The 140,751-nt window shown below is 36.5% G+C and overlaps 1 protein-coding gene across 1 annotated transcript; it reads left to right on the top strand.

The window, feature by feature from the left end:
- The first annotated feature begins 46,641 nt into the window (after positions 1-46,641).
- On the top strand, positions 46,642-125,849 carry LOC150109331 (uncharacterized). The gene is made up of 3 exons (XM_090407457.1): positions 46,642-48,468; positions 113,326-113,512; positions 123,934-125,849. The coding sequence occupies exons 1-3, from the start codon at positions 47,569-47,571 to the stop codon at positions 125,409-125,411; spliced, it is 2,565 nt and encodes an 854-aa protein (XP_090263583.1). The 5' UTR covers positions 46,642-47,568; the 3' UTR covers positions 125,412-125,849.
- The last annotated feature ends 14,902 nt before the right edge of the window (positions 125,850-140,751 follow it).

The raw sequence follows: 140,751 nt of genomic DNA, 5'->3' as shown, positions 1-140,751 counted from the left end.
ATTTTGCTGTATTCATGTAGAAGCAAGTTGGATCTGCGGATGTGTGGAGGCGGGATGTTGCTTAGCACTGGGAGCCAGTATATTGGGGTTGATTTTATAGTTCCAGAAATAAGGCACATAGTGATGTTAAGCTGGTCATCAACCAAATACACATTGGCGCTGTTCCACCATACGGGTGAGCAGTATTTGTAGAGTAAACGAGGCCAAGAGCAGTGCAGCGAAGCGTAGTTGCTGAGGCACCCCAAGTTGTTCCACATAGTGTTTGCAGTATATTGTTTCTTGTTTTTAGCTCGGGTGCTGTGTTAATGAGATGTGGTTTAAAAGATAGTGTTCTATCTAGAGTGACGCCCAGATATTTCGGGAATCTGTTGAAGCGTAGCAGTTTGTGGTTTATATGTATGTAATAATAATAATAATAATAATAATAATAATAATAAAATTCGCTTAAAGAGAGAAAGAAAGTTTAAGATAACCGCTCAGGACTGTCCATTTTGAATAACAAGGGAGGGACAGAAGGAATGCTAAGTATTGAATCCTCACAACAAAGAAATTATATCTCATTTCTGGAGAAATTATTAGCTTTGCTTGGTTCTTTAATAGCTGACACCCATGTTGTCAGCGGTATAGAATGCTATGACAGCGGGATAGTTGTCAAGGGTGCCATGTGAAATTTGAACAGTTATCAAATTTGTCACACTGAAAACATTCATGAATATACAAAATATTAAGGGTGCCAGTAACCGAGCTATACTAGTGCATGAATGTGACACTAGTGTATACTAGTGTCACATTCATGTGACACTAGTATACACTAAGGAGCAGCTAATTCCCCCTCCCCTTTAAGCTGTTGAACTATGGGTGCAATACTTAGCTCCTAATGATTACCTAATGAATTTTTGAAATCCACATGAAAGAACAGTTATAAACATCTTATGTAGCATAGATATACCTATGGCACATTGCATTCTAATGAAATAGTAAACTAAAAAAAGTTCTTTGACTAAAATGAGCAGAAAAAATTATACTTTTCGGAGCTTTAAACATTGATATAAACAAAATATCTGTATAAATTTGAATCTGTTTCCAAACTCTTGTACTCTTTTGTCCTCATCAATGTAAACTTAACAAACATTATCTTTTGAAAGAATGCTGAAATATTAGACTGAAATAAGTATGTACTTAATTCAAAATTTTAAAATAAAGTATATATATATATATATATATATATATATATATATATATATTCCAGAGTTAAAATGATGGTCATTTAAAAATGAGGCGAGTTCCCTGTATTTGGGCAGTCATCACTACTAGTGCAGTTATGGTAGCTTATGCAAAAATTTAAGTCCTCAATCCTTATTTTACTTTAAAACTTATAATCACTGGACTGTCTGATTAGAATTCTCATCAAGATGCATTAGAACAGGGTCTTCAATGCATGGACCGCGGAGCTCTTTGCCGTGGCCAGCCGGCCACTTTTAAAAAATAATTACTTAACATTAAAACGCGATTAAATCAAAAATAATTTCAATGAAGCCCGCTGGCCACTTAGCCACACTGCGGTATTTAGAATTGTAAGAAGTTTTCCAGATTCACAAGGAAAGCTGTGCATTTGATACTTTACATAAAATCCTATAAAAATAAATATTAAATAGACATGCTTCTTCAGCCCTCTACCAGCGCCAAGCGGTACTTAAGTACTAGTACTACCGTCGCAAGTAGATGGCTGAAGCAGTAGTTAGTTCGAGTGCGCTGTCTAGTGGTTTCCAGATACATCCTGAAGGTTCTCGATACTTCGTTATTTTCATATAAATACAAGAGGATCTCATCCACAGTCAATCAGTCGTGAACAGTGTGATATTGGTGTATAAGCGGGTTACAGGAAAATTCATCGAAAGACAATTAATCGAAAATGCAATTAATCGAAAAACAATTCACCGAAAATTTTAAATTTTCGATAATGTTATGGTAAAAGTAATCCATTTAGAACAAAAACTGAACCATGCAGACAGCTTCTTGTACCAACAACTTCTACCGAGTCATTTAAGTCAGAGAGCTTTTGTAATCCAGTACACAATTTGGACACATTATTTCTTTGTCGCCCCGAATATAGATGAACTGAAAACTGGAACGGTTCGACATTTTCTTGTAAAAGTTTCAAATAGCGAATCTGAGTAAAATTCATCCCATAATAATTGCTGTATTGAAGTCGCATATTACTACTAGCAACAATAATAATAATGAAGCCCGCATAGTTCAGTCGGTAAAAACGAAGCTGTTTAGTTAGAAAGACCTGGGTAGTTGGAATCCCTTTTACGCATAATTTTTATCAGTCCTGTTCTGCTAAAGGTACGTTAGCAGCCATAATATAGATACGGCTGGGCTTTTCTTCCGGAATCAGGCAAATCAGTCCCATGAACAGACATGAAACAGTTATCGGACAAGAAAGACTATAAAAACCAGATTGTTCTATAATTTTTCCCTATGAAAGTAGCATTGTAATTTCCTTATTCACGGTTCAGGTTTTTTTCTAAATGGATCACTTTTCTCATAACATTTTCGAAAATTTTAAATTTTCGGTGAACTGTTTTTTCGATGAATTTCATTTGCGACGAATTGTCGTTCGATGAATTGCCTTTTCGATGAACTCTCCGGATATTGTATAAGCGTTCGTCGTGTCAGCCACCTATTGTGGTTTTATATTGCCAAAATTTTTTCATTAGTGTGAGACATATTCAGTGGATAATAACCGTTACACGGCCATTTTGGATCATTTTTTGGGTTCACCTTTTATCACTATGGCGTCTACGAGTAAAAAGCGTAAATCAAGTGCTTCTTGTCGGTTTTTAATGAAAAGTTGGACCAATTTGTACTTTTTTGTACCAGTGATAAGCCAGTGTTGTTTAATTTGTCATGAGTCAGTGTCAGTATCAAAAGAATACAATATAAAACGACACTATGAGATAAAGCATGCGTCCAATTTCGATCACCTTCAAGGGCGGCTTCGTGTGGACAAAGTGATCCGTCTCCAAATTGATTTAAAATGCCAGCAGAGTACGTTTAAAAGGCAGAGGGAAAAGAGCGAAGCGTGAATCAAAGTAAGTTATGTAATAGCTGAAAAGATTGCTAAAAAATCAAAAGCTTTCTTGAACGGCGAGTTTGTGAAAGAGTAACTCATCACTGCTGGGGATATTATGTGCCCAAATAATAAGGAAGGGTTTAAAAAAACGATTTTGTCTGGGGTAACTGTAGCACGACGTGTCGAAGAACTTGCCAATGACATTGAAGGAACTTTATAAAAAAACGGCTGTCCGAATTTACGTCATATTCACTTGCTTTAGATGACACAGATGTGAAGGATACGGCACAACTGGCTTTTTTGTCCGTGGCATTGATCAACAATTCAATGTGACAAAACAACTGCTAGCGCTCGTGCCTATGAAGGGAATGACGAAAGGCACTGATATTCTTGGAGCCGCCAAGAAACCTCTCCAACGTTTCGACCTCAGTTTAACCAACCTCGAGGGTGCGGTAACGGATGGTGCGCCTGCTATGGTGGGAAAGAACGAAGGGTTTATTGTGCTGCTACGGAAAGAACCGGAACTAGAAGGAAACGATTTCGTCCATTATCACTGTTTAATCCACCAGGAGAATTTGTTCGCGAAAACTATTGGATTTGAGAATGTCATGAAAGCTACTGTGTCATTCAATCCTCTTGCTCTAACATTATTAGAGCAAGAGGATTGAATCGTCATCAGTTCCAAGAGTTTTTGACCCAAGAGTGTCCGAAGATGGTCTGTAAGTTTCAGACAGTCATCAGCTTCATGTACGAGTTGCCCCAGTCCTGAAAATGCTTCAGGTGCAAACTTTGTTTGCTTACACTTGAATAAAGGATTAAACCAAGTATATAATTTCTTGGTATCTTTAATTTATAATATAACTAAGTGGAAAAACTTCCAACAGTGATGGAAATTTCTCTGGGTAAAAAAAATATTGTAAATACTGTATAATGGTTCAACAGAAATCTGCTGCAAAAAATTAGCACAGCCATGTTAGGTCAGATATCAGTAACAACATATTTAATTAATTTACCGAGCAGTGAATGCTTTACTAGAATCCCTTTAACTGCTTGTTGTAACAGTCATGCAATGTCTGTTCCATTTTAATTCCAAACTGAATATGTCAGGATATTGTGCCGAGAGGTGTAGAGGGTGAAACATGCTCTGCCACTTCATGCTAATACACATTTTTTTCCATTGTGAGACTGTCATCCTGGAGAAATCAACAGGTGCTTTCAAGTCCTGCAGCAGGACTTGGAAAAAAAAACAAAAAAACTCATCTGTTTCATCAGTTTTGTTTTTGAATGTTAAGAATTGTCAGCTCTATGGCATGTTTTATACCAAATATTATTTATTTATTAAAAAAAAAAACTTATTCCACCTATATAGAACATCCTGATAATCAAGCACCTGCGTTGTCAATTATCAATTAATTTATCATAATGAATATAACCGATAAGAAGAAGTTAGAATATGTATGTATCAGTTTATCTTTGGAAAGCACTGAGACACACCACAAAATGACTGACTGATTGCAACTAACCCAAAAGATGTGCAGTGAATAGCAGTAATTATCTTATTTCATGAAAACACAGGCATAGGTAATACTCTATTTGTTTAGAAGGCCAGATATTTCTGTCTGAAACTTACAGACCATCTTCGGTTGAGCAGAGTGAAGGTTCTTAAAAGAGTCTTTGACTTAAGGAGCGAAATACAGCAGTTCATGCAAACCAAGGGGGAATCCGATTTCGGAATTTAACGATCCGAAGTGGATGACAGACTTTGCCCTTGTGACCGACATCTCGTTGCATGACCTAAATACGCGGTTACAATCCAAAGATCAACTGGTGCACACTCTGTTTGATCATATCAAAGCTTTTGCGGCCAAGCTCAAACTTTGGGAGGCAAAACTCGCAAAAAAAGACAACTAATTTCCAGCTTCTCGCTGAGTCCAACTGTTCGTCTCTTGATGAATACGCTACAAAATTAGCCTTGTTGCGAAGTGAGTTCGAACAGAGATTTAGTGATTTTCGTAACCAATAGTCTTCTTTGGATTTATTTTCAATGCAATTCAGTGTCAATGCTGCCGAAATGCAAGGCTCAGTACAAATGGAGCTGCTTGAACTCCAAAACAACTCTTCTTTGAGAAAAAAAAAATTACAAATGGAGCTGCTTGAACTCCAAAACAACTCTTCATTTACAAAGATTACATTTCTGAGGACGCATTCCCTAATCTTCTCCGGCATGCTTTCTATATGTGCGCTTTGTTAGGAAGCACATACTGATATGAGCAGTTCTTCTCCAGAATGAAGTACGTGAAGTCCAAGACAAGAAGAACTCAACATCTCGAGAATACTCTGCGCATAGCGACTTCCAACATGGATGCAAACATCGACAATCTGGTCAAGGGAAAACATTGCCAAGTTGCTCATTGACATTGTAAAAAATGAATGTTTTCTTCATTAAATTATTTTTTTTCCAAGTATTAACTGTATTTACTTATCATGAACCCGACTCCTATCTAATCTCTTAAAGCTGAGTTTGTTTATTTTTATAGGCTTTTATGTAAAGTATGAAATGCACAACGTTCCTTGTGAATCTGGAAAGCATCTACAATTCTAAATACCGCAATATAGCTTAGTGGCCCGCCGGCTTCATTGGAATTTTTAATGCAACCCGCACTGTCTGAAAGGTTGAAGACCCCTGCATTAGAAGAAATTTGATTTTAGCAAACTGGAATTTCATGAACTTGTGAACAAACACAAACAACTAAGCAAATTGATATTGTTATTGAACTTGCAGAGTCCAGGACTCATCGAGAGAGGCCACACATCACCCACACCAACTGTCATACCTTCTCTTAAACTCATCACTAGATGTACTCACTACTTCAACAGGGAAACTGGTCCACTCACTCATGGTTCTGTGAGAGAAGAATCTAGCTTACTCCTTTCTTAAATACACTGAAATTTAACTTCTACAGATGCCCCCCAATTGTCTTCCCCCCATCTTCCATGTAATGAAAAATTTTCTCAACTGATATAATGCTTCTCAAAAGTTTATAGACATCTGTCATATCATCCCTCTTTCTTCTGTCTACCTGTGTCTGGCGTATACTTTCAATCTGTTCTCATAATCTACATTCCATAATCCCAATATCATCTTTGTAGACTTTCCACAGCTTTATCTTTTTGGAATTGGAGAACAGATCTGCATATGTTAGACCAGATGCGGCCCTATCATCGTCATCAGCCATTTTTTGTCTACTGCTGGAAGCAGGCTCCCTCATAGTTCTCCATTTCCATCTTGAGCTTTTCTGTGGTCAAGATGGAAATGAATTCCCAGCCATGTCATTCTTCCAATGTCTCTTTGGTCTTCCAGCAGCTCTCTTTCTATCTCTGGGATACCATTCAGATATCAACCTTGTCCATTTTTGAGTGTTACTTCTTGCAATATGACCTACCCATTGCCATTTGGATGTTTTAATGGCTCTTATAATGTCTCTCACCCTAGTCCGTGCTGTGATCCAAGTATCGCGCTTTCTATCTAGAATGGCAATACTGAGTAATGATCTTTCCATTTTCCTCTGGATAATCCTCAGCTCGCTGGGTTTTTTTTTTGAGGTCTCATCAGTGGATAGGTAGACCCAGATGTAAATGCCCAGGTTAAAGTGATGCAGAAGTTATACTTTTGTGATGTATGTGACACCTTTTGGCGTCACATCACAAAAGGCACCAAAAATTACTGAAATAAAGAGCCAAAAGGCCTTCACTTCGGCGATGCAAAATTATTCGAATTAAGTGGATATTGAATCCTACATTATTTCAAAGCTGAATAGAGAAACTACAAGAGTTCCGTGCCAAATATAGAAATTATAAAAGTTTCGGCAGATCCAAGCGTAAGCAAACCATACATGACAGGGGAAACTCGTGGTAAAGGTAGAGAAAGCTCTGATCTCTTTCCTTAGTATGAATCTGATCACTTTCCGTAGTGAAGTCTGTTGTACTTTCTCACTCTGACACCTTCGTCATTAGCAGCTCAGTTCAGTCGTTGGTGGTGACTGATGTTGAAGATTAGCTTTCCATTGATTTAAAAACTTAGGACTCAAGTAATAACTGTCTGTTCCCTGGAGAAATAAAAATAGTAAAGAATTAATTTATGTAGAGAGGATCGTTGTAGCCTTCTAGCAATGTTTGGACACAATGCTAGACCATCAGAAGAAAGACCATTATGGAACATTTTGCTGATTGTTGATTATGGAAATTTTTCTAGGCTTAAATTTTTTTTTTTTTTTTTTTTTTTTTTTTCAGTTGATTCAATTTTTGGGCACGCAATTTGTTTTTCTCCTGGAAACGTGCATTCCCAGAAAACGTGACCATGGAACTCATTATTTCAGACAATATGAATTAGGGTTTAAGATCATGAGATGGTAGTTGTCTGTGTACTCTGTTTCTAATACTTTTAAAATCATTGATGATGGCTAAGGGGTGGTGGCTATCCACTGCCTTCAAAAAAAGTTAGGGCTAATGGAACTCACCAGATCTTTTAGGTAATAAAGGAAAGGAATTACAGTATTTATTTATTTAACTTAAGATTAAAAAAAAAAAAACAGTAACGGCTTTGATTCCCATACAGAAAGTAGGCGATGCCGTTTTAGCCCTATCTAACTTTTGGAGACTGAGGGGGGGGGGGGTAGTTCAATCTCCACTGGACACCAATTAGGGATAGCTGGCCCAAGATTATCACTAACAATAACCAGCATTCGGTAAAGATAAGCGGCTGACAAGTGCCGCTATCTCGTGTGTGATATGAGATAGTGTGTGGGTTCTACGGTCGATTTGCTTGAGTTTATGGGACGAAAAACCCATTTTCTGGTGAAAAACCGCTTGCTCGTGCCAGAAATCGACTAACTCGGGAACCGGGGGAAGAAAGGCTTCGAAAATGTTCCTCCAGTCAGCGACTAGATTTGAACCTAGGTCGTCCTTCGAGAGGTCAGGCGCCATGGAGTGCAATTGCCACTTCCACTGAGCTACACAGACTCCAACTTGAAGACCCTAATATTAAATTCTAAAATTACATACAGAGTGAATTTACTTGGAAAGTGTTTAACACATTCATGCTAGGCTGCTTATCATGCCCTAGGTTGCACCAGTACAAGCAATTTTGCATAGAAACAAACAAATACAGTACTATAACATTCATTATGCTAGCTGAACTTTTGAGTGCAAAATACTATCATTTCTCATTGAGGTGATTCACTAATGTATCCACACTTTGATGCACTCGTTTCTGGTGGAATACACAAACAGGATTATTATAGCCTCTCATTCACTTGTATTCAAAACCTAAGGATGAATGCTATTTCTGAAGATTACAAATTCAGAGGAAGCAGCTTGTGGCAATTTGTATAACTGAAAATTTTGAATATTTGCATAACTGTAAACTATCTGCTAATTGGTTTCCAAAGCTGTTATGACTAAACTAATCCATCTGGGAAACAAAAGGGTACGGGAGATTTATTATTTTATTGAACTTGGCCTTTCTGCTGCTGTCTGTTCTGCTAATAATTTATCAAGTTTCTAAACATTACTGGCATTCGTGTGGCCATTTAAATATTGCTAAAAAGAGTATAGCGAGAAATGAATAAAAGGGGCAGATGTTACATGATTGCAAGCCATACTTCTGACCTCACTTTTCAAAAATGAAGATATGATAGAATTTGAAAAGCTTCATTGGGTTTAAATAGTTTTCACTGAAAATTGCGAATATCTTAACGAATTTCAGGGACAGAAGAATTTTTTTTTTTTTTTTTTTTTTGAGAGGAGTGTTCTAAATTCAAACGCAAGATTAAACAATATGCATAACTTTACCGAAAAAACTATGAAATTCATACTCACCATCAAAAATCCACTCTTCAGAAACATGTTCATCTGTCTACGATCCCAAGCATTTCTCATCATTTCGTTTTGCAGCAATTGGATAACTAGCTGTTGTTTCATTAGTTCTTCCTTCAGGCTTTCACAGTTCCTAGAAATGATTCCCAATTCCATGTCTTTCAGTTTCTTGGTCATTTCTAGGTTTCTGGCTTTGTTTAAAAGCTTTTGGATACGGTTTCTGACCTCGGAAATAATACCTCTTATACGGTCCATATCTGAATAGCTTATTTTTATGTCATTCAGTAGATTTTTGCGTTTGCTAGCCAATGAATCTTTATCACAATCTTTATTTTCATTTTTCAAACTCTGAATTCCAGACTGGTCCTCCAGCCTATCATAGATATCTTCCACACTTGTACTTATGAGAGTCATTATCTTTACCAAATCTTTCAATGTATTGTGAAGACCAACATGAGATTCTTTGGCCATTATATGATGAGTAGACTGTCCAAACTGCAAGAAAAAATAATAATGAATAAAATAAAAAAGGAAGAAATAAAAGAAAGAAATGAAAAGACACACAAAGAAAGAGAAGAAATGTGTAGAAAAATTGTTGGATGAAGTATTTTGTGTAAAAAGTATAACATATTGAGATACCTGCAGAAGACTTGTTAAAAATGGAATAGGAAATTCGTTATTATATTCAAATATTCTGTTATACTTTATTCATCATACCACAGTTTTGTGGAGACCATGCTTACAAAACCAGTTATCCATTGAATGGGCATATCATATCACGTGGTGTAAATATAGCGCTTATTTTAGTAAACAAACTTTTTTTAAGGATACTTGTGACGTAATGATTATAAACTATATACACGTTTACACAAGAATAATGTTTAATTTGCCAAATATTTCGGTCTGAATATTACAGACCATCTTCAGTGGCTACATAGGAATAGTTTTAAAAAACAAGATGAACAATTGATCATTCACACATAGAACGAGTCCCGTGATGTCATATCGCTAAGTATTAGAAGAGTAATCATTTTTAAAGTCATAATTAAAGATATTAATTCAAAAATTCATAAAATAATCTTAAATAACATTAGATTAATATAGGAAATTAAAAAAAAATTAATGTTTTATCCTGATTAAACTTTCCCAAATTTTTGATATAGATATACAGTCATTATGATTCAAGTTAGGACGTTGAAGAAAGGCCTCCACACTTTCCTTAAATAAACGTTCATTTATTACAGAAAGAACTTTCGACTATCAAACATCACATTAAACTAAATGGCTTCTCCGAAAAGAGAACACAACATCTTTTCGATTCTTACAACCCAACACAGAACAGCAAAGATTATTCAATATGTCGAGTTCCAATTCCTTACATTTCCGGGATTTCAGAACCAATTTCAAGAATTCTGAAGAAATATGATTTAACAGCCACTTATATCCCTATTAACAAATTATCCGCCCATTTTCTTTCTTCTAAAGATAAACGCTCAACTATGTCTCTACCTGGTGTGTATCAAGTTCCGTGTAACTGTAATCTTTCCTACTTTGGACAAACTGGACGCTCTATAGAAAAAAGAATTCAAGTGCATCAATCATCAATTCAACACAACAAACCCGAGAAATCTGGATTAGAAACAAGCCACAACATCTTTTCGTCCAAGACTCTCTTCCTACACAGATGTCGCTACAAATTTGAACGTTTATTTGAAGAAAGTGTGGAGGCCTTACTTCAACGTCCTAACTTGAATCGTAATGACTATATCAAAAAAATCTATATCAAAAATTTGGAAAAGTTTAATCAGGATAAAACATTATTTTTTTTTTTGTAAATTTCCTATATTAGTCTAATGTTATTTAAGATTATTATATGAATTTCTGAATTTATATCTTTAATTATGACTTTAAAAATGTTTACTCTTCTAATACTTAGCGATATGACATCACGCGACTCGTTCTATGTGTGAATGATCAATTGTTCGTATTCCATCTTGTTTTTTAAAACTATTCCTATTGTAGCCACTGAAGATGGTCTGTAATACTCAGACCGAAATATTTGGCAAATTAAACATTATTCTTGTGTAAATGTGTATATATTTCTAGTATACAGACGATCATCATCATCATCATCATCATCATGCCTATCAAGGATTTAGCCTAACGTGGCTTGTTCTGGCCTTAGAAGTCATCGTTGAATCATTTAAGAGGACGTCCTGGTTTTCGTTTTCCTAATGGCTTGTACTTTAAGGCTTGTTTTGGTAATCTTTTTGTTTTCAATCTTTGAACGTGTTCCATCCATTTATATTTATATTTTTTAATGTTTCTATTACTGATTCCTGGTTTAATTCTTTCATAATTTCTTCGTTTCTTTTGTGATCAGAGTATACCTTACAGTTTTTCTCATAAACTTCATTTCAGCTGTTGTTAATCTTCGTTTGTCTTTTTTTGTTTTATTGTCTAGATTACACTTTCATACATTAAGACTGGTAGGGCTAATGTATTGTATACTTTTAGCCTGGTTTGTTTTTGAACTAAGTTTGGTTTAAAAATAGAGTTAATTACACCTGTTATTATTAAATATTTTGCAATTTTTAGGTTTATATCTTTTTCAGATCATTTTCAGATAGACAATTGGTGTGAATACATAATCACATAATCAGAGGTAGCTGGCCCAAGGCTATCACTAATTAAGCGGCACGCAGGAGAGAGACGGCTAACAGGTGCCGCCATCTCTTGGTACCTAATCTTAACACAATTTTTTTAATGTCTGAAAATAGTGTGGGTTCTACGGTAATTTTCTTGAGTTCACGGGACGAAAAACCCGAGTTTCAGGGAGAACAAAACCCGCCTGCCCGTACCAGAGATTGACTAACTCGGGAACCAGTCGAAAAAAGGATAAAAAAAGTTCCTCTTGTGGGCGACTGGAATCGAACTCGTGACGCTCTTTCTTCGGACGGTTTAGCGCTTTTTTTTATTTGTGTTGGGTACACCCGCTCCTCGACTGCTACTTAGGATTGGTTGAGCCCTCCTAATGACGGATTGAATATTATTTTTTTGACTGTAGCAGCGTGTGTTTACGAAGCCAGTTTGCCTGTTGTGAGGGACGAAAAACCTGAATTTCCTAGAGAAAAAACCCTCTACCTCCGTATGAGACCGGCTAACTCACCTTTAGTCGAAAGAGACCAGATAAAGGTTCCTCATGTCACTGACGGAAATCGAACCCAGGTCTTTCCGACCAAGGGGCTTCGTCTATGACAACTGAGCTACGGATGCTCTGGTTTAGCACTGAAGAGTGTAAATACAACTTCCAGTGAGCTCCACAGGCACTGTTATTTGTTTTATTCATTTTATATTTTGCAATTGAACAAAATGTAACAAAATCTGGCAATATAAGTTATTTAAATTATAATTAAGTAATTCAAAATTTTCGTTTTACGGTGTTATTGAGCAGAAATGAACATGTACCTACAAGGTGCATGCCCATAGTTTAAAATCGAGACACACTACGTTAAAATTGCAGAGACCAATGACGCAGGTGTATCAGGTGAGGCTAACAAGTGTGTGTACCTTGGAGTTAGCTTGGACAGATTTCATTTGTACTTGTTTAGTCGGGAACCAACGTATCAATGCTGAGAAGATAAATTTCTGGTCGATGATTGTACAATAAATTGGCGATATAATGAAGTGAGGCATCATAAATAAACAATACAGAATAATGAACTTGAGGAACATTTATATGTAATAAAATCATTTTCAAACTTATATAAGCCAAGTAGATATTAGATCCAGCATTATTTCAAAACCGAATGTAGACGCTATGAAAGTTTCGTCAGGTAAATTGACCAGAGAGCTTACAGAAATACATGTCCCCCCCCCCCCTTCATTCACCAGTTGCCTTAGTATGAACCGTATAGAAGACATAGGCGTCTATACATTTGCCTTTTATTGGGTCCATTTTGATAAGGTTTCATTGACCTCACAGTTGTTTCTAACTGGTACTGTATAAGTAAAGCACCTCTCTAAAAATTAGGCGATCCCCCAAGACCACCCCAACGAGTGACCGAAGGATCGTCCAACTCAGCGTTGTTTCCACTCAGTGACATGCTCACCCATCTACTGAGCAGAACCCCTCATATTCCAGAGGAAAAGCATTCGCCGACACGGCTCCGATAGAGACCACGCCTAAAAACACCAACCCCCGGAGTGTTTGTTCAAATTGCTCTCTCGAGCAAAATCGCCCCGAAATCTTAAGTCCCCTCAGGAGGAGCCAGACCCGGAAGAACCCTTAAGAGAGCTGAAACTCTTGTTCAGTACTAAAGACGCAGGACGCAGAACATTACTGTTTCTTAGGGTGAAGCAAAATGCTTTTTATAATCCCCGTTGTCTGATATCTAGGATACAATGAAGGGAAAACATTTATGAGCTTTTAGCTCGTCCTGTGAGGGGATGGGGGTTCTGTATCTTCACTTGATATTAAGTTGGCTTTAGGTTTTTTATGTTTGTAAAGATCTTTTTCATTGTAGAACAAAGTAGCTGAAAAAGTATATTGGTTGTACCAGTTCATTAGGGTGTGTAGTCGTTTTCGAAAAGAACTTTGCTGCTAGAGAGTGGAAGAATGAGGAGATATATGGGATATTTGTGTCCCGATGAATCTGAATATTTCTGACGAACCATGAAGCATTTAGTATCCTTCATAAACATTTGTTTTGCACTCGTTGAAATTTAAGAATATTAACATTGGAGGTATGGCTCAATGCTGGAGAAGCATATGTAATTATAGGACGAATCGCCATCTGGTAGTGTAGCAGTTTGTTTCTTGTGTTAAATTTGCTGTGTCTTTAATCAAGGAATAGAGTTTCGAATGACACTATTTCTCACAGTATAGAAGACATGTCCTCTGACATCCAGAACCAAGTAGCTGAAAAAAGTATATGATGGTAAAAATTTTCACTTCAGCTGGATGAATTGACAGACATAAGCCAAAAATGCCAACTACTAAATTACATAAGATTTTTAGACGGAGATTCTGCTGTTGAACTGTTCTAATCATGCACGAAATTACCTGTAACGTCAACTGGACCAGAGACACATGTACAATTCTATGACAGCAATGAATGGTCGAATTAAAGGTTTTATTTCAAGATAAAGCGGGATTTTTATAAGGTAGGGTCCACTCATTGTTTTTTACATCGAGACGCTTTGGTAGCTAAAAGGATTCCAGAGGCCTTAAGGAACGTAATGGGCTCAGTAGTTGCGATGGAGGACTATATTAAAACTAGATCAGTTAGGACTATATTTCTCGAAGTCATTTGCAAGGAAGCAGGAACTCCGCATTAAATGCTAGTCCGTCACATCGATATTCGCTGGTTGTTCAAAGGCAAGGCATTCCCAGATTTTATGAACCGAGGAAGGAGTTATTAGACATTTTTGCTACACAGAAACCTGAGTTTGCCACCCTGATTAAAGACGAGACATGGTGTTCAAAAGTTGCCTACCTGGCTGATATATTTGGTTATTTAAACAGCCTTGATTCAAGTAGAAAGAAGAAAACCTCTTTACATCAAGTGATAAGCCCAATGGGTTTTTTTAAAAAAAATCAAAATACGGAAGGCAAAAGTTAAAACAATGACCTTGAAATGTTTCCTCTTCCAGCTGATACTGATTGGCAGATTACTTCCTGCTTGATTTTAGAACATCTCTGGGTGTTGGAGGATAAATGAATACAATTGGGTGCACAATCCCTTTGCAGTCACTACTAGAGAGACACAAAACATCTATCGTTAAAAGAGGCAGAAGAGTTGACAGAACTTGAGGCCGATTGAACTTTTCAGCTCAAGTTTAGGGAAACAACACTACTTCAATTCCTGAATTTGACAAAAAAAAGAGTTCTCGGTATTATCGGAAGATGTCCTATCTACACTACTACATTTTTCGACAACCTTATGCGAGCAGGGATTTTCCGTATTTTCGAAAGGAGGGCCAAAGAGATGTAATAAACTAGCGAGTTAAGTTCTTTAATCTCGGAAAAGTTTTAAATGGATATACTGTACTGTGAAGCTAATAACTGAAATACAGCATAATATCTCGTACAGTGGTAGTAGGGCTTTTTCTGCCGGAAACTTGGGTTTTTCATCCCGCGTACAGACAAATCGGCCTTCAGAATACGCGCAATTTACAGACACAAAAAATACTGTTGTTGGTGATGATGGGCGATAGATAGCGTTGATGGTAGTAGTGTCGTAGTTGCAGAATTAAGTAGTAGTGGAGAGGATGAGATATATTTAGCGAAGTAGAATTGTGTGCCCTCCATCGATGAGTCCATGGACTCCCTGGAGGTGTCACGTAATAATAATAATAATAATAATAATATATCCCCCCCTCCCTCGAAGGAACACGGCCTTGTCGTGGCGATGGGCTTGCATGCTTCAGTGATGTTGAGAGCCATTCTGGCGGTAGCATAGCTGCCAGCAGGGCCACCCTTGTCAGACAGGTCTCAAGTGAGGAGCCAAACTAACAGTGTTCCATTCCCCATCTTAATGGTGAAAAGGAAGAAGAGATCCATACCGGCTCAGTCGACACTCGGGTCATCAAGGACTGCGTCAGATGTTGGGGATCCTGGGCATCAGGCGACAAGTTGGCTAAAGGACCCAACTCTCCTTCCTGGGCAATCAGGGTAGGAAGCTGAAAAGCGAATGGAAGAAACCAAAAGTAAAAAATGGATTGTAGAAGAAAACAAAGAATTCATGAAATGTTTTCACAGATCAACACCAGAAAAACGAGATTTCAGAAAGCGTATGCATTTAATTTGGAAACAAAAATTCCCAGAATCTGCAATAACAGAACAAAGACTTATGGACCAAAAGAATTTCATTTTCCGTAATAAAATATTTACTGAACTTGAGTTTCAAGAGTTACGTAATAAACCAACTACTCCAGTAACAGCAAATCATCAGGAGGTAGCTATATCAAACTTTGGAATTCAACTCAGTAAACATCAAGCTGGCAACATACATCGGAATGTTTTGACAGAAGTGCAGTGTAAAATGAAGTCAGGGATATTGGAACTCCATAAATGACGTATAAGACTACCATCATTAAAAGCTTTGCAAAACGCTAAGCTAAAACCGCTCCTCTTAGATGCAATGCTGTAATTGAAACCATCACAACCAAGAGTATAAAGGAAACAAATCAGCTCCTATACAGCACAGCCTATATCATTTCAGTGAAGCTTGTTTGCAAACCGAAAGAGCAAAAGCACAGGATGAAACAATCTACACCATGGAAAATCCGGTTAGAAACAAAAGTAAACAAACTTCGAGCTGATCTAAGCAACTTAAAGAGTTTTAAAGAAGGACGGCTGAAAAATAATAACATCAAAAACAAACTGATTAACACATATAATTTGGCCAACAAAACAATTGCTGAAGTTACCGAAGAGCTAAAACAGTGAATTACAGCGACTGCACAGAAAATCAAAAGTTATGAAGCAAGAATAAATCAATATGTACAAAATAAGCAATTTCGACAGAACCAACGTCAGTTCTTTCAGTCTCTCCAGAGAAATACAAATGCAAACCATCATTCACCAGGAAAAGAAGAAACACTCAAATTTTGGAAGTCAATCTGAGATAATCCTATTGAACACAATAAAGATGCTTCATGGATTAAGGAAATAGAATCAGAAATGAAAGAAAAACAAATTCAAAATATCATTATCACTAAAGAAATGGTCAGTGCTCAAGCTAGAAAATTAAAAAAACTAGAGTGCATCTGGCAAAGACGAAACTACATGGATTTTGGTTAAAACATCTGACCAGTCGAGATGATCGAATGGCAGAACAATTTTATTATTTGTTGCAGTCAGGCTCAGTGGAAGACTGGATGATATCTGGGCGCACTTTTCTCTTCATGGAAGATAAGTATAAGGGTGCAGACCCAAGTAACTATCGTCCAATAGCATACCTATCAACTATGCTTAAGCTGTTCACTGCAATCATAGCAAACTCCATATACCAGTACTTATCAGATAATTAGATTTATCCGATTGAACAAAAAGCAATTTACAAAAATCCAGAGGAACAAAAGACCAGATCCTTATTAATAAAATGATTCTCAGAAATTCCAAAAAGACAAAAACTAACTTAAACATGGCATGGATAGACTACAAGAAAGCATTCGATTCCCTCCCACACTCCTGGATCCTAAAATCACTAAAACTATTTGGAATTAGCAAAAACATATGTCAAGAGTTAGAAATGTTCTGAAAACAAAATTAAATGGATTAAACACAATTAAAGCAATGAATTCTTGGGCTATACCAGTGATCCGCTACACAGCTGACATAATAGATTGGATAAAAGAAGACCGACAAACTGGACCGCAAAACTAGAAAACTAATCACTATGCATCATGCATTACTTCCACGAAGTGATGTTGACCGGTTGTACCTACCGAGGAGAATAGGTGGACGGGGTCTGCTGCAAGTGAGACAGATTTTGGAAGGAGAAGAAATTAGTTTAAAAAGTTACGCCGACAATAGCTCTGAGCCAATGCTTCAAGCAATGACAAAAGAGGGCCTTCTAAAAGCAATAGGAAACAAATCCGATTACAAAAAGGAACAACAAAATAATCGATATGTGCGCTGGAAAAATAAACCCTTGCATGGCCAATTTCTTCGAGATACTGAGGACAAAATTGACGTGAACAACACGTGGCAATGGCTACAATACGGATACATTAAAAAAGAAACAGAAGAATTTATTCTAGCAGCTCAAGAACAGGCATTACAAACTAATGCAATCAAAGCAAAAATTTTGAACATCAATAATAACAGCAAATGAAGATCATGCGATCAGAAAGATGAGACTGTAGAACATCTAATCAGTGCCTGCAGCAAAATAGCTCAAAATGACTATAAATACCTCCATGATCAAGTGGCCAAAATAGTTCATTGGCACGTATGCAGAAAATATGGCTTTCCTACTTCTGATAACTGGTGGCAGCATAAAATAGAGACAGTATTGGAAAACGAAACAGCAAAAATTCTCTGGGGCTTTAGAATACAAACTGATCGGCATTTGGAACACAATAGACCTGACATCACAATTATCGAACATCGACAGGTTTGGATTATTGATATCGCAGCACCTAGTGATAACTACATTAACAACAAAGAACTGGAAAAGATGACTAAATATCGAGATCTGGTAATCGAAGTTGACCGATTGTGACTTAAACCCACCAAATTCATCCCAATAGTTAGTCGGTGCACTTGGTGCAACTTCAAAGAAGCTCTCCACTCAACTATTTGCAGCAATTAAACATCAACGAAGTGATCCCATACGACTTATAAAAAACAGCATTGCTTGGAACAGTCCATGTTTTACGACACTACCTGTTAGATTCTTGGGTAGAATCTGAATTGTTGTGTATCACCAGGAAAAAAAAATAAATAAATAAAATAATATATCAAGCCTTTGTGTATAAGAATATTTATGTTTAATGAGAGGCAAGTGATATATGTTCCAAGGAGTATTGTGGAATGTACGGTAAAAAAAAAAAAGACCCTATATTTGGAATTGCATTTGGAACTTTTCAATTGGAACCAAAGGGAAACGTAACTCATTACAAAAATAGACGAGTCCAATCATCATTTCCTAGTATTAACCCTGGACACTGCGAACAGCGCCAATACTTAAGATTATTTATCTTAATGTCTTTGCAGTAAACTGTTTAAGAAAGTTGCCTTTCGTATTAAAACACAACACAGCATATTTACCAAAATATCTCACACACCATCTTATTTAATATTTATTATTTATTTATAATTTATTTATTAATACTTATTAAAAAATAATTAATAAATATTTTATTATTATTATTATTATTATTATTATTATTTGGTAACCTCTGTGGAGTCAACAGACTCATCGTTGTTCTTATAACTAATAAGAAATTATGATTTAAAAAACTTATGACTTACCTGTTGGAGTGTATTATAAGCAGTCTCACATTGCTGATATGAATCCATTGTTAGATCTTCACTTATTCAGATCCATTATTAGTGAAATGACGAAATTTATACAATGAATTTTCATATAAATCAATTTATAACAATATCAAGTTAATGTACCGAGAGAGGGCATTGTTCTTAAACAAAAAAATATCAACTTCAATGCTTATAATGCCACAAAATCTCTTATTCTCTTAAAGTTTAAAAAAAAAATTCGGTTAGTGGAAAAGCAATTAAAAATTTTTAGAACTATATTAAGCAGTATGTAATAAAAGTCAATAAATATTTTACTAGTAAATTCAGTCAAAACAAAATTACGCGCATCCACACACTGCGTCGCCTTACGCTTGGCCACATTAAACTGGTAGCCATTTACTTGTGCCCATACAGGCAGACAATTTAAGTCAACCAGCAAGATCTGTACATCCGCTTCATTGACTATCGCTTTTCCCAGTTCTGCGTTATCAACGACCACCTGAATAGCTCCATATCCATCCTCATCACTTATTTCTCACACGCTGTAGCGAAGAAAAAAAAAACACTGCACATTTAAATTGCTCGCCTGCATCAGTGACATGACATGCAATAGAGTAGAACGAAAACAGAATCTTCAAAAACCACACAATCCAGCAAACAGCTCCTAGAATTAAACAAACGGGCACACATAAAAATAATAATCCAGAAAAAAGAAATGAGTCACTTGTAGCTATTTCCATAAACAATTGATCTTTCGGTTCCAAATGTCTCACCACCTTCGCTCTCTTGCCGGTATTTGAAATACCGGCATATTTCAAATAAATTTCACTTTTAATGAAGTTATATTTTTCTTCCAAAATAAATTCACATCAAAAAGCTAGTGCTGACAAGAATGGAATATATGGGCAATTTTTAGGGTAACAAATAATGCTAATTTTATTATTGAGATATCAAATGTTTAAGAATATGCGAATATTCTCAATCATTTGACGAACTTCATCATAAGTGGACACTCAGTAGGTACAGAATTAAATTGCTAAATGTATAAAGCCGAATGGTTTTAATCTGACAAACTTAAGAAATTAAAAATAGACGACATATTCATCATAAAATATGGTAGAATCCATTTATCTTTTAAAGGATTGCTGTTGCATTGGTAGAGTTTTTGCTTTCTAGGATTCTGCTAGTTTGTATCAAAGGGAAAGGAGAAATCGAAGGGGAGAGAGAGAGAGAGAGAGAGAGAGAGAGAGAGAGAGAGAGAATCAATGGTGGAATACTGAAATGCAGGAGGTATAGTTTGAAAAAAGAGAATACGTTTATAGAGTAGATTAAATAAAAATAAGTATATCGAGTTCTCATCAAAGAATTAACAGATCTAAACAGCTGTCAGGCCAGTTAAACCATTTTTACGCACTAAACAAAGGCGAACATTACAAGCGAGGGAGAAAAGCTCGTGTCTTTTAAGTAGTGCAAACGAAGGCTATTCTCATGCTGAATGTGATATTCTGATAAGCACTCTGATAAATTTTCTAAAGTTTTCCCAACTTTTATTCTACATCTGGATATAAAATATGAATGGATTCTTAATATCCCCCTTCTTTTAATATCTTACATTTGACAAATTTAAGCCTTTTGATTCTATATTTTAGTGATATTTTATAATAATGCCACAATAGTATATTTGGCTTTGATCCACTGCCTATTTAATAAATATTTTCTTAAATTATTCTTCCATATCGAATAAATCAGTTCACATTATCACGTTTTTTTGAAAGAAAACTCATATATATATATATATTAGAATCGTTCTTATGGATGGCATCTCAAGAAGTAGTGGGTCTCAACCTGGGTTACCCCTTTCTGTTAAGCATTGAGGGAGTATCTTAATCAGAAGGTTGCAACATTTATGTCCCTACAAATATTAACACGTGCATTTAAAATTGTTCTAAGTTCCTTAAGAATATATCGTTGGGAAGTTCAAACTATTACTCACCTGAGATTGCATGTAATTTATTGAGCATTGTGTTTTATTTCATTTTTTTTTCAGTGATTTATAGATAGCGTTTACAACAGTCAAGCCCAAATCATAATGGATAAATACGTTTCGATTAATTTTGTTCATATATATGTAGGTAAAAAAAAATAAAGGCAAAAAAGCTGTATATAGAATGAAGTTAAGTCGTTTGAAATGGGCTTTTCAAATGTGCACATCCTGAAGGCTCATAATGAAATGAAGTGTTTTTAAGATTTCTGCGAAAATTTGCATCTCAATTTTGTGTTTGAATAAAACTTTAATAAATTTTATTTAAATGTTATGTTTGAATCAAATTTATTAGTGATGCAGCGAATCCACATCACCAATAAAGATAAAGAATTAAATTTCCATACAAAAATGGCATCGTAATTAGTGTCTGTTATTCAATGTAATATAAGTTTAATTTTAAAAAAAAATATGGCGTTCGAAGCAATTTATAAAAACATGCGCTACTTACATTTTATATCATTTTTGTAATATAATAAGATTATAAGCAATTATTTTATTTATCTATTCGAAAAATATTCTACAATTGCTTCGCAATTCATCTTTGTATAAATCCTGAAATTATTTCATAGGGTTCTGAACAGAATGAACTGTTTTAATGATGTACACTAACACTTCCTTGGAGACATTTACCATCTTCAAGCCTTTACGGTAAAGAAAACTTAAAATTCCAAATCAAACTTAGTATCGTCATTTTCACTCTGGGGTTCTGAACTAGGATTTTATATAAAGGATCACTGAAAGAACTGCGAAAAAGAGGAAGGTGGGAATATCCGAAATGATACACTAGCGGCTGTGTCTTTATTCACAAAGTCAGTGGTCCAAATCACGATCATTTGAGTTGTCTGCAGTCAAAGTACCGAATCCAAGATGCGTTTGCGGTCATCTTGGTTTAGCGGAGGCATAAATTGTAACCAGTTGATTTTTTTTTTTTTTTATAATGTAAATTGAAATATGACACTTCCTCAGATGGATGAAATCTCGGAAAAACTTTTCACAGTTCAGATTGAAATCGATTAGCATCATTCAATTGTTTAGACTACTGCCAAGACAGTAGAGATAAATGAATGTTCTTGTAGAGAAACTTTTCGCACCAGGAACTGTCCAATAGTACGAAAGGAAAAAAATAGATTATAGAGTGGTTAGCGTATTCACTCTCCAACAAACAGGCTGAGGATCCCAATCTGTCCCTAGTGGGTATAATGTTTGTGATTGTCTTTAACTGAAATATAAATTTCATTTGCTTACTGTAAGGTCATTGCTTCAGTTATTAGTGATCTGATGAACCGGCGTGAAAAAGTTCATCGTGAGGGTATGGAAAAAGTGCGGACAAAGCACAAACCGGGAAAAATTCACGACGAATGAGCATATGAAGGATGTTGAGAAAAAACATCACAAAAGTCAGGATTAAGGAGAAAAACATGATATCTGAAATGAGACAAAAAATATCTTCTATTGCTAACAAATTACATCTAGAAAAGCAAATAGATGGAGATTCTATACGTTTTGAAACAGTGCAATAAGAATCCAAGGGCGAAACATTTTGTTTGGTGTAGAATGAGATTGGTTCGAGTGTTTCCAGATATTTATCGGCTGTTCTTTTTACATAACGTAGATATTTTTGTGTCTTTTGCAGTGGCGGCTCGTGGCTTGAAATCATAGGATTGCTGCAACTTTCGAAATATACACACTGTAAGTACAGTGTATACGTGTTTAGATAAAATATCAAAATTATGATAAAAAAAAAAAATTAAACATGAAAAAATATTATTTATTATCGATAAAATTATACAGTTGGGTATAAATTCAAAATTACTTAAAAATAAAATCCATTATCATAACCCCAATAATGATCTAAAATAAAAACTATACCAAATGTTATGTCTTTAATTCTAATGTCCAAATATTTAAAGCGACAGAGTAACCACGATAAGCACTACGAACACTCTATTACTGGTGCAAACTGCATATAAACAACAGTGGAACTGCGCGACGGACAGTGCTGCATTACGCTAATAGCTCGCATCTCACTATGACGTGCATATGCTTGCCCGCGTAGCAATATGACACTGTGGTAAACACAGTGCCGCTAGAGTCCTTCGCCCTCCTAAGTGCTACAAGATGGATTTTTATTATTTTTTATGCAAAATGTACAGGATTGTTGATGATAAATTAAATATTGCAAGCAATTATAAATAAATTGATAAATATATTTATATATCGAGAAAAATTGGGGTGCTGCAGTTCCTCAGTGCCTGTGAACGACCACCCCCTGGTGTGTTTTTATATTAAGAGTTTCTGCTTAATGTCATATTCTGAAGAAGTTCATAATAAAAAGGTGACCAACAATGAAAGACAAGAGAGGGCGCTCCTGTCTGATGGCTGAACTAAATATAAACAATTGTTTTCTAAAAGGATTAAGTTAGGCTGTTACTCTACTGAATTAAAAGTTCAAACCAAAATCGAGGCTTTGAACTGGAGAGTTGATTATAATCATTGCATTATATTGTAAACATTTATAAAATTATCTTTAATTATAAAGATTTAAGCGATTATAATCAGTTTTACAATTATTAGAGAAGCGTACACGCTTATGAGCGTGTACACTTTTCTAATAATTATTAAGGTACTACAGGTTTATAACCTTCTTAGGAAAGTGTCACAATGAATAAAAAAAAAAAAAAAATCGAAAGAGCATAGTATAACTAAAACTCACTAGATGGCAGAAGCTTCCATTCGGAAGATGGTGTTTATTAAACTTCAAAACGCATGTCAAAAAACGAAATAAAAACGTATTTTTTTACATTTAAGAATTTAGTATTTCGTTTAGTTGGACAAGGTCATAAAGCAAGCTTGGCTTTGGGACAAGTCAGTAAGCTGTTTTTTTCCAGGCATGTTTTTTTTTTTTTTTTTTTTTATAGTATTCTGGAAGAAACATGATCAATGACTTCTGGTCTCTGATTAGTTGATATGTCTCTATGGTTTAAGAGTTAGCTGTTGATGATCTTCTCCATAAATTACAGCGAACAGAAGTGAGATCAATTGGACTGTAGTTCGTTAAGGATTCTTCAGATTTCTCTTTGCCGGAAGATTATAGATGACACGAAGAAAGCCAGGAAAAAAAATTGGAAAAACAAAAACAAAAACATGCATTGATGACCTGGGCAAAGTTCTTTGCATCCTAGACGCGATTCAAACCGAGGTCTCTCCAACCAATGCGAGTCATCATCATAGAAAGTCGATATTTTTGGAAAGATATATCAAAAAAAAAAAAAAAAATGGAAGAAAAAATGCTCTTCAGTAATACAGTTCAGATTTAAATTTTTTAACCTTTTTAAATATTTTTAAGGCCTTAAAATTAAAAACTAATAGAAGAATCAAATGAATTAGTAACTGAATCCAGTTACTAATTCATTTTATGATTTTAACATATAATGATGTGATTATGTAGTTCTGTATTTATTAAACTTGAAAAGAACTGTGTATTTCTATGAAAACTCTTTTACGTTTTTACGTTTAAAAAAAAAAAAAAGAAAAAGCCTCTCAAAAACCAGCAGAGAATTTATGTATATATGAGACTGTAAAATGCAACGACAATCAAACAAAAGTGTTTCTTTCCTAAATTCATTTGTTATGCAAATGAGTTTGTTGCAAATTTCACTTGAATAACAAGTTAAATTCATTCTTGAGAAACTTTTTTTTAAAAAATGCTTCGCGTTATTATTATTATTCCTACCGAATACTTAGTTAGTGTTAGTTTCTGGACCCCCTCAAAACAAGGTATGCTAAGTTCTTGTCGCCAACTTGAGCAATCTACGCCTAAAAAACTTCATTCAGACTCCTATCTTAAGAAATTAAGCCAGGGATGGCCAACCTATGGCGCATGTGTCAAAAGTGACGCATTGGATCCCAATGATAAAAATAAAAAATTAAGATTATTTATACAAAAAGTATTAACCAAAAACCGATTTGTAGAAGGGAAAAAAAAAAAGCTAAAACTTAGTAATTATTTTTTAGCGATTTCAACGTTTGGTGCACTTGTTTTGCACGTTCACTTGTTTGATGCAGAGGCTCCAAGCGTTAAGCAACAGCGGTACCTCGCAAGTTTTTGTCAGTCAGTTTACAACTGATAGTTTTTACAGGCAGTTTCTAAGGATACAAAAGTTGTATGACGTAGTCGTAGCTGAACTCTTACATGAAAAAACTGGCGCGGAACGTAAATGGTTGGCCATCCCTGAATTGAGCTGTACATCTCGAGATTCTTGGCATTATACATCAATTGCAATATGATAAAATTAGACCAATCCAAATACTTTATTCTTCTTTTTCCTGAACACAATCATTCCATTGTCGAGAGAATAATTTCTCCATTCTGAATTTTGAAGTGGAGAAATTATTCTCTCGCCATTAGCGAAAATGGAAGAATAAATATCCATAAGTGTATAGACTGGGATTAGACTATTGGAAAATACTGATTCTCATACGCTTTGACACAAATAATCATGGTCAGCATTTTAATCATCAGCAGGATTTTCCAGGACATGTTCCGGTTTTTCGTCTGTCCGGAAAAGTCTGGCAACCGTAAAACCTCTTCTGGTATCATTTATTGATCATTTAGGGATGCATTTATTACTGTATTTTTATTTTATTTGTTTATTTATTTTATATCCATCGTAGTTTAATGTGAGTTTCCGCTATTAATTGAGCTACCGATGTTGCATTCCCCGATTGATTTCAGCATTTGTTGCACCATAAACAACTTACAGTGCTAACATTTCGTTATTTCCATTGAGATAAAGTAATTAAAACATACTTTCCTCAAATATCTCATTGCATAACTGACAAAGAATACAAACAGATTAGAAATTTAAGAAACCATGAAAGTGGTGCATTGCCAGATTTTGTGGCATGACATTTTCCGAACATGCTTTCTGTCCGGAGTTTTCATGGAAATTAGTAGCATGCATGGCGTAAGATGGCGCCACCATCTTATAGGAAAACTGTTCATAAAGTACAGAAAAATAATATTTAAATACCAGACTAAGCTGTTTTTCGTAAAGAATAAAAAATACCCTTATATTTTATAACTAATTTATTTAAAAATTGTTTTTTCTTTGAAAAATTTTGAAGATATAATAACATTTTGAAAAAACACTATCTTTTTATTAATATAACTTTTGTAGTACTATATGTCTCGCCCTGGGAGGGTAATGGGGTCGAGGAGGGTGGAATGATTAATACCCTTGGAGGGTAATGGATGACAATGCTGTAGCCAATGAAGTTCTAACTGAGGCTCGGCTATTGCTGTTACTCTCCTGCCATGATCAGAGCTTCAATAGCTCAATAACACCTTATCCCTACACTGTCCTCTACAGATAACGGGGAAGATGAAAAGCATTCTTGCTTCGCCCCTTTAAGGAAACAAGTTGTTGATGTGAGTTGAGGCATTTGATGAGAGTCCTTTTTAGGACCTCCAGGGTAACAAATGGCAATGCTGTAGCCAATGAAGTTTTAACTGAGGCTCCGCTATTGCCGTTACCCAGCCATGACTAGCGCTTTTAGCTCAATAACACCCCATCCACACAGATTCTCGTCATTCAGATGACGGGATAAAGAGTCAAGGACTCAGTTCATCGCTCAGTTCTTTTTAGAAACAAGTTGTTGCTTTTTATGCATACATGATGATTATTACACAATTTGGAATGACTTACAAGGTTAACAATGAAAAATTAGGAAGCCCATGTTAAAATACAAAATGATTTAACAGTTCTTTTTATATTCGACTTTACTTACTTGATTATCGTTACACAACAGTATCTTACTCGATGCAGTGCTTTGCTGTCCTCTTTAATCGATTCTTACATCCCCCCCTCCTAATTTCCACATCGCCTGTCTAAGATAATGTTTTAGTGTAAAGCTTTCGAAAGTTAATCATTTTTCAATACCCTCCTTAGTTTCCGAAATGACACGTTTCTGTTCACTGGGGAAAGTTTCTTGTCATGAATTTTACGATTCAGGCAAAAATTTCTTTCGTTGCTACTCTATTGTTCATGTGCGTTTCTGTTGCTATTTTAATATTACAATGTTTCAACAAAATATCAGGAAATATACCAAATATAATAAAAACACAAAAATCAGTGGTAATACTGTATAATATAAAAAAAACTAATTATTCCAAGAAAAAAAAAACGCAATAAAACAAATAAAAACCACCTATTTTTCAGGAACATTAAATAAACCGACCACGATATAGTCTCGAACCTACTCCAGGACAAGGATCAGAAGTCCTTTAAAGATCCGTTTATTATTAAAACAACTAAGAGTTGAATATAATTTAAGAATTACACTAAAGAAAACTAAAACTGTGACATTCTGGAGTAAATTTAGCTCACTCATGTTACTAATGTACTAGAAGTATTTTTTAAGCATTCATCGTTGGTAGTTGCATTTAAAAAAAAAATTACATAGCAATTGAAAACCAAGAAATGTTTGTATGTGTTTGGGTGGGTCAATGGGTATGTGAACAGGGGAACGGTCTCTATCGGTTGCTAGGGAGTCTGATATCACAGTTATTATATCTCTGTGCAGACTTAACATTACTAATTATTGTTTCTTGGCAAAAACGACGAGTTGTCAATGTTTCGGTAAATGTTATATTAATTCATAGTGGTCTAATTTATTTCGATAATTCAGTATTGCATAAATGATAGGCCACAAAAAAGTTGTTGCAAAGACTTAAGACATCTATGAGTTGTCGTATTGCTTATTTCTGTGGAACCAGTAAGATGTATGCAAGCTTCATAATTAAAAATGTGCTGTCAGTTCGCTCTGCTCCCTACTCGGATATACAACTTTAGATAGTGCACAATCCATTCAGGATATTTGGATAATCCCAAATATTAACATTTGTTCTGGAACGTAAAGTTACGAGTACTTATAAACTGTTCTTTTAGCCCTTTGGAGGTAATAACCTAAATCAACATTTCTTCTTAACTTGATAAAAGAGGCACAAATGAGGCACTAAAACCAGTAGATGACTTTGTAACCTGACTACGATTTAGTTTACGAATAAGCAATCGAAATTCCGGCTCCATCGGTGAACTTCATTGGATTTTGTTTTTGACAGCGTATTGAAAGCCCTGGTCTTACTTTATTCAATTTAGGTTTGCTAAACATTAACCCAATTATTGGTTCTTGACATAGTCATTAGTAAATTTTCTTCTTACACTGTCGACACAATGCGATATAAAATTGTCTAAAATCGATATATTTATGTAACCTGATTGCTGTGCTGACTTGGGAAATTTATGTATAGCTGCACTGCAACGTAAGTTACAATATAACGAGTATGCCACAACACAGTTTTATTAATAGTAAACGTTTTTTTAGCAAGATGCTTGACCTATTAATATTATATTGGATGCTCTCCGAATTAAATTAGATATCGGAGCTCTATGTGTTTGTAAATATATTTTTGTTGAATTTAAATCATCATTAAACACTTCAGTATTGTCTCATATCACTGTCAAAAGGAGATGCAAATTCTGATGCTTAAAAATGTATGTAATGTTAGGCTTAAACAGTGGTATAGTAACAGACCACACAATGTGAAGGAAACTGGTCCTCGAGTTAGTCGGTGATTTTTAGGTACAATTTGTAATATGGGTAACACTTACCTGACCTTTCAGCCCTCCATAAGATCAATCCACTCTAGTTGGACGTATGTATTTTAAAGACACTTTGAATGTATATTAATATTTTTCGAGTTATTTCACATTCTTCTCTTCATTAGCTCTTTGTCAGAGGCAAAAATGCTCTGAAATAATAAAATAACTCTAATTGGCTGCATCTCTACTAAAATATCTCGCGTTATCAAAATTTAGTTTCAATCGAATTATTTTTTCTAGATTTAGAAACAGCTGGAGCGATTTAAGATCATTCCAGGCCTACAGTAAAATGGGTGATGGTCTCACACCGCATGACATTCGCAAAACATCCATGCCCAGGATGAGATTCGAACCCACAACCTATTGATCGGAGAGTAAGGAGGTTGGAAGCTCCAACAACTAAGCCGACAGGCTTAAACACACCAGATATACTTTTATTTTATATGAAATGTTTAAAAAAAACATTCTAATTTAACAAAAAAAAAGTTTTCCCTTCTTATATTAATGTATTTCTTATTTTTTACAAAGTTCATCAACTGAAAGATAGAAGTTTTAGAGCTTACACATAAATGACTTTTTTTTTTTTTTTTGTAAGCCATAATCAGATGCTATTACAAAACACTTCCTACTTCCTTTTTCTAAAATCCTATGTTTATCGATCTCATCTTTCTTGGTTTAACAACTTTGATGGGTTGAAGATACAAAATTATAAAACATTTCCTGAAATTTGGACAGATTTCTTACTTCTTGAATGGAAGCGGGCCATTTCATGCACGACTGCATTTACAGGAGAGGTACATCCATGAAAAAAAAAAAAAAAAAAAAAATTCCAAATTGCAGACTATTGTTAAGCTTGTATTAGTTTTCTTTCGTGACGTCACAATAGCCAGTATGTACAACTGCATGCGGAAGAAACAAGTCTATTGTTGTTGTGTATGAATTGTTTATAATGCAGCTGGCAGTAGACAAAATAGTTCGCCAACTAGCAGTAAGGAAGTTGATGGATGTTTTCTGCTCAATTACATCTCATCTGAAGATTTTTTTTGGGGGGGGGGGAGAACTGCAGCGCCGCTTTCGGTGCAGTGAACTTATGCTATGATGCTGTTAACAACTAAGTCAAAATATATGTATGATGTTTTGATTATAGAGTTTATCTTTCAGGAAAAGATGAAATATTTTTATTACAGACTTTCCTTTCAGTGTTATATCTCTTTGGCCACCCAGTTTCTTTAAAGCTTAAGTTACTTATTTTTTTTTATTCCTACATTTGAGTCCAATAATAATAATAATAATGAATTTGAAAAGAAAAAAAAAAAGCTCTGAAAATTAGATACACTTTAATAATGAAAGATGACAACGTGAATATAGTGTACCACGAAAATTTTTTTGGGAAAACGCGAGTTTCTTTTAAAATAAAATAGAAATGAAAAAAAAAAAAATGTATCGTATTGGAAAAGTAGTAGACATGGACATGGACATGCAACTAAAACAAAAAAACAAAAAACTGAACATGGATTTCGAGAACTGCTGACATTTCAGTTTGGAATCGTTAATAAAAGTAACATTAGCTGAAAAACTTCCTTTAGAATAATCACATGTTTCCACGAATAATTAATACTATTATAATCTTGAAATAATAATAACGAAATAGCATCCAAACAATAAACCTATTTCTTTTAAACAAAGAGCAGTAAAATTCCAAAACAACAACAAAGCTACGAAGTGGACATATTTTTATGGGTAGATTTCAAAAAATAAAAATAAAAAAAAATAAAATATTGGGGGTTTCTGGGAGTAAAAACGTATATGCCACTGGCTAACTAGCCTTAGATTTGTTTCGTGAAACCTAGAAGAGAAACGAAATAAATCTAATGCGCTGTTTATTTCCTAATATGTACTTGAATCAGTTAAAAATAAGTTTATTATTGTCGAACAGAGAATAAGGCTATAATACCCTGTGGATTTCGAAATAAAAAAAAAAGTACCAACAGTAAAAAAAGTGAAGTAAAAGAATGATAATCCAGTGCGCCCCATCCAGAAAGGGTTTCTATTTTTTACATTTTAATACAGTGGATGGATAGTGGTTGAACAATCCAAGAACTCCACTCTAAAGAGTGAGCATGGATCAAAACTTCTGCAAGCATTTCACACCTCCAATAAGCAGAATATGATCTCATACTTACTAATGAAATACATTTGCCCATAATAATAATAATAATAATAATAATAATAATAATAATAATAATAATAATAAATGTCTATAGTTGGCTTGATTAGCACGTGATAATCAAAGTGCTATATAAGTTGTAAAATTTCCTATGTTTGGCAATTGTGGGACGAAAATGGTAAACAGAATATCGAAGTCGATTCTCTCTCCTCAGGATGACTGTAAAATGACTCATTCAGAGGTGAATCATTTATGTCAAAGAAAAACATAAAACGCAATAATATAAACGTATGGATGCAGCTTTCCTGACAGACCGTACTGGAAATTATGTCGAAGATGGAGCATGGAAAGATTTCTTCTTGCAAACTTACCTCAGAGGAATATACTTCTGTCCGTACTCTTCCTCTTGTACATTAATTCTCTTGTTAACCTTGAAATTCTATTCGTCTGATAAACGTTGATTGTTCAAACATTCCAAACTTGATGATCTTCCATCCCTAATGCCTCAAACGCCGCTCTCTTTGTCATTGTCTTAGTGAACCTCAGTGCTACCAAAATTATAGCCCTCTTTTCATAATTTGATGAAGATGATCAGTGTAGCTTTTCAATTCGCTACAGGGTGAAGGCCTCTCCCATTGCGGGAGGGTTGGTTGGGTCTACTTCTCCCATGGTGACCCAGTCTATCTTCGGAGAGTGTTTATTCACTTGTATGAATGAATACAGTGTACGTCTAGGAGGTTCAAACCCTCAGCCTCTTGGCTGGAGAGCAGATACGCTATCCACTCGGCCAACCAAGCCGGCTTTTCATAATTTAAAAGTCAATTAATAAATAATTTAAAAAATAAAAATAAAATAAATAATAAAACTGGTGCCAGGAGTTCCACGAGATTTCCTATTCTTTTCTGTTTTTTTTTTTTTCTTTTCGCGGTTTCTATTAGATATATAAAAAAAAATAATAATAATCTATTCATCAAAATATTCGTCAGCTGTTTCGGGAATAAAATCTGACCTGAAACTGACCTTATTTTAGTAAAAATTTTCAATATTAAAATACGTCAAACAGAAAAGAAAAAAAAAAAGAAAAAAATCAGGAACGGAACCGGATTGAAGTGGAGACATCTTCAAGTTCAAATGCAAACTTCTTTCTTACAAAAATAAAAATAAGAAGAACAAAGCTTCTGTCTGAGTACGCTGGAGAGAAAGAGAATGTCAGAGAGAAAGAGAGAGAGAGAGAGAGAGAGAGAGAGACGGATTTTTTTTTTTCAACATATGGATCTTGAGAAGCAAAAATGGATGAGAAATTCCTTTCACTTAAATATCTACGAAGTTAGATTAGCTAACGATGGATCTCAGAACATCGTCCTAGAGTTAGCTGAAAAAAAAAGATACGTGTTACTCAAAATTATGAAAAATAAAATAAAATAAAAGTCTGTAGCAGTTTGCAGTTCATCTATATGACAAATCAACTCATTCTCTCCCAGTAAAAATTTGTTTCCTTTTCTTTCAATGGATTTCTGAAAGACAGTATTCTAGTCGTTGTAATCAACGACTGATCGAAATGTTGTTTGTAGTTTACTGAAGCAGAATTTTACTTATTTTACTCGATTTATAAATGTAATTTATTTTATTTTTCTTATATTTTATTTTTAATTTATTTTAAATATTTTTAAACATTAATAATTTTTTCTAAAATTCTAAAATTACATTTACACACCTTTGCTTTCATATTTTGTATTATAGTATTATAATTGAATTGTGATTTCATCGATGCCGTTCGTTATTAGTGTGTTAATAAGTTCCACTGATGCAAATTGTTATAGTTTTTCTCTCGACGAGCAAATTGTTAAAAATTCCAGCACGTGGTTATGCCTTAATATTTTTAAAATCTTAAAAAGTTACTTTTAAGGAAACAATCCAAAACGCGTATTACGTCGAATTCTACCGTGTACATGTGAATTATGAAACCCTTGTTGGAAATGCAAAACTCCGTGTTAAGCCAACTGATTCTACCTTTGACTCATCATTTAAACCTAGTAAAGATATATAAGTAGGCACTGAGAGGATAAAGAAAACGCGACTCTTTAAAACGAAACCTGTTTAATGCAACGGTTAAAGACTGATAAACTGTAATACACTTAGAGCGAATCTATTGAGCTAATAATAGCGTTTAAAATCATCCAGAGGACAAGGAGATAGCGGCCTTAGGTCAAGGAGGCATCGTATAATCAGTCAAACTATTTTCTTTTTATCCTTTTAAGAGGAAATATTTGTAGGAGGGGGAAGGGAGGACCTCCAACTGCTATTCGTACAAGTTATCTATACAGCTAGTCGATAAATCTTACCTGGAGCGACAAGTGGGTCTCGTAAGTGACGGAGATGTGTTTTGAGGTCAAATGTACATTAAGCAGGAAGCCGACCTTTGGTTATCCTTCTTTCTATTGTCGTTTAGTTCGGTTGAGGTTTATCAATGAATTGTTAGTAACTGTTGGAGCTGCCAGTTTCACAACACAGAGTTGAATAAGGATAAAAAAAAAAAAAAAAAGTCTCCGCAGCCTTCAAATATTACATCGATCGTTCCATTTAATTCATGTACGGGGAATAGTGTCATAAAACTTGTCGTGTGTGCAACGCTTGTGGTATATCATGCGAAAAACGATTGTCATGTAGCAAGAAGTAAAATGAACCTGGTTCGAGAATATTACCTACGGGAAGATATTCATCTCTCTGTATATTTTCTCCTTTCGACTGTCTGTTGTAACACAGTTCGTTACGCTGAGTGACTTCAATATTACCTAAGACAGTTAGGTAATATTGAAGTGCTGTCTTTGACTCCATTTCGCGACTCACCGGATAATCTCACATACCCCCCCCCCCCTTCCATTTTAAACCTAATAGCCTTTGCATCCATCGGTGTCATGCACCACTCTTGTACCACATCTTAGGACACGTTGACCATCTAAAGAACCAAGGCAATGTTCATTGGTATTAGCATTGCGAGTCGTATTGAGACACACTATTACAAAACTAGGAAGTAATGTAATGGCTTGTATGACTGGCAACAAGCCATAATAAATATAAAAATGCGAAGACAAGCAAAGAGAAGTGTTAATGTGTAAGTCATGGAGTTGTTCCGGTTAAATTTGAGAAAATTAAAAATAAAATACATAAACTATTTATTCTTTTTAAAAGACTCAAAAAAAAAAAACGAACTAGACAATAACTTTCAATGTAAATATGTCTCTTTAATCTGATATCAATGAAATTTTTTGTGCTGTATTCTTATAACTTTGACATGCCAAGTACATGTTTGGATGCTGATCGGATGACCGGTTCTTAAAGGTTCGGCATAAAATGGATTCAGACCAATGACACAGTGATTGACATGCATGCATTAATGACTGTCTATCGTCTTGCACAGTGAAGGCCTTGGTGTTGTTAGCAGGTAGAATTTTTTTAAGCTTAGTCAGAATAAAATGAACTATCCCGTTCGCCCAACAACTAAATGCAGTTGCTCTAGTTGAGCACTTTCGACATAGTTGGACATTTTGATAATATCCAATGATATAAAAATGGACAATCTCATTGTCCTTAGACGTACGTATTTTATTCTGATCATGAGAACATATTCGGGAGTATCTGTGACTTTTATATATGCTCCAACAACAACGGTTCTGATAAATAATACAAAAACTCCTTTAACTCCCAACCCTGACCCCCCCCCCCCCCACACACACGTACATTTGTCGCATCTACATGCAAGGAGTGACGGAAAGGTGACACACAAAGATCTCGAAGTGAATGAGGGTAACTAGAAGTCTCAGAAAGTCACAATGTGGAACTATTCATGAGGCCATTGTGTCAATTGGAAACAATGCAAAGCATGACAAGACACCCGTTTTAATAGGAACCACCAATGCCCTAGCAAACAGGAAATAACAATGGATTGTTAATGAATAGGTGAGAGATAGTGACACCATTTTACACGGATGAACGAAGTTTGGAACGTCGAAAGGTGTGTCTTAGAAGTGGAAAACTTTGATTTGTACAAGTCCCACAGCGATATCGCCCGAAAATCACGACTATGAGAAATATTTCACTTTCTCATTCACGAAGCCATTACTCTATACACGTTCTAGATTCTTCACCCACTTCCCATCTAGGGGGATTGTCTTCTAAGTTTTATTTTAAATTAATCGTTTCTAATGTCAACAAAATTAATTTCTCGTTCCTAGTTGAAGCTTTCGGTCTTTAAAAGAGTATCAGCTGTTCATTAGCCTTGTTTATTATCCTTAGGGCACTGACCAGGATAATAGATACGCTTTTCCTTTGCCCTAAAAATAAGACCTCCACTTTAGACAGCTGACTCTTATCGTTCCAACCTCTCAGGGAAGAGAATCTGCAAACGATGTAACTATGGGAACCAGGAAGTCATGATATTTTCTTATCCCGATGTTCTTTTATCAGGTGTTCCCTTTTTAAAACTGAGCAAGCAGGTAAACATCGAGGTGTGGTAAGCAAGCGCTTTCTCTAAATAAATATCTTTTATATCCCATTTGCAACTAACGCACTCTCTACTTCCTAAATTGATTGCTAAAATAGATAACTAATCAAAATAATAGAGAATGGAGTTGTTGTTTTTATCTCCTTTTAACGCACTGGAAATAATTGCATGGCATTCTTGTCGAGTGTTATTATTGCAAGCATGATCATAATGAAGACAGCGATCTTTGCCTAAAATTTCATATGAATTATAGTGCTACAGGCTAGGCTGAGAACAATAATCCATCACTATTGTTGGCAGTATTGTGAACAATAATGTGTGGAGTGGTCGAAATTTACGTTCGAAATCGACGTTCTAAGAAATAATTGAAATTGCATTTTTATTTCTTCTTCTTCCTATCATGGATATAGGCCAGGGTGAAAGTGAGGGGAATGGCCTGTTCCGGTCTCATACTATTTCTTTCTTGGTCTTCCGATTCTTCTTTTTCCACTTATATTTGTATAATATTTTCGGTAGTCTGCTGTTGTCTATTCGATTCAAATGTTGTATCCATTTTTGTTTATACTTATGTAGTAATTAATTGGTTTTATATTCAGGGATTGTAAACTTTCTTCATTGTTTTATGGTCCCATTTGGTATATTCAGCTGTTTTTCTGAGAAACTTCATTTCTGCTGCTGTTTGAATTCGTTTTTCATCTTCCCTTTTTATGGTTCATGTTTCGCTTCCGTTTAGTAGAGTTGGTTTTGATAAGACATTATATAGTCTGATTCTAGTGTATCTTTGTACTAGGGATGGCTTAAATATATTATTTATTATAACATTTACTTCGACAAAGTTTGATATTTAGTGTCTATGTCTTTTTCTTCTTCGTATGATAAATCACATCCCAAGTATTTGAAAGTATTTACTTGTTCTAATATTTTATTATCTACGCTGTTTTACTTCTTATTGAGTTTTCTCCTTTGAATGCAATTATTTTTGTTTTTTCTTTAGATATTGTCATATTATATTGTTTCGAGATATCATTTAATGATTTTAATGATCTTTGTAAATCATCTTCTGATGTAGCTAATACTATTTCATCATCTGGAAATAGTAGTGTATCTATCTTCATTTGCGGGGTCATTTGTGCACCAAATGGGTTATACTATTTCCAGATTGTTATAATTCTGTTTACATATATATTGAAAAGCAGAGGTGAGAGGGTACATCCTTGTCGTACTCCTCTTGATATATCTTTCCATCCTGAGATGTGTTCTAATTTAACTGCTATTTTATTTCCTATATATATTTCTTGAATGGATTGTAAAAGTTGGTTTGGTATATATTTTTTTATTATTTTTATTTATTTATTTTAATTTTATTATTTTGTTTTCTAGGATAATAATAACAATAAATAATAAAATAAATAAATGGAGACCTTTCTTTATTATTCGGCCATATCTATTGCAATGAGATACCTTTCCTTAACTTTATTCATTGAAGCTGCAAAATGACCGCCGGCTAGAACAAATACGGAGTTTAATTGGGATCATTTTGGTGAGGCTCCTAACTTAATATAATTAGGTTTCGGACTAATAAACAGTATTAAATAATTAATATTAATTATACTTTTAAAAAATACTTTAAAAAGTGCTTTTGTTATCGGAGTGGACGTTTTTGAAAGAACTGCAGAAGATAGTGTAGCCAACCGTCCCTGTTTACCTGGGCCCATGGACGTTCGCAGAAAATTTTCCAGGGGAGGGTAAAGCAAAATTTTCCAGTGGGTGGGGGGTGGCAAAGTTTGGAAACAAATAATTACATCAATAATTTTTTTTAATTATTTAATTTTTTCCCACAAGTAGATCCCGGGGGGGGGGGGGTCAAGTGCCCTTTGTCCCCTCTGTGGACGCCCGTGCCTGGGCCAGTCCTGGACTTCTTATTCCTTGTCTCGAGTTCGGATCGGAACATGTATGAAAGTTTCTGGGGGGGGGGTGGGGGGGGGGGGGGGTGGGGGGGGGGGGGGGTGGGGGGGGGGGGGGGTGGGGGGGGGGGGGGGTGGGGGGGGGGGGGGGTGGGGGGGGGGGGGGGTGGGGGGGGGGGGGGGTGGGGGGGGGGGGGGGTGGGGGGGGGGGGGGGTGGGGGGGGGGGGGGGTGGGGGGGGGGGGGGGTGGGGGGGGGGGGGGGTGGGGGGGGGGGGGGGTGGGGGGGGGGGGGGGTGGGGGGGGGGGGGGGTGGGGGGGGGGGGGGGTGGGGGGGGGGGGGGGTGGGGGGGGGGGGGGGTGGGGGGGGGGGGGGGTGGGGGGGGGGGGGGGTGGGGGGGGGGGGGGGTGGGGGGGGGGGGGGGTGGGGGGGGGGGGGGGTGGGGGGGGGGGGGGGTGGGGGGGGGGGGGGGTGGGGGGGGGGGGGGGTGGGGGGGGGGGGGGGTGGGGGGGGGGGGGGGTGGGGGGGGGGGGGGGTGGGGGGGGGGGGGGGTGGGGGGGGATAGGTTAAGAGCAGAAGGAATCGCAGGTAAAATTAATAGTCAATATTGATTTAAAAAAAATAAATGTAAGCATTAATTTACTACAGCAATAATTTCCCATGGGAACAAAGAATGAATAATTTTAGGTTATGTGTCATCACAATCATGTGAATGCTAATTACTTAGTCATATGTAAGTATTTGAGAAGCATCGAAACTTGGGAAAATGGTACCTTTTGAAAAATACCACAATTTACGGATATGACTCAGTCATCTTCATGAAAAGACCCCTTTGAAGTAACCGCTCGTTGGGGGATATTACTCATGACGATAACATAGCATGATCCTATGGGCTGAAATCTAAAGAAAGAAGTACTCAACTATTTCAGGTTACAGTATTTACAGAAATTTCGTTCTTTGTGGATTTTGTGTTTGTGTTTGTGTTGTGGTGTGGATATAAAATTCAACTATTTTGGAATATTCGCATTTAGAAGAGCCATTCTGGAAAGATAGTAAGTAATTTAAATTATCATTAGAATTTCTAGAATCATACAAAAGGTTTTGTAATCCATTTAACCGTCCATTTATTTTAATTTATTTATAAATGCCGTAGAGACACCAGCATATAATTAAATTATTCAGAAAAGCTCGAAACACAGCCGCTACTAGACTCTACTTTACTCTAAGAATTCCTACCCTTTAACAGGAAAGAAATACTCCAAAATGTATTGGAAAATTAGTACAGCCATCTATAGACAACCAAGCACAAAACATGATGACAATGACGGATGTGTTCACCCTGGGAAAATTCCAAGATATCTTATCTCAAAAACATCATCCACAATTCCATAGCCAAAACAAAACACCATGTGATATCACAGAGACATATGTTCCCCAGAAATTTCCAAACACATAACTTCACAATTCTTATCTCTAAATATCACCCACAATGCTTTAAGTGAACGAAAAACACCACGTGATATCCCTGACAAATGAGGGCCCCAGCGAAATTCAATCTCTATAACAACAAACATTCACGATTCCTTATCTTATCTTGATCTTGATCTTTTCAGAAGTGTTCCACCAATCACGACACAATTCCTTATCCACTAATATATCTCCCTTTTCCATTCAAACAATAACGTCACTTATTTACGACTAACAAATGACACACTTATCTACATCTCATAACAACGCACACCCACGTCATGATTCCTTATCTTATCTTGATCTTCTCAGAACTCTGCCACAAATCACAACACGAATCCTTATCTCTACCATCACCCATAATGCCATACGCGAACCACAACACAAGAACTCACCCCACTGGCACATATGCCCATAGGGAAATTCCAAACATTCCAATTTCATGACGTTACGCCCACAATGACGTAACTTCTTATCAACCAATGACGTCACGATTCCTTATTTTATCTTGATCTTGATATAGTTCAAACAGCCACCCATACAACTTAGGTGAACTAATTAACAACAATTGGCCGGAAAGAGTGAATCTTTACGACACGTTTCCCCCAGAAAGTGTCACAGACATTGTCGCAGAAGATCAGTCAGAATCGATGCCTTGTACTCCTTCAGACTTTGTAGAAGTGCGTGCATGCAAAAAGCGAAGAACAACAGAAGAACCGCACAATGACAACGAAATGGAACAGGATTCTCAGAGTTCGGATGCAGCTATTTCTCCTAAAGAAAAGGTGCCTCTGATCATCCTTAGAGAAAAGCAGAAATGGGCAGCTTTAAGATCCACAATGTCCAATCTGCACATTGACTTCATTAAGGCCAAAACATGGATGAAGGCATAAAGATCCAGCCAGCAACAGTGACAGACTATAGAAGGTTGACCAAAGAACTGGACAACAGAGGCATCCAGTATCATACCTTTGCGCTTAGCTCGGAAAAAAAACTTAAAAGTGGTCCTTCGCGGTATCTGTTAAGACACAGTAGAAATAGCTGCTCACCTGAACTCTCAGGATCTGACTCCAGTCAAGGTCAGCAGAATGTACAAAGTAGACAAGACTCCCATGCCATTAGTCCTTGTTGAGATTCATAAAATATACAAGGATATCTACAACTTAAAAACATTCTGTGGTCTCATCGTCACACCGGAACCACTCCGGAAAAGATTCTTCTGGCAGTGCCACAGGTGCCAGAAGTTTGGCCATGCCCAGAATCTATGTAGCGCAGAATATAGATGTTTGAAAATGTGGGGACAGCCACCCAACCAATACCTGTACAAAGCCGAAGACCACCTCAGCCAACTGCGGTGGCCCTCATCCTGCGAACTACAAAGGATGTACTCAGCACCCAAATAACAGACAGATGGAGGCAGTCAATCAGCCATCCCCTACAGTATAAGAACTGCAGAAGCTCAGGCATCAAAGCCGGAGATTCAGCGGCCACAGTCGGAAACCTCCAAAAATAGAGACACTCAAAAGCAAACAAGAAGTTATGCCAATGTGACCCGCACAAATATGCCAATTCCAGAACAAAATCAACCAATAGCACCTAAAAACCTAACAGCTGTTATTACGGCCTCACTAGCAAACATGATACGAGGTTTCAGCCTGTCAAACCCTACTGAAACCTCCACTAAAAGATTTCTTCGTGAAACTCAGGTCATCCTCACAGCTCTCATAAATGAATAGTAACAAACTCATTCCAGCATCACTTCAGATGGTTGCTTGGAACGCAAATGGCCTCAAAATCAAAATTCTGGAACTCTGAAATTTCACATATAGGTATCAATCAGATGTTTTATTAATTAGTGAAACTCATTTAAGACCCTCAGACAATCCTACAATGAGGGGATATCACCCATACAGAAATGACAGACTACTCTACAGAGGCGGCGGCACTGCCATCTTCATTAAAAATTATATTAAACACCACTCTGTGAGCAATCCTTCAACCACTAACCTTGAGATCACAGGCGTGGAAGTAGTCACCAGTTCTGCTGGCAGATTGAAAATCTACTCAGCTTACAACCCTCCCCAAAAATCTCTACTAAACTCTGACCTAAATGTCATCTAATGCGCCAGAGAGCCCACCATTATAGCCGTGGATCTGAATTCCAAGCATCCTGCGTGGAATTGCACAACCACCAACAAGAATGGTTGCATCCTTTCCAATTACTTAGGATCAAGCAACGCTGTTGTGGCAGGCCCCACCGAACAAACTCATCTCAGTACGTTTGGCACTGCTCACATCCTGGATATAGCTATCCTGCAGGATATCAAACGTCAATACAGCATCATATCTATGGATGAACTGTTATCCGATCACAATCCAATTCTACTACAGCTGGGAAAACAAGAATACCTGTCTCCTCCTTCTCACTCCTACACTGCATGGGAAAGACTGTCAATAGCACTCAAGTACTATTTTGGACCTGTTCCTCACATACGCACAAAAGAAGAAGTAGAAACTGCAGTTACAAATCTCGCACAACAAATTAATTCTGCTATAACGGTAGCTACCTCCTACAAATCTGCCCACAAGCCAGATCGTTTGCCAAGACATCATGAACTTGATCAGAGACAAAAACAGAGCTAGTAAAAGATTCCATAACACGCGTGCACCACAAGAAAAAACATCTCTAAACAGGATAAACGGGGCAGTAAGAGATGCACTTAAAACTCATTGAAACCAAGTTTGGGATAAAAAGTTATCCTCTATCTCACCTACTGATCACTCTATCTGGGGATTACTGAGAAACATCAGAAATAAAAAAAACAGTTCCTCCCCCATAATCTCAAACTAGGTCTTAGTCCACACAGATGTAGATAAGGCAGAAGCTATACTAAAGAATCTAGAGGAGCAGTGCAAACCTTCTTATAATAATTTAGATTTCAATCACTTTACAAAATCCACAGACAGGTCAAACACGCTTTAAATCTCCCAGACCATATTGCACCCAGATCATCTGTTGAATTATATGATATTATTAAAAAACATAAGAACAGTAAAGCTCCTGGACCAGACGGCATCTCAAACAAGCTGCTACCTCGAAAAACTGTATTGCACCTGACCAGTATAATAAATGCAATTTTAAGATTTCGCTATTTTCCTTCCACCTGGAAACTAGCTGATGTAATTCCTATACATAAGACAGGCAAAGACCCACACCTACCGCAAAATTATCGTCCAATCAGTCTGATCTCTAATCTGGTAAGGTTGCGGAGAAGGTCATCCTCTCACGACTCCAAACCTCAGTAAATGACCTAAACATCCTCCCTAAAGAACAGTTTGGTTTTCGGTAATACCATAGTACTACCCAGCAAATCCACAAAATTGTGGAATACATCACCACCAGCTATAACTGGCGCCAGTACACAGGGGTTGTTTTCCTAGACCTATCCGAAGCATTTGACAAAATCTGGCATTTAGAACTACTACACAAACTTATCTCTGCCGGTACCTCACTAAAAATGGTTCATCTAATCCACTCATATCTTCAGAATAGATCAATGCAAGTTAAAATCAACGGTTCTACATCGTCCCAGCGCCATATCTCTGCTGGAGTGCCGCAGGGATCCCTACCAGCTCCATTGCTGTTTTCTGTATAGATGTCGGACATCCCGTACAATCCGATGTCTTCCATTTTGGCCTTGTATATGGACGATACAGCAATACTAGCCAGATCTCTGCGACCCCATTTCGTTACCAGAAAGCTTCAAGAAAACCTTCTAAAGATGTGGGGTTGGTTCTCCAAATGGAGATTGGAAGTTAATCCCCAGAAAAGCTCAGCCGTTCTTTTCTCAAAAAGGCCAATGTCTCCTGTAGGAGATGTGTTACTATTCAATACTAAAATTCCCTGGCGGACAGAAACAAATTACCTGGGTGTAATTCTCGACAAAAAGCTATCTTTCAACCAACACATCGAGTCTGCGTGCGCAAAGGCATCTAAAGCCATAGCTCAGATCTATCCGCTAATTAATAGAAATAGCAAGCTCAGCAACAGAATGAAATTGCAACTGTACCAGATGACGTTTCGTCCTATAATCACCTATGCCTCTCCAGCCCGGAGCCACACCTCTGATACTAACATTATTAAGATACAGCGAGTGCAGTACAAGTGCTTGAGAATGATTCTGAACACCCCGTGGTATGTTAGAAACAATCAACTTCATAGAGATACAAATATTCCTTATATTTTCTCTTTTCTACAATCCTTAGCAACCAATTTTTTCCTAAAGACGTCCACACATCCCAACGATTTGGTTCATCAAGCTGCAGCATACGAGGCAACGGACATATTCAAATATAGAAGACCAAAAGCTATAATTGGCCTCCTATAGTGATGCATAATCTTCGCCCATTCAGGGGGAGCAAACTGCTCATAAATTTTACTCTCACTGTAACCAGAACAGATAGCGGGGAATATGAAAAGCATCTTGCTTCACCCCTAAAGACATAAATGTCAATTGTCAATTGAACAGAATACGGAAATTCTAGAATAATCAATTGTCTCAAGAATGCTATTATGTATGATAGTGATATTTTTTATGATTCGGAGATAATTAAATTAAAAAGCATCCCACGGATGTTCTTATATTTTTCAAGTACGCTGTAACATTTTATGAAATCATATGTAAATATATCGCTTTATATTTGACAAGACACGTACGACTATAATTATTATGTACTGAAATTTCTTTCGTGAGATTTCCTACTAGAAATATGACTCTAGGTAGACAATTCTTTATGCAACATATATATATCATAATTACCGCTATTATCGTCATACATCAGAGATCACGTATTTGCAAAGAGAATGAAAAATGTCCATTCATTGTGTACACAAAATCTATTGTGCAAAGAAAATTCCGATGGAGATTTGCCACATGACTATGACACACACATGCCCGGATCGCATGTGTGTTTCTGTTATGAAATAGCCCATATGGTGTTTGTTGTGAAGCGTACACTTGCAAGTTCGCAAGCAGATACTGCATTTTTTTTTTCATTCTGTTATTGGTTAACGGCAACTACTGGATAGTATATGAGCATTAATTCTGTGTTCTACTAAGAAAATGACGGAGTACAGTAGTTCCTAGAAGATGTGTAAATTTTGTTCTTCTCGGAAAACTGTTACTTATATCAGTTTCCACGCAGTACATATCCACCCCTTGCACCAAGAAGACGCTCACGTCTCTCTCTCTCTCTCTCTCTCTCTCTGTGTGTGTGTGTGTGTGTGTGTGTGTGTGTGTGTGTGTGTGTGTGTGTGTGTGTGTGTGTGTGTGTGTGTGTGTGTGTGCGTGTGCGTGCATGCCCGCGCGCGTTAGTTTATCTATTGATCTTTTCTTCTTCTTCTTTTTCTTCTCTCTTTCTCACGCATCTTGTTCATTACTTAGTATTACGTAAACGATTTATAATGTGCATTTGTTTTGTAGACACATTTAAACAAAATAATATTATTATAAAAATTCTATTAATAAATAAAGGAATAGCCTCTTAAATTGTAGAATCGCTATTATCACTTCTACCGACTTATGTACTATCGGTAGGATTACAACATGAGCTAAATATTAGATACAAAGAGCAAACAGTGCATTGATAGTCACTGCTATTAATGCAAGAACATAATAAGAATACATCGAAAGGAGGAAAAGATTCATTTCCATACTGATTTTCGTTAAGATTAAATACGAACACCTCGTAAATATATCTTTTCAAATAATATTTAAAAAAAAATTCAAATTTTGCCTTGACCTCATGCGCAGATAATAATAATAATAATAATTCTCTGACTCAATACTTTTTAAAGAGATTTCGTGTTTAGGATCTCTCAAAATTTGGAGTCATTCCAACTTCGATTTCAAATACTGATAATGAACACTGCCAATGTATAAGAATATCATCTAAACACACTTGTTTATGATTGACTGAAGTTATTTTTTTGACTGCTAAATTGACCGTTCTCGTTAGGGAAAAAAAAAAAAATGCTGGCCTGTTTGGCCAAATTCGATAACGTTTGCTCTTGTCAAACAACATACTCTTGAATTTCGAATTCCACTATGAGGTGGTGCGAATATCTTTAATTGGGTTGGATTGGACTACTTTGAATTATGACGGATGCAGTGATATTATGTCATTCTATTAAAATTTAATTTTTATTACAACACGGATCATTTATGTAGTAAAAAACTTAAATAAATTTAGTCAATACTTCGGAAATTTGTTTAAAAATTTAAATAAATGAATAAATTAAAATTTTTAATAATGATATTAAAATTATTGCAATTGAAATAAAGTTTTAAAATTAATTTTATTTAAATTTAATGCAAAAAGAGAAAAATTGAAGATCCATTTTTGTATATAATAGTAGTTACTGGTCTCATACTCATTGAAATATTATATTAAAAAACAACTATTATGTATTACGTAACATATTTTAGATTCTACTCCTTATAGTCACAAGTTACAAATTTACTACCCCTCCAAAAAAAGTCATGTAATTTATAAACATGTCCTGTCCTGTCCTGTCCTACGATCGGTCCTTTTATCAAGATAAACGTGATGGAATGTATTATAGTGGGTTAACCATGTTTTCACTGTCTCCACAGACAACGTGCTAGTATTGAAATCGTGCCTATTGAAAAACTAATTCTGCCTAATTGTATTGTATATATCTATTGTAAGTTTAAATTGTCTCTTTCACATAGTCTAACCAACGCGTGATTCGGCAATAATGACAGCAAACAATGAGTCACGAACTATAGTGGCACGCGGTCAACATTATATTGTTGTGAAAAGAAAGTCTATTTCTCATAGGTGGAGATTTATCACTGGAGGAAACTCATTTGTTTTCTTTCTCTGGATGCTTTAGTTCACCCGAGTACCCATTTCCTCTTCATAAACCTACATTTTACTACGTTGGAAAAATGAAGGTAGTCGTTATACTGGTGTAAAAACCAATCGTGACTGTTAAACAATAGTTTAATTAGTCACAGTATGTGCATAAACACACTTCAAGTTTGTTCACCGGAGATAATTTTTTTTCTGTTTCTATCAGTTAATGTTTCATGTTTGAAACTTAATAGTCTTAGGTGAACGATTACTTTCCATCCAAGCACTTGCTAAGGTTTAATTATATTCACTAAAAACTTAATGTTAAACAGTTTGTGTCAAATGATTAAATGCTATTCAATTTTCATTACATTTATTTTCGGTTAGTTGTAGTTTCCATGACAAGGAACTAAATTTAGTCTTGATTCACGCGACATGTCAATTTCATTGATTGCGTTCTGTCAAATGATTAAATACTGTTCAAATTTCAATCACATTTATTTTCAGTTAACTGTAGTTTCCATGACAACGAACTAAAACGTTTTTGATTCGCGTAAGATTTCAATTTCATTGATTTCGTTGTGTCAAATGATTGAAAACTGTTTACATTTCCCTTACATTCATTTTCAGTCAGCTGCAGTTACCATGACAACGAACTCAAGTCTTTTGATTTGCGTGAGATGTCAATTTCATCGTGGCAAATGATTTAATAGCATTCAATTTCCATTACATTTATTTTAAAGTCTTTAAAATAACTTATCTTTTTTGATTCGCGTGAGATGTCGATTTCATTAATACCTTCACAGCTGTTTCTATTCAACTAAACCGACCAATCATTTTCTATCTGTTTACCGACAGGTGGCAGTGTTTCGTCATCTGTATAATCGTGAACTTCGATGGCCCGTGTCCCGAACACGTCACTACCTGGTACACCAGATCCGCGACACGGACGCTGCGAGTATCTTGTGTGCGGCCAGTTTGTGTCACGTGATAAACTTCAGGTACACCTTTACGACCTCGTCAAGTTTGCGTTTACGGCTGGGCTCCAGTCGTGAGCGGACGCTTGTACAGACTGGTGCGGGAAGTGAGTGAGTGAGATGTGCCGTTGCGAAGCGGCGGGCGTTCTTTTTAGCAAGACTGGATTGTGACACCTGCCTTGGATAAAAAGAGAGAGAGAGAGGGAAGGGGAAAAATAAAGACGTAAGAAGGCAGCTGGGTCATGTCGTTAATACGGATTCGGAGCTACTTGTGTTGGTTTATTCACTGAGATGAGGTGAGAGTTTCCAGATGTCTCGGGATGTTGTGATACTCCTTTAAGAAACTGGACCATCTTTGCTACGTCGTGTGGGCATCCAAGATTCCAAAATAGCAATTTTTTTTTAGTTAGTTTCACCCCCGCTTGCGTTTACGACAATTCGCGGGAGGCAAAAACCGTAGGTCGACCAGGTGCAAGGTTATACTGTGTCATTCATGAAAGATCCGCTTCCTGTTAATTGCCAACAGACGTTTCCGGAACGTACAGCTTTAGTAAGCTCACTGGTCCGTAGTAGTGAATTGTTTGAATTACCCAAGGGATGTTAGTGCAGCTGCCTAAGGGAGGAGGTGGTAGGGGGAACTACTGTACCGATCTGTACGAGCGTTGATGTATTCTGACAAGTTTTGCCTTCTTATTACGCCATGGTTGGTTCGTTATATACACACACACACGACGTCTCCTTGGCAACGGGTAAAATAATGAATGAAGGAAAAGAAAGTATTGGCTTGTGAAATCGACAACTATAAAGAGATAGCACGCGACCAGCTCCTCGCGTAGTATACACGCGCGCGCTTATGTATTGTGACGTGGATTTCTACTTTGTCATTCAGTCGTGTGCCGGCTAAATCTACAAAGAAGGGAGAGAGAGGGGAAAAAAAAGAAAAAAAAAAGAAAAAGAGAGCCTCAACAGAGAAGTAAAAATTCCAGCCATGAAAAATGTATTGACTTAGCCCATTTCATTCAATGGAGCCAATAGCGCTCAGTTGGTTGGTGGCGTCGGCTACTTCTCCTTTAGTAGCCGTTTTGGCTCTATGGACATTATACGTCTTCCATACTTATAGACGTAGATGGCGGACTGTTGACCTCTTCCTTCTGGCCGTAGCTACTCAGGAATTAGTAATGGCTCTTTTTGTATTCGGATTTGCCGTTCTTAGTCTGATTAATCCAACTCTGGAAGCTGCTTGTGGATTTATCGTATGGGGTCTAACAGCTACGCGTACTTTTCAAATTACCACCTTAACGTCGTTAGTGTTAGACAGGGCCCTGACTGTCCGGTGGCCCTATCGCTATCGTTTCAGCGTGAGAAGAAACCAGATTCGGTACCACATTGCAGTTTTAGCGGTGATTTCCATCTTCATTGGTGTTGCCTCGGTATTTGCGAGAACGGCTCAGCAACTGAGTGATCGAGGTGACGCCTTATCTCCCGGAGTGTCTGCGAAGAAGTCTATTAAGAATACCTGCTCGTTACACCCTCTGATGTGGGACCTGAAATTTACTGTGTTTTTTCTGTGTCTTCACGGTGTCTTAGCTTTGATTTCCCTTCTGTGCTGGATCGACGTAGAAATTCATCGGTGTCGGAAGAAAAACTTGCCCGTTCCATCGGTGTCTCCTTCGACGGATATCTCCACGGATCCTGATCGAAAATCGGACGACGTGACCACCCCTATAGATGGAAGTCCAGCGGACTCGGCCAACGGAACTTCTAGTAGTACCAGCACTAACAGCACTCGTCCTTTGCATAAACCAGGCAGACAAGCGTCCAGACGCCCTTACGGACCCGATAGAAGTAGTACAGATTTTCGCTGGACCGCTGTGGGGGTGGTGTCATTGGTGGGATTTAGCGTTAGCCATCTGCCGTACGTGGTAAGTGATCGATTGTATATTTCATTTAGTGCTTTACATTATTATAGAATTATATCAAAATAGAAATCTACAAAATTTTTATGAAATTGACGTGTTTGGATATTCCATTAAGGAAAACTACACGCAAATTTAATTTTCAGTTTTATTAGCTAACTCGCAAAAAATGCTGATAGTTTAAAATTGTAAATATCAAAATTATGTGAGCCGGAAGGAGTCTAACTTCCATCCCACCAAGAAAACGTGATTTAAAGAAAAAAATTAAATTAGTAAATATTCTTTTGTTATTTAATTGAAATTTCTTTTGTCATGAATACACGAATTTATTTTCATTTAAATTATGTGTATGTCTGATATTTATCACATTTTTAAGTTATTTTGAATTGATTTTAAGGAAGTGAATATGGACAAATAGGTTTTTTTTTTTTTTTTTTCCCCATCATATAAATTTTCACACTTTGGCTTACCATCACCAGCCTGCACGTTCTTTCTGTTTGCTGTTATTCCACGTATACATAATCTATATTTACGTTTTGAGTAGTCTTATGCAAGTTTTGATTCATGTCGCAAGAACGACAACTACATATAGATACGATATGATATCGTCTGTTTGTGGAATTAACATTTTTTTCCATAAAAATTTGATGAAAAGTTGTCGGAAAAAAAAAAAACACTAGGAATCTGTTGTAAAATAGGTTGGGTTTTGGGTTTCAAGATGGCTCTTAAAAAAAAAGTATGGTTTCAATATATTGTCACGAAATCTTTTTTCTAGAGATACCAGATATTTCTTAATATTAATACCTCAGTTTTTTTTAAAAATTAGAACTGCGTGTTTTTGTTAGTAATGAATATATCTCTGCCTTCCCCTTTTCAAAACAGATAAAAATATTGCTGGCGACAGTTATACGATCAAAATTAATCAAATTCAAAATGGCTCTCCGTTTAAAAAAAAAAAAAAAAAAAAAAAAAAAAAAAAAAAAAAAAAAACTCTTGCAGAGAAGATACACGCTAGTTTCAAGATTAAGGGTTACATCCTTTAGTCTCGAAAATAGGTTGCAAGATTTTTTTGCACGCGGATATAATTGATCGTATTCCTACTGGTACAATTCGTAATAATGCCGTGGGTAGGCGCCATGGTAATAAAGACGCAGGATCGCTTTTTTTTTAATAAAAGTTCTTAGATGAATGTTAGTGTAATTAGTTAGCAGTACACCTAACCTGGCCTCTTTTTTCTGGGTGGTGCAGACGAAGATTTATACAGATCGATTTAAAAAAAAAAAAATAGGAGGAAGAAAGAGAACGGTTTATACGTCATATTGTGCCATAGCGATAAACAACTGGAGTATCAAGATGTAATCCTATGTATGCCGTTGATGTAGACACTATTAAGTTTTGTCATTTATTAACAACTTGTAATTTCACTATCGCTTTTTCCTAACTGTAATGTTCTTAACTTTGAAATCCTGTATCATAAATCCACTGTGTGCCCAATAATGGAAAAAAAAAAAGAAAGAGTATACGTAAATTGTTATTACAATTTTATGAGATGTTTCTATACTTTTTCGTTATTTATTTATTATGAGCGACACTTTGAAGGTTCAAGGAATTACTGACAGAAAATAATTAGAAAACTTACTTCAGGATTCGATGTGCATTTCTAAATATAATCGAATAAATGTAAAGTGCAGGAATGGGAGCCTCCATGATTCGTTTACCACAGCTGCACCACCACCACCACGAACAAAACAGTAAGAGACCAGAGTGCACGTGCACACCTACCCAGATTTGTATTCATCATCCTGATTTTACGATAAGGTCTTAAATGCCTAAAATATATGTTCACGTGCGTGAACAGCTTTGTTCTCTTGTCCAGTTGACGTGGTTACGGGATGAAAAATGCACCACCTCCGTATGAAACCGGCTAGCTCGCCTGAAGAATGCCATTGAACAACACACTATCGGTTTCTACTTTACCCCCAGCGTGTTATAATACTGAAGAAACAGTATTAGAATTAATGAATATTTTACTTCTTTTTTTTTTTTTTTGTCACAAGAAATCTACAACTCCAACTAGTTTTCATGTCATCTAATAAGTTTTTCGATTCTTCCCCTATATTATGTGGTTTATCTGGTAGGGTACGAGTTAGCCTATTTCTGCATGCGTCTTGACTTTTCCCCCTATCAGTTAGTTTATTAGTAATGTCTAATGAATTGTATAGTCGAGGAATAGAGTTAACTAAAGATTTCAAAATGATACTGTTCGAAATTTTATTTTATTTCGTTTTTAATGAAGTCGCCTAACTTGATTACAGTCAAAAAAGTGTTTTCTTGTTGCAAGTAATAGTCGTATAATATCTCATAAGGAAACCATTTAATAGCTTTCGTAATATTTTATGTCAACATAAAATAGACTTGAAGACTGTGACCAAATTGCTTTGCTTGTCCAAACATTATAATAATCATCATAAATAATTTTATGAAACTTAAAAACTCTCGTGACTCATCGATGTCATTTTCTGATCTAAGAGATGCGATCTTGTCTTCAAGGGAATCTCACAAGTCTCCTGTACTTTTATTATTGAATTTCAAATAATGATTCTTATCGTTTGCTTTATACGTTGTTTGGTCTGCGCTTGGAGGTCAACACAGATAACAATGCCAAGTTTAGTAATTGTTTGCAGTGGTAACTATGACTACCAGTAATGGCAGGCATAACATTTTTATCTGCATTGTTCGTTATTTCTAGTAGGAAAAATAACGATAGCTACATAGGAAAGAAATGAACCGTTACGTGTAGGATGTTGTAAATTATCAAATATGCTAAAAAAAGAAAAAAATCAAGAAGTAGTAGCAGATATGGGCTTTAATGATGCCACCAGTTATTAGGAATTCGTGGGCAACGGTAGGAACTGAAAGGTCACTCTTTGAAAGAATAGCAATGCAATACCAATAGAGATTTGATCATGCGACCAAATAAACGGTTGTGGCATTACATTCGACTAGTTTAACTGTGGGTGGTGAAAATTTAAAAAAAAAAAAATGGCGGGTGGGGAAAGAGGAGGTCGTGTCTTGGTAACGGAACTAGATTCAGATATGTTGGCGACTAGAAACAAACGAAGTTAGTCTTTAGTGTATGTCCACCTATTCTTCGGTGCCCCTTTTCTTATTATGTAACGGTATTACAATGAGAAACGGGCTTTTAACGGAGTTAGCCAGTCTTATACGGAGATTTCCAATCCCCCTTCTTGTGAGGCGAGTTACGATATGCTTTGAGGAAACAGAACAGCAAATATTAGATTGACCAGAGGGGAGTCTTGATCCACAACTTTGGGAAACATTAGCTGTAGGCGAGACCAGACGCATCTGCCATTTTGGCCAAGGAATCTGTTGAAATACCTGTCGTTTTATCAACATTTAAAGAAAAGACTATCCAGCTGCAATAAATACAATAATGTATATTGTATTTATTGCAGCCATTCAATATGAAATTACCCTCTTTTTCGGAGAAATGTCACGGAAGAGCGAAGTTCCATGGATTAAATAAATTCAATTGGTGTCCTGCATCTTAAACTGACATTTTCGTGGATCTATAGTAGATTATTACCGTGTGTGGGCTAAGGGTTATATAATCTAGAACCCCCACTCTAAAGACAGAACACGATCATTTGAAACTTTTCATAATCAAAATGGTTGCCTTACTTATAACAATTTAATAGCTTTAGATGACTTTCTCAAACGTCTAGGGTGCAGTGGGATTCGAATTGGTTGGATGGTGTAGACGCTATTCGTCTGGACAACCGGAGTAAATAGGTCATTAACCGGTGATCAAGAAAAATATTAAATAAAAAATATGCACGATCTTCTTTTCGATAGCAAACATTACCTCATCTTAGCTTGACGTTTCATCTTTGTAGTGCTGCAAGGGATAGACCAACTGGCAAGGTTTTATCAAGTGTTGGAGAGAAATCATCTCCAAAATGAGTCTTTTGGAGCGAAGGACTCACTCCATTATCCCTATCTTTATGTAGCCTTTAAGTAACTGGATGTTCACTTAATGAGAAAGAATATACGAAAGAGAAAAAAATGGAGTTTTAAAGTCAGTAACAGTAAGAAGCCTGTTTAATGTTTTTTTGTCTGTTATGCCGGCTTTGATGTAGGAAAAGTTTGTAACAGGAAAACTTTACGAAGTAGGTAGACAAGTTTCTTATGATGTATGTTTATGGACGTGAACTTGTTCGACCACAAGGCCTGATGACGTCACGCCAGTGTATAAATATTGCTTGTTTATATACCCCCCTGTGGGAAATAGCACCACGTTTCCTGTGCGGGTATAAAACATGGTGATCACCACAAACCACCCTTCACAACTTCCCAAGGACAAATAGACGTGCGTGGTTTCAATTAACAATACTGATCGTTAGCGGAAATGCGGACGGCTTGCATAATTAGTTAGCCCGACCTTTTGCTCAATAGAATAGACACGGATAAAGTGTCTGAAGGCAATCATTCGCCTTTCTTCTCTCGTATCTTTAAGAGTCGTGAAGGTCTAATAAAAATACCAACTCTCTAGTCGCACGGGAACTTGTAGGGCGTTGAAGTGGTTTCAGAAGGTCACCTACTATTAAGCAGTAAGTTACTTGTGCGCATGCGCAGCTTTACTGTCATATTTACATAACGAATAGAGGATAGTGACTATAAGAAGAAATTAGTATTCAGTATAGATAGAGAGATGAAGAATGACTACGAAAGGAGGAGAATAATAAGAAAAATCAGAGGAAACGCTAAAGAAATGACATATTAATTATACCCTTACGCAGTTGGTACAATCAACTTAATGTTGGTTTGGCAACGTATTCAATTCACCGAGATATTGAATTGCAATCACATCATTATTATTTTGGTAAATATTGCCAGGCTAATTGGCCTGAAGTGGCTTAAGAAAGTTTCCTGTTTTGTTTTTAATTTGTGCACGGCACAAATCTGACACTTAATTTGTTCACGGCATTAATACTATTATTATTATAGGTTTTATAATGTGTTGTGCTTGGGATCTGCATAAAAAAAAAATAAATAAAACAATAATAAATATGGTTAGCAGAAAGATTTTATGATAATGATATTGGGAAAAGTCAGAATTTTGACTGTAGAGAGATAATTTGATATATCAAGAAAGAATCAGAGAGAGAGAGAGATGAAGTATTGCTATAGCCTTATATTATTGGCTCAATTAACAGAGAAAACAGTCAATGTTTCCTTCGTTTTTGCTTTACATTCCATCACCTTGTTAATTATATCATCAAGTTATGTCGTCGGTTGTGTTGTAAGACTATTTGTGGTGTAAGTCGGATTTGGGCGCAAACGTTTGAGAAGAACTGGCAGTCATTTATCACTAGCTATGAACAATCACCAGCTACGTTACTGAAGATAAAAGATCATATCTTTTCATCTAGGACGTCAAGAACCTTTATAAATGCTTTTTGAAGTTAGCTGGTCTCATCAGAGGTAGCAAGGACAGCTGGTATTGCCGCATAGCCTTATTGTGTTGGCCGCATCTCCAAAGAAACAAGAAACTAGTGTCATTCAGAGATGGAAGGGCTTTTCTCCCAGAAACTAGAAGGGGGGAGGGTCATCCTACAAAACGTATTAATCGACCAGAACACACACACGGTATGCAGATGTAATACAGTGACCTCATAGCCTTCGTCGCTTCAGTAGTAATTCTACAGTCCAATCCAATCCAACACTATTGTCATACTCCTCTTGCATACAACAAACTATTTTATATCATATAGAATATATTTTTTTTAATATGAACTGCATCCCGAAAGGTTGTAAACTTATAGTAGTTTAGTACAAGGGTGGGCTAGGAGTTCAATAATCCCCTTACCTTGTTATAGAGATCAAACGTGCTTTTTTGTTTGATTCCATTAGCTTCGGAGATGCAACCCACTCAGCCAACCAGGCTGACTCAATTAATTATTTTTTTTTTTATGTATATATTTCATTTACCGACAAGAAAGATTTTTCTAAAAGAGAATTAAATTATATAATTTCTCTCTTCCTGTTAGTTTAGATAAATATCAAAACGCATTATGTAATTTCATTGGTTATGTACCTACTACTCAGAATAATGTACGTTTTTTGTTTTTGAAAGAACACTTCCAGGAGAAATCAATAGCGTGAAAATATTTATTACCGTATTTTTGATAAAGAAAACTCATCAGCAGGCCATAAGTTGGACACTGCATTATTATTATCGTTATTATTTTCCGTGTAAAGGTCTTATTCCATAACGTTCTCATTTCAGCGAAGATCGTTCAATACATGATTGTTAAAATATTTATACGAAAAGATGATTTGGGGGATGGTTAGCACATCTGCGGAAATGGTGAAGATTTTCCATGGCAAACTCAAACATGAAAAGTCGTCAATGTCCTGCTGTAGAGAAATGGGTGAAAAGGTTGGAGACGGGGGGGGGGGGGAACAGACTAAGCTTACTAGTATTAATTTGAATATCTTGTAGCCACTTTCTTTAGGATATATAATATAAGGGTAGCTGCTCCAACACCAACATACGAATTTCAAATTCACAGAACAAATTTGACTATTAGCATGAGTTCAGTTTTGGTTTACATTCAGCCGACTTCGCTTAAGATCACGGTAGCGTCGGCACTAAAAGATAAGTGACAAGGAAAAAAGAAAAATGAGATGAAAGAGAAAAAAAAAAAAAAAAGAACGAGAAAGAGAACAGTTAGAATTGTAACTACTGGCAACTGGACACGTGTAAACATATCCAACAAACAAGTACGCGTTTGTGAACAGCTCCACCCTATTGGATGGCAGGGTGCCGTCGGCTATACAGCATACCTGACATAGTTTCGGATCCCACTAGGCTGTACAATGAACCCTGCTAGTTTGGGAGGGACGACGAGGTGAACGTGGGTGTGCACTGTAGACACACGAGGGCGTTCGAAATTCTTTTGACAGAATCGAAGAGTAGTAAGAATTCTCGCATCGGTGTAAGAAAGGTACCTCCCCCTGAGTGAGGGGGGAGAAAGAGAGGGATGGCAAAGGGACAGATTTAAATTTCAAGGTTATTCAAATAGTGAATATTCCAGCAATTCACAAATGCTACTTAATTCTTGAGCATGCGTGCTGCATTGGTATTAAAACATTTGACTTCGTTTTAAACAGGAAAAATGCAGGGTTGGTTACTTTTATTGCTATTTGATTGCAATCACTATTCGTAAAGTTGTTTTGCAGGAAAATGCAGCAAGTCATCTTGTTTCTTTCTTTTCATTCATGCATCAACAAATACATTTAAAAACGTTTTCCTGGCTTGTCCTTCATTTTAGTGGCGGACACTGTCAAGGTGAACCGATTGCAATTCACTTGATGGGAATTATGAAAAATATATTTTTTCTTTATTATTTAGAGATTCTTCGTAAATTGCATTGGTATTAAAATACATGAATTTATTAAAGGATATTATGGATCCATTCGTATTTTATAGTCAAATATAAAAAAGAAACCGAAAATTTTCGAAATTCACCAGAATGAGATTAAAATCGACATTGGAGTTGCCTTCGTTTGCACTACTTAAACCAGCGCTTCCCAAACTGTGGGCAGCGGCCCCCTTGGGGGCCGTAGGTTTTGTTGAGGGAGGCCGTGAAATAATGAAAACAAATTTAAAATGTTTTAAGACTAAGTAGATTTTTTTATTTTAAAAGAAACGTATTTAACTTTTATTATTTATTTTTTGTTATTTTTTATATTTTAATGGAAAAATTCGCACATTGGTGTTGGTTCACAAACTTTGCTTCCTGCGTATTTCGGCGCTTAACGAATATTAGTAAATATTGCTTATTCATATGTTTCATTTCAAAGCAGTGGTTAATTGTATTTACTTCGAATGCTCTCCAGGGAAGCTCCAAATCTTCTTGTCCCTTTCATCACGCGCGTTCGTAATCAGGGACTGTTGATATTGACTTTATATACATATCAAAACTCGTTTTATATTATCACTGTCATCCCAGCTAGTTTTCTGTTACCAATAAAAGTTTCGCATATACTTCACACATGAAAAAAAAAGCTTAAACAAGTTCATGTAGGGAGATAGTAACTCCTTGCAGTGGTAAACAATATGCCCTCCCTAACAGCCACTATACTGCAGAGGCAATAAAAATAAGTACTTTTATTATGCCAGTGAATAAGGTATGAGGAGTCTGTGTAATATATTTCTCAACAAATAGTGCAATTAGAGACAACTGGTATAAAAACACACTAATTAATGAATCACATGTGTCCTCATACAGAAACACATAGACTGAAACAAAACCATATGTTGCATGGGCAAACACAGTATCTAACTAAAAACTATTGTTATTAAATAGATATGTGTGAGTTCGATTTCCCAAGGCAGCAATAAAATTCAACCGAAAGTGTTAAAATTCGTAAAAGTGTTAAAACTAAGTAATATATATAATGAATGTTATGGAATTCGGTTGAAGAGAGTTAGCATTTCAACTCAATTGTCAGCTATGCTTTTATCTTTCGGTTGCGCGATCTTTTGTTAATACCGCACCAATCATATGCACGTTTTAATAACCTGCCTTTGCTGTCTGTTTCGCGTTAGACTTAATTACCGTAAAGGGAGAAAAGTCACAAAAGAGAAAAATGTTCCTGGTCTGGGGATTCCCTTATTCAGGTTATATTCACTAATTTCATGTTATCAGTCTGTGGTGTGCCAGTATCGGTAATGGTGATATTATTTGATCTATTCTACGTTAAAAAATTTAACCCCGAGATGGATAAGTGGCCGATAAAAATAAAAAAAAATTCCCGCGAACAATCAGAAGAAGCAGAAACAGACTAAAAAAAAAAAAAATGACAGTATTTCATATTTTACCAGAACAGCCCGCATCGTCTTCAGAACCAAACGGTAAGAGGCAAAAACTGTAATATATACATTTGATTTTTGCAATATTCGCTGTGTATGTTTTGTATTGAATATAAATACAATAAATAATATAATAATATATCTCTCTATTACGATTTTTTTTCGAGGGGGGGGTGAAATATTTTAATTTTTGCAAAGGGAGCCCTGACATCCAGAAGTTTGGGAAGCACTGACTTAAACGACACAAGCTCTGCCCAGGGACCCGTATGTGTCTGCCTTTTATTACTGCATGACGTCTCACTGGCTTGACAGCTGTTTCGATCTGTTGGTTCTCATCAGAGACCACTGATAAAAGCACTAATAAATGGCAAACACACGAGCTCGTGGGCAAAGTCTCTCAAATAGTTCTAAGGTGTGCTATGTTGGTTTTATTCTCATAAACTCTCGGTAATTTTTGAAACTTCAGTTTCTTTCTATGGTTGGCTATAAAATATAGTTGGATCCATAATGGTCACTATTTTGGTAACTTACTTATGCTAAATTAAAGCCATTCGGCTGTATGTTTTAGTAATTAATTCTTGGATTAATCCATAGCCCAACTAATATTGCATTTTTTACGAACCATCTTAACCTTTGACATTCTTTTCAATCATCAAGAATCTGGTAACATTATTTCTGCTCGCAATAGGAAATAATTCGATTGTTGACTCTATTGACACCAAATCTTGAAGAATTCGGATAAGCGTTAAGGAAATAATACAAAAGTTACTAGACCTTGGAGGACATACGTTTCTTAAGTGTTCCTTGGAACATTTTCTCTCCATCCCAATGCAGTTGTGATTACTCGAGCAGACATGCGTGTTAAACGTTTCAAAATATCGACCTCCTCTTGTAGAACGATTAAGAGGGGACGGAATGGGGGGGGAAGAGAATGGTACAAATCAAATGCTAGCATGCCTGGTTTTACGAACTGTAACTGTCCTTCGGGGCGATGGAACTACAAGCGAATCGAGATGTGTGTGTGTGTGTGTGTGTGTGTGTGTGTGTGTGTGTGTGTGTGTGTGTGTGTGTGTGTGTGTGTGTGTGTGTGTGTGTGTGTGTGTGTTGACTAAGAGGCAGCCAAGTATTACGTTATTTTCAACAACCTCAAGGCAGGAGGTTCGGTCATCAACACGAAAGGCATCATGGGTAATTACATTGTTCGCACAGGGGCCTTTCTGTGTTTAGGAGAGGAAAGACAAATGTGAACTCTGATTTAGTGACAGCTTAGTTTATACTCATCGTATACGTGTGTGTGTGTGTGTGTGTGTGTGAGAGAGAGAGAGAGAGAAATTTAATGTGACTGCGAATGTCCTGAAGTAGACAAATAAAAAGGTACAGAACTGTTTATAATATTCGTTGAATTAATTCTTATTGACTTATAACGAAACTGTATTAAAAAAAAAAGAAAAGATTTCTCTCTCATTTAAGCCGTTAATTTTTTAATGAATCTCCTTATACTCATTACTAACTTGCAGATGAATTATGGTATTATCAGTTACCTGATAATCCCATAATTCATCTTAAAAGAGAAAAACGAAATAAAATTTCTTGTTAAATATTATTTGCTTTATAATTAAGTGAAAAAACTTTCTAAAAAATTTTATATTATAGAATATTTTAATAAGATATTAACACACCTGTTTATTATTTGTATGTAATAAAATATCACTCAGAATAATCATAAATTGCGTAAGCTGTGGGCGTTTCGCCTAGTGCTCATACATCTGATTCGCGATTCTGATATTTGATATAAAATGTGATTTAATGAACTCAACAAATATTTTTACTGACAGTGAATAGTCCCACTGGTATAGTCAACCGGTTTGGTTCTTGTATAGGCTCATAAAAACTAATTCAGTAGGTAAGTTAACCTTTTTTCCGAAGCAACGGCGATACGCTAGGCCTACTGCCATCAGCATCGCCATTGTTTCATTGCATCAGTTATTATTTTAGAAACTACCTATTATCACAATACGGTAGATAGAAATGGAAAGCATGTCCTGTTCTCCAGAACAAAACGTGGGTCCAACCACAGACCTGCCGTACGAGGAACTCACCTTCAAACAGCTCCTGGCTATTTTCAAGCATATTGGAAATCTGCTACACACAAAATGGCCAGGTAAGGTAGTAGTTCATGAAATCCAAGAAGTTGATACGGACGACGTTCAACTTCTTGAACTACTCCAAGACAACGCTACTGAAGAAACCACAACGGCTGAAGATCATTCCCGTACTGACCACACTGATTTCCAGGAGGTTCGCGCAAGCAAAAAGCGCAAAACTGTGACCTCCGAAACACCAATTATAGATGTCATGGAAGAAGATGGCTCTGCCCCAGACTCACCTACCTCCGCAAGGGAAAAGATCCCCCCGATTATCCTGCGTGAGAAGAACAAATGGATGACTCTAAAGAGCATAATGAACAACCTAAAGATCTCATATAACAATGCAAAGAATATCACAGATGGTGTAAAAATTCACCCTAAAACTGTCACAGACTATCGTAGGTTAACAGCAGAACTAAATTCCAGAGGAATTCAGTACCATACTTTCTCACTTGGTTCGGAAAAAAATCTCAAGGTTGTGATTAGAGTCGTGCCTGAGGATGTCTCCACGGATGAAATCATCACAGACCTGCACTCAAGTGATTTACCACCAATCAAGGTCAGCAGGATGACCAGGAGGGACAAGACTCCAATGCCATTAGTGCTGATCGAGATCAGTCAAACCTATAAACACATATATGACTTGACAACCATCTGTGGATTAAAAATCTCGGTAGAACCGTTAAGGAAGAGAGCTTCTACTGGGCAATGCCATAGATGTCAAAAGTTTGGGCATGCCCAGAAAATGTGTAGGGCCGAATTTAAATGTTTGAAGTGTGGGGTTGGTCACCCAACCAACACCTGTTCTAAATCAAAATCTACCCCTGCTAAATGTGCCAATTGTGGCGGTCCTCACACATCCAACTACAGAGGATGTTTGTACAATCCACGTAACAAGAAATCTGAAGAGGGACCATTCTCTCCTTCCATCAGCTCGCCTACATCTGCGGCTACTTCACAGTCTCCTAAAGTACAGAATAAAAACTCAGAAGCCCATCTGTTGAAAACTGAGGTCCCTCAAAAAACGACTCTAAGCTGGCAGCCTAGGACATATGCGGATGTAACCCGCCCTAAACAGACATCCCTAGAACAGTCAACATCACGCCCAAATATGACAGCTATCATTACTGCGTCCCTGGCAAATATGCTATTAGATTTCAGCAGATCTAATCCTTCACAAAGTTCTACTAAGAGATTTCTAAAAGATACTCAAGTCATAATTTCAGCGCTCACTAATGAACGGTAAAAAATTAAAACCAGAAGCCCTAGAGATAATAGCCTGGAATGCAAACGGCTTAAGAAATAAGATCCTAGAACTCCAAAATTTTGCCCACAGACATCGGCCAGATCTTCTACTAATAAATGAAACGCATCTAAGACCAGCAGACAATCCCAAAATCTATGGATATCAGTCGTATAGAACTGACAGATCAACCCACAGAGGTGGAGGCACCGCAATTTTCATCAAAAATTTTATCTCTCATCACTCCATAAACATTCCTACTACCTCCAATCTTGAGATCACTGGCATCGAGATTCTCACGAGCTCAGTAGGCAAATTAAAAATTTTTGCAGCATACCATCCACCACAAAAAGCACTACTACCTTCTGATTTGAACGCCATATTTGACACTGGAGAGCCTACCATTGTGGCAGGTGATTTAAATGCCAAGCCTTCTACCTGGAATAGCCACTCCACTAACAAAAATGGACAGATACTACAGAACTATGCTGATTTCAACAACCTTCACGTAATAGGCCCTGCTGATCCCACCCATCACAACACCTATGGTAGGGCCGATGTATTGGACATAGCCATACTGCAGCACATCAGACTCCAATACAATCTAATAACAATCAATGATTTATCATCAGATCATAATCCAATAAGGTTAAAATTAGAAAATCTTGAAAAATCATCCCCACCCCCTCACTCATTTATTCCTTGGGAAAGGCTCTCCAAGATGCTCCCGAAATATATTGGACCTGTTCCCATCATTAAATCAAAAGAGGAAATTGACATAGCTGTCAAAAATCTAACAGAACAGATTACAGCAGCCTGTACAGCAGTTACTACCCCTGCAACCACCCACAAGTCCAACCACCTGCCTGAAGATACTATGAATCTGATTAGGGAAAAAAATAAGGCTAGAAAAAGATACCATAACACTAGGGCGCCACAAGATAAACGGGTATTAAATAGGTTAAATTCTGCAGTGAGAGATGCACTCGCAGCTCATAGAACTCAACTCTGGGAAGAAAAACTGACCTCCATCTCCGCTGACAGCCACTCTGTATGGAATCTTATCCGAAAGATCAAGAACAAAAATAAACCTCTTCCCCCTCTGCAAACAGATTCAGGTCTCATCCACACCGATGCTGATAAAGCTGAGGCAATAGCGAATCATCTTGAAAATCAATGCAAACCTGCATACGGTCACCTTGACATTAGTCATATCTACAAGATACACCGTAATGTCAGATATTCACTCAAGTCTGCTCCCACACATTCTACTCAAATCACACCCACCTCACCTGCTGAAATATATGCTATTATTCTGAAATTCAAAAATAAAAAGGCTCCTGGACCCGACGGCATCTCCAACAAAGTTATAAAACTTCTACCTCGCAAAGCTATTGTTCATTTGGCAAACATAATCAACTCCATACTTCACTACAAGTATTTCCCTTCCTACTGGAAATTGGCATACATTGTTCCAATTCATAAACCTGGAAAGGATCCCACTCTGCCACAGAATTACAAACCAATCAGTCTCATTTCTAATCTCGGAAAAATAGCTGAAAAGGTAATTCTTACTAGGCTTCAAGATTCTGTACTCCTGTTAAACATCCTGCCTGAGGAGCAGTTTGGTTTCAGACAGTTGCATAGTACCACACAACAAATACACAGATTGGTGGAACATATCATCACAGGTTTTAACTGGCGCCAATGCACTGGGGCTGTTTTCCTAGACTTAGCCAGTGCATTTGACAAGGTTTGGCATTATGGTTTACTATACAAGCTTATATCATCCGGTATCCCAATCGGAATCATTCAACTCTTAAAGAACTACCTCTGCGATAGGCGCATGCAAGTGAGACTAAGTGGAGTGGTGTCCTCACAGAAACACATCTTGGCTGGAGTTCCACAAGGGTCCTTACTAGCACCAATCCTATTCTCCTTATACCTGCATGATATACCACACAACCCATTATCTTCAATTAAAGCTCTTTATGCTGATGACACAGCGATATTGGCCAGATCATTAAAGCCTCACCTAGCCATCAAGAAACTGCAAGAAAACCTACTGCAAATAGAGCAATATTTTGCCAAATGGCGTCTCCAGGTGAATCCTCAGAAGAGCGTAGCCGTCTTATTCTCTAGAAGATCAGTGCTTCCCAAAGAAGATATTCTCCTCTTTAACACAAAAATTCAGTGGAAAACAGAGATCAAGTATCTCGGTGTAGTAATGGACAGTAAACTGACTTTCAACTCCCATATCAAAACTCTCTGTGCAAACACATCCAAAACCATAGCCCAGCTCTATCCGCTAATAAACAGAAACAGCAAACTGAGCACCAGAATCAAACTTCTCATATACAAACTGATGGTTCGTCCAATACTCACTTATGCCTCACCGGCCTGGAGCCATACTTCAAACTCAAATATCATTAAATTACAACGCATTCAGAACAAGGGTCTTAGAATGATCCTGGGCGCTCCATGGTTCATCCTAACTGTCCAACTGCACCGCGACACGGAGGTCCCCTATATTTACACCTTCATGCGGACTATAGCAACCAAATTCTTTTCAAAGGCAACTGTGCATCCTAACAGACTGATCCAACTGGCCGCTGACTATGATGCAACGGACTATTCTAAGCACAAAAGACCTAAAGCCATCCTAAATCCCCTCACTGAGGATTAATCTCCTAGCCCAATCAGGGCGAGCAATATAGCTCATAAACTCTTTCCACTCACAGTCTCTGTTAAGATAGCCGGGAATATGAAAAGCTTTTGCTTCACCCGTTAAGCCAGTAATGTTACTAGTAATTGCGTAAGCTTTTAGTCTTCATTGCATTGAGTAAGGTATTTGAGTAGGTGTTACAAAAGCGTGCCCAATATATTTTTTTCGATGAGATCGGATTGTAACATGTCTAAACAAATACGAAATGAAGCCGTAGATGGATAGTAATTAAATGGTGCATTTCAATCATATTCTTGTATAGTCACATCATTTATAACAGCAACAATTATACTGTACACCATTTTGTTTTGCTTAACGACTCGTCAAAGTTTTATTAACTACCATTAAGCCAGAGAGGAATCATTTTTTTTTTTTTTTTGCCAATAAACACCAATCTGATAGTTTTAGCAGTCAAAGAAATCATTGCAGCCATGGAAAGATTAGCAGAAATTCATGAAAGATCGCTTTGGGGAAATGAAACATGAATAACGAGAGCGAAGCAAAACTATCGAAATCTCCTCTACTTAACTGGTATGATTGACAGAAATAACGAGACCTACAGTCAATTTTTCTGAATTACTTGAGATTTATATAGGGAATGTCATATGGATGGGACGTATTAATGACTGTAATCCATGTGTGTTCACGGGACCGATTTACCTGTTCCGGGGGACGAACCCCCCCGGGTTTTCGTCCCCCGGAACAGGCAAATATAAAAAAACTCTCCACCTCCCTATGAGACAGGCTAACTCTCCTTTAGTCGAAAGAGACCAGATAAAGGTTTCTCACGTCATGGACGGGAATCCAACCCAGGTCTTTCTGACCAAAGGGCTTCGTCTATATTGACTGAGCTACGGAGGCTCCATCTAAATACAATCCCTTCTTTACTTACAGATGGACTACTTTTCAGGAGGATCATCCGAGGTCGAAACTTATGTGTCGAATAGCCCCCCCCCCGAAGCCAATGTCTTCTATACGAGTTCATTCTTAACTGTGTTCACAGTAGTTGTAGCCGGTTTAATCACGTGATAACCTTGTATCGCTGTCGTAATTCTTAATGGTATTCAGTTTTATTTCGTGATCAGTATTATTACTTTTACGAGGAATGCCTGTTTGCTTCCATTATTTAACTCTGTAAATCATGCCCCCACCCCTCAAAAAAAAAAAAAAAAAGAAAGAAAATTTCGCTTATATTGACAGTAATCCCTGATTGCCATAAAATTTCATGGTTTTTCCCGTTTAATTTTAATACTAATTCATATAAAAAAAGGAAATAAAGATGGCTGCAATAAGTGTAGGGGAATTAGTCTGTTAAGGGTACAAAATATATGCAGGAATATTAAAAAAGAAACTAAACAGCATTGCAGAGAAGAAACTACTAGAAGAACAGAATGGATTGCGAAAAGACCGATCTTGCATAGACTCAATTTTCACTCTAAAAATATCAATGGAAAAGAGAAGAGAATTTCAAAAGAATCACACGCGGTCTTTATTGATTATGAAAAAGCCTTTGATTATTTTAATAGACAAAAATTATTTAAAATATTAACCGATCTAAATGTGCCAAATGAGATCTTATAGTCTATTCAAGAAATCTCTACTGGAAATCATATAACAGTCATGTTAGAACCAGGGGTGTAGTCGGGCTAGGGCGACGCCCTGGTACTTTTTTAAAACTATCAAAAATTTTAGATTCATTATAATAAATTATATTAATTATAATTTGGAGGGAATTTAAAGAGAAAGGTGACCTGCAGGCACACGAACGGTATAAAGCGCAGGCCAGAAGGGTAACGAGTGTGGTAAGAAAAGCAAAAGCGGATTATGAAAGGAAACTAGCTATGCAAGCTAAAGAGAATCCCAAACAGTTCTTTCAATATGCTGCAAGCAAAAAAAAAAAAACTGTACACGGCAGAATGATTTTAAGGAATGCCGATGGCAAAGAGGTCACTGAATCAGTCGATATAGTGGAATTACTGAGTGAGCACTTTGCAAGAGTATATCATCCAGGTGGTGACATTGAAAGAATGAAGGAACCATTACTTTATACGGGAATTTTGATGAATGAAGTGGAGGTGAATAGTCTATTACAGAAACTTAATGTGAATACATCTGTGGGATTGGATGGTATACCGGCACAGGTCTTACGTGAAGCGGCTAAAGAATTATCAGTGCCCTTGACCATGTTGTTTAATCTGAGTCTCGGGTCTGGTTTAGTCCCGAAGGTGTGGAAAGAGGGGAAAATAGTTCCACTGCATAAAGGAGGATCCAAGACTAATTACCGACCGATCAGCATATCAGCAGTCGTTGTCAAGGTCTTGGAGAAAGTAGTCAAGGGAAAAATACAGGAATGGATTGATGAAAATTAGATATTGTACGGGGGACAGCATGGCTTTGTGAAGGGTAGATCATGCCTCAGTAAATTGCTCAAGTTTTATAACACAGTGACGGCTGAAATGGATAAGGATAATGGATTTACAGTGATACTGCTGGATCCAGTGGCGTATTTAGGTACTTCCCGCACCTAGGCCAGCAGAAAGTGCTGCCCCATATTTAACAAACATGTTGATTTACATGCATAACCTATTTATATCGTAAATTCGTAATATAAATATAATTGCAAAAATGAGAGCCTGGAAATTTCCGCCGCTCCTCAAAATTTGCCGCTCTAGGCCCGAACCTATGCGGCCTATACCTAAATACGCCACTGGCTGGACCTGGCTAAGGCCTTTGACAGGATACCACATGGAATTCTAATCCGTAAACTGCAATATGTGGGAATGGATATAGGGTTGGTGAGATGGATAGGAGGGTGGTTGATGGAGGGATATCAGAGAGTAGTTTATTCAGAAGTAGAGTCCAAAAGACGGCCTGTGACTAGTGGTGTGCCGCAGGGTTCTGTTCTTGGATGACTGCTGTTTAATTTGTTCATTAACGATATAGGGAAGGATCTAAGAGGAACAGTTCATTTGTTCGCTGATAGTGCAAAGTTGGGTAGGGCGATAGTGAATGCAGAAGATGTCAAAATCTTGCAGCATGATTTGGATAGATTGGAGTTCTGGGCTAAGGAGAATGGATGTCAATTTAATGTGACAAAATGTAAGGTTATGCATTTTGGGGCGAAAAGATTAGCAGCAGTATACCACATTGGTGGAACTGTACTCCAGGAAATTGGTAAGGCAAGGGACTTGGGAGTGTTGGTGGATAGGGAGATGAAGTTTAGGGGGCGCATTGCTAAAGTATCTAAATCAGCTCATCAAATCCTTTGGTCGTTGAAAAATACTTTGACGAGCAGAGACAAGCAAGTTATTGTTCCTCTGTACCGAGTCTTGATAAAACCTCATCTCGACTACTGTGCCCAGATTTGGTCACCTAGGTTTCTTCTTGATGGAGAGGATCCAGATGCCAATGACCAAGACGATAGCAGGTCTATGGAATGAACCTTATGAGAACATGTTGAAGATTTGTGGGTTGCAGAAATTGGTTGAAAGGCAGAAAAGAGGAGATATGATTGAGACATTCAAATTGATGAAGGGTTAATATAGGATTAATTCAGAGGATATTTTTGAGATCAGGACTGGTGATGGGAGAACTAGGGGACATCAACGAAGTTGGACAAGAGTGTGGTTAGCAAGGGTGTTAAAGCTGGGTTCTTTACTTTCAGAATGGTAAATGAGTGGAATAAGCTGCCAGAGTCTGTTGTGGGTGCTATGACGATGAATGAGTTCAAGTCAAGGTATGATAGATACTGTGAGAATGTCGTATAGTTGTGTGAACATGATGTTTAGGGCCACCCTCGATGAGTCTAAGGACTCCCCGGAGTCGCCCGTAATAATAATAATAATAATAATAATGCCGCACTTCGTGCTCTGGATTTTTGTTTCCAAGGTAGAGCCCTCTCACTATTTCTTTTAGGACATAACCCCTGGTTAGAACAAATATTAGAATGGAAAGACATATCAAAAAGAGTATGGCCAGAATGTATTCTATCACCTCTACTTTTTCATATATAATTATAACAATCTAGAGACAGCATCTCATTTGGTATACAAATAAACTCACAAATAAAAATAGATACACTATTATATGCAGATGATCAAATTACATTAGGAGGTATATAAAGAATTTATAAGACTAGGTGAACTACTTAACAACAACTGGCCGGGAAAAGTGAAACTTTACGACTCGCTTCCCCCGGAAAGTGTCACAGACTTTGTAGAATTGCGCGCACGCAAAAAGCGAAGAACAACAGAAGAACCTCACAATGACAATAATGAAATGGAACAGGGTTCGGACGCCGATATTTCTCCCAAAGAAAAGGTGCCTCCGATCATCCTTAGAGAAAAGCAGAAGTGGGCAGCTTTAAGATCCACAATGTTCAATCTGCACATTGGCTTCATTAAGGCCAAAAACATGGATGAAGGCATAAAGATCCAGCCAGCAACAGTGACAGACTATAGAAGGTTGACTAAAGAACTGGATGACAGAGGCATCCCGTATCATACCTTTGTGCTCAGCTCCGCAAAAAACTTAAAAGTGGTCCTTCGTGGTGTGTGTGTGAAGACATTGACACAGCAGAAATAGCTGCTGACCTGAACTCTCAGGATCTGCCTCCATTCAAGGTCAGCAGAATGTACAAAGCAGACAAGACTCCCATGCCATTAGTCCTAGTAGAGATTCATAAAATTTACAAGGATATCTACAACTTAAAAACAATCTGTGGTCTCATCGTCACACCAGAACCACTCCGGAAAAGATCATCTTCTGGGCAATACCAGAAGTTTGGCGATGCCCAGAATCTATGTAGAGCTGAATATAGATGTTTGAAATGTGGGGACAGCCCCCCTGCCAATACCTGCACTAAGCCAAAGACCACCTCGGCCAACTGCGGTGGCCCTCATCCTGCGGACTACAAATGATGTACTCAGCACCCAAAGAACAGACGGATGGAGGCAGTCAATCAGCCCTCCTTCTACAGTATAAGAACACCAGAGGCTCGGGCATCAAATCCAGAGACTCAGTGGCCACAATCGGAGACCTCCAAAAATAGAGACACCCAAAAGCAAACAAGAAGTTATGCCAATGTGACCCGCACAAATATGCCAATTCCAGAACAAAATCAACCAACAGCACCTAAAAATCTAACAGCTGTTATTACGGCCTCACTAGCAAACCCCATTGAAACCTCCACTAAAAGATTTCTTCGTGAAACGCAAGTCATCCTCACAGCTCTCATAAATGAATAGTAACAAACGCATTCCAGCATCTCTTCAGATCGCTGCTTGGAATGCAAATGGCTTCAAAAACAAAATTATGGAACTCCGAGATTTCACATACAGGTATCATCCAGATGTTTTATTAATCAGTGAAACTCATTTAAGACCCTCAGACAATCCTAAAATAAGGGGTTATCGCCTATACAGAAATGATAGATTACTTTACAGAGGCGGTGGCACTGCCATCTTCATTAAAAATTATATTAAACACCACTCTGTGAGCAACCCTTCAACCACTAACCTTGAGATCACAGGCGTGGAAGTAGTCACCAGTTCTGCTGGCAGATTGGAAATCTACTCAGCTTACAACCCTGCCCAAAAATCTCTACTAAATTCTGACCTAAATGTCATCTTATTCGTCAGAAAGCCCACCATTATAGCCGGGGACTGAACTCCAAGCACCCTGCGTGGAATAGCTCAACCACCAACAGAATGGTTGCATCCATTCCAATTGCTTAGGATCAAGCAACGCTGTTGTGGCAAGCCACACCGAACCAACTCATCTCAGTATGTTTGGCATTGCTGATAGCCTGGATATAGCTATCCTGCAGGATATCAAACTTCAATACAGCATTATATCCATGGATGAACTGTCATCCGATCACAACCCAATTCTACTACAGCTGGAAAAACAAGAATACCTGTGTCCTCCTTCTCACTCTTACATTGCATGGGAAAGACTGTCAACAGCACTGAAGGATTATATTGGACCTTTTCCTCATATACGCACAAAAGAAGTAGAAACTGCAGTTAAAAATCTCACCAACAAATGAATTCTGCTATAACGGTAGCTACCTCCTACAAATTTGCCCGCAAGCCAGATCGTTTGCCTGAAGACATCATGAATTTGATCAGAGACAAAAACAGAGCTAGGAAAAGATTCCATAACACGTGTGCGCCACAAGATAAAACTAATCTAAACAGATTAAATGGGGCAGTGAGAGATGCGCTCAAAGCTCATAGAGACCAAGTATGGGAAGAAAAGTTAGCCTCCATTTCACCTACTGATCAGTCCATCTGGGGACTATCTGAAAAATATCAAAAACAAAGTCAGATCCTCCAATATTATTTGACCAGGGCCTTGCTCAAACAGATGTAGACAAAGCAGAAGTTATAGCATACAATTTGGAGGAGCAATGCAGGCCTTCGTATGAGAACCTTGACTTGGACCACATACATAAGATTCACAGCAAGGTCAGACACTCACTCAAACTTCCTATCACCAGCACTGACCATATTGCAACATCACCTGCTGAGATATATGACATTAAAAAATTAAAGAACAAAAAATCTCCTGGGCCAGACGGCATTACTAATCGGGTGATTAAACTTCTGCTCCGAAATGCAGTAGTGCACCTGACCTGTATAATAAGTGCAATTTTAAGATTTCGCTATTTTCCTTCCACCTGGAAACTGGCTGACGTAATTCCTATACATAAGCCAGGCAAAGACCCACACCTACCGCAAAATTATCGTCCAATCAGTCTCATCTCCAGTCTGGGTAAGGTTGCGGAGAAGGTAATCCTCTCACGACTCCAAACCTCAGTAAATGACCTAAACATCCTCCCTAAAGAACAGTTTGGTTTTCGGCAACACCATAGTACTACTCAGCAAATCCACAGAATTGTCGAATACATCACCACCAGCTACAACTGGCGCCAGTGTACAGGAGCTGTTTTCCTACACCTATCCGAAGCATTTGACAAAATCTTGCATTTTGGACTCCTGCACAAACTTATCCCAGTCGGCACTTCACTACAAATGGTTCATCTAATCCACTCATATCTTCAGAATAGATCAATGCAAGTTAAAATCAACAGTTCTACATCATCCCAGCGCCATATCTTTGCTGGAGTGCCGCAGGGATCTCTACTGGCTCCATTGCTGTTTTCCGTATACATGTCAGACTTCCCGCACAATCCGATGACTTCCCTATGCGGACGATACGGCAATACTAACCAGTCCAATGTAGACAAAGATCTCTCAGACTCCATTTCATTACCAGAAAGCTTCAAGAAAACCTTCTAAAGCTGAAGGGTTGGTTCTCCAAGCGTAGACTGGAAGTCAACCCCCCAGAAAAGCTCAGCCGTTCTTTTCTCAAAAAGGCCAATGTCTCCTGCAGGAGATGTGTTACTATTCAATACTAAACCTCCCTGGCAGACAGAAACAAATTACCTGGGTGTAATTCTCAACAGAAAGCTATCTTTCAACCAACACATCAAGTCTGCGTGTGCAAAGGCATCTAAAGCCATAGCTCAGATCTATCCGCTAATTAATAGAAATAGCAAGCTCAGCAACAGAATCAAATTGCAACTGTACGAGATGACGATTCGTTCTATAATCACCTATGCCTCTGCGGCCTGGAGCCACACCTCTAATACTAACATTATCAAGATACAACGATGTATTATGCAGAACAAGTGCTTGAGAATGATTCTGAACACCCCGTGGTATGTTAGAAACAATCAACTTCATAGAGATACAAATACTCCCTATATTTTTCTCTTTTTTACAATCCTTAGCATCCAAGTTTTTACTAAAGACGTCCACGCACCCAAACGATTTGGTTCAACAACTGCAGCATACGAGGCAACGGACATATTCAAATATAGAAGACCAAAAGCTATATTGGCCTCCTATAGCGATGCATAATCTTCGCCCATTAAGGGCGAGCAAACTGCTCATAAATTTTACTCTCACTGTAACCACAACAGATAGCGGGGAATATGAAAAGCATCTTGCTTCAACCCTAAAGACGTAAATGTCAATTGTCAATAGCACCTACGTTACATATGGATTTGATAGCATATTCCTTCTCTAATGCAACCAACAGACACTGGGTTGGTTGACGTCATGTTTGATTTTCAGAGCATTTGATCCGTTTCTATCTTCTTTTTTTTATGCAATGTGAGTGATGTCTTTCAAGGATATACTCTGCAGATACAAATCTCCTCCATTAGAGGACACAGCAATAAATTCCGCAACCGGTTGCAAGTTAATAGATAAGTTCGAACCTGATGATAACGAAGGCTTCCGAATCAACTGACGCATAATTCTATTTGCACGTCGTGCCCGGAGATAGTCCGATCATTGTAGTAAATAAAATAATAGTAAATATACAAATAAAATTATAAACACAAATAACAATTTCGTAATCATAATTTTAGGACACACACACACACACAGAAATATACGTTTTTGCCCTTGCCTCTTTATGCCTGCTTTGCGAGATGAATAACTCGAGTTTCCGCGAAGACAAGTTCTGCCGCCTGCATATGAGACTGGCTTACTCACCTTCAGTTGAAATGTCCTGATAAAGGTTTTTCGTGTCCAAGACGGGATTCAAAGCACATTGTTTTCTACCAAAGAGCATTATAAAAACCCACTAAACTATAGTGATGTTCTTTTCCAATATACCAGATTTAAATTTAAATATGCTCGTTTGAAAAATCGGTCACTGGAATCACATGAATATATTTCCGTGTGGTGGCCGGGATAAGAATAGCCCCACTGTAGCCCATGCATGTCGTACGAGGCGACTAAAATGGGTACCCAGGGAGGGTAATGGATGGCAATGCTGTAGCCAATAAGTTTTAACTGAAGCTCGGCTTTTGGTGTTACTCTCCTGCCATGATCAGAGCCTATAGCTCTATATTATCCCATACATACATTTTCCTTGCAGATAACGGGGAATATGAAAAGCATTTCTGCTTCACCCATTCAGCCAAAAAAAAAAAAAAAAAAACGTGAATATATGCCATTGAATTATACAATGTAAGGTTTTGAAAACTATTTCATGTCGATCTAAAAATTGGATATAAAAATATATCAAAGCTTATTTAACTGGAATTGTTGATTCCCATATTACAATATACTCCGATAGTTACTTACATTATGTTCAAACCAGTGCTCGAGTAGCACCGTATTTTAAAGAAACCTAAATTGAACAAAATATCCTGTGAGTTCTGTCCTTACTTTTTATCCTTCTATGCATACCATGCTTGATTTATGCCCGCTCTCTTCCCCGTCATCATTCCCACCAGTTACGTAGCATTACTCATTCATCTTGCCAGCATCGAACATTCCGTTTAGTCCTAAAAGAGCGTTCTTTTAAACTGAGACAGGGATCTGTGTGGCTGGTCAAGTTTCTTAACTTTTTTTTTATTCTTTTCCAAACCATGTCACATCAGTATTAACAAAATGACACGGAGTATTGTTCGTGGAGAAACCGATCTGTCTCTTTCTCTACGAACAATTATGCAGAAGTGCTGCATATTCACAAAGTTATGGAGACAGCAGCCGTATCACCTGGAAACTCCCATAACTGGCAAATCGGTCCCCAAAAACACGCATTTGATAGACATGCACTAACCTCATAGTCTTAGAAACTAAACATTTTGCATGATACACGGGTTTGACGCGATTCTTTGCTAAATATTACGCTGTTGTTGCCTCCAAAAGCCAGTGTCGAGGTTCCTTAAACCATTGTAGCTTGTGCTATTGATTTCCATGGCTGATTGATGTGCGCTGCTGCTGCTGCCTACCCAGACTGCATAGCTTTTTACGTAGAATTCTAAACAGTAAACTGAATCCCATGCAAATTTTATAAATGGTGGAAAACACAATTAGTAGCCATCCAACATCCTTTTACAGTCCGGCGATAAATCTATCGCACTTTTTATGTGCTTCCCATCCTTGAACGGTTATTGGTAAACCCTATAGTATATTTGTACCGTGAGTGGGTTAAGGATTTCTTTTTCTATTTTTAAAATCAATTATATATATATTTATTTATTTATTTATTTTATTTTATTTTATTTATTTATTTTTTTTTTTTTTGCGTATTCCGGAAACCCAGTCCTAGAGACCAAACTAGGAACTTTTTCAAGTCACTTCAGACCTTCAATAAAGGGACGGTAGCCTCACACCCGGCGATGAAATTCATCTCTCACCTAAATGTACTACAGTACATCACATGTTTAAATTAGAAACATATCATACAATATAAACTATTCGAAACAGCTGTCAAGAAAGTGAAATGTAATCAATTCCATAATAAAAAGTTAATACACGGGCTCTCGAGCAAAGTTGTCTTTTAAGTGGTACAAATCAACACCCAAATTATATTCACTCAGGTAATTCTCGAAGCATATTCACTTATGATGAATTTATATTTCTAACATAAGATTTTTATGACATTCAACAGAGGGTTTTTACTATCTGAGTTTCTGCTGGTGCCTAATGAGAACCAAAGCTCGAACGAAACGGCTATCAGACTAGTGAAACTTTATTTAAGTACAGTACTAATAAATTGTGAACATACAAGCTCCTGGTAGAGATTTGTCTTTTCAGTTGTGCAAACTAAAGGCGACTTGGATGTTGTAAGTTACGCTATTGGAATATATTACAATACGCCCGAATATATTACAATATGCCTTTATGAAATAATTTTTTTTTTTGGCTAGATGGGTGAAGCAAAAATGCTTTTCATATTCTCCGTTATCTGCAAAGAAAAATGCATAGATAGGGTGATATAGAGCTATAGGCTCTGATCATGGCAGGAGGGTGACAGCAACAGTTACAACTTCATTAGTTGCAGCATTGTCATCCATTACCCTCCTTGGGTACCCATTTTAGTCACCTCGCACGACATGCAGGAACTACAGTGAGGCTTATATGGAAGTAAAGCCGTTTCTTTAAGACGATCCCCGGACCACTCCCTACGAGTGGCCGAAAGATAGTCGAACTCAGCGTTGGTTCCACTCAGTGACGGGCCCCCCACCACCGAGCAGAACCGCTCATATTCCAGGGAAAAGCATCCACCGACAAGGCCCCTCACGGACCACGCCGGAGAACACCCTCCCCAGAGACTCAAAATGCTCTCTCAGGGCAAATCCTTACCGGGAGCAAAATTTCGGAAGAAACCTAAGAGAGCGAAACTCTCGAAACTCATCCCATTTTAGTCGCCTCTTACGACATGCATGGGTTACAATGGCTATTCTTAGCCTGGCCACCACACGGGGGAACGGGGTGGAATAATAATTGTAAAATTTTAGTCGCCTCTGCCCTTTATTAATAATAAAATTATGTTAATAAATGAATGGTGCCTTATAAAATCACTGCTTAAAATTTTAATTTAAAGAAAATATCAAATTAATTATAAATATTGATTGCTATTTATTAAATTGCTTCTGAACTTTTTTTTTGACGGAGGAAACTATAAGCATGCTAAACTAACCGTTCATGGTTTTTGTATTTCCATCTCTTCTAAAACAAAAGCTAGATCTTGCAAGAGAGAGAGAGAGAGAGAGAGAGAGAGAGAGAGAGAGAACGATGTATTTATTAGAGGATTGTTAACGTATTATGAAATATCGGTTTGGTCCAAATACTTTCCAGGCTTCTTTAGCATATACAGTATTACAGGTTCTCATGTGTCGCATAGCAACACACGAGATGTTTCGAACAGCGTCCTCGTGACCCAGCATACGAAACGCTCTCTCGTTTGACCTCATGTTTAAATGAGGAGCAGTCGGGGGAGGGAGATTAACTGCCGAGAATTAGCTGGTTACGACATCCAGAGGTCGCGCAATATTTGAGTGGACTACGCAGTTTTACTAACACTAATTTGACCTCTGACACCTGTAAGGAAGTGTGTGCGAGACCCTACTGAACATCCGGGGCGTGGGGAAAGTACTTTTGTTTACAATTTGTTTGCGTCACTACGGAACGTTTGCTCTCGTTAAAAGCGATGAACGCTTCTCATTACCGCGTGCGTGTGTTGCAACCCTCTGGGGAATATGTAACGGATACACCTTTACTGGCGCGTGCACGTGTGTTTGTGTGTGTGCGTGCGTGTGCATGCACGACTGACAACCATCTGTACGCGTGGAAGTGGGAAAAAAAAAAGAGGACGGAAGTGGGGAGGGGGGGGTGAGAGCTTATTTAAACCGACCATACTGTTCCTTCGAAACACTCTCGTAGAGGTCAGGAGATCATCTGGCATCTCTACAAGTGAAATTCGAGTCTGTGTTTAACTTCTTGCACATACTGAAACTTCTCGTTAGTACACTTGCGCATCGAATCCCGGGCATACTTTTTTTTTTTTTTTGAAGTGAACTAGAAAATAAGGCCAGGAGAGCTTGCTATGTTCCAGGGATTATCTCCAGGACTGCATTTCTGCGTTCTTGTCGCCAAGGCCGCGTAGCTGACGGCTGCTGACGTGTGACGACTCGTTACTTCTCACTACAGTGGGTTTAGGCTTCCCGTGAAATTCAACTGACTTCCTTATTTCTTGCGTCCAAATACCTTCCCCTTCCCCCCCCCCGTGGATATATAAGCACAGAATACAAAATATAGCAAGGCACACACGAAAGGAGAGACAGACAGACACACACATTGTGGGAAGGGGGAGGGGATTGACTTTTTCTTAGGAATGGTAAAGTCACTCGTAAAGGTGTTATCTTTTTTAGTTTGGTCCAGAAAGATTTATCTCTTTTTTTATTTTATCGAGAAACTAGTGTTCTTGTCAATCCACCCCCCCTCCTATCGATTAACACCCGACTCTTCTCTTCGAGAATCGCTAAAAGGATGGATGGTAGTTATACCAACAGCAACTTAAGACTGGCCAACAAGAAACGGTTCAAAGACCACAAAAAATATCTTGATATTCCTTCCGTCTCCAATGAGACCCAAAAACATCGGAGACGGAAGGTCATTATGAATTTCTTATTCACTTGTGAAAACAGGTAATACACTTCCATCTTAAGCATATAACGCAACTAGAAGATGGAATACTTATACAGAGAAAAGAAAAAAAATGCTCTCTCTCTCTTTATGTAACACACACACACACACCATATATATATATGTGTGTGTGTGTGTGTGTGGTGGCGCCTTTGTAACATAATCGGGTTTTTTCGATGTCCTTTCAATGGAAAACTCTGAGTTCGAGTCTGATATGTAGGATGCAGAGAACCTTTTATTAGGGTTTTCCGTCTGAAGGTAAGTTAACTGGTCTGATATGGTGTGACAAGAGAGTTTTTGATCCTGCAAAACAGTCAATCAGGCCACAGAATATAGCATTTAACACACATAATACATTGGCCTCCTAGCTTAGTTGCTTCGGAAGTAATTTCTAACAGCCACCTTCTAGAAATGTTTTTTTTTTTTTACCTAAACACGCCCAGCTATAGATGTAACATGTCCACTCTTAGGGAAGAGCGGATGTATATATATTCCTATAGAAATCGGAAACTAGCTATATTAGATATTTTCTGTAATCTCCTTCCCAACCATGGGAATCCATCTATTCTTGGATACAACAGATAATGAAAGGAAAGAGAAAACAGAACGATAATGGTAACGATGAAAGAAAATAATGAGAGAGAGAGAGAGAGAGAGAGAGAGTTTCAGTGTATTTAAAAATGAGTTAAGCTAACACTAACAGAACAAATAAAAATAGTAAGAGCGACATCTAGTGACAAGGTGTGTGTGTGTGTGTGTGTGTGCGCGCGTAAAGTTAAACAGCGGGAACTGGTCAGAAAAGGGAAATTCGTTTCTTGTGAGACAATGCACCACAGGAAAGTCTTTTAATCCGCTAATTGAAGCCAGCCATTCACAACATATCACGCTCTACAACGTTCGCCCATTCGTCTCACAGCGAGATGTGTGTAGAGTAGATCAAGTTATTACCAGATTGAAGGTCCACTTCCGTGACAGCACGAACAAACGTCCCTGCACTCCTTACATTGTTTTAGTTTCTCACGTGAAAGAAACAAAGCAGAGTAGGTCATACAAGAACACGCTCAGGAGATTCAACAGGGAGGGTGTGAAAGGGGGGGGGGAACAGAAGAAGGACTTGTTTTTCACGCACAGATAGGTTAAAGGTGTCGGCTAACCCAAACGATCTCATTCCTCTGATTTTTAACTGCCCGAGATTTTTATCTCTCACTAGAGGTCGCTTTACTTATGTGTTGCCGAAATGACCGTTGATGGATATGAATAATAGGAACGAAAAAACGTGTTTGAGATACGCAAGAAAGAGTAGAATTTATTTCTGATATTTATTTTCCTTTTGGGTTGTAAATACTGTGAAATGTTTAATTATTTGACTACCAGATGGCCTTTTGATGTCAGAATAGCTTACGTAAGAATGGATTGTGTCTTCGTGGTTTATTTTTTAAATGTATTTACTTTCGTTTGGCAAAGAGCCATCTGACACACATGGAGTAGACTCGTTTCACTTTTCCTCTTTCACTAGAGTTTTTTTTTTCTTGAATATGTAAATACAATTTCATAATGGTTTTACTGAAGATATTAGCAGCTGAAAAAACTGTCTAAAACCAAATTATTCTTCTTTATTTATTAATTAGACAAGTTATTAATTTAATTCTAATTATTTTCTAATTAATCAAGTCTAATCATTTATTAATTAGACAAGTTTTCGACTTATCTAATACTTGGCCAACCTACCTCACCAATACACATAGTTTACAGTCTTCTGTGGGTTGATGCCATAAAAATGAATTCAATATTTTTCTCTGTATAAAAATTGCATAAAAAGCATGCAAATGAAAATATAACAGCTATTAAAAATTAACACTATTAATAAAATATCTAATATACAATATTTGTTACGAACATTTTCTTCCATATTCTATTTTTTGTCGTCTTTGCCATCCCCCCCCCCTACCTTTAATGCCTTCAAAACTGAAAGGTTTTGCCATAAATCCCTACAGCCAAATTTATGGTTGCTAGGACTCCTAGGCTCCCTCACCTGTACTGATTGAATTTTAGGATTAATATATTTTCGGAGGCCCTTGTAATGATGTGAGGCCCTAATGGGGTAAGTCAGTAGATTGGATTGTCATACGATAATTAAATCCGGTACTATACTCCCATTTGTTGACTGGAAAGATATTTATTTTTAATGTATAGTTGAGCTAAGATGGCAGTGTTCCTTCTCTTTTTTCCATGCCCACCCACCCACCCACCCACCCACACACACACACTCATTTATTTTTCTCCTTCTCTTGTTTTTAGTAGTAGAAATTGGGATACTGCCTTCGTGGATTTCCAATTCACACTTTAATCTCTTCGTCAGAAATTCGCCTTTGTTCTGTAATATTCGTAGCGCATAATCTTGCTGACGGGTTTATACTCTTCTATTGAATCCCTTTTATTACAAATGAATTGTCTGTAATTTATCATTACACGCAAAGGTGTCTACCCCCAGGTGGCGCTACTCGACACCTATCATAGTTATCAAATTGTTTACTGCGCGGATGGCAAAAATTTCCTTGAAGAACGAACTCGCTCTCTGGAGGACACCCAGGAAAGTTCTCTACACCAAGTCTCTCTGAGAACAAGACTAGCTTTGGTAATGAAGCTACTGAAGAACAAACAGCATCTTTGTATCGCACATAATTACGCTAATGATATGTGGTGTACACCCTAGAAACAGAATATTGCATCCTACTGATGTCATTTTAATTATTCGAATTTTAAAAAGCCGCCTGGCAGCTTCTAACATTAGTGAGTATGGCGATTATCTTTAATTTATCTGATTCTCACTATTATTTTATTTTTCCTGTGTTTGTTTCTTTGCTAATTCTTACTTTTTTTTTGTTTTTCACTGTACTTTATTAGAAAAAATTTCCAGTATATTCACAACCGTCAGAAATTATGCGCAAAGTATTTATGAAAATTTCAGCATACATATTAATATGCAATGAATTCTATATTATTGTAAATCACTGAGGTTTGTTAACAAAATACTCACGAAAAATCACATCCTAATTTGCCCCTATGTTAATTTATATCTATCTTATTCTCTCTTTCTGACTTCGTTACGGAGGAGCCTGAAAAAGAATCTAGATTACAGATCTTTCCTTGGTTAAAAAGACCTGCATTCGAATCTTTTCTGAGACGCGAAGAACCATGAGAACAGCTTTTCAACTGAAGAAGGTCAAATGGACAGAGTTAGCAGATTTCTCCCTTCTAAAAACCCGATTTCTTTAATTCGGAAAACAGCCAAACCAGCTATAGCACACACATACAGAGCTAATAGACATTGCATACTGTCCTCATTATCTTAGGTTGTGTTTTCATAATACTAACCTACCAAAGAATTTTTTTTTTTTTTTCACCTCGCTGTATTTTCTTTTATTGTTTTAACCACCGCACTGGCTTTGCACGTCCATAATTACATGGATACGAAATGTCCATTGAAGTTAGTATAACCTTTGGATATTATAATGTGGAACGAATCGTATACTTTTGATATATTTTATCTGTGTGGCGGTTTGGGTGTTTAAGAGAACTATTTTAAGAGTTCAGTTCCAACTAGTATTTATTTTCAATTCGAACATAACTGAGGTCATAACAACCAGATTATGATGGAAGTTGAAGGATGATTATTTATTAATATCTTATTTAAACAGTTATTCAAACAAATTAAAAGGATGCTTTTTTTATTTATTTTTTTTATTTTTGACATCTTATCCAACCCAAAAGACACTGTCAACTCATATATCGTGACAGCTTACTTTGGCAACGTAAAATATCCCAGTGTCATCTTCTTGTTAATTGCTGACTAGTAACGACATATGCCAGCCTGTACTTGACCCTGGAATAGACACCGATGGCTTCTTTGACCTTGGTAGTTGTGCCCGTGTTAACTAAATAAGGAATGTCGTATAAGAGCACGCATGTTTCAGGGACAGATGGGTAGTCCTGAGACCTACGCCCACGTGGATATTTCATGGCGTTTTGCTATATAAACACATACAAAAAAATGACAGTTTGTGATTTATTTGTGTACAAAATAATTTTTTTAGAAGGTTCTAAAGTTCTTTATCTGAATAATCTAATACTAGTTGAGATCTGAAACCGTAAAGAACGGAACAGAAAAATATATTTCATTCAAAAACAATCGAAATTAAATTCATTTTTAAATAGATTATAAGCCACCCGAACTCATTCCTGTCTACTCTCGCAATAAAAATATCTCACAATCTCCTCCCCTAACTTTTGATAATATCCAGAAACCCAATCGTGATTAGATTTCCTTTCCTGGGCTAACCTCCAGCCTTCTCTGAGACAAACACATCTCATCTATAACTTCTGCAGTAGCCAAAAAACTTTTCTTCTCAACGCACTATTTCACATCTTCATAGCTGCTATGTAAAACTCGGAAATTAGCACAACCATGGAATACTGCTCAAACGTTTCGTGTGGTGCGCGGAGATCCTCTCTAAGATTGATTGATGCTATCTAGAAGAGGACAATCCGCTTAGCGGATGATCTCACTCTCATAGACGTTCCGCGTTATGCATGTTGTATAGGTACTTTCATCGACAATACTCTATTGAGATGACCACTGTCAGTCCCTCACTTTCCTCCAAAATCGTAAGAACAAAAGCAGCTGCTGGTCACAAACCAGCTCCAAACTTGTTGAACTAGTTCTCTCCCTTCTATTTTATTTCATCTACCTCTCTTCTTTGGAACAACTTTCTTTACTGCCATTCCCTAAGACTATATATATATATATATATATAGTCTTAGGGAATGTATATATATATATATATACATTCCCTAAGACTATATATATATATATATATATATAGTCTTAGGGAATGTATATATATATATATATATATACATATATATATATATATATATAGTCTTAGGAAATATATATATATATATATATAGTCTTAGGAAATATATATATATATATATATATATAAAATAAAGGCTTCCAAACTCGGCTTGGAGGTGTCTGTGGAAAATATTTATAAACTACGTTCTAAAAATAACGTGGTCACTCAAATTTTGCTCGAATGCTACTTAACACATAGCATAGAAATATATGAAAGCAAGGAATGCACCAGTGGCGGCCCGTATATAAGCACTGCGACATTACAACATTATATAAATGCAATACAACCTGTTAAAGGTTACAGCTTATGTTTCGACATTGATTGAATAGTTAATAATTGGAATTGTTCGATTAACGCTTTAGATTACGAAACAAATACGCTGCGATCTAACGCAGTGTCGGAATTATCACGTTCGACCAATCGCAGTCAGACTAGCCGTCGCCGATATCGTTTGCGCTTGTGATTGCACGTTACAAGTCATTCCGACACTGCTCGTTTGGGTAGTGTATCGTATGCTTGCGCGTTATTTCTGTGAGATACGAAACTTTTATTATTGGTGTTTGTTCGTGATGAGGATGAAATATTTTTAATAAAGTAAATTTATTTATTAATAAATTGGTTACTGATTAGGAAAAAAATAATTTTATTTTTATTTTAATTTTTTTGTTTCATTTATATATATTTTTTCATATATGCAGCACTCGCACTTAAAATTTTCACCGGCCGCCACTGGAATGCACCATAAATAATTGTAGTTGTGTACAGTATTGGAAAGTCCATCTAGGAGGAGGTTAACAGATTTCCACTCAGGGTGTTATCTTAAGATGTCCCATCAGTCATTACTTAGTTCGTGTAACTGCGGCACAGTTAAAATATCTGACATCAACTGTGGCTATAAGGTCATTAAACCATGGAAGTCAGGTAGAGCACAAACTGATGAAAAAAGAGGGATGGAAAGTAAAAAAAAAAAAAAAAAAAAAACTGTACATTCCTTTCCCGAACATGATTGTGCACGTCCTGAAGCAAAAGTACGCCCACAATTTTAATGGGTGCGTACAAGAACATTACGTACAAAACTCCGTATTTTGATTTCCACTGAAGGGTTGCTTTTCTCATTCCTCAAAATAAGCAAACCGGCCAGATAGACATGAGATTTACAGACATGATATACAGCCTTCAGCAGTAATTCAAAACAAACAAACAATAAAAAAGGGCTCCTTGCATATACACTGCTTGGAAAAAAGTCAACGGATGCGCCCCATGGGCAAGGTTCATCGTGCCATGTAACGACTCACGTGTTTGTAGCCGGTATAATATTGAAAGAATATGATGCTTCCAAGAGTGCAACTGCGTCCGGGTGAAATCGCTGCGAGAAGGAGAACTGACGGAGTCTGAAAGAAGCATTATGATAGGCTGCCGTTACAGGCCAATATTCGACAAAGTATTGAAAAATTGGGCCATTCCAGGTCAATAATCAACGATCCCATACTGAGATGGCAGCGCAGGGTCACCTGCAAGTGCTATCCGCAGTGGATGACCAACAACATTCACCGAACATGATACGTACGTACTACGAAGGATAACATGTAAAAACCGCCATTCTTCTGCCGACACTTTGAATGCGGATTATCGGCATCGACTGGAACACAAATATTCAGAAAAAACATTCAGAACCGAGGCTCACAACATGAGTTTCCATGGTAGGACCGCAATATACAAGCCTTGCATTACCCGAAACAACATGCAGCGTCGTCTTCAGTTGTGTAAAGAGCGTGTACAGTCGGACGTGGAGGCTTGGAAGGCTGTACTGTGGAGAGACAAATCACGCTGCACCTCTGCCGAGTAGATGAATGGGTGCGATGGATGAACGTCTCTTACTACAATGCGTAATCCCCAACTATGAAATTCGGATGGTATGGTAGCGTGATAGTATGGTCCTATTTTTTCTGGTTTGGCCTTGGACCTCTGTCTGGTCCAAAATTCGAAAGTATGCCCATAGGATTGCTGCAGTCGTTGCAGCGAAAGGCCGTTTGTTCCTCACATATTATGTCTATTGACATCTTTCCAAACAGTTGTAGGACTCAAAGAATGCTTGGATTTGATCTGCATGATTAGACAATAGACTATCGGAAGTCTTCAAATTAAAGGATTATATGTTTGGATTGGGGGGGGGGAGATCGCTAGTAGAAGGTTACATAGCTGTATATCGTCTCATCTGTTAAGGATGATGCAGGGCGAGAATACCTCTCCTGGTTCAGACTAGGATCTCTTGTAATATCCAGAAAGAACTGGATTCGACACACTCTAGACCACGGGTCGCCAAACTTCTTTGACCGTTGACCCCTTCAAGAGTTTCCTGACTTTTTATCGACCCCCTTTATCCTTTGGCTTAACGTCAAAGGGATACGTTTTTGTTTTTGACGTCCTTCTTAACATATTTGATAGGAGGGATAAATAATATGTAAAATTTAATTTAGATAACAAAATAACAATAATACAATCTTCTTTATTTGTCGGGAACCACCGACATCCGTTTATTGGTAAATACGCCATTTTGGCCTACTTGATTGGCCTCCGTAACTATTTTCACGATTCATGTCACTGTTCCCACGATTCATTCTTAATTGTTGTCATTCAGGATGGAGGTAATCCAAGTTAACCGATTTAAATATTACCCGTACAGTGATGTCTTATATTTTTCTATCGACCCCTGAGCCCGAATCTACCCCTAACAATGTTATATGGATCCCTGGGGGTCGATATCGACTATTTTGGCGACCACTGCTCTAGACCAATCGGTGATGCATACGCTGTGGTAATTCTATGGAAATAACTCGTCTGAGTATTAATAAGATGTGTTCTCGACCATTCATAGAGGCCGACTATTTTTCCTCTTGTATTAATAAGCAATATATAATTTTGAAGAGATTATTTTATTTTATATTAGCTATTTATTTTTAATTATTGTGCCGTACTATAATTAGTGCTAATTCAATCAGCAGGTTTTATAGGGTTAATGTTATTTTCCGAAACCTGAGATAGCATTAGAAAATACAGTGATTCTCTCTCTCTCTCTCTCTCTCTCTCTCTCTCTCTCTGTGTGTGTGTGTGTGCGCGCGCATTAAACCGAAAGCCTTAGGAAAATCTTGATAAAGTCGATTTTTTTTTTTTTTTTTTTTTTTTTTTTTTGTCAAGTGATGATTTTTATCATCACTTGACAAAAACTTTTTTATTAACAGCTCTGCAACTCAATCCAGTTCGTTGTATTATAAATTCTAGAAAGTTTGTTTTTTGATCATTCCGGTCGATTGCTGGTGTTTATAATGGATAGACAAAAGCGTCGAATATTGATGCCTGCTTGTATCATTACTTATTCATTTTCCGAATTTCCGCTGATACATTCATGTTGGAACTGTAGAGGCTTCACATGGAATACTTTTGTAGTCTAGTGCTTAGTTGATGAATCCTAGTTGTGGATTCATATGCAAATAAGAACATCAAATTAGTAATAAACTTCCAAAAATGATATTAATGTAGGTAGGACGATGAATAGAAAGACTTTTTTTGTTACTTGTCATGATGTATCTAATTATGCGATTAAGATACACACACACACACACACACACACACACACACACACACACACACACACACACACACACACACACACACACACACACACACACACACACACTGTACCTTATTGATAAAAATGTTTTAAATATCTTAGTGAACACGGCAGAGCAGGATATCATTAGAGATCAGTTATAACAAATTGGTTTATTTTTTGATGATGTACAAGAAGGAAATAGACCAAGGTAAGATTGCTTATGTGATCTATTCGGATTTTATATATTTAGCGTTCCACATAAAAACACAAATAAAATGAACTCAGTGGATATCGATCATTTCCTATTGGGTAGGAAATGATCGATAGGTAGGAAATTGGTTGACAGGAAATATGGGAAGATTTCAAAAAGACTATTAGAATGAGGTTACCTTGAGGTTTGACATTAATGATTTTGTTCTTTAATATATTATAAATGATTTAGGTTAACATTTTAAGTTAGAGTTTCTCTATTTGCCAATGTGAAGGAGAATGGATTCGTTAAAATGTATGTTTGAAATCATTTCAGAATTTTGCACACTCACATGCTAGACCAGCGTGAGGATTTCCTATTTCTGCGTTCATATTCCACGAAATAAGACACAATTGAAAATCTGACTCATATTGGATATCTCTCAAGACCCGATGTTTTACGTGAAGTATCTAATATTATGGAAAGTGCTTTTTCACTTCCCTGCTCGGCACATTGTTTTGAACTTCGATTTTCTGCCTAAATTTGAAAGAACAAACGCATCCTTACTATTGACGTGGTTTCTACTGAAAGGACTGACTTATTAAATGCACGAATTCAAAGATTTGATGACAGGAATATAAGAATAATAAGGAAGAATGAAAATTATATTGAGAGCGCCTGTAAATGTATTTTATTAGAGAAATACTTGTTTAAACAACAAGAGAAATGCGAATGCAGAGTTTATGAAAATAACCCTCGTATAAAGAATAGGAATATCTAATTTGGTAGTAATGTCGTTATTTTTATTATAAATAATAATAATTCATCACCAAGTGTGAGACCTGCTTCATGTTTGGTCTTTAGAGCTTCCAGACTATATAAAATAAATAAAATTCATTAAAAGAATTGTCCACATATTCTACTAGCGTACTAGTAGGGTTATGGTATTTCCTGAGTGGGAATCAGATTTAAAAAAAAAAAAAAAAGTCTGATTATGCAAGTATCATTAGGCTCGGATTCTCGATTTTATTGGCCTTCTAATAATAGAATGAAGTTGTTAATTGTTGTGCTGTGGTTCAGATGCTTTTCATTTTACTCCTGTCAATGCTGGGAATTTCTTAGACATCAGCTTACGTCACACACACACACACACACACACACACACACACACACACACACACACACACACACACACACACACACACACACACACACACACACACACACACACACACACTATCAAAGTGCCAATTTTTGCCTCAGGAGGATTTGCCCTACCTTTGAATACAGTTGAAATTCACAGAGAAGAGAGAAAAAGACAGCGCATCGAGTTGGTTTTACGAAGTAAACAGACTTTCCATGATGCATTGGTCATGATGGCAAGTTGGCAAACGAACACGTGATCTTTAATTGGCAAAAAAGACGAGAATAGTCATTAAGTTTTAGTGAATTTATTACAAAATGGTCAATCATAGAATCCAGGGAGAGAAGTGGTGTCTTGACGTCTTTTTTAATTTTATTCTGATGCCACGATTAACTGCACCTCCTTGAGAGAGAGAGAGAGAGAGAGAGAGAATTATACTGTGAGGGTGGATAGAAGCTAAGAAGGAGGTCACAGTGTCCAGTGACACAAATGGGTTAGTGGGATGCGAATATTGAAACACCCGCCTACATGTTCCACTCGGGTAGTTCGTATAAATTTCACATGCTGGGAAAAATACTTTGTTCTTACTATTCTCACGAAATCTTTCCTTGTAGATCAAGGATATATGGACTCAGTGGCCAATGAAGCGTCCATCTCATGGCTGGCTTATCTAGGAGACACGCATATAGGTATGCAAAAGCTGGTAACGACCCTCAACTATTTTTGTAACATAGCCCTTTTGTGACAGCCGGGACTGCTATTGATGAGGTAATATAGGGAACCACGCGGTAAAAGAACGGAGCAAACCCATACTTATACTGGGAGGTTTCACCGATAGATCTTAAAATTTGATTCACAAAGCTAACATACTCATTAATTAATGGACATTTTTAAAGAGAAGATCGGAATGAAGGTCACGTTTATGTGTGAGATATTTGATTTATTTGAACAATTGATTCCTAGTTGTCAATTGCACTTAGCTGAGCATTTCAAGTAGAGTTTTATGTCTGCTTGTTTGATTGTTGTGGAACTTGCCTCGTAAAACCTGAATATTTCGAATATTTTAAAATATGCTGGTGTCCTTTCCTGAACAACCAGGTGATTACACAAAGGAATACAGAATTAAACATGTTTGCTCCAATAGGGAAGGACTGTAGCTTCTACTTGATGACTTAAGAATTTTGCGAGGTGAAGACTTCCGATTCTCTCCTGGATTTATTTAATCAATGTAAGAAGCGAAACCTATAACCTTCGTGATCAGTTAGTTCATTTTGCTTTATGCAAATATTATATATTTATCGTTGGTGGTAAGTGTATTGTGGTGTAGTTGTAAATATATAGTATGAGTTCCAGTACCTCATCATTGGCCTTTCGAGTATAAAGGAGTGCTAAGAATCAAAGGGGAAGATAGAATAAAACAGCAGAAGAGTATAAAAAATTATCTCACTCGACTAGTTTAGATATCTGCCTCTTCTCACGCCCCCTCTTGGGACTTCTAAAAGATCATTAGACTTTTCACTCTAAAGGGAAAAGTCTCTAATGTGTGTGTGTGTGTGTGTGTGAGAGAGAGAGAGAGAGAGAGAGAGAGAGAGAGAGAGAGAGAGAGAGAGAGAGAGAGAGAGAGAGAGAGAATTTTCCAATTCAAGGCTCGCTCTTACTTCGATTTAAAATTCTATATTTGTAAACAGCGAAAATCTTAATTTATTTTAAATATTTTGAGGATTGTTCCCATTTATGCAAAATCAATAGCTTTGCTCAACTAGCTCGCTTCTAAGCCATCTTTCTAAAAAAAAGTCCTTTGTAGCAAGACCTATGTACGACTCTCCAGGAAGATTTTTTCCTTTGGTCCACGTTGTTATGGTTCACCAAACCGGAAAACGACCCAGTTCACTTATTTTTGATTGTCATGGAACCCTTCACTACGGCAGCTATTTTTAGGCTGCTAGAATGAAATATAAATAAATGAAAAATGGTACAATTAACATGCTTGTCTCTCAATTTAGTATATTTCTTTCGTTTATTTATTATTTAGAACAAATCAGACGGCGTGGCATTGGAATTGTTTCTGGATCATCCCAAAGCTTCCTCTATATCCAATCAAAGAGAACCCCATTATTTAATAGTTAATATAAACAATGTTTTTTTTAATATAAACAATGTTTACATATTATTTCAGGTTATAAACTGAAATAATATGTAATATGAACTGAAATAATATGTATTTCAGTTTATGCAAACTGTATTGCTTTATTCCTGATTGGAGTGCTGACTGGCTATAATAGAATATTTCCTGTACTGTAAACTTATTAGAACTTAATTTTTATAAATGAAATATTTATTAAGAAATCACGTGATATGACTCATTGGGTGTTTGTTTTTATGCAATCAGTTTTTATTACACTCACCGGCTTCTGAAACGGGTTTAATCTTGACAAGCAAGGGATGATAAATATTCTTGCGTCAGTTTTATGACAAAGCAAATACTGAGGATGACTATTTTGGGATTCAGAAATGCGAATTGTGAATAAATAGCCTTCAATAACTCCAATAACTTTATATATATATATACAAAGGAGAAACATAAAATCCTTTTAAAATCATTTATCTCTACAAATGTAAAGCCAGATAATTTACGCTTTTATCTTTCATTTATTTTTAAATAAGTAAATAAATAAATAAATGATGGCGATAAATTCTCATGGTAGAAATGCAACTGTACAGGTGTCTACATCGACTGTGTCCATGGTGATACAGATTCGATGTTAGCGACAGTTTGCCACTAGGTAGAGCAGGAGGGTGTATTTGCAACTATATTGCAGTTCAACGACCGGAAAGAGTCGATATCACAAACAAGCTTTGACAATTCGATCCTCGTTCTATCCCTAAGAAGTATATTTATTACTATGATTCAATATGGGCGAATTTAAGTGTTTTTGTTTCTGTTTTATGCTGTGTGAATGTATATGGGATTGAAGCTTACAGCTATTTCTGTTTAGAAGTGTTTCATTTTTTTTCTCTTAAAAAAAAAAAAAAAGATTGTTTTCAACGCTATTTAAAAATAGTTAATTTCATAAAAGCCTTAAAAAGTTAGGCTGAAATATTTGTTTTATTAAACGAGATCAAGATGAAATAATATAATTCGATCCGCTTGAGACAACGGGTGGGAATGGAAGAAAAAAAATTCCAGAAGAGAAAAACTCTTCCATAGCCGCATGAGAACGATTAACTCACCATCTCAAATAGACCACTTTAAGACATTTAAGACTTTTAATTCTTTAACATTAAAAGGAAAAATTCTTATGCAGTGGATAATTAGTAAGAAGTGCGGAACACAATATGACATTTTTATGGCTAATTTACATTTTAGATGGTACAGTTTTCATCAGCTAGTATGAGACTACCACCTGCTTATTGGAGGCCTGAAGTGGCTTGAACAAATACCTATCCTACCTACGGTCCTGAATGTACTATAGATTTGAAATCTTTCTCAGGTGCTAGCGACATTTAAAAAAAAATAAATTAAATAAATAAATATCGAATTGATAGGACACTCTTTTGGTCATTGAACAACGAAGATGTCAATTAAGCAATGAACTTATTTGTAAAGAGGGAAAAAAGAGGGGGGAATACAACACGAGGATACACGTGGAAGATATTTTCGCCGCACTTTTCCGTCAAGTTACCTTTCTCACAGGTCACAGCAGTCTTCCTGGTTCGACGTATCCTGTTGCCGAGTAGTCTGTGACCCCTGGAACGTCATCCGAGCAACTGGTCGCACCCTGCGGCCCGGTTCAGATCACTGTGTAGAGTGTGTTGTTGGTGCGTGCTTGTTTCTTTATGTGGTGCTTCCCTTCTTTCAGTGTCCGCATCGTGACATTTCATTTATCTTCTCCCGCTCTGCTATAATAATGGCAACAACAGTCAGGGAGTCAAACCCTGTCCTTAGAAAACAAGGCAGTAACTAGGTGTGCCCTTTGGAGTGAGGGGTGAACAAGGAAGATGTCATTGGCAAAGTAAGGGAGGAGGGAGGGGGGAAAGAGTTTTTCTATTTAAATACAGCCTCCTGACAAGATAATGATCATCACACTCATTAAACTGACTCCTCCAAAAAGAGCAGGACTGGTGCGAACGTTGTAATGACATCTTCGAACTGGTTCTAATCGGTCTATCTACGTTTGTATTCACACTCGTAATTGCTTGTACTTTGTTGTTTCCGCTAGGCAAACACCTTTTTTTTTGTTTTTTTGTTTTCATGGGTGTTGTAAAAAGCAGTTCGCTGACACGCACACACACACACACACACAGGCGATTTTTTTTTTAGTTTGTCCCAGTCAGACACCTTCCCAATTCAAGAGACAACTGAGGACAGCTTCTTAAACTGAGCAGTTAAGGCTCTTAATTAAGACTGAAAAAACGCAGTGACATCACCTGGATCAGCCATGAAGACTACCAGGTAACGTCAGCCATCTTTCTCTCTCTCTCTCTCTTTGCTTCTTTCTCTATCTTTTATTTTTTTTAAATTTTTCCTTTATGCCTTTCGTTCACTTTTTCTATTTTTTCCTGTTATTTCGCTTCCTATTCCTTTACTGCTTTTTTTGTCCTTCTCTCTCTCTCCCCCCGTTGCGTGTATGTCTTTTGTCTCTTATTTTCTTTCTTTTCTCTCTTTCCCGTTCCCCCCCCCCCCCCGCTTTCACAGTATTCCTTTCGTGGTTAGGTGTAATTCTGGATTCATTTCCGACAACTTCGTCGTCTGTCAGTCTTCAAATAATATTTCCCTTTGGAATTTATTCAAATTGATATTGGGATCGATGCTAAACTATGCCCAACTCATTTCAGATTCGATTTCACTTAGACTATTTTAGTGTTAAAAATGAGCAAAACAAAATTATGGGTCTACAATGTATGTATATATGAAAACAATGGTAATACCCCCATCATAATGTTGACTTTTCGGTTAGAAAGACCTGGATTTCAATCTAGATTCCCAAGAACCTTTATCTCTTACTGGGAGAGAAAGATGGCAGAGTTTTTCAGCATACACAACAAAACCCACAAACCGGCCAGAAAAATGCAGTCCTGTAACAAATGTATACAATGGGCTCGTAGCCTTGGTTGCTTCTGCCATAATTCCAATCAGCCCACCGAACTCACCAACTCCGTTCACTCTCTTTCACACAGATGTTCGATTGTGGCTGCTTGCAGTTTTAGAGCTCATTCCATGGTCGCTGTTCATCACAATCGACATTCGTCATTTTCCAACGCTCCTCTAAATCTGTTAAAGCAACTCGTAGTGGCTAGTTGAACTTTTATTTGTTGTACAGAACAAATTTTGCTGCTCTTGAGAGCAACCTTTCCTCGTGTCTTTTCTAAAAAAGTAATACAATCAGTAGGGCTTCGAATCCGATGTAAACTGGTTTCTTTTTTTGTCCTCAGCTTTCTTCCAATCCATGGTACTAACGTATTATAGATTGAACAACCTTTCATGGAATGGGATTATCTGGTGGATGGGATTAATGTTTATACCACAGCGGTTATTCCAAGCATAATAATAAATAAATTGAATAATATTCGATTTACTAATTGAAATTTGCATGTACACATACTGGGATTTCTTTGAGAAATATTTGCTTTTATGCATTTATGAATAGTATTTCTGAATTAAAAAAAAAAAAACTATTGTAGTCTTTGATAGAATAAACGCACCTTCTTGTTAAGTCTGGATTATAATCAACTCTTTATTCACTTTCTTTCCCCGTCACATGTAACGACAGGGTCACTGAACCTGTTGTACGTTACAACTTGTCGATTCTACCTCATGCTTGCATCGTTGACATGTGCTGTAGGACATCCTCATCGTGGGGTAATACGAGGGGGAATATTCATGCTGTTATGGGAGCTGTAAGTAGTCACGTGCACAAATAGATGGTTACCTTTACCACGTTTTTAAGATCTTGCTAATGTAGTTTTACACGCACAGGAGAATTCTTATACTTTGATCCACACCATTATTTTGATATTTGAAAAAAAAAAAAAATTTAAAAGAGAAAGAGTGTTTGATTAGAATGCGGGTTCTTGAAATTGATAATTGAATCAATTCAGGTGTGGTTTCTAGCAGGGTTTTTTTGATTATTCAATCCTTAACTTACCCACGGTACTAAAGGTTTAAAATCTTTTGTAGGTTGGATTCGTATATTTTTATTTATTTTTTTAAAATGCCATTATGTATCTATTGATGCAACTGTTCGTTGTGGTTTCAAAGCTGAGACCGTATAAACAAACCTGATTTCGTCATTTCAATTTAGAAATGCTAATAATTTCCCAAGAAATTCTGCGCTGCCTTGGAGAAAGATGCGCGGGGGGGGGGATTATACGATTATACACTGCATGTCAAAAAAAATATTTTTTTTTTTGATTTGCTTGTGAGAAGTAGCTACAGTATGAACTACGATGTATTAAAACAGTATTTATCTACAAGAGGCGCTTCTGTAGTTCAATCGGTAGCGACGATTCCCTTTGAATGTAAGTACCTGCATTCGAATCTAGTCTAGGATAAGCTTTTATAAATGGATTTTCACGCTAAAAGTCAATTACTCGGTCTCATGCGGAGTTGGAGGAGTTTGCTTTCAGAAAACTTGACCGCAAAACCGGTCAAGAAGGACACGCGCAGTTCCCAGACATAATAAACTGGCCTCGTAGCCTTTGTTGCTTGGGCTGTAATTCTGAAACAAGAGTCTGTCTTTAAGTTGCAATGACTATATCAGTGATGAAAGACATTAACTACTCAAATGCCGTGATGATCAAGGTCGTAGATGAACTTTTTTTTTTTTTGCCATTTTAAGAAAAACGTCTCGAGGCTGGGGGGGGGGGAATGCCTACTAAAAGGTGCTGTTCTTAAATAAGACAGACGCCTCTTGCAGGTGGTGCCTTAAAACAGTTGCTTCCTTGTCAGTCCTGCTAGTAATCAACTTGTTTTTATTATGGGAAATTTAATTTAATTAATATAGAGTGAGCCACTTTTTTTTTTGTTTTATTTTATTTTAGAGATGATTATTGGAACTACGAATCGGATTTTCCTTTATCACAGGAATGTTTCAATTAAATTAAACGCATAGAGCTCCAGCTAGATTGCAGATGAGCTCGATTCCCTCACCTTATTTCAGGTATCACTGTTTCTGCCATCTCTTGTTGAGAGCGGTCACAATAAAGTTTCTTGGGGGGGGGGGAATTATTAGTGAATCAAAAATGAAACAAAGAACCTTTCTGAACATGCTTAGCAGACATCTACAGATATTCATACATTATTTTTGGCATTTGTGGTACAATCGGATTATCTTTTACAAGATTTAGACTTTTTTAGCACTCTTAAAAGAAAAAAAAATTCCTTTTCTTAGCTTTTTGGATAAAAATAGAACTAGATATATTGTAAATATATTATATTGAGAACTTTAAATATATATTTTGAACTCAGCATTATCAGTACCATAAACGTCACGCAAAATAAGTAGCAGTTACTATAAATATGATCAACAGATGTGTTTAATTATTCTACTGACCTTTAAAATATAGTTATGATTTTAATAATATTAAAATTATAAAAATTATGAAATTCATATCAAATATTGAAACGTCACTTATTATTGTGTAGATTATGACTATGTGAATGCCTGGAGAATCAAAATTGTTGTTATTATTATTATTATTATTATTATTTATTATCTCAGAATCGGGATTTTGAAGGAGTTTGAATATATCGATCAATAACTTGCTTATTAAAAAAATACTTATTTGAAAACAAGTCTTTTATTTCGTTCCGATCTCGCCTACTACACAAAACGATAGCGCAAACTCACGCTCTACCTTTCCCCTCTTCCACCCTCCCTCCATTAAGAGGAAAGCCTAAAAGAAAAATCGTGGTGGGTGTGTTATGCGTGCGAGCAGTATGGCGTGGTTCGGTCACGAAAACGTGTATCTAACACCCCACATCACGTCGGTAGTTTCCTGGAGGGTTGGCCGAGAGTGATCCAGGCATGCTGGCGGTGGGGATGGCACGAAAATTCATCAACCATCTCTGATTTCGAGGTCATGTAGGAAGTGTCCTCTTATTTCGTAACTTGAGGTTTTCGGTCACCCCACAACTACCTACCTACCTGCGAAATCGTGCCGGAGACCCCCAAGGTGGATGCGGAAGTTGGCATCTATGGCTAACAAGGTGCGTAGTTAACATTGTCAAATCAATCTCTCTTTTATCGTTATGTGACCTTTGAACTGATGTAAGTGGTGAGTAAACATATTTCTGAAAAGTGCCCGGATTATTATTATATGTCACTTCATTTCAATTTTAACTGGTCATAGGAATTCAAAGAGAAAAATACGCTGAGGTAGTTCAGCACATTACAACAGCACTCTCGCCTATACGCAGGTAGAAATACAAACGAGGAAAAAATGTTATTTGAAGAGTTTCCAACTAAGACATGTGGCTCAGCAGATATCTGCTTCCTACATTTTCGCAGGCTACGCATGATCCACTTTCTAGCTTGCAACACTTATTACAAAGCAGCTTTTAGGAAAAGTTTTCAGGCAAATAACACTAATGTTTAGGAAGAAACTTAGATTATTGCATATAATCATTTGATTTCCCCAATCTGGAAAAATAGGTAATAAACACTAGCATAAGTTTATGTAATAGAATTCTGTCTTGATGTTCTAGTATTTATTTTTGTCTTTTCTATTTCTCTCTCTCTCTCTCTCTCTCTCTCTCTCTCTCTCTCTCTCTCACACACACACACACACACACACACACACACACACACACACACACACACACACACACACACACACACACACACACACATACACACACACACACACTGAAATGATCCACACGAACCTTTGCGTTACATTTTTACTTAAAGCAAGTTATCAATTAATGACTTTTTTGACATTTATTCCGATCTCATCTTAAAAAGAAATACATGTAAAACTCTATATTATAAAAACATATCGTACCCCTAAATATGATTAAAATCGTCGTCATCGTCTGAACAATTTAAGTATAGGCCTTTTTATGTACCGTTCCTGCTCAGATGAGGTTGATCTTTCCATCTTAATCTTGGACGTCCACGGTCTCTTCTTCCTGTAGGTTTACATTCCAGTGCTAATTTAGGAATCCGATTATTCTTCATCCTTTCTATGTGTTGTAGCTAATTTTGCTGGTATTCTTCTATTTCTTGTATGATTTTTTTTCTATATAATCGTTCTTATTTCTGTGTTTTTCTTTTTATCTAATCTAGTGAGTCCCAGGAGAGGTCTTAGAAACTTCATCTGTGCTGCTTCCAATCTTTGTCTGTTTCTTTGTTTAAGAATCCAGATTTCACTTCCAAATTTGAGAGATGGTTTAGAGGTCGTATTATGTAATCTTAATTGAGTTTCTTTAGTCATTTGTTTTCCAAAATTTCTTTTAATTATGCCATTCATTCTATTGTATATTTGTAGTCTTGCTGTCAATTGCGAATCAGTATTGTACTGCGAAATTATATTTCCGAAGCAACTGAATATAATTAAAATATGCTTATTAATTAAGAATACTCAATAAAATCTAGAAATTAGATACTTCATTAGCAAGCTATTTTATTTTAATTATAGAGGAATATTATTTTTTTACAAGAGAAAGATATTCTAGTATTCTGATTTAAGAAAAAAAAGTAATAAATTGAAACTAGGAGAGATATATAAAAATGAGTATGTATGTTGCTTTGTTCTTATTATTAGTTTTGAGAAATGGTTGATTTAATTTCTTGTACAATCTATATATATATATATATATATATATATATATATATATATATATATATATATATATATATATATATATATATTCTTCGTGCATCACTGTTGGACGCATTGATCCAGCCACACCCATTGTCCATTTCATCCTAGAATACTCTACCGAGTTGAAATCGGGACCATGCGCTTCCACATCGCGTTTTTTTTTTTCACACATTATTTCGCTGTAACCATATCGCAATAGCAGCTGTATTTATGGCAGGATGCATTTGTTTCAAAGCAATACGGATCTTTTCCGTAGAATGCCACAGCATAGGAAGCACTGCATCATCCAGAAGTGTAGAACATCATTGTCGTTCTTCTTTCCGGGAATTACAATTTGAAGTGAGTCCATACCAGGAGATGGGGGGGGGGGACCATTACACCGCCGGCATCAACCTCCACTGCTGAAATAATGAATTCGGAGATAGTGTTCCCAAAGTATCTACTACATCTACACCCGCCAATCTGATAAACGCGATTTTACTCCATATCATGGATTTCCGATAGTGTATACAGACCATTTTACATGTTCTTAACACCTTTGTACATGGCGCTGTTGATTACACCAGTCGATGTTTGGTTTATGCGTAGCTTCCCATCAGTAGAAACAGAGATTATACAGTCCTTTACAGAATGTCCTATTATAAATCTTGAACCTCTATAGACTCATGAACTCCTTGATTTTCTACGTCCATTGCAAAGATATCCTCATCACTGTTCCGAAATACACTTTCGTCCTTTGGAGTTGACATTTATAGATATTCCTTGACTCTGGTGGAATATCAAATGTAGGAATTTCTATCAGCCGACATTGTTGCCCAAAGTTCTATTTGGTGTTGTAGTATTTTAAGAGGTCACAAAACGCAAGGACAGACCAATGATATGCATTCTGTGATAATAAGGCTTTCGAAGTCTGTAGTTTCTTTTTTATGTTATTGACGTATTCAAATATGCCATGACAAAGAAATTGGTTATATTATATGACAAATAGTTTGTCAGTTCGTTAATAAACGTGGTGAATTTTTACACCTTTACACATTTTTGACAGCAGTAAAAGACTTACTAAAACTAACAGTAATAATAAGGCAGAATGGAAATAACAGCAAAGGCCGTAACGTATTAAAAAAAAAAAAAGTTTGGTTTTGAAAATCACTGGAACCCAGTGTGCAGAACTTTTGAAATGACTTTAGTATAACGTATAACGTATGTGTATGAATAAGAAAAATATGTGAGAGAATGAAGGAGAGAGAGAGAGATATATATAAAATAAGCTATGAGATAAGCTATACACAAGCCAGCCTATTTCTGGATAGTGAATTTTATGGTATCGGTTTAGCTCACTGGTGATTAGTTAGTATATGGTTTCCTCCCACCCACCCCTTAAAAAAAAAGGAAAAAACTGCTGTCGACTGCAGAGGTTGTTCTTCTTCCAGCTACTCCAGTCTTTGTAATTTAATATTTATAGTAATTTTATAATGACGCTATAAAAAAAGGAAGAAATTTGATGCTGTGGACAGTTGCTCATGTTGTTCATATCACTGGATATGTTTCTGTTCTTTACAATAGTAAGGGGAACAGCCGTATGGAAAATGTAAACCTTTTCTCTCAGCTGGGAAATCAGCGAAAGCGACGCAAAAATTCATCATTTCTCCTCGAGCACACTGATAATTTATTTCTTTGATTTCTATCAGTGTTTGAGGAAGTCTTCAATTGATTAGGTCACGTGTCATTTCCTTCCTTCTTTTTTTTCTGCGTCATGCTAATTACAATAATATTCAGGGGTTATAAATGAATATCGTTATTGCCCCCCCCCCCCCCGCGGATATGAATGGGTTAACTTCCCAAGGAATTTCGTCAAGTTTCTTAAATCATACAAACTGGACTGAAAACACAGTCGGTTAACAGAAAATACACTCGTCCCATGACACCAATTGGTTCTAGCCAAAGAGATCGAACACAAAATATAGTTACACCGCAGTTGAAAGACCTCTTGCTTGTGATATGGTTTGGTTTCCATGGCAACTGTTTTTCGCTCTAGAAACAAATGTACTCATTTGCTTTATTTCTTTTGGTAGGGGAGGGAGAGAAGGGACTTATCACGCGACAGGATCGAATATTGGACCAAAAACTTCCTGCCAGTTAGGAGGGCCTCCCTTACGAGTGACCATGCAAAAGTAACCTTGACAACCACACCCTATCCGAGGGGCGATAAGGAAGATTTATGACTTGTCTTCATGAACACACACATCCATCTTTAAGAAACGATCTTAAAGTCTTTGCACGAAAGTAAACATTCACTGATAAAGTGGTTATTACTGCAGTAGTTGCCAACAACTCTAGTGTACTGACTGACTGTAAAGGGAGAATTCGGAACAGGATCCGGCGCGCGGGGGGGGGAGACACATTTTCTCTGCACATTTTTGCACCTGTTGAAAGAGACGTTTGTGTTCTGAGAATTCTGACTGTGAAGTCTCTTTGAGCTAAGATTATTTTGTTTCATACACCTGCAAGTGATCTCGAGGGCAGAGGAGGAACTTGTTTTTGACACACCCTTCAGACAGGAGAGTTCAGTCTGAGCTAAATAGCGGACTATAACCTAAATTAATCTAATCTTAACCCAATCTAAGTTTAGCGTATTTGAATAGATGACATGAATATGTACATCTGCAAACCGAAGTACAACAAATGAACACGACAAGCAACAACATCACCCTTTTTCTTCTGCCAGTTTTTAAACACTGCATCATCAGACGAGTTGAATGCGGTTGTGTGATGTTCGGAGAACCTGTATATCTATATCCATCTCTGTCAGCATCACCACTTATCTAATTAATCAATTAATCATACCTTAGTCATCGTCGTCTAGTTTTTCTTGACATCATAGCGACAGTGTTTTTTTTTTTTTTTAATACGAGGAACTAGGTCGTTGACCTTTTAAAATAGAGATAACTTCTCAAAAAATCGGATAAAAAAATATTCGATCAAAGATTAATACATTAAAAATACCACGTGCCAATGGATAACCCTTCATCTTTATTTCTTACCTAACTATGAAGTCCCTTTACAATCAATGCTTTCAATGTCTTTTATGCGCACAAGCATTCGGATGTTCCTTCACGGGACAAGATTAGTAAACAGATGGGCTGCTTTACGCCAATAGTGACATCGCTCTCTTTGCTAATCTCTTCTACTAGCAGAGCAAAGTAATAGGAAGCATGCGTCAAGTAAGTCGCTTTTATCAGAACCACAATATCTTCTGCTAATTCTCTTTAAGCGTAGCCAATTCTGTCAGATTTAAAAGGGACCCCTTTGATACTACTCGAGACAAACAGTGTATTGTTTCATTTCCCTTAAACTTCCGCTTTAACTTTTAAACAGAAAAGACTGACACAAAAGTTCATGACTTCTTTTTCTATTCCATTATGAGATCTCTGTTGCGTGACGTCATGACAATTTCTTGTATTTTGACGGGAGATTAAATATACATTTGATATCGACGTTATCTACTAAATCACATTTGAGTAAGTCATGATGAAGGACAGAGACCTCGAAGGAAGGAGTTATTCAGGTAGAATTTTTATAAATTACTTAAACTTCTCGAATTATTTGACATAATAATGGTTTTAATAATCTAGTATTGATGTATAGATTATTGAATTTACTCATTCTCCTTAATTAGCTTTGATGCTATTAAATGTCGTTTCATTTTTATGATAAAACTATTTATATCTTAAATTAAATATGCAAAATTAATTAAAGTATTAATATTTATTAAAAATTCACTTAGAAATATTTAAATTTAAATCACACCATTTTATTTTTTATAGTTTTTCTTATAAAATATTTGTAGTGGACAAAAAAGAAAAGTCCTTTTTAGGACTTCCAGGGTAACGAATGCCAATGCTGTAGCCAATGAAGTTTTATCTGAGGCTCGGCTATTGCCGTTACCCAGCCATGACTAGAGCTTTTTAGCTCAATAACACCCCATCCACACAGATTTACTTCATTCAGATGATGGGATAAAGAGTCAAGGACTCAGTCCATCGCCCAGTTCTTATTCTTATAAGAACTACACATAACATTAGAGGAGATTGGGAATCGACCGTGAGATGCGGTGATTAATACCCGTGGAGGGTAATGGATGGCAATGCTGTAGCCAATGAAGTTCTAACTGAGACTCGGCTATTGCTGTTACCGTCCTGCCATGATCAGAGCTTTATACAGCTCAGTAACACCTAATCCTTACACTGTCCTCTACAGATAACGGGGAATATGAAAAGCATTCTTGCTTCGCCCCTTTAAGCCAGTCCTTTTAAGGACCACATAACATTAAAAAAGCTCCTAGGCCTGGTGGCATATCCAACAAAGTTATTAAACTGCTACCCGGAAAGGCCATTGTATGTATATCTTACAACAATAATAAATACTATGTTCAGGTTCAAGTACTTTCCCTCTACATGGAAGTTGGCAGACGTGGTTCCTATTTATAAGCCTGGCAAGGATCCTCAGTAAGTTATCGTCTCATAAGTATGATTTCTAATTTGGGCAAAATAGCAGAAAAGGCTATCCTTTCCAGAATTCAACTTCCAGTAAAAAATTGAAACATTCTTCCTACAGAACAGTTTGGTTTTCACTAGTTTCATAGTACCACTCAACAAATTCACAGACTAATTGAGTTCATTACCACAAGTTACAATTGGCACCGGAGCAGTTTTTCTTGACTTAGAAAAGGCATTCGACAAATTATGGCACTTTGGACTACTATACAAGTTGATTTTAGCTGGCATTCCATTAGATCTAGTCCAAATTATAAAATCATTTCTTAGTGGCAGACGAATGCAAGTCAAACTAAATGATATATTATCTACCCAGCGACGAATCTTGGCAGGAGTGCCTCAAGGGTCCCTACTGGCACCAATACTTTTCTTGATTTACATGGCGGACATTCCGCACAATCCAATGTCATCTATCATTGCCATATACGCAGACGACACGGCTATACTAACCAGATCTATTAAGCCGCACCTTGTCACCAAGAAACTGCAAGAAAACCTGCTGAAATTAGAGCACTGGTTCTCGGAATGGAGATTGCAAGTAAATCCTCAGAAGAGTATCGCCATGCTCTTCACTAAAAACTCAATATCTCCCAAAGATGACATCTTCCTATTTAGTACCAAGATTCACTGGAAAGCAGAAGTCAAATATCTCGGTGTACTCTGGACAGAAAATTAACCTTCAGTCCACACACAAAAGCCTCATGTACAAAGGCATCAAAGATTATTGAACAGCGTTACCCTCTTATCAATAGGAATAGCAAGCTGGATACCAAAATTAAACTGCTCCTTTATCAGTTGATGATTCGAGCTATTATTACTTATGCGTCCCCAGACTGGAGTCACACCTCAAGTACAAATATTCTCAAACTACAGAGAGTGCAAAACAAATATCTCTGCATGATATTAAACGCACCATGGTATATCAGAAATGTCCAATTCCACCGGGATACAAATATCCCCTACATCTACTATTTCCTGCAATCTTCAGCAGTAAAGTTCTTCTCAGCATCGTCTTCACATCCAAATGAACTTGTACAACAAGCAGCAAATTATGACAAAACAGATTTCTTCAAATCTAGGAGACCTAAAGCCATCCTAAGTCCTAACGAGGATCTATAACTCGCACCCACCTGTGCAGAGCACTTAGCTCATAAACTTTTCCCTACACAGCAACCTTATCAAATAGCAGGGATTATAAAAACATTTTGCTTCTCCCTTCCAGATAGCAACGTCTTGCGTTATACATAACATTAAGGCATTCGAATAACAATGTACTTGTGCGTTGAAATTTCCTGAAACGTAGTGGAAGAAGGGACTACAATACAGTTTAAAATTAACTGATTATCTATCAATGTTCTTAAACGAAGATGGTCGTATTGTTGCTGATATCTACCTACAAGTTAAACTGTGATTAGCATTATTGCAAATGCGACCAAAAAGATAAAGCGAATTGGATAAGAATTAAAAGCAGAGAATCCTGATGTCTTTATCGAAACAAAGTTTTTTCTTACCACGGTAAACACTAATAGTGCAGAGGGTGAAGCTTAACGCTTTTTATATTCCCTGTTGTCTGTTTCGGAGGCAGTGATGGAAGAGGTTTGTGAGTGTTTTAGCCTGAGGGGAGAGACGTGGTGTTATGTGTCGTCGTTGGCTGTTAGGATGTCTTTTGGTCTTTTATGTTTCCAGTGATCTTTTCCAGCATAGTTTCCGGCACGCTGTATTAGTTGTTTTCGATGCATGGACGTTTTCGTGAAGAATTTTTCCGCTGGGGAGCGTAGTAGTGAAGAGATGTGGGGGATATTTGTGTCCCTGTGGATCTGTGCATTCCTGACGAACCATGGGGCGTCCAGGATCATCCGTAGGCACTTGTTTTGTAGTCTCTGTAGCTTGAGAATATTTGTCTTGGAGGTATAGCTCCAGGTTGGGGAGGCGTGTTTAATTGTTGGACGGATCACTGTCTTGTAGAGTAGAATTTTGTTTCTTGTGTTTAGTTTGCTGTGTCTGTTGATCAAGGGGTACAGCTGGGCGATAACTTTGGATATTTAAGAACTTTGAAAATAGAGATGGTGTATGAGAAAACTATCCCTTTTATTGGAAGCTTGAAGTGATTTGAAGATGATCTAATGCTTGTTTCTAGTAAAATCTTAGAAATACACATTACATTTATAACTTTTGGTGGGCGAGATACAAAGAAAACATACTTAATATTAGCATTATCAATCCACAGATGATGATTAACCATAGGCTTTAAAAGCATTGGTGAAGGAAGGTGTTTGGGAATTTCGAAATGAACGTAACCGTTAAGTCATTTTAATTCAGAATTCGTGGAATTCTAGAGCGCCATGCAATTTATTTATTTATTTTTCTCCTTCAAAATCTGCCTTCCTCTGATCTTTATTTAATCCTTTTCTTAGAAGTAATCTTATTATCAAACAAATGTTTTTTTTCTTCTTTTTTTTTTTCATTGTACATATAAGAGATCAGAAAATAATCATTAATTTGAACCTTTTTTTCAACAATAAAACATTGTCATTTTTTTTCAAGTTTTAATTGATTTTTAAATTTCCTAGTTGGTTATTACAGTCAAGTAATGCAATAGAAAATGTAAATAAAATAATCATCTAACTTTATTCCCTAAAGGGAGTAAGTGGAACTCTTTTAGCCTTAACTGACTTTTAGGAAATATTGGTTAGCCAATCTCCATTGGTATCGTCACTGATAGTTGAGTTCATCGACAATGTTGATTTTGAGGATTTAGGGACGAGAGTGCAATACATTGCCATCAACTCCTTTTCCTAAATTTTAACTCGCATTGTTATTTGAAATTGTATGAGTTCCAGAGTCGATTTTTCTGACTTCTCGCAGAGTTAAAAACTTGAGTTTCTAGAAGAAAAGTCCTGCATGTCATCGCAAAGGTCAGCTAACCCGGGAGTTGGCTAAAAAAAAAAAAGTCCTAGAAAAAGTTTTTCTGGCGACTTGAGCAAATATAAACACAAGCGTATTTAAAATGCATGTTATAATTACTTCATTTAATTTATTACCGAATTTTGTTGTGAGCATTAGTCGTTGTAAGTATTATAAAATAATTTGTTGTAAACTCTAACTGAAGCTAAATATACTGCTCTAAACAATTAGGGGATATTTTGGTTTTCTTGTAAATTATAAAGTTATAAAAATAATTTACAAATGTAACAAAATTTGTAATAAATATCGATTATTTAAACTATATCTCATCAATTACACCCTATCTATAAGTCCGAAATATTTATTCATGTATAAAGTCCCAAATAGTTATAATTATTTGCAGAAATTATCGAACAGAAACTAAAATATCTCCTAATTGTTTTGAGCTGTGTATTGAACATCCAACAACGATTAATGTTCTTTGTTTTGATAATGGTACATTTTTTTAAAAAAAATTAAGTCGAGTATTAAAAAAAAGACACCAGAACAGGAATGGTGTAGCATTTCTTTTGTTTTTCATGCATTCTGGAAACAAGTTGAATCTTCCAGATATTTTCTCTACTTAGAATGAGACCGAAAGAACATCCATTAAAATTGTGGTGCCAATAATTATGGGCAGACCTCAGGGCGGTGTCTCAAAAAAAAGGATCGAGAGAAAGTGTCTGATATAAACTAGACCGCTCTTGGGGGGAGGTATGGGGGAAAATTCTTGCTAACTATTTTCTTCTTCTAGTTCTGCGAATTCTCTTGAAAAGAACGTTGTCGAATGTTAATTAGGTGCTTGGCTAATAGACTTCGGTTTCGTTCATTTCCCTTTCTAAGATATGAGAATGACATAAAAAATTTAAAAAATAAATTTTATTATGTTCAAATTGGATTAAACAAACAATAGGTGGTTGTATTTTTATTTTTATTTTTTTTAATTTTTGAATATAGCATATAGATAATTATTGCTGACTTGGTTTGCTGATTGGTCAGCGTATTCATTCTCCAATCAACAAACTGCGATTTTGAATCCCACCGTGGGTATAGATGTTTGTAATTGCCTTTGGGGGGGGGGGGGGGGATCATCGCACAGTGTCAGACCACCACCTCCTCACTAATAAGCTGGATAGAGGTTCGAAATGGCTTAAAGTTCCATGTTTAGTCTCTGGACTGTATTTGTTCAAAAATAAAATCCTATATGTGATATTACATATAAGAGGATAAAAATAGGAAAAAATGTATTATAGGTTTACAACATTTCGTAGATGAATGTCACGCACACATCATTTGAAAGTTCGGATGGTGTGTCAACAGGACTGGAATCTCGATTTTTCCATCTGGAAGACGAAACATTTCTCCATCTTTGCGACTGCGTACGCTTTACTTTATATCTGAATCCAAATCTGATCCAAATATTCTGAACTCAATCCACAGCATCGAGTGACCTGGAGAATACCAAACTCATGTGCTTTCTACTGCCGATGTTTGGCCCTAGTTCCCTTGGGGGGGGGGGGGTAAATGTGTTAAAATTATTGCAAAAATGCAATCCGTTTCAAATATTTGGACAGTTCCGTGAGTATTTGGGAGGTGGGAGAAGATTGAAAATGTATCTAAATTAAAGAACTACTTGCAAAACGATTTAATATTAAGAAGACGATTTGTATACAGCACCGTAGAGTAGTGAATCGACGCGTTGTGCGGAGTTCTAACTGCAAAAAATAACTGATACAGGACAATAAATAACTACTAAACTAAATAAGATGGCTGACTGCAACTGGTATTACTTTTTTTTATTTTTTAATATCAAGTTATTAGTATTGCTGGAGAATGTTCCAAATCTTTCGTACTTTAAAATTGTGAACATATATATGCGTTCAGGAACATTGACTCGGTTGTTTTGATACAATTTTATAAAGAGATTTAATGACTAAAACCGAAAATAATTGTAAGGCTTTAATGATATAAACCACTACTAGTTTCGGCTTTTGACAGCCTTCTTCAGGTGTCTTCTAAAAATAGGAAACAGCAATAAAAACACTGAAGTTTAAAACGGAGAAGCACAGGAAAATTGCAGTACATAATTGACATGAAAAAAAACGTGTTTATTTTTTTCATGTCAATTATGTACTGCAATTTTCTTGTGCTTCTCAGTTTTAAACTGTTTTTATTGCTGTTTCCTATTTTTAGAAGACACCTGAAGAAGGCTGTCAAAAGCCGAAACTAGTAGTGGTTTATATCATTAAAGCCTTACAATTATTTTCGGTTTTACTCATTAAATCTCTTTATATATATATATACTGTATATATATATATATATATATATATATATATATATATATATATATATATATATATATAGACCGAGTTTGGCAGTTCATTCTCCACTGGTAGCCAATCAGAGATAACTAGTCCAAGACTATCACAATTATAAGCAGCTGGATGCTACCTGGTGGTCCCTAACCCAAGCGCAATATTTTTGAAGTCTGAAATAGTGTGAGTTTCTACGGTCGATTTTCTTGAGTTTATGAGACGAAATATTTCTTCTGAGTTTCCGAAAGAAAAAAAACCCGCTTGTCCGTGCCGGAATTCGAATAACTCGGAAACCAACATCAAAGAAATGCTTAGAAAAAGTTCCTCTAGTCGGCGACTCGAATCGAACTTAGAATGCTCTTTCTTCGAGCAGTCAAGTGCTGAGGAGTGCAAACGTCACTTCCAGTGAGCTACACAGGCGCTTCATTTTCTATATATATATATATATATATTTTTTTTTGTATTTTAATTCATTTTTTACATAGTCCGTAAACCTTGGTCTAGAGACCAAACATGGAACTTTTTTAAGCCACTTCAGGTCTTCAATAAGCTGGGAGGTAGTTTCATACGGGGCGATGAAATTCATCTCCCACCTAAAATCTTAGGATCAAGTAGGACTAAAAGTATTTATAGCACTTCAAAGAAATTTTAAAATGCCCACTGCCAATTTTAGTCGCCACTAATTCAATGCCAAAAATAAAGTTATTTAATGTCAATTAGTGGGGACTAAAATTGGTAGTGGGCATTTAAAAAAAAAATTTGTCCATGACAGCAAATGGATGCAGTGAACATTTGATGTTCACTGCGTGAACATCAAAGGACAATGGGAGGTGGACAATGCGCGCTCCACCTACGCTGCGACATTGTTTATATATTTCTAGTCCTGCCATTATTATCGACAAAGATATCGCTTTTATTTTTTTAAGATAAGCCTTGTAATCTTCAGAAGGTTTACAAGACAAACTGGATTCTAATCTATAATCTACTAGTCTTTTAGCTGAGGTATGTGGGAAGATTGGCACCAAAAAGAGCTTCATTAATATTAATGAAAAACTTATATGCCGTGAAACTAAACTTCGGAGAAAGGGCTTGGTCCATACGTGTTATTTGTGATGAAAATCGCTGTGGTAATTAACAAAGCACAGATCAGTAATTAAACATTGACATTCATTTGTGGCATCTGGTGAGTAAATCGTATACAAGTATTAATTTAATCATCATCGTCAAATCGCTTTTTACAATATCATTCCAGTAATATTTAAATTCCGTTGTTTTCTATTGATAGTATTGCAATTTTAATTATAGAAAATGGATTGTCAGATTTTTATTTATTTATTTTTTTTGCATATTATATATATATATATTCCCTTTAGCTTTGGGGAATTAATGGACACCGCAATATTATTTATTTCTTCAAAAACTCCTTGCTGGAGTATTTTAAGAATCCTCTTAATAGATTACATTACGTTTAGAGAGAGAAAGAATGAACAATTTCCTCCAGTAATAAACTATTTTTCTTTTCCTTGTTTCCCGAAGGTTGTTCACAATTGCCACCATTCCCATTATTCACGACATAAAAAACACGTGATGTAATCGTGTCATGGTTTATGCTACATGCAAGTCGCACACTTACTACCACTGTGGTCCCATTTCGTTACAGTGGATTATTTTAGGATTAGTAGTGAGATTTTGAGGCTACAAACCGATAACCTTGTTGAAACATTCCAGTGCCTGTGGCGTATGCACAATTATTTAAATGCATGAATTGGTATCCGTAATAAGGGCGTTTCGATTCATTTCATATACGCCTCTTGGGTCGAAAACAGTCACGTGCTACTATATTGGGAAGCGATTTTGAAACCCCGATATTAAGTAGTGTGAATCTTCAACCAAACAAGGGAAATTATTAATAACAAGCGCATAACTTCTATTTACTATCTTTTAATGACAGTAAAAAATAAGTGTAGATATTTTTAGAAGAGAAGCGGTGAGGAGAAAAAAAGCTGAAATGCGGAATGAAGATCCAGCAGGGATGCAAGAGAAAATTCAGATGAAGTGAAATTATTGGTGCGATCTTCAGACGATAGTATCTAGTGTTGAGGTTAAATGCCTATATTTGTCTGTCATATTCCCCTCCCCGAATTCTTGTTAAAATCACTGATAGCCTTTAATCAGCTATCTGTGATAGTTAAGGATGGCGATTGGTTCTCCATCGGTCTTCAAAAGGTAGATAGAGCCAGAGTGCCTCACATGCATACTTCCTTTGGTGAATAAAAGGCGTCAGAGGATTCATTTTTTATTTATTTTATCGGTGTGAAAGGCACTTCACCAAATTAGGAGATCATATACGGATTGCTATGCATAAATCTCTTCTTCATTATCCGTTTGTTTATTGCGATGTTTGTAGACAACCCATGTTCTTGACATCATTTGGTACACTGTCAATTAATGCATGAGACGAATGACAGTTTTGATAAAAGTATAACAAATTCCATATTGAATTTTTTTTTTTTTTTTTGTTTCTTTCTTCGCTGTGGTTAGTTGACTGTTTAGTTAAACAGCCGACTGACCACTTTCAAGTGTTGCTGTAGTTACAGCAACATATCGAAGTTTTCGGCTTTTCAATTAAAATAACTTCAGTTATTTTTATTTAAAAGAAATTTAAATTTTGCTTACCTCGAATGTCGTTTAATATGAATAACATTCAAGGTAACATAAATCGTAAACGTATAGAATGCCATTCGGGCAAGAGGATATCGAACTTAAAACCAGTTAAAAGGTCACAACTCCTGCAGATCCATGTTAGGCCGAATTCATTATTTATTCAATTCGGTGGAAACATGGGCGAATATGGAATGGAAAGGATAACCGTCTTCCTCCCCCCCCCCCCCAAAAAAAACAAAGCCAAAATATATATTTTAAATTATACTTAAATAATCAAAATATCTTAGTAATTTATATTTTGGGAAATTATAATACAAATTAGAATTTTGAAATTAAATAAGCGAAAAATTGAAGTATAACAGGACAAATATCAAGGGATATTTGTCCTGTTATATGTCCAATAACAAAAAAAAAAAAAAAAAAAAAAAAAAAAAAAAAAAAAAAAAAAAATTTTATTATTCCTTTTCTTCTTAAACTAATTCTGAACCGGACACAAATTCATCATTTCAAGTGTTGAGATAAATTCATTGTTGGCCAATTATCCTGTACATTGCGTTATACCTTAGGAAACATGATGGGAATAAAGTTTTCAAAACATACCGAAGCTTTTTTCAAAGGCTTCGGTATGGTTTGTTATTAATGGTTCATTTGCAAAAAAATAAAATAAAAAATAAATAAAAACAATAAAATATTTTTAGAGTTTAAAAATTACAGGTAAACTATTATAAAGAATCAGTAAAACAATAATTTTTATTGAATATTATATGACTATATAACAGTTCAATTATATTTGTAAATGAGATCAAGTCGCGAGAAAAATAATGCCAGTGTCAAAAGGTGCATTAAGGTGTCATTGGATTTTAATACCTTTTACTAATTGCATTATACCTTTTACTGATCCCTCTCTCTCGCACATACAGGGTGTTCGGGATAAATTTGACATATTTATAATTAATTATATTTTTCCGTAAGTTACATGTATTAACACACACTTCTCTTTATTTAAAAGTTTGGACCCTTCTTCATTCATATACAAGATGTCAGAAAGGATGGATAGCTGGAACCCACCTGAATCATGGAAGAGAATAACTTGTATCATGATGATTCGTGCCCGCCATCAAAATAAGGATATTACGACTGCTGCCCAATGCTCCCTGAATACAGTAAAAACAATCAGGCATGAACTAGAGACTTGCAATGGTGACTACGAGGATGTAGCAAGAAGAAAGATCCCTAGCAGACGATCTGATTGCGTTCGTACAGCAGAATTCCTCGCAAATCTGCAGGAACAGGTGTTGAAGAACCCTGGCATTGGAATTCGGGCTTTGTTCGTGGAGTTGCTAACTGTAGTCAAGCCCTGGATAACAAGGGTAGCCAATGGTAGGCCGTATGTATGGCAGCAGGATTCGGCCCCTTGCCACACCTCTGGGAAAAGTCAAAAATGGTTGTCTGAAAATTTCTACGACTTCACCAGTCCAAACGTTTGGCCTCCAAACTCCCCAGACCTTAACCCCATGGATTATTTTGTATGGGGCGCAGTTGAAAAAGACACCAATCGCACTTCCAGTAATACAAAAGCCCAGTTAATGGATAAAATTAAAACAGTTTTTGCGGCCCTTCCCAGGGAGACTGTAGCATCAGCTTGTTCGAGGTTCCGAAGCAGAATTGAAGCTGTGATCGATGCTAATGGTGGTTATTTTGAGTAAATCTTGTTGATAGTATTGTAATTAACTCTGCCTGTAATGTTTTTTTGTCAATTCATTAAATTTAATAGATACAAAGAAGATTTTCTTTTTCCTTACGAAACTGTCAAATTTATCCCGAACACCCTGTACATGCACACACTTTTTCATATAAGGTCATAGACGTAAACTATAATAGAATGTCTGACTCAAACAGCTTTCAATATATTATTTCTAACTGATTCTTTCTTTGATACGAGACAGGAAAGTAATACCCATTTCCCATATTCAAACCTCTTTTCTTCTCTTTTACTATTAGTACCGGAATTCTGACCGAGTCGTTGGGAGGATATAACAGAACGCGCTCGTTCTTTTATCTAAATCCACCCACTGCAAACAGACAAACAAAGGGTGGCACCTTGAAAAAAAAAAGAGAAGAGCAGACGGTACGACCCTAGGTTGGGTCGTGTATCGTCTACGATGTCACGAGTTGTGTGCTTCTTTCGCCTACTCTGCCGGAAGTAAGCCGAGAGGGTTCGCACGTGCTGGGAGAAAAACAAAAGTCCTTCTAGGGTGAAACCGTTTTGTCGAAAGCTTTGTTGAAACTTCATTTATGTAAACGGCTTTTCTACTGGGTGGTGGTAAGAACATCTAGCTTGCTGAAACAGCTGGGTCCAGATGAATTTAGGAATTGAAAAATACAGAGGGCGCTAGATGGTTATTACATGCTGTTTCAATAGCTATACTAACATGTGGTAGTATAAATTTTAATTGTGTTCGTTCCCGTTAATTTCGGATGATCATCTGATCTTCCCACGCTGTAGTATCTCATGGCACATTCGTCAAGATAAAAATATTTTCGGCATCCGGTTCATACTTTCCATGTGCACTCACCTGCAGTACCGCGTTGTTCATATTGTCCCCTGGTGACAGATGTGTCAAGGTTAAAAGGGTGGCGATAATGCTGAATGACAAGCAGTGCCCTCTATCGTCTGTACCCTTTCCCTTTCTGCACAGCAGGCAAATATACGAATGATTTAAACAGGTTGATGAAAGGTTTATTGGGACCAGAACAGGGGGGGGGGGCAATACATTCACCTTTCAGTGTCCTTCAGATTAGAAAAATCGAAGTCGCGCTGGTATTCATTGAAAATAGGACATGACCTGTTAATGATAAAAATATATTATTCTAAACGTAATAAAACATCTCGTGAGAGTAGAACATCCAAGGTAAGCAAATAAACTAAAGCAATTTGTCGAGATGTTATGCTATTAATCTTGTGCTTCTAACATTAATCGTAATTAGGAGATTATTCTGTTCTTTCTAACTAAATGGTGATGTCACCTACCGGAATTATAAATAAAGTTGCTCTTTATTTCTGTTTATTTTTCAGTCATACGAACAGGTCATGTTTCTTCCTTCAATTACCCCCTTTTTTGTGAGCTGTATTTACTCAGAAACTTCTAAACAAACATGATTGGTAGGATGCAAAAGGCAGGAAATAAGTTATCAAGTTGATCTCATTTCCTGTTAAGCGCAGATTTTCGTAGAAATGTGAAATTTCTAATTTTTGGATTGTTCAACTTCTGTACACAGTTTCGTAATGTTTGTTAGAAATTTGCGCATATCACTTGCCTTCTTTGAAGGCTTTTCACACCTTTTAATACAAAAAAAAAAAAAAAAAAAAAGCAGGAAACGGGACTACTAAACAATTAAACTAATGTTCCAAAGTTTAATGTAGAATAAAAGTATGGTAAATCCTCACCGATGTAGCAACCATAGTCAAACGGGGGAGAGGAAGTTGATATTGTTCGGGTTTGATCCAGAAGGGCACCTTCTTGCATATAATATAGGAGATACATTGGGGGGGGGGGATACATCGATAGTATGAGTTGGATTGGTGTATGATTTTGCATAGTGAAAAAAAAAAAAGAAAAAGAAAAGAATAGGAACTATCGAAGATAGTTCTTTTTCTATTAATTCTATTAAAAGTTATGTCGTTTGTAAGTAGGCTATTGATTAAGGTATAACTATTAAAGAATTAAAAGCACTAAAGGACGAAGGAACATATTCTAAATAATCGCATATTTTAAGTAGTGCAATACCAAGTCAACCCATGACGAAGGACATCCAAAGTTCGTAAACAATACCTAATTGCAATTTTCCAGTGTGATGGCTACGATACTAATCATAATTTATCGGTCATTTTGTAATTATCTTTAAAAAATTCATAATGCAAACAGTTTGAATGCTCGATTATGAATGATATTAATATTTGAACTAAATTAATGGTGATAGTTTATAGCAAGATTTTTAGTATACAGTTCTTTGCTTATCTCCACCAGTAATGTAAAAGAATATGAAGCAACCTAAAAAAAACCATTAGAATTTAAATACACAAATAAGTAGAAATAAACAAGTCTTAAAGTATTTTTAGAAGCATTAAGTACTATGAAAATTTTTCAAATATTAATTAGACTTTAAAATGTAAAATTACAGCATTTCAAGTTGTTTTGAAAGAAATGAAAGTACTCGAAATCATTTTGAGTACTTCAAAACCTCCCCCATCGCATATTCTAGATGCATGATATTTTAAGTACTGCACATACATAATTATTACTTAAGCAATAAAGTACTTTTTTTAGCATTAAATTTTGTAAATTTGTGTAAAAATAAATAATTCTTCTGATTACAAAAATTTCATTTAGCTTTTATAATCCAGAATCATAACAGAGCTATTATGGGATAACTTAAATTCAAACTGTCGAGATTTAAACGAAATTAGATAATACAGTACAAAGAAAAAATTTATCTTCAAAATATTTCAGTCAATTTCATTACAATCAGACTAAACATTTTATTAAAATATTTAAACTCATTTTCAAAGTTTAGTAATGTTTTTTAGTCTTAAATATTTTTAAAATAAATACTAAATTGTTTTAAATAAAATTATTTATGCTATATGTGTTCATTACAGGTGCTTACGGTTCTCGGGATTATTTTAACCACTTTCTGGTCTCCTTGGCACGAGAACACCATCATATGGTTGCGTTTAGCAGAAGGTTTGCTGATCCCCCTAGCTTTGTATATCACAGACCCACCACATCGCAGTGCTGTAAAAAAGGCGTTTCAGAGAAGAAGTGGAGCCCTAACAACATTTGCCAGTGAGTTGTTTACCATTTTATTTATCAAACGTTACTTATTTTACTAATTTACATATTTTTATTCTTTTAAAGTAATCCGACTTGTATTTTCATACAAGTCGATTACTTTTTAAATGTATTTTAAATGTATTAAATTATTATATTATATAAATAATGATTAAAATCATAGATTTTAAATGTATTTTCATAATAGGATATAATGATATAAGAAAAAGTGATTCTAGTTACTGAACAGTTGCGCCATCTAGGAAAATAAGAAGTCTCAATAATGTCAAAAAGAAAATTAAATTATTAATTTAATTTTCTTTTTCTGTAATCGACTGAAGTGACTATCAAAAAAAGTTGTGCAGAGACGGACGTCCGGTCACCTTAGCAACTCAGTGTGTGTATATTTTATTTCCTGAATAAACTTTCATGAGTATCGCTTCGCATTTCTTTTTTTTTTTTTTTTTTCTATATTAATTTTGCATTCATTTGTGTAATTATCTTATAGCTTACGGGATGAACCTGTCAGTTATATAAATTATTAATAGTCACGTGGTACGGTATTGGTCATTGTTTTGTACTGTCGTGAATGAAGGTTACGCGTCTTCTAGTTGGCTCAAGGTTTAACATTTCCTAGATGTCCTAATTATGATGAGCACGAAAAAGGGACAAGCCTATAGTATTGCGTGTTCTTTGTTTATTAACTTATCTTCTAAATTACTCCTATTATCCCTTTGTGGTTATGCTATTGTATTTTCATGCAAAGTGCTAACAGGAACTCAATTTAAATGATATTTGTTATGTGGAAGTATGTTACTGACATTATAAGTTTTTTGAAGGTTGATGCTATAAAAAACATCTCCCTATTGTACGATGTTTGCGCACAGTGATCCAGCGTCGATAGCTGGATCACTTAACATGAAGAGACCTCGACAGGACTATCGAAAGACAAACACCTTTTTGCTTGCAAAAACCTGTCTAGGATGCGAGAAAACTTTAAGAATTTTTTTTTCGTGAAAGGGAGTTAGTTGGTGTCATATAGAGGTGAGAGGATTCAATCCAAAAAACTTATAAATTCGCCTCATAGTTTTAGTTGCTCATAACTTAAACAACCGACTCACCAATCCTTGAGGGTGGCATGAAGAAAGGCAGATCCCTGTTGTAGAAATTCTTGAAATTTTGATTGTTTCCACACTGTAGGTTTGTCTTATGACGAATGCATTGTCTTCAGAAAAGTTACTGATATGATATGAGGTCATTAAAAATTTGAAATACAGAAGGAAAGAAGGTGGTCAAAGGAAACCATCCATCATGGCACAGTCAGCAGCCATCAAGGAAGTTAGTTGCTTAGTTGCAGAGGCGCAGAAGACTGTGGAACGAAAAGTTGCTAGTGAAGCATCTGTCACACCGGTTGAAAGTTCTAGAAATGTTAAGCTGTTACTTGAATTTCTTCCCTTTTTCTCTTCTTTTCTTTTTTCTTTTTTTCATAGCATAAATCCATACCACTGATCTATGATTAGTAAAAAAAAACTGGACTTATCATAGATCTTAAAACCTAGAGGAATAAAAGGCGTTAATGGATTGATTTATTTTTATAAACAACAAAATCTTCTAATACCTTTAATTCCCAAAGGGATAGATGAGTTTTTTTATCCCTTACTTTCTGACATCATTTGCCAGCTGGTCACCATCCATCAACTATCACTGATGGTGTGCTTGAATCTATCAGCAGATCAAATCAAGGCTTTCAGGAGAAAGAATATAGAAAATAAGTGTTATTATTTCATACCCCTAAACCCTAACAGGTATATATTATGTCTGAGATAGTGTGATATCTACGCTCGATGGAACTGGTCAAAGAAAGCGCTAGATAAAGTTTTTATAGTTGACAAGCAGAACCGTGATCATCTTACTTCAGTCTGTTAGCATCATTTCCAGAGGATTACACAAGCATCTATAAGTAATAATTCTTTCTTTATTTCTTCCATTTTTATTTTAAATCAGACCCATAGACGAGAGGTTGCAAAATCGAAATCACATCAGTGCCAAGTGGGGATAAGAGGAGTGGAAGGAGAAAGAAATTTTTGGACTTTTTCTTTGAATAATTGAAGGTTTTAGTCTTTATAGAAGACAGAATGAAAGAAGCTATTTCAGACAAGTGATACATGTAATGAAAGAGAAAACAGAAGCTAGTTCAGTAAGTTTGGAGGTGGATAGTAAATGGATGTTAACCAGCAGCTGCCCTTACTATTAAGGTTGTGGAGAAATGATAATAACCAATTCAGCAAAGCATTGACGTGAAAGTACCAGAAGAAAAGGCTAAGACAGAAAGTTAACATTTGTGAGAGAGGGATTGGAGTGATTCCGTGAAAGGAATCATCAATTAATCTAATTTCCTTCTATAGAATATTATCAAGCAATGCTAGTTAACACCTAGGTGCCTCACCCCAAATGTACTGTTCCATATTTGGACAGAATTGGAATTCATAAATCGTTATAAAGGAGAAAAGTAGTGCTTTGTGCGACAAATAGAGTTTTTTTGTGGCTGCAGAGGCCATGACTGAGATGTCAGGATACGCTGGGGTGCAAGTGAGTGCAAGAAGAGAAAGCTGATCATGTTTTGACATCTGAATATTATTAAAAATAAAGGGAAGGGAAATGATGCGAGGTGCTTCTTATGGGAAATGTACATAATTCTGTTTTACTAATGTTGAAGTTCCCAAGAGTGTCCTTGCTCCATTGAAGAATAGTGAGGAGGATTTAAAGCATTTGTTATGGAAGATCTTGAGACTTCTAATGATTGGACACTGCAGTTTGTCGTTTGAGACGGAGGACTGTAGTTTACTGTCATCAGCATAGCTATGCAGAGGATTTGAAGTCAGTGAGCACGGGTAATTTTTGTACATAAATAAATGAATGAAGAAGACAGTGGGTGAAAGTAAAGAGCCATGGGGTATTGTGCATTAGTGGGGAAATCTGAAAAGGTAACTATCTACCATAAAACGCAGTGCATGACCAGAGAGGGTAAAGACAGGCCATAGGATAGAATGGTGGTTTGCTGATGAGTCCTCTATGCCAGATCCAATCAAATGCATTAGAAATTCGAGAGCGACCACGTGCAGTTTTTCCACTCCTTTCTATAACTTGAGTCCAGAGGAATGCTACGAGATCAGCTGTGGTTCAAGAGTGGAAGGATCCATATTGTTGGTCATTAATCACTTCTAGGAAGTGGTGGTGCAGAAGTTGACTGTTGATGACCTCCATAATTTTTAAGAAAACGGAAGTGAGAATATCTTTACTGGAACTTGTTGGCTAACACTGGCTGAGTAGGAAAGATTGAAGAGGCGATATAGGACAGGTGTTAATTCCGGAAAATAAGTTTTTAGCACAATAGTTAATGACATCAGGACTAGATGCCTTGATGCTGTTCGTTGTTCAAGATTCTGATTTCTTTACAGCAGAAAACTAGACATGGCATAGACTGAATACTTGTTCATTGTGTGTGTGTGTGTGTGTGTGTAGTAGCGGGGGGGGGAGAATTCTTTGCCATGGTCATCACTGCAGAAATTGAAAGAGAAGAATGTTGACACTAGCTCAGTTTTCTTTTAACAGTACCATGTGGATTTAATATTTCAAAACTTCTAGAAGTCTGACCAATGTAAGAAAGGCCACACGTGCATGGAATTTCATATACTCCAGGACATTTGAAGAAAGGTATCTCATCTTTAGGTGATCTTAAGATTTGTCTGATCATGGTAGTTGGTTTAAAAACCACTCTGATGTTATGAGCTTTTAACATTCTCGCCAATTTTGTGGAAACTGAATTAATATATGGAATGATAGCTGTGGATACATATTGGGGCACCGTAACACGTTGTTGGTGGTTGTCTTTAAATAGCCATTTGTTTAAAATGTTAGAAGGGTATCCATTAAGAGATAGAGTTCTAGCTATTAGTGACAGTTCTCTCTGCACATCTGTTTCTTTTGAAATAGACCTTAAGGCTCTATTACGGAGCATGTGAATGATGCTGTGTTTTTGTGATCTATGATGGTTGGACGAATAATGTAGATATCTACCAGTATCTGTGGGTTTCTTGTAAATGGACAGTTGGAAATTGTTATCTTCTCTCCTCACCAGGATGTCAAGAAAAGGAAGTTCTTTGTTCTTCTCTAGTTCTATAGTGAATTTGATCTTATTGTGTAGTGAGTTAATTTTGTTCAAAAACCCGAGAAGGTTTTCCATGGTATCTTTCCAGATGATGAACACGTCATCGGCATATCTCCACCACCTGGAGTATATGAAATTCCATGCACGTGTGGCCTTTCTTACATTGGTCAGACTTCTAGAAGTTTTGAAATAAGACAGAAGGAACATGTGGGGGATGTCAATCATAATAGAATCATCACATCTGGATTAGCTCATCATTTCTCAACATCAAATCACGTTATAGATTGGAAAAACAGTTCTATGCCTTACATCGAGAATGACTACAGATACAGAACTTTAAAAGAAGCAGCTGTGGTACTACGCACAGGCAATAATTTAAATAGAAATCAGGGTATCATTCTTAAAGACATATGGAAAAATCTCATCATCTCTCTCAGTTCGACAGAATTACAATATGCAAAAAACTACACAACACGTGGTCATGTACCGGAATCTGACTGAAGCTTTCGAACACATGCACGCCTTCAAACAGAAGGAACAAAATGTAACGGCCTAACAGTTACTAAAGTGTGTGTTTTTGAAATGTAACTCAATGCATTTGTTTTCACACCAGTTCAGCCTTGAAAATGCTAGACAGTGGCTAGTGAAACTTGTTGGCTCTTTGTATATTTTATCATTGATCTTCTGGTCTTTTAATAATAAAAGTTCTTTATTTTAGTACCATGTGGATGTTAGGATGGTGGAAGTGTGGGTTGGCAGTTTGTACCTGATAGTCTTGGATAGGGGTCAGAAGGTTCGAAAGTCTTTAGAATGGGAGGCAAGTCTGTAGTATTTTGATTTTGATTTTTTTTTTTTTTTTCAGCTATTGCGAGCTACAATGTAGGTTGAGTGGGAAGTTATACTCTCAAGCCATTTGCGATATTTTTTTTTTCTTTTTTTCTCATGAACTGCCTTGGAACACTTGTTGAAGAACTAAAGCTTAGATACTGGTTGGGAATTTTGGGTAATTAATTTTTCATTTGGTTTTATTTCTTGTATTATTTGTTGTAAGTCCTCATAAAAAGCTTCTGTTTTTTTCTTTTCTTCCTTCTTCTGGGGCATATATAAATAACTGTATATAAATATATATAGTCTTCTATGTTCATTGTTCCATTCCCTGTTTTTTTTTTTTTGTAAAATAAGTAAAATGTTATGCTGCATATTTTAATGTTTCTTTTGGCTATTTCTTGTATAAGTTCTTCCTCTTTTCCATTAATCGCTCTAACATTCCATGTTGCTAGTTTTATTATTCTGTATCGTTTTCTTTTCCGTTTCCGATCGATAACCGATTTTTCTATTCCGATTCACGTTTGTCTTGGTTTTTCGAGCAATATTGTCGAGACCAAAACCTTCATTTCAGTTATAATTATTTCTGTTATTCGGTCTGAGTAGATTTTTGCGAATAAAACGAAAAGTAATGCAGTATTTAACTTGTAAATGAAATTTAAAAATTGCACTGGTAAATAATAAATTAAATTTGAATAAAAAAATTAAATCTATGTTTTTTGTTGGGGGGGGGGAGATTGGGGGAGATCGAATAAGAAAGTTAGCACAGAGGTTGTGAGACATTTCAGTCGAAATTCTCGGGAGAGTTGCTTACGGCGTTTCTGGGATCTTTAAGAATATCGTAATGTTCTTAACTATTAAAAATATTAAATTGGGACTGCTAATGTCTGAAGAATTACAGAATCCTAATTCGTTTTTATTATTGCAGTTGAATTATGTTGGATAATAAGGAAATTTTATTTAATATTATTCAGTTATTTGGAGAGAGGAGGGCGTACATTTCTATATTATTTAAGACGTGTCACTGTCACAGCGTTCAAGAGCGCTGCATTAGTTCCATGTAGATTAGGATAATTAGACAAACTGTCAGTGATTTGGATGAGATAATACTACGACCGCTATTTATCTTTTAAGAACGATGACCTAGAAAAATCAGAACGTTTTCTATGCGTTCATTCTTTTACGAAACTTCACTGAAAATCGTTTCCCATTATGGTAAATGTGAAATGAGATCTACCTTCCGACCTAAATAAGTACTGTATACATGAAACCTAGACAGGTCACAGTAACTTTTAAGGGAAGTAATGATGTAGTTTTATATATAATTAGGCGACAAAGAAAGAAAAGAAGAGAAAAAATTCAGTGGGTAGAATCACTTCTCAGAACGTCTCGAAACCGAATCTTCCCCTTCTCTCCAATATATATGTGCAATTGCTAGCGCCCTCTATAACATTTCTTTCAACGCATTAGTACATTTCCTAAAATACAGTCGGAGTTGATATATATATATATAAAAAAACGGATTTGATCCGATGTTTATATCATCTCTGGCAACCCTATTATACAGTCTAAATATATTTTTTTAAATAATCAAGTACGGTGTAGAATAAATATATCTGTGTTTACGTAATTATCAGAGCCTTCTGGAATATTTTTTTAGATGTGTTTAAACAAACAACTTTCTTTTAACAACCGGTGAATAAAAAGATTCAATATTTGCTGCCAGCGCCCTCTCTTGCAATTCCTCCATGAGTCGCCGTAATTAACAAAAAATACAGAATTTATGCTTATCCCTAAGTCATTTTATTTTATATGCTTTAGCCACGTATAATTTTAATACAAATAACAGAAACAGTTTTATATAAAATAAACAACCAATTAAATATCCATTAAAAATTTTTAAGCGATTTTTGTTATCGTTATTTCATTAGATTAATACAATCAGAAATGAAAAACTTTTTTAATTTAAATTGTTTAAATATTTGTTTATTTGAACTGTATCTCTTTTGAATTTTGAATATTTAAAAAAAGACGTTACGTTGTAAACATTATTATGCTAAAAACATGACTAGTGATTTTCTTGTATAGAGTTCTCCGGTTTTAGACACCACTCTAGTCAAAAGTCCGCTAGCTATTTCTACTGTTTTTTATTTTTATTTTTTATTTTATTTATTTTTTTTTATGTATAGTTTTGTAAGAATGCTAGATACAAATCACCTTTATGGCGAGTAAACAGCGTGTGTGTGTGTGTTCTGTGATTACATCGATAAGTACCATGCCTCCATTATTCTAGTCTCTTTGTCCATTTCGCCATGGGTTTTTTGTTACTGCAAACGTAATTGTTTATTGTTTGCTAACTTCATCTGTTAGCGAACTTGAATCATTTGTTGATGAATAGAGGTTTAGACATTTGTTCTACTCAAAGCATATCTAGATTACTATCGTTTGGGTAACAAAATTAAGGTTAAGGGAAGTAAGTTTGAATTGGTCGTGAGTAATCAACAAACACGAGGAAAGCCTTAAAAGGGAAGTACGAAACATTGCATTATAGTACAGGTAGTTAGAATATAATTTAGATATCCCAAATGCAGAACAGGATTATACGTGATTTCATTCATAAAAAGAATGAGCTGAAAATAATGCGGAATATGAAACTGGAAGTTATTATTTCGTATCCTAAAAAGTGATTGTCATAATATCTCTTTGTGTGGCCAACACTTTTCAATTCCCACTGACCTGTCTTGACAGATAGCTAAAACCTTTTGAGTAAGCTTCCATCTACCTCGCAATGGGAGGGGAAACTGTATTTGACAGAGTGTTGTGACACTGAAGATTCTTCTTAAAGCACAGAAGGAGGTGGGGTACTAAGAAGGGATTCCGTGCCCACCCAGTCTTTCTTCTTCAGGCAGACGGGGCACAGCAGGAGAAGATGTGTACGATGTTTGCCATCATAATAAGCGTACACTAAGAAGCTCAAAGTAATCCTCAGCAGCGTAGTTTTTTTCTTTTTTTTTTTTTTACAGTTATCTAGATCTCTTCTGGGATATTGTTGGTCTATTGCATATTATAAACAGATCAGTAGCTTGGTTTATAAGATCAATAGGGGGAGGTTTTGAAGTTGGTGTTTGTTTCTCTTTTTCTAAACCTTTCTTAGAATTAAACATTAAAGAATGACAGAGCCTGTCATGTGGAACTGAGCGCCATCTACCAGGAGGTGGTGGAGATAAAATAGAACACACTGTTTAGAATACAGTAATATCTCGTTGTCTTGTGGGTTATCAGAGCAAAACTGAATTATATCTCGTTCTGTGCATCTTCCTGTTCGGATATGTAGGTCAGGATTCAGTTTGGCATTCCAGATTCTCTGAATTGTTGGTGTTAAACTGTGCTATTTAATAGGATAGGGTGATTTGGATTTAGAAGTCTAAATAGAAAGAGGAAATGTTTTTTGCATTCTGTTTTTTTTTTTTAATCGGCTTACATTTCTATAATGTTAAATGTATTGTTATTCTTGCTAAATGCACAGACGATAAATAATTCGTTAAGTGGTTTATGATTCCACTTTTTTATATGCTGCTACTCTGATCTACACTTCCGTCTTAGTTTCTTCTATCTATCTATATATATATATATAATATTATTCTCCATTGTTGTTATGCTAGACCCACCACAAGTTTTAGGACCAATAATGACCATTAAGAGGTTACATTTCTGTGTATTAAGAAATTAGAACCCATTTGTTAAAATACCGTAAATATTATTTTTAAAATATCATTATTTTAGATATTTATTTCTTGAAGGAAGAAAACCCGTATTCTGAAAACCTATCCTCCAAACACAACACACACACACACACGCGCGCACGTGAATATTTGCTATTCAGTCTGGATTTGTTGCTGACATATTTCGCCTGGAGATTTGAGTTATTTTGATGCGGTTCAGAATTCTGAGTCGTGGACTCACTCGAGAACTACTGCTTTATAAGTGGGTATTCAAAATTCATTACCAAAGAAACTTGCCTGTAAATATTGTTATACAGAATAAGAGATGCGATATTAAAAGGTTAACATTCCTTGACCAACATCAGCAACGAATATAGCAATATCTCTGTAAAACAAACAAACAAAAAACTGCTGTCTCTAAACCAGCATCTACCAGACACCATCTATTAGACAAGAGGGAAGCGAACTATAATACATTTTTCTATTGATATGTACTTTTATATGAAAATAAAAATATAAAATTATTCTATAAACAGTGACTTGCATTTTAGCGAGGGTCAAGCAGAGGACGAAGTCCCCCAATGTCATTTAGTTTCGTTAGACTACAATTGTACAATTTAAAGTAATTGAAATATTTTAATGCAGTTCTAAAATATTAAATTTTCAGCTCCAATGTAGTGCCATTGCTAGAACAACACATTTGACCTTAGATCCGGATTCAGACCTGGGCTAGGAAGTGAGAAACCTTTTTAACTAAACTAAATTTAATTAAATTAAAATTCTTTCAGTCAGAACTGTTCAGTTTTTATTTATTTATTTATTTATTTTAAAGGACAAGTCATCACCGAAGGAAGGTGGTTTACTTTATAAGATAGGATAACATTCCACCTTATAAAACAGTAGTTCTCGAGTGAGTCCACTACTCAGAATTCTTCAGAATTGGTAATCAGTTATAGATTTATAACATAACATCAAGCTATCAAGCGCGTTTAATTATTTTGTAGATTTGCGACTTGTCGCGAGGAGCTTGCAATCCCAGGTTAAAGACCTATTGTTAAAAACCATATTTCTCTGATGGCCATCGATCTACTAGATATCACATAAGAAACTCGAAAACTTGAAAGTGTTTTCGAGTTTCTTATGTGATCTCTACAAGCGTAGTGCTTTGGTTTTGTGTCACATATTAAATGATGACGTGCTCGGGATTATCATTATTAATGGTCTACGAAGAGAAGGTATTTCCAGCAGTGTTGGTTAACATAAGCCTCTCTTCATCCCGTGCATTCAGTTTCCAACAATTGATTGCGGACTACCAGACATACAGAGTTTGACATTCTATTAATCAAGTTCTTTCTTAATAATGGGTTCAGGTCTTTTCTTTGATCCTGTTTCAAATTGTTTGGTGTACGTTGACCATATTTGCCTGCTTCGGGAGTGTAATGTTTCAATACAAATTAAAGGAATGATGCACGCGCGATATTTATTTGCTGTGAGCCTTGAGTCTATCACGTATGGGATCGATAAAAATAAAATCATATTTTATTTTTATCAAAACGAGTAGACTTTTACATCAAGTGGGTATCCCGAACATTCATGAACAGTGCTAAATTCAGGATGTGAAGATAATGTTAAAGCAATCCTCTGAATTAAGTAAAGTCAAAATCACTGATAGAATTACTTGAACCTGTTTTAATATTTTTTCTTTTTCTTCTCTCTTGTAGGTGATGATGGAAGATATCGAATGTATTTCGATGATGACAGCTTTCAACAATCTGGAGGTTTTGGCTCAGTGACACCCATTGGAATCATTACTAACTATAGAAGGACTCCTGGCAAGAGAGACAAAGAGAAAAAAAAGCCGATCATGTTTACTGGTAGGAAACAGTGCAATAGATTCATGCTTCCGAGCATCTATGGAGTAGACACCATCTTGGAAAAGCCTGGACATAACTTGCATGACATCTATCAAGGACGATCAGAAAAAAGCGACTTGGATTCCATCGCCAAGATCCCAAGCGTGGACACAGACCTTCCTCGTTACTCTTTAAATGCATGGAGGGAAGAAGATAATCACATCTACGCCACACTCTCCGACAACTACAGTACTTTCAGTTACCAGTCTACTGTAGCCGAAGACAGTGTCCTAGCACCGGATGAGATGGAAGAAATATACGGAGGATCTTTTACCACAATAGCCAACGACGATTTTGAATTCCACGATACACGTCCTTGTGGTGGTGAAGTGCGTATGCGTTCTTCGACCGAGTTACATCAAGGATCTTCTGGTACCATCCACGACATGAGTGAAAACTCCGAATCCCAGATAGTGCTGCCCTCTATCGTTAGTAGCACAAACGAGGATAACGAATCTTCGCTGGAAGACGTAGAAGATCTTGTAATTCAACTGGACGACGGTTCGAAACCCGAAGAGAACTGTTATGATAATCCTGCATTTGAAACCGACTCGACGAAAGACAGAAACACCCCAGATGACCTAGCATTGAGTGTATACAGAGTAAGTGCCCACGAACTGAGAAAGTGTCTTCCAAGTTCTCGACGAACTACCTCTTTTTCCATGAACGATCTCGATCTGATCGGTTCTAACGAAAGCGGAAGTGAAGCTGAAGAAACTGTTTACGTATTTCCGGTCAAAAGTGAATCGACCATGTCTTTGTATAAAGTATTTCTGCAGGAAGACAAGTCCCCTGAAAGAAGCAAGAGTGAGAGTAATTTGTTATGGGAAGGAGAACAGGTCCCTAGTGGAGAAGAAAGGTCTACCAGAACCAATCGGGAGACAATTGGAAACAAAATTATAGAATCTCTTTGGAAAAGCGGACGCTCGACTCTGGTAATCAGACGTCAGAACCAAGTGCGAAGGGCCAGAAGGATAGCTAGGACATCTAGATATAAAGTGGCTCAAGCGATCAAAAGAAGAGGGAAAAAGAAAAAACAGGAGGAGTCCGTCCATTTGAATGGAATTCGTCGGACAGGAAGCGATAAAAAAAAGTGGAGACTTTCCATTGTGGAGTGCGGGCAAGACGATGTTGTTATCTTCAATAAGAACGTAGTTCCATTCAAGACATTTTTATCGGTCTTAGAATCCTCCGAATTGACTGACTTCAGTGAACGTAGTTGTCCAAAGGACGATGACGTTACCGAAGACATTACATCAAAGAAGACAATCCCACAGTTCCTTTAAAATAGCTTTTGTTTCGATGTGCATAGATGACCTCATTTTCCCAGTATATACATACCTTTAACGATATTAGGATCTCCATTATTTAAATAAGTGAGTAGCTTGCGTAGCTTATTGTTGCAGGCAAATGATAGAAAACGTTGGCTGAATTGGAGTATGTAGCGCCCTCATACGGACACTTACTAACGAATTTGTATATAATCGGTTTTGAATGTATTTTCTTTTTTCTTCTTTTCAGTTCCCTTGTGTAATAGGATTGTATGGTATGAGTGCAGAATGTTTTAGGCACTATATTGTAAAACTAAATGAACACTGAACGACATAATTTATAGGAATCATGTTAATGTTTCTGAAGATTTTGTAAGTTTGTGCCGTCTACAAAGAAGACACTGTAGTGATTTGTTTTGAAATAAATATTAAGAAGTTATTTGTTAAGAAATATTTTTATTGCTATTTTTAATGCTAAAAGAATATACAAGTAGAACATAACAAATTACATAAGTGCGTTTTCACTACAAATGGATAAATACTTTTTCTTTCTTTCTTGAGACTTCTTAAGGGAATAGATGTCAGAATAAAGATGCTGTTAAAAGCCTGTCGAATGCAATAGCAACACTGCTTTGCCTTCCAATCTAGTAGTAATAAAAAAGATTTAGCGAATTTGTCGATGTAAACAAAAAACGTGATTAGAACGTTGAACGTTCTAATCACGTTCAAAAAACGTAGAACGTTATGAAACTAAAATTCGTCAACCAATTCTTAATATTTGCATAAAAAAGATGCTAATTTTAATTTTAATTGATAATCACATCCTTTAAAATTTCTTCTTTAGAGGAAGAGCAAAAAAAAAAAAGTCCACCTTGCTCTGCATATTAGCAAGTAGCTCTTCACGAGCCTTCCTTTAATGTGAAACCAATCCTTCAATCCAGAAAAGACGTCGACTGTTTGATTTTAGGTATATGTAATCCAAAAAGAACTGCAGATAACTCTGTAGGAATTGTGCTAATTCATTATTAAACCTTGTCCTGCTATTAGTGACAACACAGGCAGATCATGTACTTTGTGTTCAGGAACAATGGACTATAATTAAAGCACCTAGCAAGTTAGGCTGACGAGTGGTACCGGTCTTTTAGGGTAAGGCAGTCATCTGATATACCGGTTCTCTGGAAAGCTCGTCTCACAGTATTTACCTTGATGGATACCACAATGTAAAAGAAACTCCAATTCCAATCTTTCCGGTGCCTAAACTAAATTTCTTATAAACGATGCTCATCGATTAGCATAAGACAACCACCTAGCTTACTGGAAGTCTGAAGTGGCTTGAAAAGTTTCATTTTTTGATCTCTAGGATTGAGTTCCCGGACTATCTAATCCTTATAAATCAAAGATACCAAGAAATTATATTCTTGTTTTAATCTTTATCCAAGTGTAAGCAAAGTTTGCGCGTGAAGTATTTTCACGAATGGTTACTTGTATATATATATAGAGGCTAATGACTTCGCTTCAATTGCCTTAGTATACCATAATGCAAAACATACATCCTTTCTGGTGTATATAAATCTAAGCAGTATAGGAAGGTTTCGACCTTTATTGAGATATGTTAAAGTGCGGGGATACCTCTCCAAAAACTTCGAGTGATCTACAATATCACTCTAAATTTCATTTCACTGAGTGACACTAAAGGATCACTACTAAACTCATCACTCCAGGACAGGAAACTCAGCGGTGGCTTCGCTCAGCCACCAAGAAGTAATTTTACACTCCCACTATATATGTATAGGGAATCTCCAAACACTCAGGTGATCTCCGTTCACTCTAATCTCAGAGAGTGACCGACCCGAATTAACTCATGACTCAGCAGTGGTTCTACTCAGTAACAGGTCCAGCTCACCACCGAGAAGAACAATCAGTGGTGGCTTTTGCCCAAAGGTAGGCTCACCCCCACCAGAGGCGCTCATATCCCACGGAAAAGCATCCACAGGACCGCTTCAGCAGACTTTTTGCATCTGTAGCAAAAGCCTTATATCTAAGTAAAGCCGTCTCTAAAAATTTGGACGATCCCTAGACCACTCCATAGTGACCGAAACACCGTCCAACTCAGCGTTGGCGCCACTCAGTGACGGGCTTCCCCACCACCGTGCAGAACCGCTCATATTCCAGGGGAAAGCATCCACCGACACAGCCCCTCCCCGGAGACTCAAAATGCTCTCTCAGGCAAATCCCCCTCACCGAGAGAATCTAATATAGAGCGAAACTCAGCGTCCCATGGGTAACAGCAACAGCCGAGCCTCAGGTAGAACTTCATTGGCGATGTGTAAGTAAAGCCAACTAAAAATTTAAGACGATCCCTAGACCACTCCATCAGCGTTGGTTCCACTCAGTGATGGCCTTCCACCCGCACACCACCACCGAGCAGAACCGCTCATATTCCGAAGAAAATCCTTCACCGACAAAGCCCCTCAGCTGGCCGTGCCGGAGAACACTTTCCCCGAGACTCAAATTGCTTCCTTAAGGCAAAAACCCTAAGAGAGCGAACTCAAAACTCTCGAATCTCTGCGTCCTAGGGGGTAACAGCCGAGCCTCAGTTAGAACTTCATTGGCGATGTGTAAGTAAAGCCAACTCTAAAAATTCGGACGATCCTTAGGCCACTCAATCGTGGGCGAAAGACTGTCCATCTCAGCGGTGGCTCCGCTCAGCGATGGCCTTCCACCCGCACACCACCACCGAGCAGAACCGCTCATATTCCGAAGAAAATCCTTCACCGACAAAGCCCCTCAGCGGGGCGTACCGGAGAACACTTTCCCCGGAGACTCAAATTGCTCCCTTAAGGCAAAAACCTTAAGAGAGCGAACTCAAACTCTCGAATCTCATCACTCAAGGGGGTAACAGCAACAGCCGAGCCTCAGTTAGAATTTCATTGATTACAGCATTAGTATTTTAGTAGGAGAATGGATAGATACTAAGAAAATGTAATGCAGAATTCATATATATATCCCATATATAAGTAGTAAAAAAGTATATCAATTTATTATTAAATTACTCTGGATTAAAGAAAGATGTTAAAGAGTTTTGATTTATTTTTACAATAAATTAAAGATGCCAAGAAATTATATACTTGTTTTAATTAATGTTTTAATAAAGTGTAAGCAAACAGCGTGAAGATATTTCACGCGAAGACCTTGTTTTGCTTACACTTGGATAAAAATTAAGGCAAGAATATAATTTCTTGGCATCTTTAATTTATAATACTATATAACCAAGTGGAAAAACTTTCAATATCGAAAACCGTTATTCCATCCATTAAAAAGATCTAGATTTGAATTTTGTTTAGGACAAGAAATCCTTTTATAAGAACTTTTCACTTGAAGGTGAGTTAGTAGGTCTTAGCCGGAGAAAGAGAGAGAGCGAGAGCGGGGGAGGGGTTGAAATTAAGCAAACTGACAGAAGATCTTAAGCAACTTTTCGCGGGAAAGAGACTGAATTGTAGAGGAAATGGCTTAGTGATTTGTAAGTCGATTATGAGATTTTTTTTTTGTGTGTGTGGGCGGGGGAAGAGGGACAGACTCTTGAAAATCAAAGAGTGCTTCCTGAAACGCCACCACTCACTTGGGAGTGCCATTTAGTGTAAGAGAAGCTCGACAAAGATGCGAACAGTTGCTGTTATTCCAAAAGATACGATTTTGCTGAAACCATAAAAAAAAAAAAGTTAGGACATTGCACATTCAATTTGAATGAGGTTAGCATTCCAGTGTGACGCTCTTGCGATTACTCACACAATGAGGTCTGTGGAATGAAAAAATTATGGGAAAAAAAAAAAGAATTCAGTTGGAATATTTAATGTTGTGTTAAAGTACACTTGAAGTGTTGCAAATCCTAAATAAATCAGATTACTATTTTCTCCACAGCTTCTACTACCGAGCGATAATTCTCCCCACCCTCTAAAATAGTCTCCAAACTCAACTTATTCTCTGTTGTTTATTTTATTGTGATTGTGCATCGTATCCTCAAAATCTTAAGCTGTTCTACTCATAAATGATGAGAGTTTCATTAATTTGTAGCTTTTTTTTTTTCTTGTACTATATAGAAATATTTAGGTTTATTTAAAAAAAAAAAAGGAAAAAATAAAAGTGCAATTAATTATATTTATTTGAATAAGAATTGTGATTTCAAAGTAATGAATTCCGATAGAAATAAAGGAATGCCGTTCGCCTTTGAATGCTACGAGGGAAAAAAAAAAAGATAAAAAATAAAATAAATAATATAATATTTTGTGTCCTCCCACACATGCTCAGGAACGCGCAACGTCCTCGAACAACCTTAATCTGTTCTCTCTTCACGGAAAAGATTTACGAACCACTCAACTGCTGTTTGATTTGATCATCTCTTTCTTTTATGCGCACGCGACTGCTCGTGCCGTTTCCGTTTTACATACTTGAAAAACGTATTTAATAAACTTAGATTAGATACAAATGTTAAGGTTGCTATTTGAGCATGCGTGCACTTGGTGAAATAGACTGACGATAAATGCAAAAGATAAATGCGCATCGCTCTAGCTGGCACGCTATCGCATAATTTAGATGAAAGTAATGGGAGATACTGAACTTTTCAAGCCTAACTAGACAGCCCTGAAATATGTTCTATGATCTCATATTTATTTATTTTAAGAATCCAATCTTAGCTGTTGCACTCGCTGTTGAGTCAAAAGTTCATTCTTCTTAACATTAGACATGTTACATACGTTGCTATGGCTACGCGAGTTTTTCTAATAATGTCCATTGCTGTTCTGTATACTTCACTGTTACCATGGTTACGCATACATCAGCTGATAGTTATTTGTTAAGTTGCGATCGTTTTGTTTAAATTCAGTTATAAATCTAATGTTGATAGAAATAATTCGATTTAAGCCAAAATTGAAATGACTCGTGATTTATGTACACGACAAAACTTAAACTTCATTAATATTCCATTCGACTTGAGGGGAATTATAATATGCATAATTATAAGGTAGGACAGACGGACAAAAACTAATCTAATAAGTGCTTACAGATTTTTAGTGCATTTCTTAGTTATTGTGTTTATAATCGTTTAAGATCATTTCCATATTTGTCTTTTTAATTTTTTTTTCCCACTTTAGTTTATTCAGAGTAGAAAAAAAAAGTGTGTGTATGTGGGGGGGGGGGGGTATTGTTGACGTAAGTCGATGCCTAACCAAAGGAGTATCCAGACATCCGCTTTTCTTATTGAGGCACTGCAACAATAGCCAACTGACATACACACCCTTAGACACACCCTTACCCTTATGTTGAAAACAGCAGGTGAGAAGATAACCTACGTTTCAGATAACAAATCACTAAACCTTACTGTTGAAACGCCATGAAATACGAGTATGTTGTCTGTGCACCCTTTATCTTAGATCTTTTTTTTTTTTTTTTTTTTCATTTCGAATTGCTTTACTGGTTTGCTAAGCATCTACTAGTGGTTTCAGACAGGCACATTTAACAAAGAACAACAATGAAAAAAACTAACTTATAGAATATTTTCTCCTACATTTCTTTTCCATATAAAACATATAATGTTTTATATCATCATAAATGATTATGTTATATGTAAAATGAACTTGCTTTTCGTTGAGCTTAGGACCTCTGTCATGTTAATTTCGACCAACGTCACCTCCAAGGTGTGTTAACATCAGCTAAGTAATAGCTAAGTAACAAACAGCTGAAAAATTATTTCCAGTAAGTAATAAGTACAATGATGAAATCACAATCAACATTTTTTGTTCATAAATATACTTCCTTTTTTCATGGATATTACGGTAATTTGAGACTTGAATTGATTTAAAAAAAATTGACCTCAATACGCACCTATCTCTGTATCTTAAGGTATGGTGATTACTATCAATAATCATGTGACACGTACACAAACTAAAATGCGTATTATTAGTTCCTTATAATTATTTAATTATTTATTTAATTATAATTTCATAACTTCTTACACTTTATTTGTAACAAGATTTATTTTAAATCCACTTTGTAATAACATTCTCTGCTACTTTCAAAGACATTAAGGAATGTATAGGCGTTTCTTGATTTCTGAGTAGGAGACGTATATGGGAAGAAGAATTTGACTTGACTTGGGAGGGGGGGGGGGGTGTTAACATTGTTTCACAGTGAAAGAAACCCGAACAGACATACGAAATAGTAGTTTAGACAAAATACTTTTTTCACTTGTTGTGCACAGATTCTTAGTCGAATTGCGAAATATTTTGCAGCTGATAATACGAAACTATTTGACGACGGACAGTATCCGTGTTGTTTGTACAACCATCCTTGTTTCTTTGACAGCGAAATGTTAAAGCTGCACTGCTAGCTATTCGATATCGAGATGGCAAATGAGGAAATCTAAGTCGTGAGAAATTATTTTATAAGTTTACAAGTTCTTAGAATGACCGCAATGAGTTCAATTGTCTTCTGTTTGGAAAGGCGGACTTACTCGTAAACGCACAACCTTTGAAAGCAGATAACCATTCAGCTATTAAAAGCAAAATTTATTGCATTGAAAACATCGTCACTTCAGTCTCTGGCATAAAACCTACGTGTTTATTTCGATTATTACAATTGGTTGGTGAGAACCAATTATGAATTCAATTACAACAAGGAAGTTAAAAATAAAATAAATAAAGCAATTCAAATAAATTGCTTTATAGTACCGATTATATCATCTTCCTAATAAACTCAAGAAGCTATAGGGGATCGTCCAGAGCTGGCTTTCAAACATCCATGTCTACGATGGGATCGAAACCCATAGCCTGTTGTTGAGCAGGTATGCTAACTACTCGACCAACCAGCCTGGAAATTTTTTCTATCCCTTTCATAAGAACAAGAAACTATAAAATATGCTTAGAATGCCTTGTTTTGATAAGCTTGCTATGCAGACAGCATGTAAGGTATGGTTGTATCATTTCATAATGACCTATTCTCATACCATGTGATACACTTAGTATAGAGAAATGAAATATAAATCTATTTTCTTTTAAAGCAAAGAGTATATTGTTTTGTTTTATTTTATTATGTGTAAGAATTGAAGAATTCAAAGAATTTATTTATTTTTTCTCATTTCAAGATTTGTATTTAAAATAAGCAGTTTTTCTGAAAAGTTTGTTGAGTCTCATACTTGAAAATATAACACACATTAAAAAAAAAATCCTCCATTGCTATTTATTCCACAAAAAAGAGTAGGTGGAATTTTTCAGCGCCAACGTTTTTTTTAAAGATAACTAGGAAGTCAGTCTCTATTCGATCATTTATTGATAACGAGCCAACTATGAATAAACCAAAACTTTTCAGTAGAAAGTGTGGCCTTCTATCTTAACACTAATGTTATATCTGCCATAGTTCGAACATGGTTATGTATGTGGCGAACGAGTTGAAAAATATGCTTTGGGTTCGAACGTTTTAAGTATGTCTGGGGAGGTGTAAAGAGGAAATTCTAGAACAAGACCAAATAGACTTTACTTATCAAATTTACTTATCTAATTATAAGAATAGGCTAGGTGGTAATTTATTATGTCTATCCGCAAATGCCAGGAGCATTAGAAACAAAGGGGTTGAGTTTGTTGCTTTATTGAATACGATGTGGCCCAAGATTGTTGGCATTAGTGAAACCAGCTATTATAATCAGATATAGTGAGTGGGATCGAGTGTAATGAGTATACTATTTTTAGGAATGACAGAAGAGATAGGAGAGGAGGAGGAGGAGTGCTACTAATGATATCAAATGATTAAGTCCAGTTAGGGTAGAAACGCAAGAAAACAATGATGGTACCAATGTCTAATGTAGCGGTGAGTTTGAGTCTATCTGGTGTGAAGTGGACAGAATGAAATATATGGTGGGGTGTTGCTATAGACCTGGCGGCTCAGTTGCAGGGGACGAAGAAATGCATCGCAAATTTAGCCTTATGGGTACCAAGCGAATGATCATTATGGGTGACTTTAATTTTCCAAACATCGATTGGGTAGAAGAGAAAGCTCATGATAAGAAAGAAGAGGAATTTATTGAATTGTTGAGAGACAACTTTCTCAAGCAGCATTTGAAAGAAGGAACACGAGGTCAAAGAGTGGATCAGAAAGGATCTCTATCAAGAATGTGGCTATTTTACCACAATTTGACAGTAATCATGCTGTACTTTCTTGAGAAGTATCTAATTGTACTGATTCTCCGATTAAAACAGGTTACATGCTTAACTACGAAGCTGAAAATTATGATCAACTTAGGAGAATACTATCTTTGGTCTCATGGTATCAGTTACTGAATGGAAAAAATGTCAGCAATGCATGGGAATCTTTGAAAAAGTGTTTGAATGAGGCGGTATCTCAATGTATCCCTAGTGTTCGAAGAGTAAATAGGTTGGGTGTGAAATGGATGTGCAGCCTTATTAAGTTAGAAATCCACAAGAAGAAGATGGTGTAGAAAGAGTATCGTGAGAATAAGAGTGAGAGGAGTTATGAAATGTGTAAAGCTCAGGTCAGAAAAGTAACGAGTATTGTGAGAAAAACTAAAACGGAGCATGAAAAGAAATTGGCCATGCATGCTAAAGGCAATCCAAAAGAATTTTATCGTTATGCCACAAGCAAAAGAAAGAATGAATGTGGAAGAATAACTTTATTCAATGCCGATGGTACACGAGCGTCGGAAGCTAAGGAGATTGTTCAGTTAATGAGTGCTCACTTTGCTAAGATATATCAACCAGGTGTATGTAACATGGTGACAGTGCTCCTGCTACGTTGGATGAAGAGTTAGAGGTTCATGAAAATGCGGTTGAAGAGCTTTTGCATAACCTGGATAAGAATTTGTCAATAGGGACAAATGGAATATCAGCCCGTTTGCTAAAGGAATGTTCTGCTGAATTGGCTAGTCTTTCACACATTTGTATAACTTGATTCTCAGCTCAGGAATGGAAGGAATGTATGATAGTTCCATTGCACAAGGATGGTGCAAAAACTGATGCGTCTAACTACCTACCTATAAGTATCTCTGATGTGGTAGTGAAAATTTTAGAGAAGTTGGTAAGAACTCGCATACAGAAATGGGTAGACAAACATGATATACTCTGCAGGGAACATCATGGGTTTACTAAAGGAAGGTCATGTTTTAGCAAGCTCATCTTTTATAACAATGTTACGGCTGGGTTAGATAAAGGGAACGGATACACTATGACAATGTTGGATTTTTCTAGGGCATTTGATAGGATACCACACGAAACGCTGTTGCGTAAACAGGAGAATATGAGATTGGAATATAATCTCATGACTTGGACAGGGGATAGTTGACTGATATCAAAAAATGGTATACAGTGGGTGTGAATCTGCCAGATTTAAGGTAACCAGTGGTGTACCTCAGGGTTCAATCATTGGGTCATTATTGTTCAATCTATACATTAACGACATCAAGAAGGGTCTATCATCAGATGTGCAATTGTTTGCCGATGATGCTAAGATAGGCATGGCAATCAGGGATGCTACTGATATTCAGCAATTACAAAATGATTTGAATAGACTGCAAATCTGGGCAAACGAAAATGGCTATCAGTTTAATGTTAGTAAGTGTAAAAGTGTAATCACGCCAAAGTTATGCACTTTGGCGTGATTAGAGTTCCGGCGACATATTATATTAGCGGGGTTATGCTACAAGAAACTGAAGAGGCAAGGGATCTTGGTGTATTGGTGGATAAGAATTTGAAGTTCAAAGGTCATATAGCAAAAGTTGCAAATAGAACTCATAAGATAACTGTGATGTTGAAGCGAACCTTGACATGTAAGGATAAGGAAGTCATTTTGCCTCTTTATAAGGCTTTGACAAGACCACACCTGGATTACTGTGGGCAGATTTGGTCTCCAGGTTTCAAGTGGATAAAGAACCTGTGGAAAGGGTGGAAAGAAGAGTTACAAAGATTATATCCAGTTTATAGGATTTAGATTATGAGGACAGATTGCGAGTATGTGGATTGCAGACTTTGGTTAGCAGGAGAAAGAGGGGGTGATATGATAGTGATAGAGGTATATAAACTTTTGAATCGGTGTTATAGCGTTTCAAATGATGAATTTTTTCATTATATGGAAGGCGGGGAGAGAACACTGGGGCATCCGTGGAAGTTAAGGTTGTTCTCAATCAGGAAAGGGGTAAATGCTTGGTCTTTATCACAGAGAGCAGTGAGTGAGTGGAATAATTTTCCCTTAGGGGTAGTGAGTGCATCTAGTGAGAATGAATTTAAGGGAAAGTATGATAGCTGGTTTAGGTTATTTATCCCTCGATGAGTCCTTGACTCCCTGGAGGTCTGAATAATAATAATAATAATAATAATAATAATAATAATAATAATAATAATAATAATAATAATAATAGTGTCAGTTGTACGGTTTTTTCTTGAGATGCGGGGTTAAAATTTGAGTTTCTGAGAGAATAAACATACTTCTCCATACTAGAGATCATATTTAAAAGAATCTAAAATTGCTTAAACGTTTAAATTTGTATGATATTTGCTTAAATAGATCATCCTTAAAATTGCCTACAGGGAAAGTCTCAAACCCTGCAATGATGAGCTTCTTTCCATGCAATAAAATAAAGTGATCTCTACGGAAAAACATCAGTGTAGTTGTTTAGTTACTTCGCTATAACTCCATAATCAGGTGGACAGCATACCTATCCTCCAACCAGCAGGTTTTGGAGAATCCCACCTCAGGCATGGCTGTTTGTAAAATCTGCTGTAGATGAGCATGATAACTGTTTGAGTTTATAAGGCTTGTCTTCACTGTTAAAAAATGTGCACAAATCCTGATGAGGGCTAATGTTTTCATATCTATTTTTATATATTTAATAAAAATATATACGAAATAAAAATATGTACGAAATTTATTATTATTCTTTAAGACGAAGCCAATAAGGCTATGAGGCTAGTTATGTCTACAATTAATATGTCTATTAATTGTAGACATAACTGGCTACGTGTTCTTCTTCTGGATAGTTTGCCTATTTTATGAATTTAAAACCCGAATTACAAGAAGGCCAAAACCTCTCAGAACTCGGCCACACTGACTGACCAAAGAATTCCTATTTTTTTAAATTCTCCTGGTCAAAGAAATCTCATTCTAAGCAAGACTGCTACTTCTGCTGCCATCTAGTGAATAGGTGAAAAAGATTTGTTTGAAATAATTATGTATATATATATAGTTCACTCTCCGAATTAAAAGATGGCTTTTTAAAATTGTACTGTGTTCTCTTTCAGGAAATTTATATATGTAACTCTTTCATACTACATAAAGGAATCACAGAAAACTGTCAGTTCGCTTTACAAGCAGAAAAAATAAATAAACAGGCCAAAGAAGAAGAAAAAAAAACATCAGCATTTCTATAATAGCGTAATATTTACATAACAATTATGACGAAACAGAGTGCTATGCAACACATAATATGAGGATATTTGTTAATGTGGCTGTTTGCTGTCGTTGTAACCTACTGGCATACATGTGGGTGAGATAGAAAGCAAGGGAGAGAGAGAGAGAGAGAGAGAGAGAGAGAGGAGTTAAAAAAGTTGCATTGATTTATTCTAAGGCGTATGTGTATGCTCTAGTGCGAGTCACGTCTCACATCCATTCACATCTTTTAAGAAAATTTCCACACCTTTTGTGACTATTCTCACAACTGTTTTGTTCGCTCTTATCCTGTTTCTTAGATTTGTACGAAGTTTCAGGAACACTCCCCAATTGACGAAACAGAATGTAGGTTAAGATAGTCGAGGTGAAACGAACCGCATGAAAAAATACAAAGGGGGTAGTGTCAAATACGAGATCAGAACGAAATGAAGACTGCCATAAAAAAAAAAAAGAATGAAAAGGTACAAAGTGCATAATTTCAGACGTCAAAGTAACGGAGTTCAAAGGTGTAATTTTTATCATATCCTTCCCGTTGTTTTCTTGCCAACAAACCTTCGCTTGTTGCCTCGGGTCAGCACGTAATTGAACTAAAAGGGAGGTAAAACTTTGTTTTTTCTCACCAAGCTGGACACGTAGTGAACAAGAATCCCTTTGGAAAGGTGATTACAGCGTGTTCTATGTAGGTGGTGCGGGTGTAACTCTGACCAGAGGTCATTACCATTGCAACCAGGATAGCGTTGGTGTTAAAATAAATACATCAAATAATATAATAAAATAAAAATTGCCAGTCATTCGATTATTCGTGATAACCGTAGAAGATGGACTTCGTCTTTTTGTTCTCACTTCAAATTTATTTGTAAAAATAAAGTTAGTAATACGTGAAACTAAATTTGTAAACTTGCGTTATTTTCAAATGTCTGCATATGTTGTTATTCATATGTTAGTGTTTAGCTAATTGAAGGTTTGGTTGTTTCATGAACGGTATTCAGTCCAGTCATTCTCAATGACCTTGAGTGAACTCATATATGATCACAAGCCACATAGTTCGGCATTTCCTTTTGGTTCATCACTGCGAAACGAGCTAATATACGATTGTCATCAATCAGAGGATAAATTAAAACATAAATAAAATAAAAAAAAATAAAACTCTACCCTACCATACCATACCATTCCTGACATGACTAAGTATTAGATATTATGATGCTCTAACGTAATTGATATTTTTATAATAAGACCTTTTTTTTATAACTTTATTCTAAATTGCCCTGTTTTTTTTTTTTTTTTTTTTTTTTTGTTAGCTATGATTTAATCAGCTCTAGTATTTACGATCTTTATCCCATCGTATTGGCACCTGTTTTGCTAACTTTCATCGTCCATTCTGTTTAAGTGGCCATACCACGTTAACACATTCCTCAATGCTAACAATGTCAAGTTCTTTCCTAATAACTTCATTTTTCATATGATTCTGCCATTGGTAGCATCTGTTCACGCCCCTAATCTTTCTCAGAACTCTCATATCTGAGGTCTCCAGTCTTTGATCAAATGTTTTATTCTAACTCAGCTCTCAGATCCACAAGTTAACGCTGTCTTGTACACTATAGTTTAGTACTCTATCTCTCTTATTCCATATAAATATATTCAGTTGACTTCCTATCTTATCAGTTTTGCTAATTCTGTTGTCTCTTTCCATATTTAATTTGCCGTCTATACTAAAAACTGTTTCTGAACAGCTGAAATGTTCTATTAGGATCAACTAAGAATGCAGTTGAGAACGCAAATACAGCTGCTGTTTTTCCTGCCTATTTGCATAGTTTTTGTCTTTCCATATTCTTATTTTGATACCAGATTTGCTATAACAGTTATTCACTTTAGCTAAACAGTTCTGAAGACGTACTGGATTCATTTAAGAGTATAGCATCAGCAGCATAAAGAAAAGAGATGAGATGAATATCACTGACTACAACATCAGGTTTAATGGCACTTTCTTTGATAAATGATTCCTACAGATAATGAATAAGAATTAAATGAACATGCACCCTTGTCTTAATCTCAGTTGACATCAAACTACGATCTGTACCTCGATTAATTATAATTGCTGATTTAAATAAAAACTATCTATTACTCAGTATAACGTCCAGTTTACACGATATAATTGGAGTGTTCTGAATAGTTTCTCTGTACTTTAATATATACTTTTTTTCTAAGTACAAAACTTAGAAATCTTGGTTATATTCTAATGATTTCTCAGCTATTTCTCTCAAAGGAAAAATATGATCCTGAAGACCTCTCTTTGACCTCAACCAAGCTTGTTCTTCTCCAAGTTTCCCTTCCACATTCTTTAAACCTCTTCTCTAATATGTTTGCATACATGTTACCAGAAACTCTCAGAAAAGAAATTATTATTATTATTATTATTATTTAACAGAAGAGAACTATGAGAGCTCTACTTCGGTCATCCGAAATTCGACCTTATGACTGGGCCTTCTGAACTATGCAGTGCGGCCTCCTTAAAACTTTTACACTTCCATATTCAAGCATTTTCTAGTTAAATATCATCAAATCTGGCTGCCGTTTTCGCATTCATTTACTCATTTTTAATATCCCCCCCCCCAAGTAATTACCCTAAACATCTAAAATATCTCCTAAACATCCTAAACATCTAAAATTATCCTAAACATCTAAAATATTTTGTCACCTGTGATAGTTATCCCACGAATTTTGTTTAAAGTTTTACGGATAATCTTTTACGTATCGCTGTGAGGTTATGAGACACGCTAGTTTATCTGCCAGAATGTTATGAAAGAAAAAAGAAATCCAAAACTAAAGTCAGTTTTTTTTTTTTTTTTTTGCTAAAATACAAACCAACCAAGAACACATCCAGTTTACAAACGTCATAAGCTTGGAATAATATTTAGCATGCTTTGGAGTAATTAAACAACTAATTAGCCAGCATGTTGCGTTAGCTAAAATTATATTATTATACTATCCGTATTTACTGCTTCTCTGTAGTCTTCTTTGTGATTCCGCTACAACTGTGGGTGTGAATTGATTTAGCAATACTTCGCTTTCTCACTCAGGTGCCATGTATCTTATTTCCCTCCCTCCCCCTCTTCTTCCCGTATGACACGTTCGAATTCGTTGACCTCCTGACCTCCTTATCGGCATAATATTTTGAGTGCAAAATAGTACGATACGGTTTACGGAATTCCATTTATACTCATCTGCTATTATTCATCATTTTCGAAGCCTGGATCAGAGTACTTCAGATGTCTCAATATTTGAGAGCAACAACTCGATTTGTTTAATAGTTACACGCATAGATAACCTGATTACGATTATTTTTATTATACGTCTGGTAAGTGTGTGATAAAAATAGAATGAAGGATTACCATGCTTGTGTAATGGGAGAATTAAAAAACATAAACACGTGGGAAACTTTTTTTTATTATTATTGTTAGATCGTTCTTTACAATCCAAGTATGGACTGCATTTAATGCATTTTATAAAGATATTACTCTGTTTTTGGATGGCTTCTTAGTGTAAGGATTACTGAGAGGTAATAAAAGAAATGAATACGAAAAGTGAGTGTACGCGAACATGTGTTGGCCAACAGAGATTTGAGAATATGTTGTCAAAGAAGTTTCATTACATTTGATCAGATTTGGTCCGCAAGATATCTGTTTTTCAAACTTCTGCTGTTGATAATTTTTTTGAATGTCTCATTTTGTGTCTGCGGAGGGATCAGCGTATCTGAACTTCAACGAAGAGACTGCAGATTCGAATCATAACAGGGGCATGGATGTTTGTGATTGTCCTATGTGGAAAAGGAATGTGCGACTCTACTACTGCTTCTAGCAGGAAGCTTCACTTCCAAAATCCAATAATCTTTCTTTTTACACACAATTGCCTGGCA

Source organism: Typopeltis vanoorti, chromosome 2 (genome assembly GCF_054136105.1).
Source record: "Typopeltis vanoorti isolate ZY-2024b chromosome 2, IOZ_Tvanoo_1.0, whole genome shotgun sequence".
NCBI lineage: Eukaryota > Metazoa > Arthropoda > Arachnida > Uropygi > Thelyphonidae > Typopeltis > Typopeltis vanoorti.
The sequence above is the reverse complement of the archived record's forward strand: the minus strand, read 5'-3'. Positions and strand labels throughout refer to the sequence as shown.

Bases quoted from the DNA above. Each gene is read 5' to 3' on its own strand.
- LOC150109331 (XM_090407457.1), top strand. From the start codon at position 47,569: ATGGAGCCAATAGCGCTCAGTTGGTTGGTGGCGTCGGCTACTTCTCCT. The intron at 48,469-113,325 runs GTAAGTGATCGA...TGTTCATTACAG, and splicing joins TTAGCCATCTGCCGTACGTG to GTGCTTACGGTTCTCGGGAT. The intron at 113,513-123,933 runs GTGAGTTGTTTA...TCTCTCTTGTAG, and splicing joins AGCCCTAACAACATTTGCCA to GTGATGATGGAAGATATCGA.